Genomic DNA, 123,572 nt, shown 5'->3' with positions numbered 1-123,572 from the left:
TTTAGCTACTGTTAGCTACTGTTAGCTGCTGTTAGCTGCTGTTAGCCAGCATTAGTAAAGTTTTTGTAATCGTTAAATTAATATCAAAGCAGTTGCCACACCTATGTGCCACTGAAAGAACATCATTGGCAAATGTTTATTTAAACTCAACTCACATGTAACTGCTATGTGCAGATAAGCAGAAGAAACTTTAGTATAAAACATAAAATAAATAAAACATACACTCTATCAAGAATGCCAGAAAAGTTTCTTTGTTTGGGCAGCATGAATCCAAAGTAAAATGGTAAATGGCCTGTATTTATATAGTGCTTTTACTAGTCCCTAAGGACCCCAAAGCACTTTACATATCCAGTCATCCACCCATTCACACACTGGTGATGGCAAGCTACATTGTAGCCACAGCCACCCTGGGGCGCACCGACAGAGGCGAGGCTGCCGGACACTGGCGCCACCGGGCCCTCTGACCACCACCAGCAGGCAATGGGTGAAGTGTCTTGCCCAAGGACACAACGACCGAGACTGTCTGAGCCGGGGCTCGAACCGGCAACCTTCCGATTACAAGGCGAACTCCCAACTCTTGAGCCACGATCGCCCACAGTAAGTAATAGCCAACAAAATGGTCCAATGAGATAGTAAACTCATTATATCAATCTCAAATTCTAATATGCATCACCATCAGTCATGTGCTTATTTTTAAATTATAGTCTGCTTCAGATTATTCTACAGGTTATTACATTTTCTAAAACAATATGTGTAAACAGTCAGAGCCCTGCTGCTCCTACCAGTCCGTACATGTAGGAATTCCTCCTGCTCCTCTTCCCATTCCTACTCTTCTCATACCTTTCCTTCCTCCCCCTGCTCTGTGATGTCTCTCTCCCTCAGTGGACTGATGTGTTTCATCTTGTCAGAACTGTCACAATTCCTTGATTGTGCCAGACACTGAGCGAGACATTTCCAAAAAGCCACACAGAGAAGGGATGCAATTCATGGCTGTTATTGTAATGAATGAATCCAGTGATGCAAAAGTAAACTGAAACCAGTGTCTAGTCGTTTTTGTAACCTTATACTAGACTAATGAGTGCTGGATTAGACCGCACTGGCTTGTGCACAAAACACTGTGCGATTGAACCTGATTGTCATAGAGAATGAGCTCTGTTTGCCAAAGCTTGGATATATTGAGTCGTCTTTTAACAAAACAAAAAAATCTCCTCCAGCTGGCCTGGGGATTTGTCTTTAACTGACATCAATAAATAGCAAAGATCCTTTTTATTCAGTGTTGTGGTTATAAAAGGGCTTTGGCAGAAAAAGGAGCATCCAGAAAGGTCACTGTGCCACCTCAGCTGATTTCTACTAATATACCTTTACAACCAAAGTAATAATAAACTATAGTTAAGTTACTGCAGTTCAAGCTCAAGTTAAGCAGCTAACAGCGGCTTAGTGCATTTGCAACAACTGTGATAACGTTCATGGCTAAAGAGGACACTGGTGTTGGAGTGGATCGGCCTCTGGAAGGCAGACTTTTTGAAGCATCCCCTCATGTTTCATTGGAACTAAAAACGAAAGGTCAATTATCAGCCTGTGCTCCAGTTTTGTAACTATGTTCTCACTGAAAGACTCCAAAATCATAGGAAATGTGTTGAGTACATTCTGTGTTCACAACTTAGCTCCAACTATCATTGTGTGTGTGTGTTGAGTTCACTGAATCACTTCTGCAGCTATAGAGGAAGCATCTCTCCTGCCCTGTACACATTGCAGTCTAAGGCACAAGTGCATTTGCATTGTACTATGCATGTATTTGTAATTATGCATACCTGTTTATAATCTCGTTCAAACTCACTCGTTTTTCTTTAAATCTGTTGTGTAGCCTGTAAAGGTGCCTGAGTGTACTGATTTATTATTTAAGTTTGGAAGCACAGCTGCTCATAAGTGACTACATTTTTTAATACATATATTTTTAAATAAAAGCCAAATGCCACCCTGTTGAAGTTGGTCCAGATCATATGCTCTGACTCCAGCCACAACTACGATCAGTTGATCTTGGTTTGGTGCCAGGAGGAGGAGGAAAATTTATGGATTTTGAGGAGTGCAGATATGGACAAAACCTTTATTTATTGCATAAAAGAACAAGAAGGTGATGGTAAAGTGTAAATTGCATCCAGGACAGAAACAACTGCCTTATACTGCTGACACAACACAAGCTCTTTGCAAGCATCCGCACAGACAGCATGCAAATGCAAAGCTAGCACCTAGAGTGATGTTATAGCTGAGTGCATACTGACCCCAGTCCAGCAGCCACAACATGAACTTACACAGGGAGCAAAGGCAGTGCTGAGCAGGCTCTGTTCTACATTTTTAAAACAGAATTATTGTCGTTTGAAAACTCTTTTCAACTTTGCATTTTATCGTTGGTTCTGTGTTCATATGTAATAAAAGAATGACTTATTAGAATAGAAATTTGTGGGTTGGTTGTCCCATTGCTTGTTATCGCCACATGAGAGGCCGCTATAAACTATGTTGATATCACACGTCTGACCTAATCGGTCCATGTCGGTCCTTGGTCATTTTGTGGAAAACACACTAGTTGTTGTTATTGTTGTTTTTGTATTATATAATACAAATACAAATACAGGCCATTTACTACTGTCAAGACTATGTGCTGAAAAGTTAAAAACAAACAAAAAGGCTGTTTGTCTTTAACAAATACCAAGAACTACTGATATTTTTTTAATGGAAATGCTTCAAATGCTCTTATCTGTTCTCAGGTGTTTTGTGGCTTTAATAATGGATAGATTATATCAGCACTGAAACTTCCTACATTTCACTGCTTATACAGTCCCGATCAAAGTTTCAGACCACTTGAAAAATGGCAAAAAAATCATATTTTGCATGGTTGGATCCAAGTTTCCAAGGTTCCAAATAGAGCTTCAATGTGCAGCAATAAGAAGAAATGGGAGTGAGACAAACCATTTTAATTCAATTCAATTCAGTTTTATTTATACAGCACCAAATCACAACAACAGTCGCCTCAAGGCGCTTTATATTGTGCAGTAGATCGTACAATAATAGATACAGAGAAAAACCCAACAATCGTATGACCCCCTATGAGCAAGCACTTTGGCGACAGTGGGAAGGAAAAACTCCCTTTTAACAGGAAGAAACCTCCAGCAGAACCAGGCTCAGGGAGGGACGGGGCCATCTACTGTGATTGGTTGGGGTGAGAGAAGGAAGACAGGATAAAAGACATGCTGTGGAAGAGAGACAGAGATTAATAACAGATATGATTCAATGCAGAGAGGTCTATTAACACATAGTGAGTAAGAAAGGTGACTGGAAAGGAAAAACCCAGTGCATCATGGGAATCCCCGGCAGCCTACGTCTATTGCAGCATAACTAAGGGAGGATTCAGGGTCACCTGATCCAGTCCTAACTATATGCTTTATCAAAAAGGAAAGTTCGAAGCCTAATCTTAAAAGTAGAGATCGTTTTATTGAGCGTGCGGTTTATTGAAAATAAGGCTTAAACTGAAACAGGGCTGTTTTACAGCTGATCAAAAGTTTAGGACCACATGTGCAAATCTGTGCGAAAATGTGGATTCATTGTCATTTTCTATCAGTAGTCATGCTGTTATGACGTTCTGATGGCAAAGGCAAAAAAACGTTCCCTTTTTGAACGTGGTCGGGTTGTTGAACTGCATGAGCGGGGTCTGTCAGTGCTGTGTCCACTCTCACAGCACTGCTGAGGTCGGACACAGTAAGACGGTTATTTGGAATTTCTTAAATGATCCTGAGTGTTATGGAACAAAAAAGGTCAAGTGGAAGACCCAAAAAATGTCACCAGCACTGAGCCGGAGGATCCAATCAGTTCAATTCAATTCAATTTTATTTATATAGCGCCAAATCACAACATAAGTCGCCTCAAGGCGCTTTATAGATACAGAGAAAAACCCAACAATCATATGACCCCCTATGAGCAAGCACTTTGGCGACAGTGGGAAGGAAAAACTCCCTTTTAACAGGAAGAAACCTCCGGCAGAACCAGGCTCAGGGAGGGGCGGCCATCTGCTGCGACCGGTTGGGGTGAGAGAAGGAAGACAGGATAAAAGACATGCTGTGGAAGAGAGACAGAGGTTAATAACAGATATGATTCAATGCAGAGAGGTCTGTTAATACATAGTGAGTGAGAAAGGTGACTGGAAAGGAAAAACTCAATGCATCATGGGAATCCCCCGGCAGCCTATGTCTATTACAGCATAACTAAGGGAGGATTCAGGGTCACCTGGTCCAGCCCTAACTATATGCTTTAGCAAAAAGGAAAGTTTTAAGCCCAATCTTAAAAGTAGAGATAGTGTCTGTTTCCCGAATCCAAACTGGAAGCTGGTTCCACAGAAGAGGGGCCTGAAAACTGAAGGCTCTGCCTCCCATTCTACTTTTAAATACTCTAGGAGCAACAAGTAGGCCTGCAGAGTGAGAGCGAAGTGCTCTAATAGGGTGATATGGTACTACAAGGTCATTAAGATAAGATGGGGCCTGATTATTTAAGACCTTGTGAGGAGCAGGATTTTGAATTCAATTCTGGATTTAACAGGAAGCCAATGAAGGGAAGCCAAAACAGGAGAAATATGCTCTCTCTTTCTAGTCCCTGTCAGTACTCTTGCTGCAGCATTTTGGATTAGCTGAAGGCTTTTCAGTGAGTTTTTTGGACATCCTGATAATAATGAATTACAGTAGTCCAGCCTGGAAGTAATAAATGCATGAACTAGTTTTTCAGCGTCACTCTGAGACAGGATATTTCTAATTTTAGAGATGTTGCGCAAATGGAAGAACGCAGTCTTACATATTTGTTTAATATGTGCATTGAAGGACATGTCCTGGTCAAAAATGACTCCAAGGTTCCTCACAGCGTTACTGGAGGCCAAGGTAACGCCATCCAGAGTAAGAATCTGGTTAGATACCATATTTCTAGGCTTTTCAGGGCCGAGTACAATAACCTCAGTTTGATCTGAATTAAGAAGCAGAAAGTTAGCGGCCATCCAGGTCTTTACGTCTTTAAGACATTCCTGCAGTTTAACTAATTGGTGTGTGTTATCTGGCTTCATGGACAGATAGAGCTGGGTGTCATCTGCATAGCAGTGAAAATGTATGCTATGTCTTCTAATGATGCTGCCTAAGGGAAGCATGTATAATGTAAACAGAATTGGTCCTAGCACTGAACCCTGTGGAACTCCATAATTAACCTCAGTGTGTGAAGAGGACTCTCCATTTACATGAACAAATTGGAGTCTATTAGATAGATATGATACAAACCACTGCAGTGCAGTACCTGTAATACCTCCAGCATGTTCTAATCGCTCTAATAGGATATTATGGTCGACAGTATCGAATGCTGCACTAAGGTCTAGCAGGACAAGCACAGAGATGAGTCCACTGTAAGAGGCCATAAGAAGATCATTTGTAACCTTCACTAAAGCTGTTTCTGTGCTGTGATGAGCTCTGAAACCTGACTGAAACTCTTCAAATAAACCATTCCTCTGCAGATGATCTGTTAGCTGTTTGACAACTACTCTTTCAAGGATTTTTGATATGAAAGGAAGGTTGGAGATTGGCCTATAATTAGCTAAGACTGCTGGGTCTAGAGATGGCTTTTTGAGTAAAGGTTTAACTACAGCTAGCTTGAAGGCCTGTGGTACATAGCCGATCATTAGAGATAGGTTGATCATATTTAAGATCGAAGAATTAATTAATGGCAGGACTTCTTTGAGCAGTTTTGTAGGAATGGGGTTTAAAAGACACGTTGATGGCTTGGAGGAAGTAATTATTGAAGTTAACTCAGAAAGATCAATTAGAGAAAAAGAGTCTAACTTAACATCAATGGTACTAAGAGTAGCTGTAGATAATATTACATCTGTGGGATGATTACTGGTAATTTTTTCTCTAATGATAAAAATTTTATTTGTGAAGAAGTTCATGAAGTCATTACTAGTTAACGTTAAAGGGATTGTTGGCTCACAAGACCTCTGACTTTTTGTCAGCCTGGCTACAGTGCTGAAGAGAAACCTGGGGTTGTTCTTATAAAGCTTTCTTATAAAGCAGCAAACTATTTCTCCAGGCTAAATGATGATCCTCTAAATTTGTGACACGCCATTTCCTCCCCAGATTACGAGTCATCTGCTTTAGGGTACGTGTTTGAGAATTATACCACGGAGTCAGGTACTTCTGATTAGAGACCTTAGTTTTCACAGGAGCTACAGTATCCAGAGTCGTACGTAGTGAGGAGGTGAAATTATTAACAAGATGATCGACCTCTGTTGGGGTAGCGTTCAGATAGCTGCTCTGCTCTATGTTGGTACAGGGCATTGAAGATGATAACAGTGGGTGGATTATATTCTTAGTTACAGCGCTTTCAGAAAGACATCTACTGTGATAAAGTCTACTCTCCACTGCTGTGTAATCAATTATTGTAAATGTAAATGTTATCAGGAAATGATCAGACAGGAGAGGGTTTTCAGGAAACACTGTTAAATGTTCAGTTTCTATGCCATATGTTAAAACAAGATCTAGAGTGTGATTAAAGTGGTGGGTGGGTTCTTTTACATTTTGAGAGAAACCAATTGAGTCTAATAACAGACTAAATGCCATGTTGAGGCTGTCATTTTTAACATCTACATGGATGTTAAAATCACCCACAATAATTATTTTATCTGAGCTCAGAACTAAATTAGATATAAAGTCTGAGAAATCAGACAGAAACTCTGTGTAAGGCCCAGGTGGACGATAGATGACAACAAGTAAGACTGGTTTCTGAGTTTCACAGCTGGGGTGGACAATGTTAAGCATCAGGCTTTCAAATGAATTAAAAGTCTGTCTTGGTCTTTCGTTAAATAATAGGCTGGTGTGAAAAATTGCTGCCACACCGCCCCCTCGGCCTGTGCTTCGAGATTTCTGGTAGTTAGAATGACTCGGGGGTGTTGATTCATTTAAACTAACATAATAATCCTGCTGCAACCAGGTTTCTGTAAGGCAGAGTAAATCAATTTGTTGATCAATTATTAAGTCATGTACTAACAGAGACTTGGAGGAGAGAGACCTAATATTTAATAATCCACATTTCACTGTTTTACTCTTTGGTTCAGATGTGGATACTTTATTGTTCTTTCTTTGTAATTGTTTATGTTTAAGTTGTTTGTTGCTGGTTTTTAGTTTGTTTTTTGTCTGTTTGGGAGCTGACACAGTCTCTATGGAGATGGGTTTTTGGGGGGGTAGCAGGAGGAGAGAAGCAGAGCGGCGTGTAAGACTGCAACTCTGCTTCCTGGTCCCAACTCTGGATAGTCATATTTTGGGGGGTTTAATAAATTTGTCCATATTTCTACAAATGAGAGCTGCTCCATCCAAAGTGGGATGGATGCCGTCTCTCCTAACAAGACCAGGTTTCCTCCAGAAGGTTTGCCAATTATCTATGAAGCCCACATCGTTTCTGGGACACCACTCAGACAGCCAGCAATTTAAGGAGAACATGCGGCTAAACATGTCACTCCTGGTCTGATTGGGGAGGGGACCAGAGAAAACTACAGAGTCCGACATTGTTTTGGCAAAGTTGCACACCGATTCAATATTGATTTTAGTGGCCTCCGATTGGCGTAACCGGGTGTCATTACTGCCGACGTGAATTATGATCTTACTGAATTTACGTTTATCCTGAGCCAGCAGTTTTGAATTTCCTTCAATGTCGCCTGCTCTGGCCCCTGGAAGACAATTGACTATGGTTGCCGGTGTCTCTAGCTTCACATGTCTGAGAACAGAATCACCAATTACCAGAGTTTGACCCCCGGCGGGTGTGTCGCCGAGTGGGGAAAAACGGTTAGACACATGAACGGGTGGGTGGTGTACCTGGGGCTTCTGTTTAGGACTATGCTTCCTCCTCACCGTGACCCAGCCGCCCTCTTTCCCCAGCTGCTTGGGGTCTGCCGGGGAACAGCTAGCGGGGCCTATGCTATCTTCGGCTGCACCAGCTACAGGGCCCTGGCTAGCTATGGGTGAATGAAGGGTGCGAAGCCGAGTCTCCAATTCAGTAATCCTGGCCTCCAGAGCTGCAAATATGCTACATTTGTTACAGATATCATTACTGCTAAAGGAGGCCGAGGAGTAACTAAACATCTGACACAATGAGCAAGAAAGTGCAGGAGGGACAGGTGAAGTAGCCATGGTGCTAACGAGTCGGCTACGAGCTAAGCTAAGCTAGCGAAACAGTACAGAGACAGTGAGTGAATACTTTGGCTATAAATTAGGTAGTGAGTACACAGAAAGTGTGCTAAGGATGAAGCACGTGAAGATTATACTATGAAAAAGAATGTATTTAAAAGTTGTTAATTAAATTGCTAAGCAAATAAGCTACTCAGAAACACCACTGTGTTTGAGCAGGAACAGGAAGTGATACTCTACCGCAGAGCGAGCGAACACCAAGTGACAGCCTTGTCACTTGGTGAGACTGAAGGGCTTCAAAGGCCTTGTCTCCTTGGACTCTAAAGAACCGACCGTTTGGACTTTGCAAGAGAACACCAAACATGGGACATTGAAAGATGGAAGAAAGTTTGATTCTCTGATGAGAAAAAAATTAACCTTGATAGTCCTGATGGTTTCCATTGTTACTGGCATGACGAGCGGATCTCACCTGAGATGTTTTCTAGGTGCCACAGTAGAGGAGGCGCTATAATGATCTGGGGTGCTTTTTCCTTCAGTTGAACAATGGAGCTTCAGGAGGTGCAGGGGCATCAAACTGCTGCTGGCTGTGTCCAGATGTTGCACAGAGCATCCCTCATGACTGAGGGCCCTCATCTGTGTGGTAACCACTGGATTTATCAACAGGACAACACTACAGCACACAGCGCCCGCAGGACAAGGGACTTCTTCCAGGAGAATAACATCACTCTTTTGGACCATCCTGCTTGTTCCTCTGATCTGATTGTTTTCAGGAAACTGCATGCTCAAAAAATGTTTTGTCTCACTCCCATTTCTTCTTGTTGCATGTTGAAGCTCTGCTTGGAACCGTTAAGATCCAAACATGCAATATATGATTTTATTTATTTTTTTGCCATTTTTCAAGTGCACTTAAACTTTTGATCAGGACTGTACATTGAAAAGTTCACACAAATTATCACTACTTCAAATGAAAGGTTTATATGGAAGGAGCACCAGGTGATATTCATGTCTAAACTCACTGATGTGTTGGTCTGAAAAAAAGTTATACTTTATTTTTTACCATCATTTTTTACTGAAACAATAGAGACAACCAACCATATGGGGGGATTGGTTGTCACAAAGTGTCAAAGCATCTTTAATTGTTGTTAGAATTCATTTCAAAAATGAAAAGTGTACCCATTTTGAACTGGCACCTTCATTTCCATTGTTAGTGAAGGATTTTTTGCAATTCATGCAAGAGTAAAAGGTGTGGCCCTACACAGTGCCCTTGTTTTTGGTGCCTTGTAATGTTACACAATAATAAGATAATAATGTATATTGAATTGTTTCAAATACAACTTCAAACATTGCCCATGATTCTAATTGAAATGACAAAGGAAAAAGTAGTTGAAGCATAGACCACAGAGCCACACAACAACCTTGGATTTGAGCTGGAAGCTGCTCAGCCAGCTCATGTGATAGCGCTGAAAGGACGTGAGTAAGCCAAACACACTCAAATTGAGTGTTGTTTGCTCTCCAGTAATGCCTGTGAGACACACTGACAAAAACACAACGAAACAGAAAGAGATGTGGACAAGCAGGAGATGGGAGAGAGTCAGGAACAGGCCGACTGACTGAGCATTGTGCAGTTTTGGCAGGATGGATCGATTGTTTTAAACACATGTTCAGATACACCGAACAGAAGCTCACACTGTGTATCCACGTAAGGATTGTATTACTCAGCTGTGTGGCCAGGTGTCTTTGTGGTGCACGTTAATCAGAGTAAACAGTGGTAAGCCATTAAGCTACATTACACTGCCATGAGTTCACAGAGCTTAAATGAGATGTCACACTAAGCTGGAAATTAAATATTATCATAAACAACAAAAAGTAACTTAAGACGTTTTGTTTGACAGGAAATTCACAGGTGCAGTGACAGACAGCGTTATCCAATGTCAGTGTGTCCTAAAACTCCCTCACACAAATGGAATGCGGCCCAGATTAAAAGCCTAAATCAAACCAATACATGCTGTTCACCTGTTATCAGAATCAGAATACTTTATTGATCCCTAGGGGAAAATAGAGCACAGGCTCTCACACAAAAGATGAGAATCACCATAGCAGCTTGCAGTAGAGAAAGCATACACTGTCTGTAGGAACGATGGTATCATGATCCAGCGACACATTGTGTCGTCTGTATCTGGATGAATGGAGCAGGGACTGATCAAACACATGAAGGTTAACATGTCAGGCACCTAAAACATTTTCCCATAACTGTACCATACAGGTTTGATATGCACATGTGGGCATTCCTCTTTACATGTATTTGAATATGACAATATATTAAAAGCACGCAGACAACATAGTATTGTCTAAGTCCATGCAGTATGTGCACGATCCTTTTGGACGACAACACGGAAAGAGGGTGTCGGCTGAAGTATTCTATACTTCATGACTATACTGTTTACTATATTTTATACTTCATATCCTAAACTTTTATATAGTCCCGTGTTTTTGAAAGAGACCAGGGATATCATGATACCACTGTTCTAACATGTTGTTACAGAACATATAATACTCCGAAAAAGTGAGAACTGGGAGTGATTTATTTGTTACATTACAGCGCTGTATTGTTATTGTTACTATTCCCTTTTAATAATGATGTTCAGTTAATTGTCTCTCTAATTGGCTTTTTAATCACAGTTAGCTATTCATTAGTGTCATCAAGAGCACTCGCGAATAATCGAAATAATAATCATAAAAATAAGTCATGAGAATAAATAAATATAATACTAATTATGATAATTACTGCAATCCAACCCAGTTTTATTTATAACGCACTTTAAAATAGCCAGCACAGGACCAAAGTGCTGTACAGAAACTAAGTTAAAAACAAGAGAATAAAGGAAAACAGCAAAAATAAATCAATAAAACACATAATACATAAAAAATTAAAACAGCCATATAATAAAAAAATAAGATTAAATAGCATAGAAGGAACTAAAAACAACTAAAATAAAACTCAGCCACTTATAACATTGCTAAACACCTTGCTACCATCCTTGCTCCTCTCGTGGGGAACACCCCACACCACATCAAGAACTCCACCGACTTCACCGACAAGGTCCAGAAACTTACCCTGGATCCAGATGAAACCATGGTGTCCTTTGATGTAGTCTCTCTCTTCACTTGCATACCCACCACGGAGGCTGTGGAGACTGTCAGAAAACGACTACAAAAAGACAGCTGCTTGGAGGACAGGACCAACTTCACACCCGATCAGATTTGCACACTGTTAGACCTCTGCCTCACCACTACATATTTCAAATACAACGAAGGCTTTTACAGACAAAAACATGGCTGTGCCATGGGCTCCCCCGTGTCACCTATTGTAGCCAACCTTTACATGGAGGAAGTGGAAAGGAAGGCTCTTGGTTCTTTCAAAGGAAGAGTACCCAGCCACTGGTACAGATATGTGGACGACACCTGGGTCAAAATCAAGACACAAGAAGTGGAATCCTTCACTGCGCACATTAACGCTGTGGATAAAAACATCAAGTTCACCAGGGAAGACACAAAGGACAACTTTTTGCCTTTCCTGGACTGTGCCATGCACATTGAAGAGAACGGCAAACTCAACATCGAAGTTTACCGGAAGCCCACACACACGGACCAGTACCTCCTGTTCGACTCCCATCACCCTCTGGAACACAAACTTGGAGTAATCAGGACCCTACACCACCGGGCAGAACATGTTCCCTCTAAGCCTGAAGGAAAAAAGAAGGAACACACACATGTAAAGGAAGCACTCAAAACGTGCGGCTATCCTAAATGGGCGTTCTTAAAGTCAGCAAAGAGGCAGAGAAAAGAAGACCAGACACCAGCGAGGGAGGATAAGAAGGACAGACGCAACAACATTGTCATCCCCTATGTAGCCGGTGTATCAGAGAAACTCACGAGAGTTTTCTCCAAGCATGACATCCCAGTGTATTTCAGACCCAGCAACACGCTCAGACAAAAACTGGTTCACCCGAAAGACAAAACGCCAAAACACAAACTTAACAATGTGGTGTATGCTGTACAGTGCAGCGAGGAATGCTCAGACCTCTACATTGGAGAGACCAAACAGCCACTTCACAAGCGCATGGCACAACACAGAAGAGCCACCTCCACAGGACAAGACTCAGCAGTCCATCTGCATCTTAAGGATAAAGGGCACTCTTTCGAGGATGCCAATGTTCACATTTTGGACAGAGAGGACAGATGGTTTGAAAGAGGAGTGAAAGAAGCCATCTATGTCCACTGTGAGCGACCATCTTTGAACAGAGGCGGGGGTTTACGACACCAACTCTCTGCCATCTATAATCCAGTTTTGAGATCCCTTCCCAGACGCCTTAACGCCCACTCACATCCTGGGCCATCTGATCTCAGGAATTCGCACGATAAGGTGGGGCCAGGTTTCACAATGAACACACCCGAAACTCTGGCTGATTGGGACCCACACCCAGTTTCACACCTTGGCTCAGGCGATTAGAGGATCATCAGGGGGTCCTTTTGTCCCTCTGTGGGGGGATACTCCCACTAGGTTTATATCTGGGGCTCTCCACCATTTGACCTTAGAACTGAAGAAGCTTCTCGGATGAGAGGTGAAACGTCTTCAAGCAACTTAAAGAAGTCCAGATGCTTTTCTTTGCAAGCTCCTTTGACTACGATGACCTGGATGACTGAGAACCTTCACAGACAAACTAAAATAAATCAAATCAAATCACTTTTATTGTCACATCACATGTGCAGGTACATTGGTACAGTACATGTGAGTGAAATTCTTGTGTGCGAGCTTCACAAGCAACAGAGTTGTGCAAAATACAATAACGTAAAACAAGCAAAATATAAGAATGGCTACATCTGAAACTAATAAATATATGTACTATATATATATATGTACCATATATGGTACATATATATATATGTACCATATATATATATATACATATATATATATAAAAACACCCAGCACGCCCCTGCGGGCGGTTTATCCTTCAAGCTCGGGTCCTCTACCAGAGGCCTGGGAGCTTGAGGGTCCTGCGCAGTATCTTAGCTGTTCCCAGGACTGCGCTCTTCTGGACAGAGATCTCCGATGTTATTCCCGGGATCTGCTGGAGCCACTCGCCTAGCTTGGGAGTCACCGCACCTAGTGCTCCGATTACCACGGGGACCACCGTTACCTTCACCCTCCACATCCTCTCGAGCTCTTCTCTGAGCCCTTGGTATTTCTCCAGCTTCTCGTGTTCCTTCTTCCTGATATTGCTGTCATTCGGAACCGCTACATCGATCACTACGGCCATCTTCTTCTGTTTGTCTACCACCACTATGTCCGGTTGGTTAGCCACCACCATTTTGTCCGTCTGTATCTGGAAGTCCCACAGGATCTTAGCTCGGTCATTCTCCACCACCCTTGGGGGCATCTCCCATTTTGACCTCGGGACTTCCAGGTTATACTCGGCACAGATGTTCCTGTACACTATGCCGGCCACTTGGTTATGGCGTTCCATGTATGCCTTGCCTGCTAGCATCTTGCACCCTGCTGTTATGTGCTGGATTGTCTCTGGGGCATCTTTACACAGCCTGCACCTGGGGTCTTGCCTGGTGTGATAGACCCCAGCCTCTATGGATCTTGTACTCAGAGCTTGTTCTTGTGCTGCCATGATTAGTGCCTCTGTGCTGTCTTTCAGTCCAGCTTTGTCCAGCCACTGGTAGGATTTCTGGATATCAGCCACCTCCTCTATCTGCCGGTGGTACATACCGTGCAGGGGCCTGTCCTTCCATGATGGTTCCTCGTCTCCCTCCTCTTTCTTGGGTTTCTGCTGCCTGAGGTATTCACTGAGCACTCGGTCAGTTGGGGCCATCTTCCCAATGTATTCTTGGATGTTCGTTGTCTCATCCTGGACTGTGGTGCTGACACTCACCAGTCCCCGGCCCCCTTCCTTCCGCTTAGCGTACAGCCTCCGGGTGCTGGACTTGGGGTGAAACCCTCCATGCATGGTAAGGAGCTTTCTTGTCTTGATGTCAGTGGCTTCTATCTCCTCCTTTGGCCAGCCTATTACCCCAGCAGGGTACCTGATCACGGGCAGGGCGTACGTGTTGATGGCCCGGATCTTGTTCTTACCATTCAGCTGACTCCTCAGGACTTGCCTGACCCTCTGCAGGTACTTGGTGGTTGCAGCCTTTCTAGCGGCCTCTTCATGGTTCCCATTTGCCTGCGGGATCCCCAGGTACTTGTAACTGTCCTCTATGTCTGCAATGTTGCCTTCTGGTAGTTCAATCCCCTCAGTTCTGACTACCTTCCCTCTCTTTGTTACCATCCGACTACACTTCTCCAGTCCGAACGACATTCCAATGTCATTGCTGTATAGCCTGGTAGTGTGGATCAGTGAATCGATGTCTCGTTCACTCTTGGCATACAGCTTGATGTCATCCATGTACAGGAGGTGGCTGTACATGGATGATATATATATATGGATGATATATATATATATATATATATATATATATATATATATATATATATATATATATATATATATATATATATATACATGCATTTCTGGATGTGTATACTAAATATTTTTCTACGTGTGTGTGTGTGTGTGTGTGTGTGTGTGTGTGTGTGTGTGTGTGTGTGTGTACACATATTTTACAAATTAAATAGATTAAACAATAAATAAATATATAAAAATATACAGAGTTGAATATGTGCAAAACAGTGGCATTTCTGTACAGTATGGAGTGCATAATGTTAAAGTTCCAGTAGTGAAGCTGAGGTGTCTATGACGTGTTCATCAGTCTGATGGCCTGATGGAAGAAGCTGTCTCTCAGTCTGCTGGTTCGGGACCGGATGCTGCAGAACCTCCTTCCTGATGGAAGCAGTCTGAACAGTTTATGGCTGGGGTGACTGGAGTCCTTGATGATCCTCCCCGCTTTCCTCAGGCAGCGCTTCCTGTAGATGTCTTGGAGGGAGGGAAGCTCACCTCCAATTATCCGTTCAGAGCACCGCACTACTCGCTGGAGAGCTTTGCGGTTGTAGGCGGTGCTGTTGCCATACCAGGTGGTGATGCATCCAGTGAGGATGCTCTCAATGGCACAGTGATAGAAGGTCCTGAGGATGCGGGGGTTCGTGCCAAATCTTTTCAGTCTCCTGAGAAAGAAGAGGCGCTGCTGCGCCTTCTTCACTGTTTTGTTTGTGTGTACTGACCACGTAAGATCCTCAGCCAGATGTACACCAAGGAACCGGAAGCTGCTCACTCTCTCCACAGCAGCGCCGTTGATGGTGATGGGGGCGTGCACTTCTCTGCACCTCCGGAAGTCCACTATCAACTCCTTTGTCTTTGCGACGTTGAGGGTGAGATGGTAAACACAGAAAAAAGCTGTTGCTTGGGGGAGCTCGCGACGAGGCTGCCATACTCGGCGCCATCTTGTTTCTTCAGAAACTACAACTACAACTAAAACCAACATCTCACATGGTGTCAAAGGCAGTACAGAGGTGGGCTTTCAGGAGTGATTTAAAAAACAGGCAGCAAAGAGGTCTGTCTAATCTCTAAAGGCAGATCGCTCCATGGTTTTGGAATTGCTACAGCATGGTCTCCACTAAGTTTGCGCTTTGGCGAGTTCACCATCAGAGACCTGTACCTACAGTTGCATGCTTTTTTGAGGTCAAACCAGTATGCCCCTATCCTCCTCCTGCCGATGATGTTTTCCTCTCATGTCCCTTCATTTTTATCACCAACAACCTGCTATTACCAGACTGAGGTATCAAAAACATCCTGTGTTTGTGAACAGGTTTGACCTCTGACCTCCGCTGCAGTACCGCACACTCATGCTGAGTCAGTTAAGGAGTGGGAGAAAAGAATGCTTCTGCTTCCACTGTTGCTCCAGACTATTTGTGTGTGTGTCTGTGTTTTTGGAAGGTATTAAGTATTTGGTTACATTTCATCCTTTAATCAAGGCAAATTAAACTCTGATGTTGTAACTTTACACGCGTCCCGTCGTTGCAGCTCATGCAGGGCACTTCTGTCCCTTAGCTACACCCACAGTTAGCCTTAAATAGGTGAGTGTCATCAGCCGGATTGTTCAGGTTTGTCTCAGAAGAAGAAATAAGGGTGAAGTGAGAGCATGTGAGGGCGATTGTGTTTGTGTGTGTGTGGTAATAGGCTGTTCCTCTTGAGAACGATGCTGTCCTAAGACCACACCCCATTTTAAAGTACCCCCCCACCCTCCTCCTTCTTCAGTCCACTTGTCCTTATTTGGTCGTGCTGCCAGCTCGGCTGATGATTGGTGGAGTGAAAACTATTTTGACTGAAACACACACACGCTCGAACACACCTATATTGTTCCCAGCACCTCCCACGTGCACACAGGTACAGACATGATGTAAGGGTTTTCTCTGTACTGATTGCAGCTAAACATAAATACACAATAGCAATAAATTTAATAAGTAGTAAAGTTGTTTTCGAATGCTTGAATTAATCTTTGCCCCAAAAATTTTGTGTTAAAGGTCCAGAGCAATGTTTGAATGAGATGGAATGATACATAAATGCATATCAGACGGCATGTCTTGTCCAAACACGCAGGACAGAAAGCCTCAGTGTGCATACCTGATTCTGCAGGAATTTTAACATCTGGAACTTTCTTGTAATTATGCAGGAGGTCTATGAGGAGACACTGAAGAACGGCCAAAGCAGCATTCCAGATCTCAAATTATGACATTTAAGGAAGCAGCTTATCAGTAAGTTCAGGAAGTTGTTTTGTTATCACACACACTGAATGCATCCACACACCCCCAGCCCCCTCCCCTCCACCAACACAGCTAATTGCCATGAACTGTGTAGACCATCCGTCTTGGACAGTAAATCTAGTGCTATTATTATTATTATTATTATTATTTATTCATTTTGTAGAATCAGAAGAAGCACTTATACGTTTCAGATGCTCTTCTTCTACTATTAAAATGGTTTTGAGCGAGCATGAAACTATTTTTCATAAAAGGCAGAGCTGAAAACAATCAGGTAAAACAGCACCACCTAGTGACCAAACAATAAAAAACAAGGACAGGGTCACATTGTATTTATTTTACATCCAGAGATAATCCAGGAAAGTACAGACTCTGTATGCATTTAGAAGATGCGAGTCTACGCTGGGTCACTTGGTGTTGTGTCAGTCAGACGGCTCTCCTGCAGTCTCCAGCTCAGATAAAATAGCTCTGGAAGGGCCAGACAGACGAGATACAGTGTGTAAGCTTTAGCAGATTAAATGGGATTCAAATTCAAATTCAAATTTTATTTGTCTCACACTCTCACAGTCTCACACTCTCTCTCACACACACAGTATGACATGGGGGTGAAATGTTTGTAGCTGTGCAATGCCCGACCATTGGGATTGGGAGCTATGATGTCATTGCTGATGTCTGAAGAAATCATTCACCAAGTGGAAAACAACAGCTCAAAATCCATCCATCTATCCATCCAATAAAAGCACTTTTTGTAATAAATCTTTTGCAAGTTTAAGCTCATAATACTGCCCCCAGTGGTAAAGGTTTACGGTGCTTGAATTTTCTAGCCACGATTAACCACATGCATGTTTGGACAGATGAGACAACGTGATGGATGCATCACTCTGGGGCTGTTTTATGGTCAGTGGAACTGATACATTTCAGCAAAGGAAACAGACTACCTTAGAAGTTTTGAGTATAACCTCCAGCCACCTTGGATGCTGAACATAACTGAATGTTTCAGCAGGGCAGTGACCCCAACCACGGGTGGAGGGATGATGTAGAACATTTGAGTTAGTCAAAATCCAGACCTCAGCCAGAATTATGCCAGGTTTACTGATCAAAACCCATAAAATCTGGTAACAGTGTAACTTGATAAGGGCAATTTAACCAAATATCCAATCTTGAGGTTTTTTTGTAATTAAATAACAAAACTATATATCTATCCAGATATCTCTCTCATGTATCCTGCTTACCTTTGCTCTTCAGTCAGCTCAAACTCAGCCAGTGCTCTCTTTGCTAGCCTCCATGTTGTTGGCAGGCAGAAGGCTGCAGACAGCTGCACCAACTGCACTGCTTTCTGGGAGTCACCGTCACTGTGGCACACTGACAGGAAGTTGTTCAAGAGCCCCTCGCTGTAGAGTAACACAGCAGGAAACAGAGTCAGAGGCAACTCAGCCAACACAAGGGTTTGTCTGTGCAGGTTCTGGATCATCAAGCTCACAGTAGCTTTGAGAGCTTGAAAAGAAGAAAGTGGATTTCTTTTGTCTTCTCTTCAAACTCTTTAATATCAGTTTTTAAATGTCCTAAATAAAGTTACACAGGTGAAGTTTTCTGCATAAAAATATAGCAATTGTTGTTCATGTGTGACATGATGAAGGAGTGTGGGCTTTGTCATTGTCATCACTCATTATGAGTCTAGTCTGAAGTGAGACTTACGAAGGAACTCTGTTCCTGGACTTGAAGAGCTGCAGCATCTCCCTGCAGAGAAAAGGTGACATTAGATTGCAGCCAAGTCAGAATACAGTAAAAGTTCTCCTCCTGACATGTGCGGCTGTCGCTCTCACCAGGCCTGTCGGGTCTTGTTAGCTCGCAGCAGCAGTGTGGTGATGTGTGAGAGGGAGGCGGCGCTCCACTCTATACTGGGCCTCAAATCAAATACACTCTTTACATCCAGAGCGCATGCTGCAAAGGACTCCTGAACCTGCAGGCAAAAGGCAGGCGAGCTCATAGAAACACACTCAGGTCGGCATTACTAACTCGCTCAACATCACTGTCCAGATGGCGAAAACTGATAACACAAATGTCGTCAGACTGACCTCAGAACTGTGTTTCTCTCTGGCCATGAGGCTGAGCAGCTCCTCCACCAGATCGGGTTTGTTATCGTGCCCGAGAGTCTTGATGTCTGAAAAAACAGGTCAATGTGACAGATCCTGACATGCAGAGGAAGGGGCTTTTTAAACAATCAATGCATTGTCTACTCTTCATCAAGATATGCACTGAACAATGCATCTTGGAACTCACCTTTCCATATAGAAGGCAGCAAGTCCAGACGGCTGTCCGTGTCCAGGGCCTGCAGCAGGTCCCTCATTCCCTGAGGGTTGGGGTAGTAGAGCTACAAACGCAGGATATAAGGAAAGGTAGTTAAAGCAAGACTGAAGGTGAAACCTATTATTTCTTTATTTTTTCCTTTATAAAGACAGAGACAGCCAAAGAATCTTCCAAAACAAATCAGGTTTTTCCCCTTTTTTTCTCAACTTAGCGCACTTGTGACCCGGAAAGATGACAGATTATAACTGAGACATTATGTGCATATATTTAAATATCATTTACATATGCATTTAATATAAGCACATGGAGCAGACGGAGAGAAGCAGATATGCACTGACCGAGGGAATGATCTGCTTGTACCATTTCAGCACCACATCAATGTGCTCCATCATGCACAGCAGGTTGAAGAAGCGACCACTGCAGAGGAGGGAGAATGGTTGTTTACCTACCCACGTTTACTGCTTATAACTGGATCAGATACAGATTCAGAGTGATTATACTGCATTACACGACCACATCATTGGAAGTTAGCAGAGGGTTCCTACTTACTAGTAAATGCTCTGCTGGAAGGAGTCTCCCAGCAGCCTCCAGTTCTCCCCGACATCTACCAAACTCTGGATTTTATATCCCAGCTCCAGATCTTTACTGTCCAAACACTGCAAGGACAAAAAGCATGCACGCGGAAACAGGTCACGCTGTATAAGCAGGGCATAGCCTCCTTTAATTATAATGTATGACTGATAATTGTGTCACCACTGATCTGGGAGCTAAGAATCAAACGCTGCCATGAGACTGTCGAGACTGTAAAGCAGGACTCACTATTCTCATTGCGCTGGAGAAGAACAGAACTGGAGAGACAGAGAGAGAACACAGCATCAGTTTTACCATCCACATGTCCGCACGTTTGTTCTACCCAAACAAAAGGAAACATTTGCTAAATCTGTCGTGCGCCGTGATATACCATCGTCAGGGTCCTGGCAGGTGAAGATGCGTCCCTCCAGCTCAGCTATCACCTCCTGAAGAAGATCAGTGTTGTTCTGCGCAGAAGAGGCTGGAGAGGAAACACATGGGGTGAATGCACATTTGAAAGCATGCAGCCGACAAACAGCGCAGATGCCTGTGAGGGTCACGTATGAGAGCAACTGCAGGGCTACCTGATTTGTAAAAGACTGCCAGGATGTGGTCGTAGGAGGCCAGGCTGGGAGCTGCACACACACACACACACACACACACTCAGAGAAAAAAATAAGACTTGCCTGTAAAACACCAGGTAATAAAACACGAATGGCAGTGTTACCTATCCCCAGCGCCTTCATCTCATTCAGAGTGTGCAGAGCTTGTGTTTTGGCCAAGAAGCCGCAGCGTCTCAGAGCTTTGAGGACGCTGTTGAAGGTCAACAGGTCAGGACGAACTTTCTGCTGATTCATCTGGTTCAACAGCTCCTGCAGACAAGGAGACGCCATTGTGAATATTAACTATTTGATTTGATTTGATTAACTAGGAGACCAGAAAGGGTCCAATGGAGAAGAGAGCGTGAACACGGATGACCTTTAGCTTTAAAAGGTTGGAAACGACCAAACTACCAGTGCAAAGATGGCAGTAAATACAAAACCTCTTTACCACAGGACAAATTACTTGTGTTTGTTTGCCTTTTTTTTTTTTTTTTAAATACAAAAGCATTGTGCAGCAGCGATCAATAAATCAGTGTGAAGGGTCTTACAGCAACGAGGTCCCATCGCTCATTAAATTTGTCTCGGACATCTGGAGCTGCTGAGATCAGAGCATTGAAGATGTGGACATCAGCTGAAGGGAAACGATTGGGTTATTAGTTAACAGATTACATATATAATGTAAAATATATACAAAAATACATAATATATGGCCAAAAGTACTTGGCCACCCCATTACACCCACAGTTAAACTCTGAGTCGGGCTATAAGAGTCCTCCAGTTTTTCCATCTTCGATGAAACAACATATTTCCTTATCACCGTAAGAAGACACAAAATTCATTCAATTTAAGTTCAAGACTCATTTAAATGATGAGAAGAATAACTACACGAAAGGCCACATGATTGCTAGAAGCAATGACATGACCTCTATACAGTATTTAACCAAAGCAGTGATATTAACCAAAGCAGCTCACCTGTCAGCCTGTTGTTAAGCATATCTGTGTACATGCTGAATGCCTTTGCATAGGCTCCATGCTGTGGGGACACACACAGACACACACACGAATATTAGGATACACTAAAATGACCCTTTCACTGCTGTTGCAATGCTGCAGGCCTGCATTTAGCCTGTGACTCTGATGCACGCCTACCTTGACCATGCCTCTGATGAGAGCAGAGTAACAGCGTGTATCCCGCTCTGGCAGCAGGTTAAAGATTCTCTCCGCATTGTTGTTTTCTTTCCAGGTGAACTTCAGGAAGTCTGAAGCTCGGCGGACCCGTGCTTTCCTTTTCTTCAGCTCCTCTCCAAATTCCTGCGGAGAAAAAACAGAGAAGTATCCTGCAGTGCTAACGTCCTTTTCACTGGAGCAGCTACTTTAATGTTACGTCAGGCGGGAACTCACTGCGTCGTCTGTCTGTGGCTCCCCATCCTGGACGGGGTCCCTGTCACTGTAGAGACAGATAAGGTCCAGCAGGCTATGGGTTGTTTCCATGGAGACAGTAGTGCCTGAAAAAAAATTGCAAAAAACATTTTTAAATGTGAAGCTTTGAGCTCCAAAGTAACATTCTGTAAAATGCAAAGAACTTCTGCAGACAACACCTATACTACTGATGCACACAATAGCAGAGTAAATAAGTATTTGGAGTACAGCTTTACGATATTCATGCTGTGCGTGCATGTGTGTGTGTGTGTGTGTGTGTGCGCGTGTGTTCTCACCAGCTTGCAGTAACTGATCATACATGTCAACAGCAGCTGTAACTTTCCTCAGGGTGATCCTTTCCTTCAGTGCTTCCTCACTCACCTCCTCAAGACGCAGGGATACAGTCTCTGGCATCAGACACTACACACAGACCGACACACAGACACGACAACCAATTGCTTAGTGAAAAGGAACCGCACAATACGAGAGCAGCACTACACTACATACCCACACTTCCACACACTGCTGTGTATTTCTTACGGGTATATGAGGTTCTGCAAAGTCTTTGGTGAAGAGTTTGGGGTTGTTGTTGACGATGTATTTGGCTGCAGATCTGCCGGACTCCTGAGAGAGAGAGAACAGCTTCTGCAGAGATACAATAAAGCTGGTTTATTAGGTTGCTCGCAGAGTAATGAGCAATACAGGCAAAAAACAAAGTTGTCTGCGTTACCTGATCTAAGACTCTTGAAATGAATTAAATAAAAAGAGAAACTGTCTGATGTAACTAACAGTGTCCCTAAATATACATACAAGCATAAAGACATGTTTTAACATACAAACTCAGTAGAAGTCCTGGGAGAGAGGTAAGGATCATCCTGGAATTGGTAGGGATATGCTGTGGGATCCTGCAGGGGCAAAGAAAAGGCGGTCAGTCCAAGCTAAAAATCCAGCTTCATGAATACAGTGAAAAATGTGAAGGTGCTCTCACCCTGCTGACAGTTGAAGCCAGCGCCTCCAGCACTGCCTCTCTGCTCCTGTTTGATAAAGAAAAACATGATTTTAATGCCTCATTTAAAGAACGCTTTAAACAAAAGAGCATGAGAGGCTGTAATACCCCACTTCACAGTCAGATCAGCTCATACCATGTCTTCTTCCTGGGGATGACAACGGACTCTGTCGATTCTGCAACACAATTGACGAGACGTGAAGATTAAAAATGAAAGCTTTGATGTAATAAATGCTCCTTTCAGTTCAATATTTTCCTGCTCAACTAAACTCATTGATGAAATCTAAATGCTTCCTAAATTTAACCCACTGACTAACAAACACTGAATTTATATCATTTACCTTTATTGGCTTCAGCAGCTTGCTGTCGTAGAGCTGAGGTCCAACCGAAGCCCCTGAAAGATCATTTTTGTCAGTTTAGCCAGAATGATTTTTTCCATCCTTGTTACACTTCAATCTAAAAACACGACCAGCGCTACACCTGCTTTAACTGGATGATGTATCCTCACAGGTCTGTCGGCTGAAATTAAGCGCTCCTCTATCGACACTAAAATATGTTTCACTTAACAGCGGTCTGGTTTATTTTCCACTAACGTCAACACAACAAATCACCCTAGAATTAAACTGTTAAGTGTTTGGGTTGCTTTGCTCAAGTCTGTTGTGTCACCAGCTCATATTTTCAGGCGAGAATGTAGCTGTGTAAACCTCAAGTATCTGCTCAGTTTATCAAGACACCACATATTTTCAAAAGCGCTCCGATGTTTTCAGAGACGTCTGTTACCCACTAGCTCGAAATCTAGCCGGGGCAGATCGTTTTCAAACACACCGCTGTCTTTCGCTGCTCAGGTTAAACATGATATATAAGTCACTTAGATAACTTACAAATGTTATTGTTTGGCTTATTTTAGTATTTTATTTGTTCCTGAGTAAATCGGTTTGGCTGAGATTAAAGTTATAGTTTTTACACAGCTGAATAAACATCAAGCAGACAGCTGATTATCAGAAGTGTGAGATGCTCGAGAATATTCTCCGGTGTCCTGTTATATTTTAGAAAGCAAGGAGTTTATTAAACTTCACCGAAACAATCTGCAAATTTCATTGAAATTTAATAAACTATCATCTTGTCTTTATTTTTAGTTAGCACATATCTTAAACACTTAAAGCTGTAAGCTAATGATAGTTATATGAGCAGATGCTGCTGGTGCAATAAGCTGAACGTTTTACGTCCAATGGATGATGATCTGATTAGTCGACTAATCGCAAAAATAATCGGTGACTAGTCGACTATCAAAATAATCGTTTGTGGCAGCCCTAGTGTGTGTGTGTGTGTGTGTGTGTGTGTGTGTGTGTGTGTGTGTGGGGGGGGGGGTGTTATGAATTTTAAAAAAAATGAAGGGGGCCTAGCAAAAAACAGTTTGGGAACCACTGCACTTCTGTCACAAATCTCCCTGACACTTGTCTCCAACCTTCCCTGTGCTCTCGTCCATTATTCTGGGTGAATTTAAATTTGCCCATCACTACCTCTGCACCTTACATCTTCACTGTTACACCTGCCTCGCTCTCATTCCCACACTTCCTGTCTAACATCAGCCGACTTTTGTGAAAAAGGAGAGAAAAAAAAAAGCTTTCACGGCGGTCACATTATGTACATCTGGCATCGTCTATGAGTATTGGCCAGACAGCACATCAGTAAGGCTCTGCCACTGTTTCATCTGTGACCTGCTTGTTTGCAGAGGGTCCTCCAAGCAAACTCGGACATTTCAGCTGTTACATTCACACGTCATAGCTAACATCTCAGCAGCTTATTCAGCACCTCTAGCTCCTTGTGTCAGATATATTCTTATGTGCCGAGGATTACAAAAGGCAGTTAATGGTTGTGGAAAATGCAGGTGTGACGCTTTTTAACGTTTTAGTTACTATTTTCCTCACTAATGTAGACATTTAAGAATCCGTGCAGGTAGCTGGTTAGTTGGGGCTTCACACGTCTAGCAGCTCTCTGATGTAAACGACGTGAAGACATGACCTCCTGTCAGACGGCGCTAGCTGCTGCAGCTGTCGCACTCTTGTCGCAACAAATAAAAAAACACAACATAGGAGACGAATGAATAACGCCCGTATTTAAAATAACCATTTATCAACTCGTCCTACCTGTGGCCCAACAGCTGCTCGAGGTTATATAGAATAAATCGTCCGTTTCTCTGCACAGAGTGCCCTATGTGCCTACCGGGCGCCGCCATATTGCTACAAACTGAAGGATTCTGGGAGGGACGAAACTATCTGTGCTAAGACGGAGGGGGGAGTTAAATAACAAGTAGTGACATTTTGGAGGATATAGTGCACTTTTCCCTTTCATGTAGAACAAAAAAGAATATTTATCTTTAAGTGTGGTCATTTAAACTTTAAACATGCAGCAGGTGTTGTGGAAAGTTTAGTCATACCTATTCGTGTCTCCCCTGTCGTAGAAACTTACGTGTTACGGCCCCACGTGTGAAACAGGAGGAATAGCTTCTCACTGAGCGCCATGAAGTAATCTATGTAAACGGGTAAAAAGTGCTGATAATTCCCCGCCAAAGAAGATGTTGTTCGGAAAAGAAGTGCCATGGCGGCGTTTGGAAGGCATGTCGTTTGGCATTTACTCCGCCGAAGAGATAAGGTGAGGGAGCTGGTCGGTTTTTAGCTACGCGCTAAGTGCTAGTTCAAAACAACACGCAAGAGACAGCATGATGAGAAGTTCTGGCTTTTCACAAAGCGCATAGTATGTCTTGTGGTTGCTGTGTTGTTGTTATTAATGTGTGTTCATCTGTGAAACGTGTAAGGACCTCCCGTTATAAGGTTATTACTGTTGTGCTACTTTACAGTCCAGCCTCCCAGTATGCTGTGATAAAGAACGTGTCATCGAGTAAACACAGATATGCACCTATTCGGAACAGACCCAAGAGCTGCTAGAAATTCAGTATAACTGTAGTAAAGACATAATGCATCGATAATAACGTCAAAAATGTCTGATCTGAACTTTCTTTATGTACCATGATTCAAAAATAGCCAGTGAAACCTTGTTGTGCCCCTGTCATGACTAATGTCCTCTTAATTTCCAACAAGCTGTTGTGTGAAAGCTGAGGTTTGGTTTACAAACTGGTGCATTTCTAATAATCTATGTATCTTGCGAATTTCCTTCATGCAGAAAGTTGAGTGTGAAAGCCATCACTAACTTCAGGTTCCTGGATGGTGTTGGGAATGTGGCCCCAAACGGCTTGTATGATCTGGCTCTGGGACCAGCAGACATCAAAGAGGTAAGATCTTCAGACGTGATGATGCATTTGTCACAGATTAGTCCGTACCATTTTATTTCCCATTTAGGTTTTATGCCTGTACAGCTTAAGTTTCAGGAAGTAATCCACCAAAAAGGGCTCATAATGTTCTGGAATCTGTAGATTTTGGAATAAATAATGATCAGCTGAATGTGTTGTTTTCATGTGTTCATGGTTGTGTGTTGCTGCTTTTACCCAGGTGTGTTCAACCTGCTGTCAGGATTTCAACAACTGCCCAGGCCACCTTGGACACATAGAGTTACCTCTACCTGTGTATAATCCATTGTTCTTTGATGTAAGCGTTTCACATGCACACATACACGCTTACAAAGAGTAGCAGTGTTAAGCATCTGCTTTTCCTTCCTCACCTTAATATCTGCGCTGACCTCTCTCTTCAGAAACTCTACCTGCTGATCCGTGGCTCGTGCCTGGCGTGTCACATGCTAACATGTCCTCGAGCAGCCATGCACCTGCTGCTGAACCAGCTCAAGTTATTGGACCACGGAGCCATGCAGGAGGTCTACCAGATCGAACAAGTTCTCGGCCAGGTGGGTTCTGCACTCACGATGGCATGAAGTGCACCGACACAGGGCCAGGTGTAGTAAACGGAGCAAACTAGTTTTGACAGGTGTGGTTAGTTTTACAAGGGATTTAAAAAGAAATTAACCGAGTTTGGACTCTTGCAGCAGCTTCTCCTACGATGGGGTCTTTCACTGTTTTGTTTTTTCACTTCTGCTTCTCTGTGCTTTGTAATTATCACAGGTCAGTGTTAGTCTCTTTATGTTTGATTCATTTGACTCTGTGTGTGTGTTTGTGTTAGTACATGGAGGAGAATGTCAAAGCGACTGTCGATGAGGTCGTGCAGGTGCTGCAGGTGTTTACAGACGCCACAGTTGGAATGAACGCAGCGACTTCAGAGAACACCAAACCTGTGAGTACACACTTACAGACTCATGAAGGAATGCATGGAGATGTTTTGTGAATGAAATAAAACCGCACGTAAATCAGATTGCGATGTGCATTTGTGTCAGCTGTGCAGTTTTTCTGTTTATTTGGCATGTGTGTGTGTGTGTGTGTGTGTGTGTGTGTTTCAGATTAAGCACTTGGTTGAGAAGAAAGGCAGTTTGATTAACGACTTCTGGAAGATCCATATGAAAACCAGGAAGTGTCCTCACTGCGGGTAACTCGATGGAATGCACACATCTGTCACTGATATTCATCCTGTTTATGATTTCAGCAAATAGTGTCTTTACTGGATGTCAGTGTTGAAAAGTGTTGCTCTAAAGTCGTCTTCAAGTCAAAGTTTAATCATCCCTCGCTGTAATGTAATACATGATAATGGAGAGGTTTATACTTACATATAAGCAATATATTCTCCCTTATTGTGACGTAGGGACGACCGTGGCTCAGGGGGTTGGAAATTGCATCTGTAATCGGAAGGTTGCCGGTTCGAGCCCCGGCTTGGACGGTCTCGGTCGTTGTGTCCTTGGGCAAGACACTTTACCCTACTTGCCTACTGGTGTTGGCCAGAGGGGCCGATGGCGCGATATGGCAGCCTCGCTTCTGTCAGTCTGCCCCAGGGCAGCTGTGGCTACAACTGTAGCTGCCTCCACCAGTGTGTGAATGTGAGAGTGAATGAATAGTGGTATTGTAAAGCGCTTTGGGTGCCTTGAAAAGCGCTATATAAATCCAATCCATTATTATTATTATTATTATTATTATTATTATTAGTCATGCACTCTGTGTGTGTTTGTGTAGTTGTGGCAGGTCTACAGTGCGTCACGAACACAACAGTAAGCTGATTGTCACGATGCCATCAGGAGCTCAAACCAGTGACAAAACTGAAGGTGAGCAGTGTTTTCAGGAAATGCAGATAAACAGACAAAACACAGCACAGTCCGCACACGTGGCACAAAATCAAGCTGACTGTTAGCTCGACGGCTGCTGCGTAACTTGCCTTTTCTGTCATGCAGTTTCACTGCTGAACAAATGTCTGGTTAATTGTGATTTGTGGTGGACTTGATATACGTCTGTTTTAGTGGTGGCTGCACGCACCTCCTCTCACTCTGATCCATAACCATGTCTCCCTGCAGAAGATCTGCTGCGTGGAAAGAGAGTCTACATGACTGCCAGCACTGCTCGAGAGCACGTCAACAAAGTGTGGGAAAAGGAAGGTAGGCCAGAAATAAAGGCTCCAGGTTACATGTTTAAGGCTCTTCTAAGCCCCTCCCTCCAGACACACGCAGACACATTCACCCACATGTCTCTTGTGGATTAAAAGTCAACCCTGACTTTCAGCTGCATGTGAGATTTAAAGTCTTTTCTCCCAGATCAGCGTGTACTGCTTAACCTGTGATTTAGTAGGAAAAAAACCTGTGATTGGCCAAAGCGTCCCATTAAGACAAGAGGGAACTTCAGCTGCCTTTCAGCTCTGTCAAACTTCATTGTGCTGGAAGGTTGTTGTGTATTAAAATATGATGCTTATTCCAGTTTCAGTGAGGAGATTACAGCATTTCTGAGTATTTGAAGCTGGACGTTTGGTTTGGGGGTGTGTTAGAGAGCCAACATGAAAGAAGCTGCTCGTTACATATGTGTAAAATGCAATGTAACAAGTTTAAAAAAAGAGAGAGATCGCTTTGGCTTTTACTATTGTTTATTTTTGCTCTGCATTTATTAAGAACGTGCTCATGCTCTCATACAAATACATGTATAACGTGGCCAGTCATAAAAATACCTGAGTGCACACCTTACAGTCACGAAACTTTAGTGTGTGTGTGTGTGTGTGTGTGTGTGTGTGTGTGAGCAGAATTCAAAGCACTACTTGTGTTATTTCTTCAGGTTTCTTCCTCAAGTGTCTGTTCTCTGGGCTGGAGGAGTGCATGTGGTCCAAAGAAGGGGGAAGCAGTTTCTACCCTGACCTCTTCTTCCTGGAGCTGCTTGTGGTCCCGCCATGCAGGTACAACATTACACAGTTGGCACAGTAGCACCTGTTTGTTTTACACTGAAACACCTACCACTCCGACCTGTAATCTGTTACTGCTGTACGAGCAGCTTATTTTTATTCAAACACTACACTCCTCATCTCCCCCGTCAGGTATCGTCCAATCAATCGCCTGGGTGACCAGATGTTTACTAACGGTCAGACAGTGAACATGCAGGCTGTCATGAAGGACTGTGACATCATAAGAAAACTCCTGGCCCTCATAGCTGGCGAGAAAATTGTCCCGGAGACAGAGGTGAGTCGGAGACGATGAAACATGAAGAGTGTAAGAAGCTGAGCAGCTGAAGCGTTTCTTCCATCCAGATTGTGATGGCAGAGTGGATGTGGTTCTTTTCAGGCTGTCGAGCAGACGGACCAGTCGTTTCTGTCCGGGATCCTGGGAGCGACTCTAACAGATAAACTGTACAACGTGTGGGTCCGCCTGCAGAGCCACGTCAACATCGTCTTTGACAGCGACATGGACAAACTGATGACAGAGAAATACCCTGGGATCAGACAGGTACCTCACTGCACACCAGCACGAGCACAGCTGACCAGGGTTTAGGCAAGTAAACCTTACAGTTTCTCACATTACGTTACAGATCCTTGAGAAGAAAGACGGATTATTTCGGAAACACATGATGGGCAAACGTGTGGACTACGCCGCAAGATCTGTCATCTGCCCAGACATGTACATAGGCACCAACGAGATAGGAATACCTATGGTACATCCCTACCTTTGTTAAAGAAGACGAGATCAAAATGGTATCAGGACTGGAGCTCAAAGTTTTCTGGCTGTTTTGTGTATCCGTGCAGGTTTTCGCCACCAAGCTGACCTACCCTCAGCCAGTCACTCCCTGGAATGTGAAGGAGCTCCGGCAGGCCGTTCTCAACGGGCCCAACGTCCACCCCGGTGCCTCCATGGTGATAAACGAGGACGGCAGGAAAACCATCCTCTCCCCTACCTGCCTCGCACAGAGGGAGGCGGTGGCCAAGGAGCTGCTGACACCCTCTCCAGGTCCACGCAAGATGCCCATGAAGATCGTAAGTCAGCTGCGTGGATTGAAACAGCAGTCAGTCACAGATTTAACGCCCTGCGTGAGCGCTCACTAGCTGCGTTTCGTCTGCTCAGGTGAATCGACACATAAAGAACGGAGATGTTTTGTTGCTCAACAGACAGCCGACTCTGCACAGACCCTCCATCCAAGCCCACTGTGCACGCATCTTACCAGGAGAGAAGGTAGCTCCGAGCTCCTCAGCCGCTGTGCTTTGTGGATTACTTTGATCTGTACTTGATCTCAACTCGATCTTCCAGGTGCTGAGGCTCCATTATGCCAACTGTAAAGCTTACAATGCTGACTTTGATGGGGATGAAATGAACGCTCACTTCCCTCAAAGTGAGCTGGGCCGAGCCGAGGCCTACACGTTAGTCAGCACTGACCAGCAGTACCTCGTCCCCAAGGTATGTGTGTGTATGCAGACAGTACACAGGATTAACACTGCAGCCCGACAGTCTCAGGGATTATAGCTGCAAAACGTTATAAACAGACTGGATTATACATGTAAGACGACCACGAATAAAAACCCTCTAAACTTCTATTATTTCTAATGGCCAGCAGGGGGAGACTCCTGCTTATGGAAATAGAGCCTCTGGTTTTAATGACTCATGTATGGAAGCCCGTTTCTGCCACAAAAATTTTAAAAAAGTATCCATAACTTGAAATTTTGAGTTGTTTTCTTGAAACTTGGCGTCAGCTCTGCCCATCAGTGATCTACCTGAATGAGGTCATTTTCTTGTTACCCGGAAGGATATGGCGCAGACTAACGTGCACTCAACGCGCAACAAATCGGCGCTTTTGAGAGTACGTTTGCTGATATTAACGCCATGTGATTCAGCTAATAACACAAGAATTTCATCATTTGTGAAGCCACGCTGAAAATACTCAGAAATGTGTGCATTCATGACTGGCTGCAGTACTGCTAGCTTAGCATAGCATTTGTAGCCGAGGGCTTCAGCTTCTGGGTAACAAGGAAATGACGTCATTGACGTAGGTTACTGATTGGCAGCGCTAACTCGAAATTTCGAGTTACTTTTCTCAAAATTTTGAGTTAATAAGTCAAAATTTATTTACTTTTTTGAGAAAGATGAATTTGTTTTGTTTTGTTATTTTTAGTGGCAGAAACAGGCTTCCATATCCATGAGCTTAGCAATAACCTTCACTTTTACTCAAAGACGGACTGATTTAATTTTTAACGATCAAGTTGCGTAACCTTGAATGACTTTTGGATCTAAGTACATCAGGTGACCTGTATTTGTGGAGTAAGGGAAGTTGTGGCCTTAAGAGATCAAAAGTCTTTATTTAGGTGTGCATAATTATTAGGCAGCTTCTTTTGGGCCAAAACAATAAACTTAATAGACTTTAAAAAGGCAAAAAAAAAAGTCTTTCAGAGGGATGCAGCATTGTTGAAATAAGATATTGGTGTGTGATCACAGAAACCCAACCCTAGTCAACACGATCACAAGAATTGTGTTGGCGTTAAAAAGACAAATTAACCGGCGAGGTGCAGGCGGGGTTCTGGTCTGGACTGGCGTTACTAAAGATGAGCTCGTTGGACCTTTTGGGGTTAAAGACTAAAACTCAACTCCCAAACCTGATTCTGGTTTTTATGCAGGACAACGCTCCATCGCGTGCATCGAAGTACTCCACTGTGAATCTGGAGTAAGGGCCTCCTTCCTCTCATGAACTGCAGGTTGTACCTTCTCATTCTTCTCTCCTCAGGATGGTAAACCTTTAGCAGGCCTGATCCAGGACCACATGGTGTCAGGAACAAGGATGACAATACGAGGCTGCTTCTTCACCAAAGACCAGTACACTGAGCTGGTGTACAGAGGGCTGACTGACAAACCGGGCAGGGTGAAGTTACTTCCTCCAGCAATACTCAAACCACAGCAGCTATGGACGGGAAAACAGGTGAGCGAACGTACATTTGAGTTTTGATTTTAATAGAAGCTTTTCAGCGTGATGCTGGAAGCTGAACGAAAGAGTTTAGTCAAAGGTCAGCGTGTTAATTATCCATCGTCTTGAACTCTAATAGTAAAAATAAGGAATTCATGGCTTCAACATCTCTTGTGTGATGATTTCGGTGCTCCTCATAGGTGGTGTCGACCCTCCTGCTGAATGTGATCCCAGAGAAAGCTGTGCCTCTCAACCTGGCTGGCAAATCAAAGATTCCTAGTAAGGCGTGGATCCAGGTCCCACCACGAGCCACTCCAGGGTACCAACCCGAGAGCATGTGTGACTCTCAGGTATGTACACTCTTCGAGCCAAAAGTACTCGAATTACTCAGTTACTAAAGGAGACCAGGGATCTTGTATTTCTGATTTGGTTTGTGGCGTTGACGCTTGCTTCTCCTCTTCTTTCGAACGTCTTTGTGTTCAGGTGGTGATTCGTCAGGGGGAGCTGTTAGTTGGGGTTCTGGACAAAGCTCATTATGGCTCCTCGGCTTACGGTTTGGTGCACTGCTGCTATGAGCTGTATGGAGGGGAAACCAGCGGCAAACTGCTCAGCTGTCTGGCTCGACTCTTCACTGCATACCTGCAGCTCTACAGAGGCTTCACTCTGGGTAAGAACCCGGATACTGACCAGTGTTCTTCGTTCCTCCCCTGAACCCTGTTAGTATTACTGCAATCACACAAATGTGTCAGGTACACTGAGAGCAACCTGGAGAAAGATTCTGCACACTCGAGCTGTCCTTTGGTCAGATGAGACTAAACTAAGAAACGCTGCTGATGTTTGGAGAACGCAGGAAGAGAGAGACCACAGGGAAGCACGGTGGTGGGACTATTATGCTGCGGGGACGCTTCAGTGTGTCTGGAACTGGGAATCTCATCAAGGTGGAAGAAACCATGAAGGATGTGTGAAGATTTTGAAACACAACTTTAAGCAGTGTGTCGTCCCACATGACAACGACCTAAACACACGTCCTGGTGAAGAACAACCTCCAGAAGTTCAAAGTGAGCGTTGCTGACTGACCTGCACAACGTCCTGACTTTAAAATCTGTCGGGTGAACCAAAGACCAGGGTCCTCGCTAGAAGGCAGTTAAATCTGGAGGATCTGGAGAGGTTTGCCAGAGAAGGACAGGCTGGGGTTGCTCCAGAGACGTGCATGAGACGACTGCAGGCTGTTAGCCAGCATAAAGGATGCACAACTGCATCATCATTTTCATCCTGGTAGTTTTTGGTTTTAGGGGAAAAAATAATGTAACCATCCAGCATAAAGGGATATATTAAAAATTCCTTGCTCTGTTTACCAGCACTTGGGAAATGATTGCTAAATGCTGATGATTCACCTGTTTGTCAGTTGTGTACAAGGAACAGAAACACTAACTTTTTCCTTTGACCTGTGCCCAGGTGTGGAGGACATCCTGGTAAAACCAGGCGCCAACAAGCGGAGGAAGAAAATTATTAAGGAGTCGCTGAAGATTGGAACCAAAGTGAGTAAAGCTAATGTGGTCTTCACTGAACAGCCTGCAAGCATGAACGCACGCTCTACATTTGACACCACAGAGAGACTAAACTGCAGCTTTGTCAAATTCAGTGCTTCCTCCTTCCTGGACGCCACTGGCCAAAATGGCTGCCACAGTAAAGGTGTAGTTCATGGGCCCCATGGTGCTGGAAAATGGCCTGTGGGGATAAATATGTACTACACACAGTAATTATATTACGCTTACCTGTACACAGTCATTAAGTGTCTGTGTGTAAGGCTGTTTCCAGTTCTGCTGTGTCCACAATAACGCTTCTACAACGCTGACGTTTCAGCAGGCAGCTGGGTTTATAAATCACTGGGAAAACACGTGTTATAAGACTCGTTCGTACTGAGGACGTGCGAATGCAAACATCAGTGAAACACTGTGCTCGTAGGCTGAATGTGGGAATGACAAGAATGAGATGAAAGCAGTTCGTGGCTGTGGTGAGATGTGAGAGCCACAAAGATCAGATGAGAGGGTGTGGAATGGTCTGTAGTGTGCAGTGTGACACTGTCAGCTATAGCGGATGTGGCTAATTAATGGGGAAAAAGGAAGCTGTGTTTAGCTGTTAACCAGTATAGAAACGTGCTCTTAATAAATGAATCTGTGTTATCTGCAGGGTTCCATAAAAACTGAGTTTTCTAAGGAGAGCGCTAGCAAACACGCTTTGCTTGTGAGTGAAAAACAACAGTCATTGGTGAAAAAAGAAAAAAATCACTCCTTCCCTGTTGGTGGAAAAATGTACCATGTCGACCAATCAAAAAAATGATATGGCAACATGTGGCATCTGGTTGTTTGGGAAGAGAGGGAAGCTTTAGGAGTGAGCGAAAGAGAGAGAGACAGTTTTGATACATGAGAGATTAGTGACGTTTATCGTGTTTGGAGTCTCAAGTTAGTGTGTTGTCTTGTGTAGTTAGTGTGTGGTGTAGTCGTTGTTTTGTTTTGTGTGTCAGTTCTACTAGTGAACGTCACAGTTGCTGCCTTAAAGCCACCAAAGGCAGATTGCAGCGTAAACGCTGAGTGACACAGCTGTTGTCAGACCTGCATGTTTATCCCTGTGCTGTTCTCATCTGTGTTATAGTGACACAAACTATTTTTTAGAGGTGGGAATCACCAAACATCCCACGATACGATATTATCACAATACTTAACGCACGATACGATATTATTGCAATTTTTTAAAAATATTTTGCGATATTCAGATTCTGTACATAAAGGTAAACTTTATCAATATTCATTTTATCTAATATCAAAGTCTCGCACTCAGTCTTTCTCTCATTTCAGTCAGTTTTATTGTTGACAAACTGAACGGTTTGTGCCACAGTCTAGTCCAACTTAACTGAATGCAACCATCTGGTACAATTATAGCTATTCTGAACTATGCAATATGAAAACTATGCAGCCCCTTCAGCAACTGAAGAATTTGAAAGTAAATTAAAACAAAATATAATTTTACATTAAATAAAAAAGTTTTAAACTTAATTAAAATAAAACATGTCTTAAATTAAAATAAGTAAACTGTCATGTTTATTGCTGCCAAAAAAAACACATTTGGACAGTGAAGGAACGTCAGGATTCTTGCTCAGAAAAAGGATCAACATGCTCTGAAGTCAGAGTTCCAGTCCACAAAAACTTTTTTTGTAACAAAATATCGATTTCTGCTGTCCCTGTATCGATACATTATTAGCAAAGAAAATATCACGATACTACACAATATCGATTTTTTTCCCCACCCCTACTATTTTAGGAGTTGTATAAATAGTTTTTGTGCCTTCTTATTTGATGCAGAACAGCTGATTGTTCTGTAAATATTTTTTAAATGGTTATATAAAAAACGTCTGAGCCTTGGCTGTATTTTTAGGTAAATAATACCAAATAACTTTGTTGTTTGCAAAAATTTCTGTTTGCATTTCAAGTTATCAAAATGATTCGCTAAACATGTTTTTGGTTTTTACAGTCAAAAATATCACTTTCTACTCATATTTTAAATTTTGTCTGAATTTAGATAAATTGTGCTGATACAGTTTGTCAACAGGAGAAGAATATCTCTAACAAGTTGATTTGTTCACATTGTCACATCTTAATTTTTAAGTGAAATGTGCATTTTGAGTTTATACATGATGTATATAAGGCGACCGTTTCCTTTTGCAGTACCGGTATTTTTGTGTGGTTCGTTTTTCTATTTCTTAACAAAAGGTGAACGAAGGTGTTTAAGTTCACCGAGGATGGTTTGTTTTAATTTTCACATGGTCTTACTGAAGTGATGCGAATTGAAACATGCATTCTTTTTTTTCGGGGGGGCATGTGCTGGAAAAGCTTGAAAAGGGACCTTGAAAGTGCTTAAAAAGTGCTTGAATTTGACCCTGAAAAAGGCCTATGAACCCTGTATCTGCTTCACTCACATTATGGTGATAATAATCTGCAAGTGGTTGCTGCATTAGGTGATTTCCAATAGGGGGCAGCAAAGTCTACATATTTTCAGATTGTCCACATGGTGGCTTTAAAGATTCGGTGCTTTATTATTTTTGTTTTTCCTTTTTTCTTTTTGTCATTCAGGCGCTCCAGGCTGCTTTTAATCTGCCCACCAATGTGGACCAAGCCGAGGCTCAGAGTCGCTGGCAGGATGCTCACCTCAACCCAGACCAGAGAGACTTCATCACGGCCGACCACAAGTTCAAAGAAGTGGCAAACCAAGTCAACAATGATATCAACAAGGTAACCTGTCACTGCTGTTTCAGAGCCACGTTGTTCCTCCTTTGTTTGCTTTAAGAATAGAAGGTTTAATGGTCCAGTCACATGTCTGCGTCGTTGCAGAGGAGGCGTCTAAAGAAACTCATTTGATTTGTTTCTGAATGTGTAAAAATGTATGTCAGAAAACGTCTAATCTCATCCTGTATATCAGATCAGTTGATTTATTGTTGGGCTCTAGTGTTGTCATGATTGGTTATTGAGACTGTTTTTAACAACATTATAGATTTATCCATTTTAATTGCATCTTCTAAAGCATTAGATCGTTCCTTTCTATAACTCAGACACCCTCAGACAGGTTTCACTCCGTGTTTGGTTTAATGCAGTGTGCACGTTGTTTTGTATGCTGGTTAGGTATGTATGCCAGTTGGACTACACACCTCTTTCCCAGACAACAACCTCCAGCTGATGGTCCAATCAGGAGCCAAGGGGTCTACAGTGAACACCATGCAGGTACGGCCCTCCCCCTCGCTCTCACATTCACCTTGGCTTTCCTTTTGATTTGATAGCCAGGTGTGTTAAGCTACAGATGTCCTGACCTGTGTGTTGGTGTGTGTTTCAGATTTCCTGTCTGCTTGGTCAGATTGAGTTGGAGGGCCGTAGGCCTCCACTGATGCCCTCTGGGAAATTCTTGCCGTGCTTCCAGCCCTACGACCCTGCGCCCGGTGCTGGAGGCTTTGTTTCTGGAAGATTCCTCACAGGCATCAAACCACAGGTAACGTTTAAAAGTCACTTTTACATGATAGCTCCTTTTGTGCGGCCAGGTGAAGTTTTTTTTTTATAACGTTACTTAAGGAGGTAGACTTTGATATTTTGAACATTTAGCTGTCTTGTAGATTTAGATACATCCACACTCAAACGTTTAAGACTGCTTGAAAAATGGCAAAAAATCATATTTTCATTTTCGTACACCCCCCAAAACAGAAATCAAAGTTGAGACATGAACTCAGTGATGAGGAGCTTCATTGTTATTATTGATCACTTCAAAAATTCGTTGCGGCATGCTTGATGTAAGCGTTTCCATGAGGTGAGCGAAGTTTCTCCAAGTGGTGAAGACGGCCGCACGAAGGGCGTCTGCTGTCTGGAACTGTCGTCCGTTTCTGTAAACTTGCCATCCATCCCCAAAGGTTCTCAGTTGGATTTAGAACACGCAGGATGGTCCAAAAGAGTGATGTTACTCTCCTGAAAGAACATTGTGTACTGTAGCGTTGTCCTGTTGAAAAACACAGGCGTTACCACACAGACAAGGGTCACATAAGAGAAGAAAACTCTCTGCCACCTTTCAGTGTTGCATGTTTGGTCCAAACGGTTGATTCTGTGGCGTCCAAGGAGACGAGGCCTTTGAAGATGTTTGTTTTTGAAGCCCTTCAGTCTCAGATGCCATCTGATGGTTATAGGGCTGCAGTCGGCACCAATAACGGCCGACTGGACCATCAAGACACTGGAGGATCGTCCAGTGTCTTGATGGACAGCCAATTGGATCCTCCGGCTCAGTGCTGGTGAATTTTTTTGGGGTCTTCCACTTGAGGTTTTTGTTCCATAACCCTCAGGATCATTTAAGAAATTACTTACCTCAGCCGTGATGGCGTGCTGTGAGAGACCCTATGCATTGAGGGTGGCTCACACTCATACCATAAAAGAACCACTGGAGTTCAACCCACCGAGACCACTTCCTGTAAAGGATCCCAATGCGGTTGTTCTCATTTTATGCTCTATAGAGAGAGCTAAACCTCGCTGCTAAGAGCAGCTCCTTAGAGTTCAGGTTTGCTGCTGATGGTTTTTTTAAAGTAAACTCTGCTTCTGTTGGGCACAGTTGAAAGATAATAAAGGCAAATATGAGGCACCTGATCAGAGTCTGGAGTGGCACAGCACAGGATTTGAATACTTTCTTCCTTTATGATGCATTTCTTTCATCCTCAGGAGTTTTTCTTCCACTGCATGGCTGGCAGAGAAGGACTGGTCGACACGGCCGTGAAAACATCCAGATCAGGATATCTGCAAAGGTAACAAAAGTTTTACTAACACAAGCCCCAAAAAACACAGAAATGCTCCCTGTGTCTGTCTGGGGCAAGAAATGCAAATATTATACGAATTTTACTCACTGTTGTTTTGGCTGGCAATGAGTGCTGTGCAAATGAAACATTATTCAAATCTGAGTTCACAGGATTTCTGAACAGCATTCATATGTGCACTGCTTTGAGCTTTGTAAATCTCTTTGCATGCCAGCGTGGTCGGATAAAGCATTAGTCTTCGTTTTGGAGTGAACACAAACAGAGATGATTTGTAACCAGAAACCCTGTTTTGATATGAGATTGAGAAGCAAGTTGATTTGATTTCAGAGGGAAATGTTGCTTCCATGTGGCAATGTATGGAAGTGAGCAGCAGAGAATATCAAACGCAGGTGTTTCAAACACAGTGTAAGGTCATTAATATGGCACATCTGCCCCTCTGCCTTCTTCAAACCATTTCCTCTGCAGATGTGTCATAAAACATCTGGAGGGTTTGGTAGTGCAGTACGACCTGACGGTAAGAGACAGCGATGGCTCTGTGGTCCAGTTCCTGTACGGCGAGGACGGACTAGATATCCCCAAAACTCAGTTCCTGCAACCAAGACAGTTCCCCTTCATAGAAGACAACTATGAGGTATGAACACAGCGAGGATGTGAATGGTAATCTGAGACGGTCCACATATCAAGGTAGTGCTGCAAAGCTAAACTTTACCAGCCATGGCTGATGATACACGCATGGCTGGCTCAGTGTTTCATCATCTGTGTACTGTCTGCGTACAGCTCGACAAGTTATAAAAAGGTTTTGATGGTAAACGACTTGTTAACCGCAACCTTAACTTTGCACACAAACCATTTGTTGATTCACAGCCACATTACAGCTCCCTGTGATAGTGCTGTGGAAGATCGCAGCCAAATTCAGTGCTCCCCCCTCTGTGGTTGGTACTGGCCAAAATGGCTGCTACAGTGAAGGAGCAGGTCATGGGCCTCGGTGGGGGATAAATATGTACTGCATACAAGCACATTAGTGCTCAGCAACTCAGATAATACTGTGCAGTTTCCATGACGATTTGTTGTATTAGCCCAGCTGTTAACAAAACTATAAATATTTGTTAACTGTTAGCTTAGTTTAGCATGAAGCTACAAAAAGAAAGCTAAGCCACATTAATCTGAATGCGCCCAGACTATGGCGTTATTATTTTAGTGCCTCTTTTGTGAGCGCACGTAAAAATATTTGCAAGTGCAAATGTTGTATTTTGAGAAGAAAATTATTTTGAGCTAAGAAAAGTTTAATTTGAGCAAACAAAATTCATTGCTGCGTGCAAGAAGTCTATTTCAGTGTTTGCTAATATCCATATACATATGCAATAACAGCCCCTCGCGCTCAGATCTCTGCTCTGTGTGCTCACAGACATCTGCACACCTGCTCTCAGTGTGTCGCTCGCGCTCTCAGCAGCTTTCCTCCGTGCACGCTCAACTCTTTCTGTACGCCGTTATAAGTGTGCCACAAAACCAACCAACCACAGACTTGTGATTGGTTGGTTTTGTGGCACATATATATTATATATATATTATCCATATACACACACATTATTGTGTGTGTATATGGATAATAGCAAACACTCAAATACATTTGCACATAGAAATGAATTTTTTTTGCTAAATTAAACTTTTCTTTATGCAAAATAATTTTCTTCTCAAAATGCAAAATTTGCACTTGCAAATATTTTTACGTGCGCTCAGAATAGAGGCAGAAAATAACGCCAAAGCAGACAGGAACTGATTTGTTTATTGCGCCATTCTTTCAAGCTGATGCTTGGCAGACTCCGGTTGCCTAGGTAACCTTCTACTATATTTTCTAACCTGTCATGTGTGATTATCCTGCGCTCACATTGGTAGTCACCATGTATATTGGGAGTAAATGTCAATGGTCTCTGGTCAACACATCTGTCTGAAATTGCTTCTTACGTGGACAAAGCTTTAAGGAGCCTCCACCATAAGAAGTGATTTGCAGCACAAAGTCAGTGACCTCCAGAAATGACGAGCGAATAAACAGCTGGCGAGTCCCGAGATACACTTTCCTCACTTTCGAGGCGATAAGTTGAAGCGGCTACAAACGCGTGTGCCGGATTTTGGTGATTTAGATATAACAGGATAGTAAAATTGTCAGAGTGACAAATATACCAAGGCAGCTGGTGCTTGAATGTCTGCCGGCGAGCAACAATAAGTGACAGTGACGTGCAAAGAGCAAATGACTTCCTGTGTACAATGCCAGTTTGAATGAAGGAGACGTGTGTTTCCTTCCTGCCAGGTCATCAGGAGGTCGCAGGGCCTGGATGAGATTTTAGCACGTTTAGACCCTCAAAGTGCCACTAAGCACTTTGCTGCCATCCAGCGCTGGAAAGCAAAGAGAGAGTTAGCATGTCCACGGAGTGGTATGTAAAAATGTTTGTCTTTGCAGGGAAATTGATAGCCCTGATCAATGTAAATAGCTGACCTGACTGGATACCTCCCTGGACTTTTTAGGGGGAGGTAACAATGTTTAAAACGATAACAATAATATTTATATTTATAACAAGGTGCAATAATAATTAATGTGCAATAATAACAGTGTGCAATACACATACACTTATTCTTCTTTTTTATACTAAGTTAATATACTGTGTTGTGTTGTTTGTTATGTTGTGATGTGTCATATCGTGTCGTGTTGTGTTATATGTAGTGCCGACGTAGGACAGTTTTTCCAATTTCATTGTACTACTGTACTATGTATGACTGTGCAATGACAATAAAGACTTATCTTATCTTATCTTAAATTATTTCCCATATATTTGCCCGAATGATATTTTCGAGATGCACTGAGTGTAAAATCTTGGACCAGTGCTGATGGTTGACATGTCTGCCCAACTCTTTCCAATCACACAGTTTGATTGTAAAACTTTTCTTTTTGTATGAAAAAGTAAAAAATTGTCTAAATTACCACTTTGAACTGTTGTAGGTCGTAGCAGCAACTTCATCAGGAGAGTCCAGTGAATCGTTGCATGCATATTTGTGCATTGCCTCTGTAACTAATGTTTGTGTTTCCATGTTTTCATCTCTGCCAGGAGCGTTTTTGCTTTTTTCCCAGAAGAAGCTGGGAAAATTAAAACAGACTGATGAAGTAGAGGCCGACTGTGGCAGAAATCCTGCTGTGCTGCAGGTACGTTTGCTCTTCCTCAGCACATATTGTATAACGTGAACTCCCGACCTCCAATGTAGTCGAAATAAACAGCGTACTGAATTCTGTTCACTTCACAGCTTGTACAACAGTGGCACACTCTGGATGAAGCTAGCAGATCCAAATACTGCAGGAAGTCCTCCCGCTGCCCGGAGCCGTCGCTGGGCCTGTTTAGGCCTGATGTCTGCTTTGGATCAATCTCTGAAAACTTTCATGGCATCACAGAGAAATACCTGCAGAGCAGAGACACTGCGAACCAAGACAGACTGGACACACACAGGTATTCAGTGTCTGAATATTCAAATGGGGACAAATACCTATTACAGTTTTAGAGAATGCCTGTGCTTTGCTGATCAAAAGCACTTCATTTAATGATCATGAACTAGTGTGAGCACATCTAAAAGCAGAGAAACATCATAGCAAAGGAATGCAATGTTCATAGAAACCGCAAAAAACCCCAAGAGCGACATCGTAGACTCTACAGTCTTCAGTTACCATGTTAAAGTTCATGAGAGTTCAGATAGAAACATACTAAAAGGCTTGTTTGGCTCTTCTCTCTACAAAAGAACCACATCATTGGTTAGCAAAGCTGCATCTGCACAAATGCCACACATCATATCAGGACAAGCATCAGACAAAGTGTTGGAGCGGTGATCATTTCCAGTTGCAGCCACAGGACCTGGACACCTTGCAGTGATCGAGCTGACCACAAACTGTGTATACAAAGTACTCTTAGAGGGTTAGGCTGACAGTTTGGCCAAAATAGGGTTATGCAACAGAGCAGCATTCAGAGCACAGCAGCAAATCTAAAAGAGAGCAGCTGAAAAAAGATAAAGTGCTGGTAAGCGCTCAAAGTCCACATGTGAGTCTGCCTGAAATTTACAAGAGCTGTGTGTAAACAAATGCCAAATACCAGGAAAGTAAGGTTGCCAAGAGGAGTGGTCCAAATATTTCTACACAGTAATGTGAAAGCCTGATAAAACTGTTCCTGTTAAAGAGGGATGCACAGAGTCCTGGGAAAACCTGATCGAAAAGAAAGATCCCAGAAGTGCATTTCTAATTAAACGAAGGACGAGAACCACCAAATAAAGTGATGACAGCACGTGTGAATGAAAACTGAGAGCTTTCTTTGTGTAATTCGAGGCTAAATATAGACAAAGGGGTTTTTACGCTCATGTACCTAGAACAGCTGGAAACAGCTGGGACAGATGATACTTGTGCAGGCTATAACTTTCTGTTTTTGTCCTCAGCCTTCGCCAGCTGCTGCATTATAAGTGGCAGCGTTCGCTGTGTGACCCAGGTGAAGCTGTGGGTCTGCTGGCAGCTCAGTCCATAGGTGAGCCCTCCACCCAGATGACTCTCAACACCTTCCACTTTGCTGGCAGAGGAGAGATGAACGTCACTTTGGGAATACCTCGGTAATGACTCGTCCTCATCGCAAATGTGGGGGCACAACAGTGTCATAGTGCCGTTAAAAGAGTCTTTGCACACTTTAATAAGCTTTTGCACTTGGTTGATTCAAAAGAAGTGTGGGCCGAAGGAAGCATGAGGTGCTGGTTGAACCAGTCGAACAACAATACGGCGGCTTGAAAAAATAGAATTACGGACAAAATTGCACACTCATTAATGAAATTGAGGAGTGGGCCAACACGTTACAGTTGTTTCCAGTTAGCTGTGTCTGTAAAGGGTTTTGTTAGGGGTGAACAGTTATCAAACACTCAGGTGAAGAAATGACACTCAGACAGTTCAGCAGGTAACGTGCACGGGTGAGAGCCCAACAAGACTCACACACCCCACACTTGTCTTGCATCTTTATTTATACACTCAGTATAGTGATGTCACATGGCAAAGCAAAGATAAAACAGGAACTTAGCTGCACGCTCTTCACTCGTGGGGAGAGAACATGCAGTTTCTGGAACTTAATCTAACAATAACAGCTTGTTTTCACAACTCATTGTGGTGTTGTGATGTGACTGTTCAGAGAGTTCATGATAGAAAGACCTTTGCATAAGCAGAAATATTAAACACTTATCAGTATATCACTCAGTTGCATTTCATGACAATAAAACTTAAAAATCCTCTAACAGGCAAACTGTATTTTTAGTTCATACTCACATTAAGGTTGGGTGGCACTACGTGTGCAGCAGGTTGCTGGCAGCATCCCTGTGTCAGAGGCTTTTGTTTTGTCTGTCAAAGCCTTCCACTATACCTTCCCTCAGTTTCTCATTTTGTGTGTGTCCTCCTCAAAGTCTGAGAGAGATCCTGATGGTGGCCAGCGCCAACATTAAAACCCCCATGATGAGCGTTCCAGTGCTCAACAACAAGAGAGCTTTGAAGAGGGTGAAAGTGCTTCGTAAGAAGTTGGCCCGGGTGTGCCTAGCTGAGGTAGGAATCACTTCTCTTGCGCGTCTGATTTGCTTACTTATTCACCTTCCCAATTTTCACTCCCTCTAATCTTTATTGCCTGGCACATGTTCCCTGATCCTGCCTGTCATTAACTGTGGCTGCATGTGAGGAATGAGCGGGAGGAACTCACTGCAGGTGTGTGTGTGTGTGTGTGTGTGTGTGTGTGTGTGTGTGTGTGTGTGTGTGTGTGTGTGTGTGAGAACAGGTGCTGCAGAAGGTGGGTGTGGTTGAGACGCTGCGAATTGAAAATCACCACAAGCTGCGGGTGTTCAAAATCACCTTCCATTTCCTGCCTCCAGAGCGCTACTCTGATGATAGGCTGTTGTCACCGCAGCAGATCCTCCACTACATGGAAACCAGGTGTGTGTCTGTTTCACTGTGCCATAAAGGAAGCACTGTCATTGTTCCTCACCTTCCTCACGCTTTGTTTCGTCCTTCCAGGTTCTTCCGTCTCCTCCTCGACGCCATAAAGAAGCGCTCTGCCAAGCTGGCCTCCATCGCTGTGGAGACCAGGAGGGCCACCGCCAGAGACAGGGATGATGACGGCAATGGAGCAGCTGCCTCAGGAGGGGTCTGTTTTTTAATTCAGTGTTCTTTTGAAGCATTTACAGCACATGTGGTGTTCAAACATTTTCTTTCCCACTGCAAAAACAAACCTTTGTCACGTTGTCATTCAGCAGTTAGATGATGGAGAGGAAGAGCAGGAGCGAGAGATCGTTGACGACCAGGAGAATGAAGGAGATACTGACGCTTCGGATGCGAAGAGGAAAGGCAAACAGGAAGAGGAGGTATGAAGATAAGAAATGTGGTGTGTGCTTGAAGCCCACTCTCTTTCCTGCCTGTCGCAACTGCCAGTGGGCGATCGTGGGGAGGCTGACAGATACAAAACAGGAAACCAGACACAGTGCATGAGATGTTTAAATATGAGGTGTGGGAGTCCTCCGCTGGGATGAAGTTGGAGTCGTTTTTGAACAGCTTGGTACTGATCCACTCCACGTACTCATTACTTATTATACTTATTGATCATTTTTCCCTGCGCACCAGGTATGGTGAAATTGGCTCGGTTTGTCTCCAGTACACCACAACTCATGCTAGGCCCTTCACCTGGGTCTGCGTTTTCTCCAGGATTCGGGTCAGACTGACTGCTTTTTCTTTTCAAATATTTATCGATCACTATGCTGCGTGGTCCCACAGCATGGCTATTATGTAATTATATTATGTCTTCTTCATCTTCTTCTGTTTTACTGGCAGTTGGCAGCTCTTTTAATTAGAGCAGGCAGTTGTACTGCCCTCTATTGGAAGAGAATATAATTCACGGCGATCGCTTAGAGCAGTGGTTCCCAAACTTTTTTGCTAGGCCCCCCTTTCTTTTACAAGAAAATCTTCGCGAAAATCCAGAATGTGGGATACTGTTTGTCAGGATTTGGAGAGCCCAGCGCGTGCTCCCAACGCAGGGGAAACTAATTCTGCAGATGAGACCTACCTTGTGCAAGTGAAGCCAAAGGAAAGATATGCTTCATCATATTTTCTAGTATTTGGCTTGGAAGGAAGTTGGTTTGACGATGCTTCATCTTCTGCTTTGAGTTTTTGTGGGAGCCCCGTCAAAAACCTGTCCATTATGCTAGCAGTGTCCAAGCATTTTTCTTGTTTGTTTTTTAATTCATACAGGGCCTCCCCTGCAATGGCTCTGCGCCTCCCCTAGGGGGCGCGCCCCACACTTTGGGAACTTCTGGCTTAGAGTACTAATCAGGTGGAAGTAGATCATCTTCCACGGCACACCTACGTGTCACGGCACAGTGGTTGGGAAACACTGCTTTAAAGACACAACACATTTTGGGGTCAGCTTGGAAGAAAGAAAGATAATTGCACTGTCACACCCAGGCCAATAGTACAAGGAAATTGGAAACTGTCCCAGATCGAAAACAACACACAACAGATGTGAAACTTAGACATGAGGTCAGAAGTCACATGGGAATCTTCATATATCAGTATCATTTCCTAAGTAATTTTCATTTATTTGACCTTGAAGAAAAAGTCAGACGTCCAAAGTAATGTGCTCTTTTGAACATGTGCTTCCCCGTGTGTATGTTGTCAGTACAAACAATAGCAGCAAGAAATATAGTTTTACGGCTGTATAACATTATTGTCACTCTAGCCTTCAGATCTGAAGGCGGGGTCAGAGGTGAAATGTCACATCAATCAATCAATCAATCTTTATTTATAAAGCACTTTTCATACAAAAAAAAAATGTAGCACAAAGTGCTTTACATAGTTAAAAGCAGCCCACCCCACCCTCCAACTCACTCCCCACACTCTCATTAACATAAATGATGTGAATACACACATATCCCCCCCCCCCACACACATACACACACACACACGCGCACACACGTCTGCACCGGGAGGCGGTCACAGACCGCAGCCTCCAGGCTGGGCACACAGCAGGAGGGAGGCCAAGGAGCCCCCCAGCCAGGCTGAGAGGACCCCCAGAGACCCCGCAGCCACAGTCGATCACAGCCCCGGTGCAGAGAGCGCCCTCTGAGGAAACACTGGAGATATGACACAATAGGATATATACAGGGTAAAATGATAAAATAAATAAGAAACAGGATACAATATAAATATAAATAGAGTAAGAAGATTAAAAAATGAATAAGAATAAAATCAATAAATATTAGGTAAAGCCTAAATTAATAATAGAATAACCGGATAGAATAAATAAGCATAAAATAAATAAACGCTAAGTAAAAGCTAAATTAAAAAGGTGGGTCTTGAGCCTGTTCTTAAAAACATGTACGTTCTCTGCGGCCCTGAGCTCCTCCGGCAGGCTGTTCCACAGATGAGGACCATACCACTGAAAAGCTGCCTCTCCGTGAGTATGTGTCCTGACTTTAGGGACAATTAAAAGGCCAGCACCACAGGACCTCAGGGTCCGCGAGGGTTCGTATGGTAAAAGCAGATCTGAGAGATAAGAAGGCCCAAGACCATTAAGACATTTAAAAACCAATAAAAGAACTTTAAAATCGATCCTGAAACACACGGGGAGCCAGTGCAGCGATTCTAAAACCGGTGTAATGTGGGCCCGCCCTCTGGTCTTCGTCAGCACACGAGCTGCCGAGTTTTGCAAAAGTTGTAAAGTTGAAATATTCTTCTTAGGAAGACCAGAGAGCAGGGCATTACAGTAATCAATGCGACTGGTAATAAAAGCATGCATCAGCATCTCTGTGTTGGCCCGAGAGAGAATAGGGCGGACTCTGGCTATATTTTTTAGATGATAAAATCCAATTTTGGTTACATGTTTATAGGGCTGCTCAATTAATCGAATTTTAATCACGATTACGATCTGGGCTTTCAACGATCATTAAAAATGACTGAGCCGATTATTAGCCCCTCCCTCATTTATCCGCGACACCTTAAAGGCCGTCTGTGAAAATATTGTCGGGCATAAACCGGTCCGTGGCGCAAAAAAGGGTGGAGACCGCTGATTAAGAGGACCCGAGGGAAGCTCGGAAAGCTAAGCAGAAGTTATTTGGAGAGTGACTGCCGTTGGTTGAAAAGAGAGTTTAAAAAAAAACAAACTTCAGTGGTGTTGCACACTATTTTATATTATTTTTTTAAAGTCATTGTTAACCCTTTAAAGCCGGTCAGAGCAGCACGCTCCGTTTTGCGTAACTATTTTTAAATCCCTGTAGAATCTGAACCGTGTAAGCTAGCGCAATAATTTGTTTTGCATATGAAACCGGAGGAGTTGTACTTACATCTGATGCCATCAGCTTGTCCTCGGTCACGGTTTCGTTCCACATATAGCTTTGCAAAAATTGCATAAAAAGCGCTTGCAGGAACAAAAACATAATATTCCAGAAACACGCTTTGCCGTTACTATCAGCTGTTCGTAACACTTCCCACAGTAAAATGATGCACATGCTGTTTTCTTTGCAAATTTGCATCATAGGATTGTTTTTTGTTTTTCCTGCAGTATATAAAAATTGCTGTATCTCCAAAATAAAACTATGAAGACACTCAAAATAAATTTCCTGTTGTTGTAAACTATTTTTTTGCAACTTTATTGTATTTAAAGTTTTGAGGGATAAGCCTCTTAAATTTCTCCAAGTAGAAATATATGTAAACAAAACAAAAGCGATTTTCAATTTTTTTTGTAGTTTATTGCACTTTTTTGCAATTTATGTAATTACTATGGACTTAATGCATACATATTATTAAAATATGGGCTATAACAGTTGTATTGATGTATAGCAACTTGAAATGCTCCCACAAATGGCACTACAGCATGTAAAAAAATATATATATATATAAGCTCTGGTGGACTTGGTTCTATGGTAGGTCTTAAAGGGTTAAATAAATATCGTCAAATAATCGTGATCTCAATTTCAGTGAAAATAATCGTGATTATCATTTTTGCCATAATCGAGCAGCCCTACATGTTTAACATGTGGGATAAAACCAAGCTCAGAGTCAAAAATAACACCCAGGTTTTTCACTTGTAGCGAAGGACATAGTGAAAATGCCTGTAATTTAGACAAGAGTTTCTCTCTCTGAGCCTCAGGACCGACAATTAAAACTTCAGTTTTGTCCTGGTTAAGCTGTAAAAAGTTTTCTGCCATCCAAGATCGTATATCTAAGATACAGTTAAAAAGGGCATCCATTGGTCTGGTGTCATCAGGAGACACGGAGATGTACAGCTGCGTGTCATCAGCGTAACTGTGAAAGTTCACTCCATGCCTCCTGATGACACTGCCGAGAGGGAGCATATACAAATTAAAAAGTACAGGGCCTAGAACCGACCCTTGAGGCACACCACATGTCATTCTATGGATCTTAGAGGAGCATGTATCCATACTCACCATAAAAGTTCTGTCAGAGAGATAGGAAGTGAACCAGTTATGTACAGCACCAGAGAGGCCCACCATGTGTTTCAGTCTGTTTAAAAGAATAGCGTGGTCTACTGTATCAAAGGCTGCGCTTAGATCCAGTAGCACCAGGACTGAGAGCTTTTGGGAGTCCCAGTTACATCTAAGATCATTTAAAACCTTTAGGAGAGCAGTCTCTGTGCTGTGGTTCACCCTAAATCCAGACTGGAATATCTCCAGGATCTGTCTATCATTGAGAAAATCAGTAATCTGAGTAAAAACAAGTTTTTCTAAGATTTTACTTAAAAATGGTAAGTTGGATACAGGTCTGTAGTTATTAAAATCATTACAATCCAAATTGCTCTTCTTCAGAAGGGGCCTCACCACCGCCGTTTTAAAGGCAGCAGGGAAGACACCCAACTGAAGAGAGCAATTCATCATGTATAAAAGCTCAGCCTCAAAAAATCCATAAAGTGTTTTAAAGAGTGAAGAAGGGATTGGATCTAAAAGACATGTGGTGGGTCTCACTGTGGAGAAAACCTTCTGAAAGTTCTCAGCATTAACCAGGACAAAGCTGTCCAGTGTCTCCTCAGGTACAATCGAGCCCTCAGATGTGTTTACAAACATATCGCGATTAGATAAAATATCAGATCTGATGGCGCTGATTTTTCCCCTGAAGTGGTCTGCAAACTGCTCACAGAGTGAGTCTGTGGGGTTTCTTTGGGAGCTGTTAAAATCAGGGTTAAATAAATGATCTATGGTGGAAAAGAGGACCTTGGGATTATTTTTGTTATTACTGATTATTTTGGCGAAGTATGAATTTCTTGAATTCCTTAATGTATTACGGTATTGTACATTTTAAGTTGCTCGCAAAATATTTGATGGTTGATAGTATTTTTATTTTTCCTCCATCTCCTTTCTGCTGCCCTGCAATTTCTTTTGAGTTTTTTGACTTCTTCGTTTCTCCAGGGTGATACGTGTTTTACGTTAATCTTTTTGGTGGTGAGTGGAGCAACGGAGTCAAGGCTTTTCTTCAGTTTGCTGTTGAAATGATTAAAAATCAGATCGCAGGGTGCAGGTAAAATCACAGGGGGGCATTCGTCTAAAACCCTGGTAAAATTTGCAGCCACTTCAGAGGTTAGATAGCGCCTCCTCACAGTTCGCACCGAGGTCTCCCGCTGAATAAAACCGGTGATGTTAAAAAACACACAGTAGTGGTCAGAGACAGCCAAGTCAACAACAGAGGACACACTGGTGGACAGCCCATGGGTGATGACCAGGTCCAGAGTGTGTCCTCTGTTGTGAGTCGGCTGCGTGACGTGCTGGGTAAAATCCAAACAGTGAAGAATGTTTAAGAATTCTTTTGCTGCAGGGTCAGAAGGATTATCTATGTGCAGGTTAAAATCACCGGTTAAAATTATCATATTATAGTTTGAATGTATGTTTGTTAAAAATTCTGAGAATTCCTTGATAAAAGCAGCGCTGTCTGTCACATGCCATTTTTAATCTTCACTCAGTACTTTTTATGTTTTATATGTTTATAATATGCGCCACACTTGTAAGACTCATACACTCTTACAAAGGATGTGTTTAAAGAATGACACACAAAATGTGTTGGACACATTGAACGTGAATTTGGACACAGCGTGGGTTTTGTTTTAAAACAGCGTGTCAAAATTCACACAATGTGTTGTATCTGAGCCAATGCAGCACATGTGTTAAACACATTTTTAACATATGTGCTTTAACACAACGAACCCTCAGTGTCAGGTTCCTCTGGTTTGTCAGATGATCAACATCATATGCAAAGGCAAAGGAGTGCAGACAGTGAAGTACGGTGGAAAGTTTCTGTCTGTGAGGGCGTGCACCTTGAGGTTTCTGTGGTCCGTGATTAACTTTCATTCTCAGATATGTTCAGTTTGATTTAAGGTTTGCCTCTTTTAAAAATTAAAATGGGCGCTCCTTTGTTTGATGTTTGATATCAGTTTATTTCACAAAGAAACGTGCTTCCTGTTCAATATGTTACCAAAAGGCCAGAAAGATTAGCAGGCTCATTTTTTTGCAGGTGGACTATGAAAGCGAGGAGGAAGACAATGGCGATGACCCAGAGGATAAAGAGGACCAGGGCGTGGAAGAGGCGGAGGAGGAGACAAACGCTGTGGAGGAGCCTCAGGCTAACGGGAGGAGAACAGAGAAGAGGAAGAAGGGAGAAAAACGAGTGGAAGGAGCAGAGTCGCAGAGTGAGATGAGAGTGAACTCTGTGCTGGAGTCAAACGCAGCCATAGAGAGATACAGCTATGACCACAAGCATGAACTCTGGTGTGAGGTGAGTGTGTGCATGTCAGAGTAGTAGATTCTGAAAAATGAACACTGACTTTCTCTTAGAGATGGCTCTCACTTTGTTGCTTCCACACACACACACACACACACACACACACACACACACACACACACACACACACACACACACACACACACACACACACACACAGGCAAAGATGTTTGGCCCTCAGGAGCAACTGTTTCCTCTACTTCTGGTCATGCTAGTTTCACTCAGTTTGCGTAGAAGAGCAGGAAGTAAATCATAAATTGTACATTTAAGCACATTTCTCACCAAGTTTCCTTCCTAAGTGTAATTACTGTAAGATAACACGTCATTAGCATTCATTATCAGGTGCCATCTTTGAAAAGAGGAAGGCTACAAAGGCTCTTACTGTGGCTGCTGTGAATGCATGAACTGGTAGATTTGTGGGTTGCAGCGTTCATGTCTAAACTGCAGGAGTAACTGATGAGTTTTGCCACAATAAAAACTAAAAACATGTGGACATGTGCAGAGGAGGACAGTGAATGTACTGGATAAAGGACGTTGAAGACCACAGTGAAGAGTGGTGGATGGTAGTCCAGAGGGTTGGTGTGAAACAATGTTCCCTCTAATATTGCATGTGTCTGAGCAAACACACAAACTCCCTGAGCGACCCACTGTGGACCACTGTGAGCAACAGCAGACATGAGCACTGTGGTCACGCCAGCATCGAATCCATCCAAGTTACATGGTTTATTAAAATAATCAAATTACAGCGTTTACATTTATGTTAGACTACTTCTAATTAACTGCTTTAGCCCACTTACAATGACAATTTAAAAAATCTTGTTCATGACCTGTGTAGTATGTTAACACTTGGAAGTAAAAATAACTTGAACTCCAATTTTGAAAACTCAACTTTCTTCTTTTTAAAAAAAATAAAGTTCTGACTTGTATTATGAGTCTGTGGTCTGGGAGAGAGTCTGTAACTCTGTCTGCAAAATACAGTAAATAATGACCAATGCTGGGCAATTAATTATATAGTTACTTCTTCAAAAAAGTAACTGAGTTTTGCAAACAAAGTTTTTTGCAGCTGTTTCCCTAAAAATGCAGCGAAGGCGTTTTTTTTAAATACACATTTCAAACTATTTACAGAACAATCAGCTGTTCTGCATCAAATCTGATGCCACACAAATTATTTGTGCCACTCCAAAAAATAATTTGTGTCCACTATGAGATAAAGGAGAACAACAGCCTGATACCTGATTACAGCAGCAGATGTATCACTGCTGTAACACCTGTAACATTCAGCAGTCGCCTCATTGTTCTGACACACACAACAAAACTGTTTTGAAGGAAGGAAGGTTCAGGGCTGAAGCAATCAGCATCATGGGCTCATCCGGTTAGAATAAGAAAAAGCAGCCATCTAATTCAGAATTATTCTCAGGGTTCTCCTTTTATTCTCAAATAATTAAGGCAAAGAAGGAAGGAAACAAAGACACACATGGACTGCCACAGCTGAAAGAAAACAGGAAAACAGATTTACTCATTCCCTTAAACAATACATAAAAATAAAACCCAAATAGAACCTCACCTCAGCTGCCGCCCCGTGTGGAAGTGAAGAAAGAGTGAGCCAAAAGTGAATGCCTTACTCTGGTTTTACGTGGCCGGTCAACACAATTTAGAAACTGGTATGAAGTCCACACTTTTCCCGTCAATTGTTCTGTCTGTCCTGCTCACATCTCCAACCGTTGTCCACGTTGTCATTAACGTGGCTTCACTCCACATCAGCCACGCCACTTTGCCAGCTAAAACACCGGTGTCGGCACATAAGGACGCTGTCATAGCCTGTCAACGACGTTGATTAGCTGCGTATATACGAATGTGAATCGCATCATTGGCTGGACTATGGGATAAGGTGGCATCGTTCAGTCACTCACTGACTAACACTGCAAAACAGAATTGTTAATGTATTTATTTTAATTTCAATTCAGGTTAGGTTTTTTTTGTGCGCAACACAGATTTTCTGTGCACAGACACCGTGCCAGCAGTGTGCAATTGCGCAATTGGTGTGAAAGACGATCTCCCTCCAGAAGACAACCTGTGCATCGATCCTTGTGGGGTTTTTAGTCTGGGTTTTGTATAATTGAGGACTTTTGGAAATTACGACGTATTGCGATTGCACTGACACGCATGACGCTAAGGTATGCAGCTACAGGAAGTAGATTAACTCTCATCTGTCTCCTTTATAGGTTGACCTGGCATTACCTGTGAGCAAGGTGCACTTTGATCTGACCTCGGTGCTGACATCGCTGGCCCAGAATGCCGTCATCATGGAGACCAAGGGCCTGACGCGCTGCCTGCTCAGCGAAACGACAACAAAGACCGGAGAAAAGGAAACCGTTCTGAACACTGAGGGAATCAACATGCATGAAATCTTCAAGTACAGTGATGTAGGTGGTGAAATTGAAACAATGCCGTGCTTATAAGGGTGGCTTTTTGTTTTTTTGCACATCTGCAAGCCTTTCTAAATTAAGTGAAGGTAAACAGCTGGTCAGAGTTACAAGTTGCTGGGTTACAGATAAGATTCCTCCAGCTACATTTTGATTGGTCCGATCAGAAATACAGAGAGTAACTGTGGCGATATCGCCTCTGTAGTTTGGAAAGGCTTCTGCAGTTTCTTATTGTATTTGTGTTGCTCTGTCTTACCAGACTGCATGTTTTCAGTTGTCCCAACACTGCAGCTCTATTTATTTTCCTCCAGATCTTGGACATCAACAGACTGTACTCCAATGAGGTGCACGCCATGGCGAAGACATATGGAATTGAGGTGGCTCTGAAGGTCATAGAGAAAGAGATCAAAAATGTCTTTGCTGTCTATGGTAAACATGCTCTTATTTAGACTCGTACTCAAAAAACCCCAAACCAGGAGAGCTCTCAGAATCACTCAGATTTCCTCCGTCTCTCTCCAGGTATTGAAGTTGACCCCAGACATCTATCACTGGTAGCAGACTACATGTGCTATGAAGGTGTATATAAGCCACTGAACCGACACGCAATCCGGTCCAACTCCTCTCCTCTGCAGCAGATGACCTTCGAGACCAGCTACAAATTCCTCAAGCAGGCCACCATGCTAGGTAAGGATGACAACATTGATAAAGCATAGAAAGCTGAAGAGAAATCACAGTTTACGAGGGTCGCTACTGGTCTACCAGCGTTAGGCTCTTTGTTTTTTCTATGTACTAAATCGGATTTGATCATTAGTCAGAAGTAAATGTATAGAAATACATTTTCAGCATTGTTGTTAAGTAAAGTATTCTTCTTCTTCCTCTCCCCCCCCCCCCCCCCCCCCCCCCCCCCCTTCAGGATCACATGATCAGCTAGTGTCACCCTCAGCCTGCCTGGTGGTGGGGAAAGTAGTCAGAGGTGGAACAGGACTCTTTGAACTGAAGCAGCCTCTGCAGTAGAGACAGAGATGCTGACAGTGGTTAGATATGATGTGATAAGATCACAGCTGATCCGGTCTGCAGGCTCCTTACATCCTCTACAGAATGCATCAGTAAATATGTTTATTTCCTTTTAGCAAAAGCCTTCCAGGCTGCAACGTTTCATTAAAAGAACATAAAAACTGATGGAATAAGTCACTTTGTTTTCATTTCTTAATAAAAGGAATATTGAATTTTGTATTTTTGTTATGTATGTATTTTGTGACAGTATTGGGACTGTTTGAATTGTAAACAACATCAATTTATGTTTTTGGGAACACAACAATAGTCATTCAGCATTATAGACAGGCCTTGAGCAGGTCCAGAGTGTCTTTATTAAGTTCGTTTGGTAAAGGAAAAAAAGATGAATCTGATTACTTACTCTAGCTCAAGCTCAAGCCTCTGAACAGAGGTCAGTCTTTTCAGTGAATTGAGGTCATGAGGTCTAGATTTACAAACATATGTGTGTCATTCTAAAGCTCTCACTGTGTTCAAGGGCCGTACTCTATCAGGATGCTACTGTCAGTCTGTAAAATATCTGTTACTGCAGAGATAATGATTAAGAAGTGCAACAGGTCATCCAAGATGACTAAAGTTGCCATAATCACCAAGTGCTGAGGCACACAGTGAGCAAAAACCGCCGTCACTGCTGACTCCAAACTTTCTAGAGCGTCATGATATGGGTGTCCATGAGTAAGCAGCTCCTGCATGTGTAATGTGTAGGTGGCTGAGTAATTAGTGTGTACTTTAAAGCATAAGCTCACCCAGAAAAACTATAGTTAGTGTGTTGAAAATATTCCGAGGTCACAGTCCACCAGTCCAGTGTGACTTGGGTGCATTGATCCAGTCCTGCACCCAGACAAAATGTATCTACTGTTTCTCTCCTGATTTATTTACACTTTTACATCTCTGGCTTATTTATCCTAAACCTTATTGTGTAACCTGTAAAGTTGGTTCTGTGTATTTATCTCGATTTATAAATCTGCATTACTACTGTTCTAAGAGTAAATCTAACGGATTTTACTGTGCATTTCAGTTTACAACATGTTTTGTGGACAAATTTTGCAAACAGCTACCGTTGCTTGTAGCGCTAACGGGACACTGAAATGTTGGGAGGCTTTTATTACGAAAGAACGGAAATGATGGGAACTTTTACGCAATTTGATTGGTTGGTTGGTCTCCTGCGGTAGGACCGACCAGTGAAGGTGGTGTGATAAAGCTGCAGAATCTCGAGATGTGATAATGTACCCTCGTGCGAAGGATGCGCCGTGACCGCTCGTGGATATCTATGGAAGGGTGAGTCATAACGAAATGAGGCGAAACAGTAGAAGCTGGTTTGAAAGGCGTCAGCAGTTGGGGGTAAAATACAGTTTGGTTCGATATGGACACAATGGTCAGCCTGTAAGCTGACTTGAGCCTTCGTTGCTGGTCAGTGTTTTGCTACATTTTGAAGCTGCCGATATTAACAGTCGGCCGCTGATGCTGTATCTTTCTTTTTTTTTGTCCTATTACAAAAGCTTCGCTGTATTAAAAATATTTGCGTTACTTGTAAATAAGCAGTTGATTATCCATGTGATATTTTCACGCAGTTTAGCGGAATTTAATTATACAGCGTTTGTAAAAACGTTATGGCGCATTTATCCACAATCCTCGGCTCTGCGCAGGACGTTAGCAAAGAAGGAGAAAGCCGAAGCTACGAAAAGCAAAAATGTTTAGCTTTGTTTTATTTTTACTTTTTCAAGGGCTGGTAGGCCGGTTGTTAAGAGACTCGGAGCAATAAAATCATTTACCTTCACAGGCCACATTTACTGTGTCAGACACCCGCCGCCCCGGCCTTTTCTCCGAGCATTTATAAAAGGCTTCTTAATCTGTCCCTGGAGTTCTTACCACTTAACGGCAGCAGGGATGCAGTAAACACTCATACTGATTTAATACGAGGGAGCAATGGGACCGCATTAAGAAAAAAATATTACGAATAATTTTGAGAATAAAGTCGAAATCTCGATGTTAGAGTCTAAATAGTATTTTGAGGGGGGGGAAAGTTAGCTTCTGGCACATAAGCACGAAGTGATAAGTTTAAGAGAGCTGCGCCTATCAGAAGACAACCGCAGGTTACACCCTTTTGTAAATGAAGAGGATGTATCTTGTATCACAAGACTTGGTAAGAGAGTTGATCATGTGCCACTCAGTTACACAAAGCGTTTTGTAGATGTTTGGCAGGAAAAGACAACTGTGATCTGCACATTTGTATTTTTGTTTCTCAGCATAGTATTCCGAGTTTGATGTCCACTTTTCTGGACATTTCGTGCAGTCAGAGATAGATGCACAAAAGAAAAAAGTAGGCTGAGGTTTGGGTGGAATACATTTTCATTCAGGAAGTTGTTGAATAATAATTCAGGGACAGCGATGGGTCTGTGTGATGTGTTGTATTAGACTATACAGGGAGTGCAGAATTATTAGGCAAGTTGTATTTTTGAGGAATAATTTTATTATTGAACAACAACCATGTTCTCAATGAACCCAAAAAACTCATTAATATCAAAGCTGAATGTTTTTGGAAGTAGTTTTTAGTTTGTTTTTAGTTTTAGCTATTTTAAGGGGATATCTGTGTGTGCAGGTGACTATTACTGTGCATAATTATTAGGCAACTTAACAAAAAACAAATATATACCCATTTCAATTATTTATTTTTACCAGTGACACCAATATAACATCTCCACATTCACAAATATACATTTCTGACATTCAAAAACAAAACAAAAACAAATCAGTGACCAATATAGCCACCTTTCTTTGCAAGGACACTCAAAAGCCTGCCATCCATGGATTCTGTCAGTGTTTTGATCTGTTCACCATCAACATTGCGTGCAGCAGCAACCACAGCCTCCCAGACACTGTTCAGAGAGGTGTACTGTTTTCCCTCCTTGTAAATCTCACATTTGATGATGGACCACAGGTTCTCAATGGGGTTCAGATCAGGTGAACAAGGAGGCCATGTCATTAGTTTTTCTTCTTTTATACCCTTTCTTGCCAGCCACGCTGTGGAGTACTTGGACGCGTGTGATGGAGCATTGTCCTGCATGAAAATCATGTTTTTCTTGAAGGATGCAGACTTCTTCCTGTACCACTGCTTGAAGAAGGTGTCTTCCAGAAACTGGCAGTAGGACTGGGAGTTGAGCTTGACTCCATCCTCAACCCGAAAAGGCCCCACAAGCTCATCTTTGATGATACCAGCCCAAACCAGTACTCCACCTCCACCTCGCTGGCGTCTGAGTCGGACTGGAGCTCTCTGCCCTTTACCAATCCAGCCACGGGCCCATCCATCTGGCCCATCAAGACTCACTCTCATTTCATCAGTCCATAAAACCTTAGAAAAATCTGTCTTGAGATATTTCTTGGCCCAGTCTTGACGTTTCAGCTTGTGTGTCTTGTTCAGTGGTGGTCGTCTTTCAGCCTTTCTTACCTTGGCCATGTCATGAGTATTGCACACCTTGTGCTTTTGGGCACTCCAGTGATGTTGCAGCTCTGAAATATGGCCAAACTGGTGGCAAGTGGCATCTTGGCAGCTGCACGCTTGACTTTTCTCAGTTCATGGGCAGTTATTTTGCGCCTTGGTTTTTCCGCACGCTTCTTGCGACCCTGTTGACTATTTTGAATGAAACTGTAACAGAGTAGCTTTAGTTTAGTTTAGTTTTTTTAAACTTGAGTATGAACTTATACAAAATGCAGAAAGATATTTTAAAAAAAAAACGTTTTATTGATTATAAAATACGCTATATCGGATTTATATCGGTATCAGCAGATATTGAAATTTATGATATCGGTATACAGCTTGGAGTAAGACAACATGCATGAAGAGGATGATGTGGACAAAATACTCATTTGCCTAATAATTCTGCACTCCCTGTATTATTGAATCCACACAGCCCCGTGATGCCTACTTGTAGATACCGAGGATGCAGTGAAACCGCTCAAACTGATGACTTTATTTTTATAGTTGCTTCTGAGGTCTTGTCTTAAGGGCTCATAGGTGTTGTTCATAGGAAGTATTCATTTATTAATACGTATCGCTGTTTCTGTGCCTGTGATGAGGTCCACTATGGGCAGCTGTGGTGGAGAAATGGCAAAATTGAGTCCTTTGGTTAGCTTCTTCTTTTCAGTTTCAGGGAGGTTCCTATTTAATAAGTTCTTCACCCACTTTTCCCGGCAGTCTTCGGTTGTGGTGTCTTCTTGTTCTTATGTGTATGGTCTCGGCATTGACTCAGAATTATAAGGTTTTGTTTTACAATGAGTGGAATCTCCAAAGTTGCCTTTCTTTTCATTTAATGTACCACCATACCATACCACCTTTATTTATAAAGCACTTTAACATAAAACCAGAGTTCACAAAGTGCTGTACATGCTAAAAGCATAATGTGTTAGAAACTTCTTCTTAAATAGGGAAGGCTAGGAGTGTTTTGAGTTAATGCAGTCTGGTTGATCTCACTCTATGGTAGAGATGGCACTATACCACTTTTTATGTCTGATACCGATATCATAAATTTCAATATCTGCTGATACCGATATAGCATATTTTATAATCAATAAAATGTTTTTTTTTTTTATATCTTTCTGCATTTTGTATAAGTTCATACTCAAGTTTAAAAAAACTAAACTAAACTAAAGCTACTCTGTTACACCTGCATGCAAAAAATACACTGCACCCAAAATATTTAATAGTTCAGCAAAAGTGATCAGTCTAATAAACTTAAAGCTGCACCATCCTTCCTATTCTGGTATTTTAAAGAGAACTTAGCAGAAATATTAAATAACCTAACTTATAGGGTTGCCAACTCCCAGCAAAAAAGAAAGGGAACCACCCCCCACCTTCCGCCTTATAATGCTTAATTGACCTAATCGACTTTAATTTAATGCATGTTTAAAAAACAAAGTGCACAGAAAGGACAGTTTAAGTTTAAGTGACAGTTTAAGTTAATAACTGTTAATACGTTACAGCTGTGTGGTAAGCCTACGTTCTGTGGAGCACAGTGCACTAAAGAGTTGGAGTTAGAGCACAATGTGACAGGTTACACTAATATAGTGTTTTTAACTGCTTTTGTTTTTGCTTGCTTTTAAGGAACAAATTATCTTACAGTAATTACACTGTCAGCTAGTCTCCATAAAAATGATGTGATCTTTATGAGTCTTTGCTGATAAGATGTTACATAAAATTTCATGGTTGAGTGTGTGTGTGTGCGTGTGTTCTTGTAGATTTATTTTTTGGTCCAAATACGTGCTGCTGACACAGAGTGTGACTGTCAGAGGTAGGGCTGCTCGATTATGGCAAAAATGATAATCACGATTATTTTCACTGAAATTGAGATCTCGATTATTTGACGATATTTATTTAACCCTTTAAGACCTACCATAGAACCAAGTCCGCCAGAGCTTATATTATTTTTTTACATGTTGTAGTAGTAGTGCCATTTGTGGGAGCATTTCAAGTTGCTATACAACTGTTATGGCCCATATTTTAATAATATGTATGCATTAAGTCCATAGTAACTACATTAATTGCAAAAAAGTGCAATAAACTACAAAAAAATTGAAAATAGTTTTTGTTTTGTTTTTTACATATATTTCTACTTGGAGAAATTTAAGAGGTTTATCCCTCAAAACTTTAAATACAAAAAAGTTGCAAAAAATAGTTTACAACAACAGGAAATTTATTTTGAGTGTCTTCATAGTTTTATTTTGGAGATACACCAATTTTTATATACACTGCAGAAAAAACGAAAAAACAATCCTATGATGCAAATTTGCAAAGAAAACAGCATGTGCATCAAAATAAACTATTTCCAGCTGTGCAATTTGAGTTCTAAGCATCACAGAAACTATTCAGAAAAGTCAAACATGACCAGTATAGGTTTTTAAGGCCTACAAGTAAAAAACTACATTTCCGCAAAAATGACGTCACTTCCGGTTTCGGCCAGGAAATGGCGGACATGCGATAGTTCGCGCTGATGTCTGTTTCACTGTGGGAAGTGTTATGAACAGCTGATCGGATCGGCAAAGTGTGTTTCTGGAATATTATGTTTTTGTTCCTGCAAGCACTTTTTATGCAATTTTTGCAAAGCTATATGTGGAAGAAAACCGTGACCGAGGACAAGCTGATGGCATAAGATGTAAGTACAACTCCTCCGGTTTCATATACAAAACAAATTATTGCGCTAGCTTACACGGTTCAGGTTCTACAGGGATTTAAAAATCGTTACACAAAACGGAGCGTGCTGCTCTGATCGGATTTAAAGGGTTAACAATGACTTTAAAAAATAATATAAAATAGTGTGCAACACCACTGAAGTTTTTTTTAACCTCTCTTTTCAACCAACAGCAGTCACTCTCCTCTCCAAATAACTTCTGCTTAGCTTTCCGAGCTTCCCTCGGGTCCTCTTAATCAGCGGTCTCCAACCTTTTTTGCGCCACGGACCGGTTTATGCCCGACAATATTTTTACGGACCGGCCTTTAAGGTGTCGCGGATAAATGAGGGAGGGGCTAATAATCGGCTCAGTCATTTTTAATGATCGTTGAAAGCCCAGATCGTAATCGTGATTAAAATTCGATTAATTGAGCAGCCCTAGTCAGAGGGCATTCAGCAACATTAGCACTCATAGTTGAAGTGTGTTTCTCCTCTTTCCTTTCTTAAATTTTAATTATATGACCCCCAATAAATGCAGACACCAAAATATCTGCAAATAGCCAATACTGGGCTCTAGTGACTAAACTTTCAAAATAAAAGCTGTGTTTGTCCACTAATTAATTCATCTCATATGGTGACCTTCATACTGGAATGAGCTGAGGAAGATGCTCAGTAAAGTCTGTGTGCAGGAAACCTGAGTATTTTTAAGTGACCAAAACCTCGAGTCATGCATAGAACATCCACTGTTTTCAATGTTTGGTAATGGCCATGCCTGTGTGTGCAGGTCAGGACTCCTGACAGTCAGAGGGCTTCAGTCTACAGCAGAGACCAGAAGACGTCCCAGAACAGAGAGACCAGCATGAGGCTTCAGATACGCTGGGCAGCACACAGGTGATATTCAGAACACAGAAGACTTGCAATGATTTTGGTGGTTATATATGGAGGACCAGGAAAGTCCTCCATATATAAATACTAGGGGTGCAACGATATTCGTATCGATATTGAACCGTTCGATACAGTGCTTTCGGTTTGGTACGCATATGTATCGAACAATACAACATTTGTAATTTATTTTATCAACTTTCCTTCTGACGATGCTGTCTGTGTTGAGCGCTCAGTGAATCTGCGTTCGACTACTCCGCCTAGGCTGCACTGTCGAGCGCAGATCCACTGAGTACTCAACACAGACAGCATCGTCAGAAGGAAGAGCGCAGGGCAAGCTAGCGAGACAGAAGTTAAGCTCTCCTTGCAACATGGACCTCCCCCACCCTCATTCAGATCTGGCGTTTGGAATTATTTTGGTTTTCATGTGACGTATGACCCTGAAGGTAAGCGAGTCATGGACTAAAGTAAAACAGTATGTTGGATGTGCCATGCAATGCTCAATTACATGGGTGGGAACTAGTGTGTTAGCGCAGTTAGCTCGTTAACGTGTTGGCCGTCCAGCCCCATGCACGGAGCGATCGGCGGTAGCTCGTTAACGGAGATTTGCCGTGTTGTGGCGTTAAGGTCATTTCAACGAGATTAACCTGAAAGCACTAGTGGGAACACAACGAATATGACTGCACATTTACGCCGACATCATCCTAGTGCAAAGACAAAAACAACAAGCATGCTACTAACTTTAGCCGAGTCATTTAGACAGCTGTTAGCACATGATTCTCCTTATGCTGCTGAGAATATAGCCCAGAAGAAGCGGATAGTATAGCTTTTATTTTGGAAAGAGCCATTTCTCTGTAATAAACTCTCTTTTCCAAAGATGAGTGATTCCTCAATCAGATACAGGGCTCGCAATATCGCTAGCCCGACGTCCTGGGGCTAGCGATTTTTCCAGTTGGGCTACCAAAATCTATCTCTGCCCTGCCCGTCGGGCTATCGTAGGAAGGAAAAATATATGTCAATGCTTTTGCATTCTTTCGGAAATGTAGCTGGGTAATTATGTCATTGGCATCGGCGAGCCACTGTCAATATGTGACATATTGAAATCGCGTTTGAATTTGCGCTTGTTTTTTGCTTTCACTTTGCAATCGCACGAACTGTGTATAGAGAGCGACAGCACTGATTGGTGAGTGATGATAATTTGCGCATCAATTCCTCTGACATCGTCTTTTCAATCGTTAGCTTACTATGCAAACATGACAAGTGAAATCTCCCACAGCAAGCTTAAACATGTGAGAGGTTGATCGCGCAGAGAATCGCTGAGCTTATGTGAGTGCCTGTGTAAAAGCAGCAGGATATATATTTTAGTTCTGCTGAGCCAAATAAGACAGGTCAGGGTGAAGAAGTGACAGCCAAAGAAAAGCTTACCACAAAACGGAAAAGTTATGACAAATCAGACTATAAGGCAAAAAGAAAGTGCAGCTTTATGGTTTCATGGACAAAATAATTTCTGTGGCTGCAATATGATGAGCTAAATAACCAGGGCTGCACATAAGTGGTCCGCAGGTGCGCTTTCGCTGTCAAAATAAAAAATGCGCACAAGGGTTAGGGTTAAATTTAAAAACTGTACTTTTGAGTTAAAATATATATTTATAATTTTAATAAATGACAAATTAAAAAGGCATGAACATTTTTTTTGTATCGAAAAAATATCGAACCGTGACACCAAAGTATCGAACCGAACCGAACCGTGAATTTTGTGTACCGTTGCACCCCTAATAAATACAATATTTTGTAATTTAATAATGAGTTGTGAAATAAAATATGCAAAAAGACATCGAAATGAAATTGAAAAGGATTGGTGGAAAAGAAAAAAAAGAAGGTATTGTTTATTTATTTGACTTTTTAAATTGTATTTTTAAAAATCAGTTTTTTAATGCAGAATTCAAAAATATGTTTTTAATTCAGTTTTGTTTTTTGTAAATCCCTTTACATTTTAAGAAATGACAAATTTAAGTTAAAAAATGTCAATTTTAATACGCAATTAACTATTCAACTATTCAACATCCCGACATGCTTTGCCCATAGTTAGACATGAATCTGACAGAATAGCAGCACTTTCCTCATTCATGTTAAATGATTTGGTTTTCAGTGGCTGTGGCTTTTGTGGACATTAACAAAAGAAAGCAATAAAATGAAAGTTCAAACAGATCATTTGACGCCATGGAGACGAACTATGTCTGTGTCATACTTAAGAAGAAGCTCCCACTCATTCTGATATTAATCACATGTCATTCCAAACTGCTTACACGTATGTAGGCAGAGTCCCAGTTGAAACTTGCAGAAAACAGGCACAGCTTGTTCTAATTTTTTCTCAGTCTGCATGCAACGTTCTAACCTATCTGAAGCTGTAAGTTCTTTATTACTAGACACATTATTACTACATTACTTCATTCATTACTATTCTTTCTTCATTACTTTGCCATCTTTGCATGTAAATCACATGAAGAGTGTAGTCAGAAGCCTGATCGCCTCAAGTGGTTCCTGGTTTACCTCTGCTGTTTGAAAGGACACAGTGCTTTCTAGTAAAAGAGAATCCTTCACAGGATGGAAGGAGAACACCTTGGTTTTTGTAAGTGGAGGCAGGTTGTGGAAGTCTTGCATTTTCTTCAACAATTAGCTGATGGTGGCACATACTATTCCACTTCAGTGCCACTTCTAGTATAAAAGGGGGCGACCCAGCAGTGTTAACTAATTACAGACCAATATCTAATCTATCTGTGCTGGCCAAAGTTCTTGAAGCTCTTGTGTGTGAGCAGTTAAAGGAGTTTTTGCACATCAATGCCATTTTATCTGAATATCAATCAGGCTTTAGGAAGAATCACAGTACTATCACAGCTGAAATTAGAGTGGTAAATGATATTACTATTGCACTTGATAAAAAACAACACTGTGCATCCCTTTTTATTGATTTGTCAAAAGCATTTGACACTGTTGATCATTGTATTTTAAAACTTAGACTCTTCCAGTCAGGACTCTCTGAGAGAGCAGTGGCATGGTTCTCAAACTACCTCAGTAACAGGACTCAGTGCATTAAATCTGACGGTCTATGTTCTGACTTTGTTACAGTGCACAGCGGAGTGCCACAGGGTTCTGTATTAGGTCCCCTTCTATTTATCATTTACGTAAACAATCTTAGTCTACATGTGCCAGATGCAAACTTGCACTTCTATGCTGATGATACAGTTATTTACAGCTGTGGTTCAACTCTTGTCCAAGCCATCGACTCCTTGCAGAAAGCCTTTTCTGCTGTCCAGCACTCATTACATCAGCTTAAACTTGTTCTCAACGCAGACAAAACAAAGCTCATGTTGTTTTCTAAATCAAGGAGACGAGCCCAAACAATCCCATCAGTAACCACTCTTGAAGGTAATAAAATAGAGTTGGTTCACACCTATAAATATCTGGGAATCTTAATTGATGACTCGCTTACCTTCAAACCACATGTAGAGAATCTTGTGAAAAACCTGAAGTTAAAACTGAGATTTTATTTTCAAAATAAGTTGTGTTTCTCTTTTAATACAAAGAAGCGGCTTGTTGCTGCAACATTCTTGCCTGTGCTGGATTATGGTGATATTCTATATATGAATGCTTCTGCTCAATGTCTTCGAATGGTTGATTCTGTGTATCATGCTTGTCTGAGGTTCATCACTAACTGTAAATTTCAGACTCACCACTGTGAGTTATACTCTCAGGTAGGATGGCCTGCTTTGGTAAGTCGGAGGAACTCTCATTTATACAGTTTTATATATAAGGCGATACTTGGGTTGCTGCCTTCTTATATATGTTCCCTGCTTGTAATGAAACATGCTGGTCGGTATTCTCTTCGTCCGCATGGTTACTTGTTGCTTTCTGTTCCATTTGCCCGAACTGAACTTGGTAAAAGAGCTTTTGTCCATTTAGCACCCTCGGCCTGGAACAAACTGCAGAAGGAATGGAAAATGACTGAATTCATTTCATTAAGTGATTTTAAATCTAAACTACAAATCCTTGAGGCCAAGTCCATAACATGCAACTGTTTCAATTAGATTGATTGTCATTTTAACTGACTTTTTATTTTATTTGAATTTTATTGAATTTTATTTTATTTGTATTCTTTCACTTATTGTTGCATGTGTGTTGTTGCTGCCTGTGTTTGAGTAATTTCTGTAACTGTGAGACATCTGCTGCTGCCTATCTTGGCCAGGTCTCCCTTGAAAAAGAGGTTTTTAATCTCAATGGGATCTTCCTGGTTAAATAAAGGTTAATAAATAAATAAATAAAAAAAAGGTAATTATTTAAATGACCCATGGTTGTGATAGTTGTGACATGCACAGCACCTGGTGGGTGAGCAGTGGTAGTCAGGTCCTCTCGTGTTTGCCAGTTCTTCCTTTCCACAGCCGTCTTGTGAAGCTCGATTTATAGCCCTGCTGCATATTTCTTATACTTGTGTGCTCATGTCCTGAAGTTTCTGCCATCAAAAGTGAAACTGAGCTAACTGACTGATGGACCTGTTATTCTAGTTCACCAGGCATCAACGGTAGGGATGGGTATCATTTAGGTTTTATCCGATACCAGTACCAAACCGGTACTTTTGAAATGGTGCCGGTGCTTAAACGGTGCTTGAACCGGTGCTCGAACCGGTGCTTAAAGAATGGAGAACACAAAATTGGTCCAAAAACCTCTCATGTTCAGCTGGGTTTTTTTTGTAAAAAGACAACAATATTAGCCTTTTCTGCAGCTATAGGGGATTTATGGTATCACTCTTGGCTGGAAGCAGTGCTTGATCAATGGGGAAAAAACACAAACTTTGTCCAAAAACCTCTCATGTTTAGCTGTTTTCCACTTTTTCTTTGGTCATTTTAGCCTTTTTGGCCAGGGTGAAGGGAGTATCTGCCATCAAACAAGAAGACGGTGTTTGCTAGTTCACCTTACGTGCATTAATTTAATAACGTGGTTAGCCTACTCAATGTAAACTACACACGAACAACATTAAGCTACTCATGCAGAGAAGAACGGCTGCTGCTGCCATCATCATCCGTCATCATTTCTGCTACACTGGCAGGGCTAGGGGCCAGGACTCTCCTCTTCGGGGTCTTTGGGGATGTTGCTCCGGGTCCGATAACAGGCAACCCACCCGCAGTAGATGTACTCCGTGTGAGGGCTCGGAGCAAGCTATCAAATACGGCGCATTTCTCGGCTTTTAACAAAATGCTATAAGCCACCTGGTGTTTCATCAGATTCGAGGTGTTACCTCCTTTGTACAGTATCAGCTTACAGCACTTGTTGCAGGCTGCTGAGTTTGCATCTTTTGCTGTGAAGTACAGCCAAACTTTGACCACTTTGCCTTGGGCATTTTTAATCTGTAGCTCTGCTCTAAAAGAACGTACGTACCTGGGCCCGCCTACTATGCTCGCAAAGGTAAAATGATTGGCTAGAATCCAAAGTGTGTGACATCTCAGGAAAAAAAGCACAGAAATAAAGCACCGAAATGTGCGCTGCTTTTCAGTCTGGTTTCGGTCTGCCATAATGGCACCGGATACCGGTACTCATCCCTATTAAACAGACACCAGGCGGATCTGCCCTCAACATTTAAATACCAATGGACTTTAACAGTCCTGCTCCTTTATAGAGAAACTCACTATTTCTGCCATTACTGGATAGAAAATGATGAATGTGATTTACAGAATAACTGTTCCTTAATATTTTATTTTAACATCAGCCTTCACTGATAGATGCTGGCTCTGTTACAGCTGTGGCAGAGATGTTAACCTAACCTAGAGTCAGAATTCAGTGTCAGTAAATGTTACTGAACAGTTACTGTTACTGACATATTTCTGAGTCTGTATTGAATGTAAAGGCAAACATATTGTAAGATGGATAAGCTGGATTTTAAATATTTCAGTGTAGCTTTGGGATGATGACTTGTCATCAGTAATGGTTACAGATCGTGTTGCGATAAAATAAGCCACCGTGAATGGAAAACATATCCAGTTAGTATACGGCGAGAAATGAGCTGGAGTTGAACTTGAACCGGGTCTGATCCAGTTTATGAACCTTTTAAATTTCATATCCATCCTGACTTGCAAGTGTACTCTGACCTGGGGGTGGTGTGCCAAGCCTTTTGAACCTTCAGGTGGATCCAGTTCTAGGTCGAACCACTGACCCACATAGCAAGCAGGTCTGTCGCTACATCTGGTGTCAAGCCGGCACTGCTGGTTGACTTCTGGCATGGTAAGTGGTACGTCAGCCACATATGGGCCAGGCTTGGCATAGATGGCACGGTCTATGCCAGTGGTTCCCAAACTTTTTTTGCCGGGCCCGCCTTTGTTTTACAAGAAAAATGTTCGCGCCCGTGCGCACGCGCGTACGCACAAACACATCCTCCAACCACACACACCCATATTTTGCTCCATTGCTGTTTATTTCACACCTCAAGCATTTAGTGAACAACTAAACAAGTAATCTGCAATAAATTACAGCTAGTAAGGAAATAAACTAACTCTTTTACGCTGCATCCACACCTATATGGGTATTTTTTTGAAAACGCAGCTGTTTCTATGCGTTTGGGCCTTTCGTCCACACGTAAACAGCGTTTCGAATCACCGAAAACGGAGCTTTTTTAAAACTCCTTTTGTCACAAACTGGTAGTAGAAACTCAAGAGCAGAGCTGTTTGACATCTCCAAAAACAGTTTATTTACAGCACCAGTGCACAATATATACAGTGAAGGGAAAATCCAAACTCCAGGGAATCACGGGGAAGCTCTCTTACACTCGCTCACGTCTTCTTGCCCAAACTCACACACGCTCACACAGCAGGGAGGTCATAGGTCCAGGAAGAAAAGTCTGTAGCAGAATCACAAATCACAAGAATACTAAAGCACAGGTTCACAGGAGCTGGGAGGATCACTAACGTCTGTAGTACAATCATCCAGCGACGAGAGGAGCTGTGTTCCAGCCTCAAATAGTGCTCCAGGTGATGACAGCTGATGGTTGTCAGGTGTGTGGGCCAAGGGCGGGAGCCTGCAGTGAGTCCAACCAGGCAGAGAGAGAGAGAGAAAACCAAACAACACATGTAGCCTTGTGGGGCTGGCCGGGCAGGCACGGAGACCATGACACCTTTTTTGCGTTTACGCGTGGACGAGGCGTTACGGTGTGATTATTTTACATGTAGTTGTTTTTTTCCTGTGTAATAATGTTCAACATTGCTATAAATACATTTTTCAAAAAATGCTCTCTGTGCAAAATGGGTTTAAAAACATAAACAACTGTGGGATCCTGTTTGTCCGTGATTTAAACAGCCCAACGCTGCTCCCGACGCAGGGAAAAGCAATTCTGCAGGGAGACGTACCTCGGCACTTGTGCAGGTGAAACCAAAGGGAAGATTTGCTTCACCATATTTTCTAGTCTTTGGCTTAGAATGAAGTTGGTTTGGAAACTTATTCAGCGATGCTTCATCTCCTGCTTTGCGTTTGTGTGGGCACCCCGTGCTAGCAGTGTCCAAGCGTTTTGTTTTTTCCCCCCCTTTTCATACCGCGCCCCCCCTGCAATGGCTCTGCGCCCCCCACACTTTGGGAAGGTCTGGTCTATGCGGTGGTATGCCATATCTGGCCCGATTATGGTATTAAGCTGGCACTTGTGACTGACTGGTGTCATGGCAGGGTGTATGTCAACCAGATGTGGGCCAGGTCTGGCAATGATGCACTATTTATGTTCCTGTTTTCCTGTTTTAGTTTGAAGACCCAAATGCCATGTTGCAACAGCTGTGGTAGTGCCAATCTTGAAAAAGCTTGTTCTGGATGTTGACATGGTTGTAAACTATGGACCCATCTCACATCTGTCTTTTTTTGTCCAAGATCTTTGAAAAAGTGGTTTTCAAGCAGCTCACTGAGCATCTGTCAATTAACAATCTGTTTGAAGCATTTCAGTCTGGTTTTAGACCAATTCAATTCAATAAAACTTTATTGATCCTGAAGGTTGACCTCGAAGGAAATTGGGTTAAGGCTGCCGACCTTTGCCAGCGCCGACCTACCCTTCTGACCATACATACATTACACAAACATCACATGGGGAAGACAGGTCAGAGAGGTATAACAGTGGAAAATGCACCACATGAGGAAAGATAAAGAGAAAAAAAAAATAACTCCCCCCAGACTGAGCTCCAACAGGGAGATCAGTTTGAGAACAGAAAAAACACCTCTGCACATAGCACATGAAAAAAAACTCTTAATACACCAAAGAAACACATGACAAGCAACAGGGTAAATGGCAGGGTAATGGCAGTAAAGGGTGAGAGACAGCCGATTTAGACAGTACATCCGGGCCTGCAGCCTGTGCGCTGGTCTCCTTGATCCACCGTCTGCATCGGAAGGGAATAAGCGTCGAAGGCGTTTGGAAAGGGAGGGGGGGTGAGTGTGTGCATATCAGTGTATATGTATGTGTGTGTGTTTCCAGAGTTCAGCTGAGACAGTGTCCTTCGCCCTGCTAGGCTAAGTAAACAGTCTTCCAGCCAACCCAGGTGGCCTTGCATAGAATGGGAAGGAACAGTCTAAACACAGTCGTTATCAGGGATTTTCTGTGCGGTGGGGCACGGGGTCCCTCAGGGCTCTGTACTTGGCCCACTGCTGTTCTCGCTGTATTTGCTGCCTCTTGGTCTTCTTTTGCATTCTTTTAATGTAACCTTTCATTGTTATGCTGATGACCTGCAGCTTTAGCCCACTGCTGTTCACCCTGCTAACACATGACTGTACTGCACAGTACAGCTCAAATCACATCATCAAGTTTGCAGATGACACAACAGTGGTGGGTCTCATCACCAACAACGATGAGTCTGAATACAGAGAGGAGGTACAACACCTGGTGGACTGGTGTCAGAATAACAGCCTGTCTCTAAATGTTCAGAAGACTAAAGAGATGGTTGTTAACTTCAGGAAGAGCTCAATGGCCCACACCCCACTGCACATCAATGGATCTGCTGCTGAGATGGTCATTAGTGTGAAGTTCCTGGTGTGCACATATCAGCTGACCTCTCCTGATACATAGTGAAGGACACTCTCCACCCCTCACATGCACTGTTCTCCCTCCTTCCATCTGGCAGAGGATTTTGCAGCATTAAAACCGTGACGACCAGAGCAAGAGCTTCTTCCCCCAAGCAGGCAGGGCCCTTAACTCACTACCACAGAAGGACTGATATACACATACACCTCTACAGACACCTACAATACTCATCAAAGGACTCAAAAACAACAAAAAAAACCCCACAAATGCACTACAAACTGGACCTGGGAACAACATGCTTATTTGCGCACTCAGTCACATAGCTCTGAACACCTAAATTATACTATATTGGCACATTTTGCATTTTGCACGTCTTTGTCATGTCTCGTCAATAATATCCTGACAATAACTTGAAACACTGCAGAGGTTCTTCTTCATGCATTCGTGTTTTCACATATCGATTATTGTAACGCTCTCCTTTGTGGGCTGCCAAAGAAAAGTTTTAGAGGTTTACAGATGGTGCACAATGCAGCTGCTTGCATTTTAACTAAAACTGGAAAATGTGAGCACATTAGTCCTGTACTGAAATCCCTTCATTGGCTAGCTTGTCAGGTTCGAGCAGATTTTAAGGTCCTGCTGCTCACCTACAAGGCTTTAAATCAGGGGTCCCCAATCCCAGTCCACGAGGGCCGGTGTCCCTGCAGGTTTTATATGTGTCCTTGATCCATCACACCTGATTTAAATGGATAAATTACCTTCTCAGCATGTCTTGAAGTTCTCCAGAGGCCTGGTAATGAACTAATCATGTGATTCAGGTGTGTTGACCCAGGGTGAGATCTTAAACCTGCAGGGACACCGGCCCTCATGGACTGGGATTGGCGACCCATGCTTTAAATGGTTTGGCACCTTCATACCTCTCCGACCTTTTACACCTTTATGTTCCATCCCGTGCTCTCCGATCTCAGGACTCTGGCCTGTTAAAAGTTCCTAGAGCCAGAAAAAAGACTATTGGGAGAAGACCCACTTGTTCACCCTATCCTACATGTCTCCATTCTCTGCCATTTAGTCTTTGACATTTTTATCGTTTTTAACTGTTATTGTGTTTTTTAACTTGTATTGCTTTTATTCATTTATCTCTTTATTTTCAAATAGCTGTACAGCACTTTGTTTGAAAGTGCTTTATACATAAAGTTATTATTATTATTAATGGAATATTTATGGAATATGCAGCTTTTTCAAGTATTAACTTGGTGGCTTTGGTAATAATGGTAATATGACTGATCCATATGGGCACAAATAATAGACACTTTTTTGTTCTAACGATGTTCCCCGACTTTCAAAATCGGTTTATCGTGAGCACCGACACATGAAACAACTTAAACAATATAACGGCTTCAAGCTCACACTGAGGCCTGTGGACACTGTCAGCCACTGAGACAGTAGACACATGTTTGTGTTTCGTTCATGAATGTTTCATACTTTAAGGCTGCCTGTTTATTTAAGGGAGATGATACAATACATTATAACTGTACATAATGATATCACAGATGATAGACTAAATAAACAGATTTTAGATAGATGCTTGTGCATTCTTAAAGTCTTATATGTTGAATTGAACTGAGTCTGTCATCTGTTCACAGCCTCTCCCAGTCAGTGCTGTAGTCCATGCCTGTCTCACTGTACATGATGTTTTCAGCACAAACACTTTAAAGGTGATAATTTAATAATACAGACAGCAGTGTAGTCAAACACTGTTAGTTTTATTGGGAATAAACTTTAAAAAAACCCACTAACAAACATCTGTCTCCTATTTTGTGTGTCATATAGGAAAGAAGCATCAATATCTGATGAGAAGACTTCCTGTGGGTTATTTTGTGGTGTTTGGTGCAGTTTTCTTGTTTTGTGGGCTTGTTTATTTTCAAGGGGAGATGAATATCTCTTACAGGTTGATTTGTTCACATTTTCACATCTTAATTTTTAAGTGAAATGTGTGTTTTCAGTTTATACACTATATGCATATAAGGCAGCCCTTTGCTTTTGCAGTATTTTTGTGTGGTGTGTTTTTCTCTGTTTTAACAAAAAGGGAACAAAGGACATTTAAGTCAACCTAAGATGATTTGTTTTAGTCTTACTGAGGTGATGCAATCATGCATTCTTTTTTTGATAATGTGCCGGAAAAGCTTGAAAATAGACCTTGTAAGTGCTTAAAAGTGCTTGACTTTGACCCTGAAAAGTCGTATGAGCCCTGTGCTCAACTTTATCAATCAGGAAATGAATAAACTGACTATCATTTGATGTAACAAACTCAGACTATTAGCTTAACCTGCTTCTTCAGCCTGTTGAATACTGAACAACAGTTTGTGGCTTGGAGTTATCTGCTCAGATCTGTCCTCTCGCAGTGGCTGCTAGTCTGCCAAATGTTTGCAATATTTGCCTTACTGTTCTCAGATAGTGTGCTGTGACTCTTAAACCACACAGTTTAACCAGAATAGCTGATGTAGGATGGGGAAATGAAACAGTCAGACAAGTGAACAGTTTCGATTCAGAAAAAAACTGAATCAGACTGTAGTCGTTTATTTTAAAGCATCCACACTGCATTTTCGCAGGAAATGCACATTTTTCTAGTTACAAAGTGTCTTTGAACAGCAGAGGTGCAGAAGTGTGTGCATGTACCACAGAGCTGTGGCTCAGTGTCGAGTCTCACAGGCTTGAAGACATTTATTATTATTAACTTGTTTGATCTGCTGCTCAGCAGAAACGGGCACAAGCAGACATTTTGGACTATGTATTGTCAAGTTTTACAGCTTTTCCTACTGATAAAAACTGATCCCACTGATCCTTTATGGACGTTCATATTACACAAAGTAATCAAGAAATAAACAATTAAATGACAGAAGAATTTCTGTTTTGACTACAGTTTAAACAAAAAACAAAATCCACAATACTTCCTGTAATTTTACACATTTATTTCCAACAGTTTAAGTCCATGAAAATTACTTACTTCCTCATGTAGCTTTCTTTTTTTTGCACAATACCATTTTTTATTTCTTCAAGTCTATTTTTAGCACGAACAAATTATAAATAATAAATATTTAAAATTTGTTCATAAATTATAAATAAATTATGTATGTATTCATTTTACAAGCCCTGTCGTATTCACCTCTTTTATTTTGCTTTTTTGTTTTTAATCTCGAGTTTGTTGTTACATTGTCTGTTTTCTGCAAAGCACTCATTGAATTGCGGCCAGCTCAATGAAAGGGGTTATAATAAAATGAACTAAATTTCTGGTCATGTTTGCCCTGTGTGCTTTCTGTGTGTGTGTGTTCAGACGTGTGTTGGCAGCAGCTGTCGTGGTTTTCCTCGGCCTGGTGTTGGTCTCTATGCAACTGCTGAGCACAGGACCAATCAAACCTGCAGAGTGGGTCATCAACCCTGCACATAGAAAGGTGAGAGCACAGTAGAGCAGAGTGTCCATGGTGTGGGTTTAGTGACTTATCTGTATTCAGAAGTGAAGAATCGTGATGGGGTAAAGGTCTGCAAGAGTTCAACATGTGCAGCACTCTGCCCTTCCTTCCTTCTTAAGTCAGACGTTTACATACATCCTGTCTCAAACCAATAGTGTCTACAGTGGAGTACAAATCTGAGATTGGTAGCATAACTGATATAGTGTGTGTGTGTGTGTGTGTATATATATTAGGGGTGCAACGATACACAAAATTCACGGTTCGGTTCGATACTTTGGTGTCACGGTTCGATATTTTTCCGATACAAAAAAATGTTCATGCCTTTTTAATTTGTCATTTGTTAAAATTATAAATATATATTTTAACTCAAAAGTACAGTTTTTAAATTTAACCCTAACCCTTGTGCGTGTTTTTTATTTTGACAGCGAATGTGCACCTGCGGACCACTTATGTGCAGCCCTGGTTATTTAGCTCGTCATATTGCAGCCACAGAAATTCTTTTGTCCATGAAACCATAAAGCTGCACTTTCTTTTTGCCTCATAGTCTGATTTGTCATAACTTCTCCGTTTTGTGGTAAGCTTTTCTTTGGCTGTCACTTCTTCACCCTGACCTGTCTTATTTGGCTCAGCAGAACTAAAATATATATCCTGCTGCTTTTACACACGCACTCACATAAGCTCAGCGATTCTCTGCGCGATCAACCTCTCACATGTTTAAGCTTGCTGCGGGAGATTTCACTTGTCATGTTTGCATAGTAAGCTAACGATTGAAAAGACGATGTCAGAGGAATTGGTGCGCAAATTATCATCACTCACCAATCAGTGCTGTCGCTCTCTATACACAGTTCGTGCGATTGCAAAGTGAAAGCAAAAAGCAAGCACAAATTCAAACGCGATTTCAATATGTCACATATTGACAGTGGCTCACCGATGCCAATGACATAATTACCCAGCTACATTTCTGAAAGAATGCAAAAGCATTGACATATATTTTTCCTTCCTACGATAGCCCGACGGGCAGGGCAGAGATAGATTTTGGTAGCCCGACTGGAAAAATTGCTAGCGTCGGGCTAGCGATATTGCGAGCCCTGTATCTGATTGAGGAATCACTCATTTTTGGAAAAGAGAGTTTATTACAGAGAAATGGCTCTTTCCAAAATAAAAGCTATACTATCCGCTTCTTCTGGGCTATATTCTCAGCAGCATATTAAACATATCAGGTCCCCATAAGGAGAATCATGTGCTAACAGCTGTCTAAATGACTCGGGTAAAGTTTGTAGCATGCATGCTTGTTGTTTTTGTCTGCTTCCACTTGTCTTTGCACTAGGATGATGTCGGTGTAAATGTGCAGTCATATTCGTTGTGTTCCCACTAGTGCTGTCAGCGTTAATCTCGTTGAAATGACCTTAACGCCACAACACGGCAAATCTCCGTTAACGAGCTACCGCCGATCGCCCCGTGCATGGGGCTAGACGGCCAACACGTTAACGAGCTAACTGCGCTAACACACTAGTTCCCACCCATGTAATTGAGCATTGCTTGGCACATCCAACATACTGTTTTACTTTAGTCCATGACGTGCTTACCTTCAGGGTCATACGTCACATGAAAACCAAAATAATTCCAAACGCCAGATCTGAATGAGGGTGGGGGAGGTCCAATTTGCCATGTTGCAAGGAGAGCTTAACTTCTGTCTCGCTAGCTTGCCCTGCACTCTTCCTTCTGACGATGCTGTCTGTGTTGAGTACTCAGTGGATCTGCGCTCGACAGTGCAGCCTAGGTGGAGTAGTCAAACACAGATTCACTGAGCACAGCGCAAGCTAGCGAGACAGAAGTTAAGCTCTCCTTACAACATGGACATCCCCCACCCTCTTTCAGATCTGGCGTTTGGAACTGTTTTGGTTTTCATGTGACGTATGACCCTGAAGGTAAGCGCGTCATGGACTAAAGTAAAACAGTATGTTGGATGTGCCACGCAATGCTCAATTACATGGGTGGGAGCTAGTGTGTTAGCGCAGTTAGCTCGTTAACGTGTTGGCCGTCCAGCCCCACGCACGGGGCAATCCGCGGTATCTCGTTAACGGAGATTTGCCGTGTTGTGGCGTTAACGTCATTTCAACGAGATTAACGCTGACAGCACTAGTGGGAACACAACAAATATGACTGCACATTTACTCCAACATCATCCTAGTGCAAAGACAAGTGGAAGCAGACAAAAACAACAAGCATGCTACAAACTTTACCCGAGTCATTTAGACAGCCGTTAGCACATGAATCTCCTTATGGGGACCTGATATGTTTAATATGCTGCTGAGAATATAGCCCAGAAGAAGCGGATAGTATAGCTTTTATTTTGGAAAGAGCCATTTCTCTGTAATAAACTCTCTTTTCCAAAGATGAGTGATTCCTCAATCAGATACAGGGCTCGCAATATCGCTAGCCCGACGTCCTGGGGCTAGCGATTTTTCCAGTCGGGCTACCAAAATCTATCTCTGCCCTGCCCGTCGGCTATCGTAGGAAGGAAAAATATGCTTTTGCATTCTTTCAGAAATGTAGCTGGGTAATTATGTCATTGGCATCGGCGAGCCACTGTCAATATGTGACATATTGAAATCGCGTTTGAATTTGCGCTTGTTTTTTGCTTTCACTTTGCAATCGCACGAACTGTGTATAGAGAGCGACAGCACTGATTGGTGAGTGATGATAATTTGCGCATCAATTCCTCTGACATCGTCTTTTCAATCGTTAGCTTACTATGCAAACATGACAAGTGAAATCTCCCACAGCAAGCTTAAACATGTGAGAGGTTGATCGCGCAGAGAATCGCTGAGCGTTATGTGAGTGCGTGTGTAAAAGCAGCAGGATATATATTTTAGTTCTGCTGAGCCAAATAAGACAGGTCAGGGTGAAGAAGTGACAGCCAAAGAAAAGCTTACCACAAAACGGAGAAGTTATGACAAATCAGACTATAAGGCAAAAAGAAAGTGCAGCTTTATGGTTTCATGGACAAAATAATTTCTGTGGCTGCAATATGACGAGCTAAATAACCAGGGCTGCACATAAGTGGTCCGCAGGTGCGCATTCGCTGTCAAAATAAAAAACGCGCACAAGATAAGAAGTTGCAACGCGTGTTTGCGTACATAAGATTTTCTGGAGGAGGACAGACATTTGTTTAGAACTCTTAAAGATGTTGAAGAAGCTCCTTTAAGCAATTACTTGTTCCTCCACCTCCAAAGAAATGTCAGCAGGAGTCAGAACCACAAAAGAAGCACATATTCTCGGAAAAGTGGTTGCAGGAGGTGAGCTGGCTTCAAACAAATGATGAACGCACAGAGATGTGGTGCGGAATGTGCCGTGAAAATCCCACTCTAACGGACAAAAACAGTGCTTTTTATATGGACGCAAACGTGCGTTGCAACTTCTTATCTGGTGCGCGTCTTTTATTTTGACAGCGAATGCGCACATGCGGACCACTTATGTGCACCCGTGTAAATAACATAATGTTCTGCCGGGTGTGTTGTTGGTTTTCCATCGATTTCTGAGTCGACAAGCGCTTTTGTTACTGGGACCAGTCATTTTAAGAAAGGCCCCCATTAGAACCCATGAGAAATGCAAGAAATGCATTATTGCTCAGTCTGCAATATCTTTCCCAGAACAAACACCAATTGCAAATAACATCCTAAAAATAAACCTGAAAATCAGCTTAAAACAGCGTACTATGTTGCAAAGAGTGAACTACCACTGGCACAATTTAGCAGTCTTTGCAAACTTCAAAAAGCAAATGTCCTAGATCTTGGTTCCACTTGCCTCTTACCCGTGACTTCAGTGGAAATTTCAAATTCAGGATCTGACACAGACTGATTCATGTCCTACACAGTTCTTACAAGTTCATAGAAATTTCTGTTCAATTACAACCAAGTATTTGAGTTGATGATTGTAATTTTTATACAATGTTGTAATTTGTTTTTCAACAATTTTTTGATTAATGTTTTGTTTCCTTTACAATATTATACATTAAAGTATAATATTGTAAAGGAAACAAAACATTAATCAAAAAATTGCTCTCTTTTTTATTCGGGCTACTTAAATTTATTTTGGGCTACCAAAAACTGAAGAGTCCCTGCCCGAAGGGCTACCAGGGATTTTGAAATTTTGCGAGCCCTGAGATATATTTATTTATTTTTTATTACTTTTTTGTTTCAGCAACATTAAATTTAAAAACTGTACTTTTGAGTTAAAATATATATTTATAATTTTAATAAATGACAAATTAAAAAGGCATGAACATTTTTTTTGTATCGAAAAAATATCGAACCGTGACGCCAAAGTATCGAACCGAACCGTGAATTTTGTGTATCTATATATTTATTAGGGGTGCAACGATACACAAAATTCACGGTTCGGTTCGATACTTTGGCGTCGCGGTTCGATATTTTTTCGAACCGCTATATTCTCAGCAGCATATTAAACATATCAGGTCCCCATAAGGAGAATCATGTGCTAACAGCTGTCTAAATGACCTGGGTAAAGTTTGTAGCATGCATGCTTGTTGTTTTTGTCTGCTTCCACTTGTCTTTGCACTAGGATGATGTCGGAGTAAATGTGCAGTCATATTCGTTGTGTTCCCACTAGTGCTGTCAGCGTTAATCTCGCTGAAATGACGTTAACGCCACAACAAATCTCAGTTAACGAGATACCGCGGATTGCCCCGTGCCTGGGGCTGGACGGCCAACACGTTAACACGCTAACTGCGCTAACACACTAGTTCCCACCCATGTAATTGAGCATTGCTTGGCACATCCAACATACTGTTTTACTTTAGTCCATGACGCGCTTACCTTCAGGGTCATACGTCACGTGAAAACCAAAATAGTTCCAAACGCCAGATCTGAATGAGGGTGGGGGAGGTTCAATTTGCCATGTTGCAAGGAGAGCTTAACTTCTGTCTCGCTAGCTTGCCCTGCGCTCAGTGAATCTGTGTTCGACTACTCCGCCTAGGCTGCACTGTCGAGCGCAGATCCACTGAGCGCTCAACACAGACAACATCGTAAGAAGGAAAGTTGATAAAATAAATGTTGTATTGTTCGATACATATGCGTACCGAACCGAAAGCACTGTATCGAACGGTTCAATATCGATAGAGTATCGTTGCACCCCTAAAATAATTATATATATATATATATATATATATATATATATATATATATATATATATATATATATATATAAAATTATTTTTCTTTTTTTTTTTCTTTTTTTTCTTTTTTCTTTTCTTTACTCTAACTGGTAAAACTTATGTTATTTTCACTATAGAGCATGGAAAGGGTGCAACTGTACATTAAATGGAGAAGTTGTACAGAAAGATGATTTCTGTGTTATTCAGTGGTAATATGAATAGTCTCAGTGCGCGCTCCTGTGACTGGCCAGCACGTCATGGAGTGGGTGGGAGGTGTTGTCCAGCATTGTCTGTATCCTGTAAAGCAGCAGTGCAAAAACACTAATATAGTTTAGATTTGGATAGATCTTATTTGACCTTTGACTTTGTTTGAGGGTTTTTTTTACATATTTTGCATTTTCTCAATAATAACACAAGTATTTCTTAACCTATTGCTCGATTAATCAATGGAATAATTAATTGATTACTCAATTTTGAAAATAATCGATAACTGCAGCCGTAACGTGAGCTAATGGTGCCAGTTTTTTTTACACATTAAACCTGATCTAGTTGTTCATCGTTTCATTAACTGGCCCTGAAACTGAGCTGACACTGTCCTGTGTGTCTGCGCTGTTGTTCTGATATAGATGCAAAAACCACAAGAGAACGAGCCTCTGTAACAGAAGACGTGGCGTTTGAAGCCGCTTTGTTTTTTTTATAAACCTGAGCCAGGTCATGAAATTAGATAAGCGCCCCGGATGTGAAGTGCTGCATTACACTTTTTACTTGGTGTGCAGACAGCTTGTTGTGTTGTATTCAGCTTTTTACATAATCCCATCTATCAGATCCATATGTCTTTCAATCAGTTAAACTTTCATTCCCTTTTTGACATTATTTTATTTTCTAAGATGAAAACGGTCTGCCGTTACGTATTTAAAATACGAAATATGACTAACTGTATTCTGTTACAGTTACCGTTTAAAAATGTGGTATTCAGAATACAGTTACTTTGTTGAAATAAATGGATTACACAGCGGTCTTTTCCTGTTTCATATGTTCGGCTATGATCTCTCTTATTTTTGGTAATTCCACGCCGGTGGAAATCCAAACAAAACACGCATTAAGAGGCTCTAATGCCTGTGTCACAATCTCACGGCCCATGTCACGTCTACTGCGGCCCACAGAAAGATGTGAAGAAATATTTTTTTTAATTGTTATTCAAAATTATGAAGGCAGAGAGTTACAGGCATCGCCCTAAAGAATGCAGCCCAGTGTAGCCCAGTTGTAAGTAAGCTGTTAAGACTCAACTGTACACAGTGTTCCTGTTTTCCTCTGAAACAATAAGTTACGTTGGAGCAGCCTTTCAACGCCTCTCTCTGTCTCTCGCTAGCAAATTTGACCCAGACAACAAAGTAAAGCTAGTTTTCAGCTATGAGCCCGACACGAACCCGACGTATTAGCCAGAGGTCCCTTTACTACAGTTCAGAGCCGCGGACCTGTTTTATATACGCGCCGAATAGTTTTCTATACGAGATCGCTGCAAAAAGTGCAGCCTTACCTAATGTCCACCTACTGTTATTCATTTATATTAAGATTTAAACATCTAGTTGGTGTTGGTATGGAGAGTAACCTTCAGTAATAGTAATAAATCACACAGCAATAGTACATTCATGTAGTTGTAAAAAAGCATGATAATATATTAAGTAATCCAAAGTATTCAGAATACGTTACTCTCATTGAGTAACGTAACTGAATGCGTTACAAAATACATTTTGGGGCATGTAATCTGTAATCTGTAGTGGAATACATTTTAAAAGTAACCTTCCCAACACTGGCTTTCCTTTCTTCTTCCTGCAGCTGGTGCATGAATATGTGCAGAGAGTCTTAGAGAGTCAGTGTCGCCCTGGCAACACCAGACAGAGCTTGTTAACTCATCTCCCTGCTTCCAGTCACAATGTCCAGCCCTTCCTGTGGAAAGATGAACCGCTGAACGATGACCTTTTCTTGTATCCCCCGCCGTTTGGGTTCAGAGGTCTTCAGAGCAAAGTAGCAGAACTGCAAAAACTGGTGAATGCAGGTTTTTTTGTTTTTTTTGTTTTTTGGGCGGGGGGGTTAAGATCCTTCAGTATCTGAGTGATTTCCACTGCTCAAAAAATAATAAACACTTCTCAGTAGGGTGGGGGATGAAAATGATCAACCTACAGAGGGCTGAATTCAAAGACACACCCAAAAATGAAAGTGAAAAAAAAGATGCAGCAGCTAAGCAACTCAAAATGATCCTCAGTAGTTTGCATGGCCCCAACGTGCTTGCATGCAGTGAGACAATGGCTGGTGTCCTGAAACTGATCTTATCCAAATGCAAAACTAGCTAACTAGTGAGAAGAGATAAGGAGGGAAAACATGTGAGCGCCTCCACCTGTGGAACCACTCTTGCTCCTGCGGTTGTCTTTTTGTTCCCCTGGAGCACCTGTTGTTAATTTCATTAAGAGCAGCTGAAAGTAATTAACAACCCCCTCTGCTGCTTCACTGATCACATCAGTATCCCCAAAAGTTTAAATGACGTCACTTGACTTGACGTACTCTTGCTAGAAAGTGTTCCTCTTATTTTTTTGTGTTCCATTTACACCACAGGTGTCGAACTCCAGGCCTCGAGGGCCGGTGTCCTGCAGGTTTTAGATGTGTCCTTGATCCAACACAGCTGATTTAAATGGCTAAATTACTTCCTCAACATGTGTTGAAGTTCTCCAGAAGCCTGGTAATGAACTAATCAGGTGACTCAGGTGTGTTGACCCAGGGTGAGATCTAAAACCTGCAGGACACCGGCCCTCGAGGCCTGGAGTTCGACACCCCTGGTTTACACTATGCAGAACATATACCACTGCAGCTGAATGCACGTATATACCACAAGTCAGTGGTAAGCCACGGACTTGTGCGCCTGTGCATCAGTCTTTTTCAGAGCACAGATGTAATAGTGTGAATTTCTCTCTGCAGCTACCAGCCTCAGACTCACCACAGCCTGAGAAGGCTGCAGGGAAATGTCAGCGCTGTTTGGTCATGGGAAACGGAGGCATTCTCAAAGGCTTGGAGCTTGGCCCGGTGATTGACCGCTTTGACACCATTATCAGGTCAGAATTGTTGCTTGATGAGTAAACCTGAACAAAATAAACAGCCTACCTGACCATATTGAATGCATGTTTGACCAGGTAAAAAAAAATCGATACAGCATAGTATTGCAATGTTTGAGGTGGCAGTAACACCAAATATCGATATTTAACTAAACAAATTATTGTTGTATTCGGGTAATATTCCTATAGAACAGGACGGTTACTGAGTGCAAATGTAATAGTTAGATGTGACTTTCTTTCCATGAAGACAGCAGCAGATATGTGATCTTTGACAGTTTATCAGTTAGTGGCTGCAGAGACGTATTGCATGTAATTACCAACAGATTCACAGGCTGATAGCAGTGGATTGTAAATTGTTAAAAAATGCAATAATATCGCAACGTGAGTGAAATATTGGATTAATATCATATCGTGGGGGGCAGCACGGTGGTTAGCACTGTTGCCGCACAGCAAGAAGGTCCTGAGTTCAGTTCCACCATCAGGCCGGGGGCTTTCTGTGTGGAGCGTGCATGTTCTCCCCGTGTTTGCGTGGGTTCCCTCCGGGTACTCTGGCTTCCTCCCACAGTCCAAAGACATGCAGTTGGTGGGGATAGGTTAATTGATTAATCCAAATTGCCCATAGGTGTGAATGTGAGCGCCAGTGGTTGTCTGTCTCTGTGTGTTGGCCCTTGGACAGACTGGTGACCAGTCCAGGGTGTACCCCACCTCTCGCCCTATGACAGCTGGGATAGGCTCCAGCACCCCCGCGACCCTGAAAAGGATAAGCGGAAGCGAATGGATGGATCATATCGTGGGGTGTTTCTTGATTTCATACTAATATTACTATAGAAAGTCATTCGGCTTTTGGCTCTTTGTCCCTCAGGTTAAACAGAGGTCCACTGGGAAAGTTCAGCATTGACGTTGGGAATCGAACCACCATCAGGATGAGTTACCCGGAGGGCACGCCTCTTAGCTGGGCTGACACAGACCCAGACACTCTGTTTGTGACGGTGGTGTATAAAAGCGGAGACATCAGCTGGAGCTCTGCTATGATCAACAAGCTCTCTGTGGTGAGTAGCACTGCTGAATTCATCTGATCAAACTAACCAGCAACCCACCTTCACACGAATAAATCAGCTCGTGTTCTTGGATTAAAGCTATATTATTTAAGAATATGCCATCTTGGAGAATACACCCTGGAGAAACAGATAAATATGGAAAATCTGACTACTTATAAATATAATGATGGCTGCACTGAGTCAAAAACACTGAGATGTTTAAATGCAGTTAGATGTTAGAATGATCCTGTTAAACTGAATGGAAATAGTAGCAGCACTGTAATAGCACAGTTTGGGATTGTCTGTAAGGTGAAGATTAGAAATCAATTCTCATATTTTAATATAAAAGCAAGCTTTGAAGAAAATAAATTAGAAAAAGTATTAGATAAAAATAAAAATCATGTGCAGTACAAATAGCCTCTAAGCACGAGAGACATTTTTAAAGATCAGAAAAGCTCTTATCAGACATTATATGTGAGACGTCTGGCTGAAGTGTGCTTCCAGGAATTCCTCCCCTACCTGTGGTTTAATCACATGGATCTCTTGGATTATGTAACGTCTCCGTTGCTAGCTCCATAAGTCATTGTCAACTTGTGAATTCCTCAGTATCATCTTCTACGTGAAAGTGTGACACAGTCTCAGATCTCACTGCTGTTTTCTTGTGAGTCAGTGTTCTGAGCTGTTGAGAAACCAACAGTTTGTGCTTTGTGTTGCAGCCTCTGTGGGATTGGTTCTTTTTCTGGCAGAAGGTTCCAGATAGAATCCCTCTTAAAGCCAGTAAGTTCAGACTTCTAAACCCACATGTGATCAGAGAGACTGCACTGGACCTCCTGAAATATCCTCTTCCCAGGCCACGCCTGTGGGGCTGGGACCAGGTAATTGATGATTCACATACCACACATTAAGTGAAAGTGTGTCTGTTCGTAAATCTGGTATAAAGCGGGGAACTCCAGGCCTCGAGGGCTGGTGTCCTTCTGGTTTTAGATCTTTAGATCTTAGTTCATTACCAGGCCTCTGGGGAACAAGACATGCTGAGTAATTTAGCCATGCAATTCAGGACACCTGCACTCAGGCCTGGAGTTCCCCCACCCCTGGTTAAAGTGAAAACTGAAGTCAGTTTTAAAAATACTTTTTAAACTACTGATTCATTGAAGTCGTTTTTGAAATGCCTTTGTATTGTGTATTTTTTTTTTTTATTATTTTTCACGTAGAAAGACGGGCTAGCCCAGCTTAGGAATTAAACCTTCTAATAAAGAACAAGTTATATCTGTTTGCACAGTAAAACATCCCTTTGTCCATCTGCCACTGTGCCAAGTGTCAGGTTTAATCGTCATGCCTGCTGTAGCCAGCCTGCAGTCTGTTGTGTTGGAGCAACTCCCCCTTGTGGTCACTTTTGACTATTGCAGTACTATCTAACAGCAGCAGATGTGACCATTTCTGATTTGAGCTCATTTAAGTTGTAATGATCAGATTAGTGAAATTAGAAAATAAAAGCTTAGAAGTGGTTCTGTGTGTCAAGTTATGTTAACCTCTGTCTTCGACTCTGTTGGAGTAATAAAGTCATTCTGAACAAGAATAAAGTTGTTACTCAGCGCTGAGGTTTCTAATGGAGCTCACTGAGCTGCTGTTCTCATGAGCTACAGGCAGACATGGGAAAGGTGTTAACAAAAGGCTAATATCGTGATACTATCGGTTTACCTGTCTGTGCATATTACAGTAAGCTAAGTCATAGTTTATTTATTATGGCCTATATTACTTTGACTTTGCCGGTGTCTCACTCTTGTCCATTTTCCTTCTTTACTTCAACCATAGTCAGTTTGCTTAGAAAATAAAATGATGTGAAAAATCTGCAACAGGAAGACAGAAACAAACGTCTTTACTCTTTAAGAAAGTTTAACCCTTTTTTTACATATATTTGCAGAACATTCCCACTCTAGGTGTGTCTGCGCTGACTCTAGCTAGCCTGCTGTGTGACGAGGTCAGCCTGGCAGGCTTTGGCTACAACCTCTCCCAGCACGGGGCGCCACTGCACTACTATGACCAGCTGCCTATGAGTGCCATGCTGGAGCAGAGCATGCACAACGTGAACAGAGAGACTGAGCTCTTGCAAAGACTGGTTAGAGAGGGAACCATCACTGACCTGACAGGGGGGATCCACTGCTCCTACTGCCACAGCTGACCCACCACAGCCTTCTAGTGCAGAGCGCTTCCTTTTTGTGGTGTGAACATTTTCATATCCTCTCTGAGGCACTGAACAGAAGTCAAGCAAGAGTCACAGGATATTTTTAACAAAACACTTTATGAAGAACTGCTTTGTTTATAATGAGAAAGGGCCTTGGACCACAGTCTTGTCTTTGCTCACACACACGTGTTGCAAAGCTTCCAGTTTGTAATAACTGATTCTCATCAGCAATGCATCAGGAGCTTCTCAGTATTTGAGTTACTTTTAGTTGTGGAACACGACCAGTAACTTGTAAACAGTGTTATTCGGTATCATGGTTGTTGTGATTGTTCTGATGCAAGTTAAAATTATGTTTGTACAGCAGTAAATTATCAGTGGAACAAAATGAATCTGTATTCAGTTGCACAGATTGGACCAAAGTGTCTTCAGCTGTTTTTAGCAGATTCACTTCGTTGTGATATTGAAAAAGTCTGCTTTGCTGCTCTTCCCGAGTGGCTGATCTTTGATATCTGTGGTGAAAATAAAATGTGGTTTATAATTTTATTTTTATTATTTCTACATCGTTGTAGTTTTATTTGACTTGCACTTTTTCATGTTAACATCCAATTTCCTGATCTGAATTTTAATATGTCGCAGCCATGTGAGCATCCTGTGTCGGTCTTCATTAATAAAGTCCAAAAAAGAAGAAAGTCTTCTGTTTTTAGTTTTTCATTATTTTTGATGTAGTATGTTGATGCCTGGTTTTGTTTTTTTATGCTTATGTTGTTCAGTTATTTGCCTGCAGCGGTGCACACAAAGTCAAAGTGTGGAGGTCGATGGACGCTGCAGGCTAAATATTGACAGTTACTTGCTTCTCATTAACTCTGAGTGACACTAAAAGGAGAGCAGTTTACAGTCTGCTTTGAGCCAGTGATTAGCCCCATTGGTCTGACAAGCCATGTGAGACCCTGATAGTGAAATTACCTTCCACGCTGCATCTTGTCATAAAGTGACCCGTGAGAAAAACACGCCTTTTAAAGACTGACTGGTGAACGCAAAGCTGAATCATGGATCTAGTATTTTACGCATTGAACCTTTTACTGCTAACTTATTGAGAAACACTTGTCCGGAAGTTTGAAACTTATGTAATGCCATGATTGGCTGGTCAGGTGTGCGCGAGGTGAGGAGCGAGAAACCGGGAAGAAGTCGTGGGAACAGGTGCGAAGTAAGCGACAGCAGCTCACCGTAGTCAGTTAATCACGACTGAAAGAAATAATAGTGCGTTTGCTGGCTTTGATACAGTATGCTAAAGAAAGTGTGCTAATAGGAGAACAGCACATCCCAGCTGGCATTAAGAAGAATATCAAAGCGAGCTCCGTTTAGAAATCAGGTAAGTTAATTATATTCAAGCGAAACCATAAAGGTGGCGCGTGACAGAAAACAACACTAACCTGTGTTTGCACGCGCACTTATTAATATGATAAATTATTATGATATGACAAATGCTGTGCACGCTTTTAATAGTGCTAGTGCGGTGTGTGTGTGGGGGGGAGTTTCCATTCCGACCTTAAGTCCAGTCAGCGCTGTCAGACAGATGTGTCTCCGGGCACCGCTGCTAAAGGGAGGCGGGGCATGAACAAGCTGCTGGAGGTTGTGTTTTAAAAGCTGGCAAAGTGCAACAACACAACACTTTAGTCGTTACTGTGTTGGTGTATTTGTGTGTGTGTTTTGCAGTGATGGGAATAACGGCGTTACTTTTTTCCAGTAACGAGTAATCTAACTAATTACTATTTCTATCGTTACAACGTTACAATATGGGGTGTCTGGCCCATTGCTACGGGCCATTCGATCCCTATACAACCGTTGCAAGAGCTTGGTTCGCATTGCCGGCAATAAGTCGGACTCGTTCCCGGTGGGTGATGGGCTTCGTCAGGGCTGCCCTTTGTCTCCGGTTCTGTTCATAATTTTTATGGACAGGATTTCTAGGCGCAGCCAAGTGGCGGAGGGCTTTCGCTTTGGTGGCCTCAGAATCTCATCTCTGATTTTTGCAGATGATGTGGTTCTGTTGGCTTCATCGGGTGATGGCCTCCAGCTCGCACTGGAGCGGTTCGCAGCCGAGTGTGAAGCAGCGGGAATGAGGATCAGCACCTCCAAATCTGAGGCCATGGTTCTCAGCCGGAAAAGGGTGGAGTGCCCACTCCGGGTCGGGGATGAGTTCCTGCCCCAAGTGGAGGAGTTCAAGTATCTCGGGGTCTTGTTCGCGAGTGATGGGAGAAGGGAGCCGGAGATCGACAGACGGATTGGGGCTGCAGCTGCAGTAATGCGGACGCTGCACCGGTCCGTCGTGGTGAAGAGGGAGCTGAGTGTAAAAGCGAAGCTCTCAATTTACCGGTCGATCTACGTCCCTACCCTCACCTATGGCCACGAGCTGTGGGTAGTGACCGAAAGAACGAGATCGCGGATACAAGCGGCAGAAATGAGCTTCCTCCGAAGGGTGGCTGGCCTCTCCCTTAGAGATAGGGTGAGAAGTTCGGCCATCCGGGAGGGGCTCAGAGTAGAGCAGCTGCTGCTCCACATCGAAAGGAGCCAGCTGAGGTGGTTCGGGCATCTGACAAGGATGCCCCCTGGAGGAGGTGGCTGGGGAGAGGGAGGTCTGGGCCTCTTTGCTTAGGCTGCTGCCCCCGCGACCCGGCCCCGGACAAAGCGGATGAAAATGGATGGAAAAAATGGATGGAATATCGTTACAACGCCGTTACTGTTACTAACAAGAAAATTGCGGTCGCGTTACTATTTTTCAACAGACGGTTGAAGCTGTGCTCAGCTTACTGCATCAGTTGTACGGAAGTAGCTGTAAGTAATCTGGGCGCTACACCTTTAAGCAGCTGCGCGCTCCTGCAGACGGCAATCACTTTCTGCCCGACGATAACTTTTTGGCACAACACCTGGAGCTAAGGGGGCAAAACAATCGCATGAGTGCTGCTGTTTGACTGAGGAAGAATAAAGTAGTCGTGGTAAGCCAATCACATGACCACTTAAAGACAAAGCAACAAAGTGATATATACCAGTTTATAAATTGTGTTGATAGGCCACGTAAAACCAGAGTCGTGATAAACAATATATATGCAGCGTTTTTTCCTCAATAGTTTCGTCACGTTTAATGTCTAAGGATAGCGCAGCGAGCACTCTCTGCTTATGAGCAAAAAATAAAGAAAACCCCAAACCAAATCAAAAAACAGCCCTTTCGTGTTGGTGGAAAAATGCACCATGTCGACCAATCAAAAATGATATGGCAATACGACATTTGGTTGTTTAGGAAGAGAGATTTGTGACGTTTAGCGTGTTTGTAGTGTGTAGTTAATGTGTTGTCTTGTGTAGTTAGTGTGTAGTGTTGTGGATAGTTTTGTGTTGTGTGTCAGAACAATGAGGCGACTGCTGTCTCCAGGTAGAAACAGGAGTGATACACCTGCTGCTGTCAGACCTGCAGGTATCATCCTGTGATGTTCTCCTTTATATCTCCAAAAGTTGATTCTGTTCATGTGGACGTAGCGTTTGTGGGAGAAACGTTTCGTCACTCATCCAAGTGACTTCTTCAGTCTCAGCTGACTGCAGGTTTCCCCAAATCTTATAAACAGTACATTTGCATAATGACTGAAACCAATGGGCTGGGAGGTCAGTTCCTTAATCGTAATTATGCAAATTCTCATGACCATTGATCAATGGCCATGAGTATCACATGAGAATGGGTGCACCAGGGTGCAGGGGAGGCATCCCCCCCTCTGTCCCCTTCTGGCTGCCTGTGCCTCAATTTTATTTCAAAATCTTAGACATTCACATTACTCACACTCTCATAACACATACATATAGGATCTTGGGGGTGGGCACGCTACACGGAATCCAAAAGACCATCAGGGTGTACACCTCACCCCTGGCGTCGTTGCCCACCTCTCAATTTTAAATACACGTAGACACTGAGGGCTATCAGGAGGGGCTGTGCGCTTACCTGCTGCTCTCTGGCAGGTAGCTCCATGCCCTCCTGGGTTTTAAATGCACCTTAGAACACACATGCATCTATACTACATATGAGCCTGGCGGAGGGAGGTTTGGAGTCTTCTCACATCCCCGTTCTCTGCGGCCTGCTGGAGCGGGGGGGCCAGGAGGAGGAGTTGGCCGTCCGACTGGGGTCTGGAGTGTGGGGCCTCCCTGCTGCTGCGGAGTCGGGGCGGTCTGCTTCTCCCCACCGCAGGGAAAAGGGTAACACCACCTGGGTCTGGGTGCAGTTTCCCCCTCCAGGGGCAAGGGTACCTAGACCCGGTTCTTAGAGTACGCTTGGGGAGTGTGATCGTGTGTACAGCGTCTCTTTATGTCTGTCTCCACGTTGGTTGAGTGTGGAGTAAGTGCATATGAGAGCATGAGGGTGGGAATGGATGTTTGTATCTGTGTGTGCCTGTATGTCTGTGTCTATATGTCAGGTTGGGTGTCAGGCGCCACCTCTCTGGAGACATCTCAGGCCCTCTAAGGTATGGAGGCCTATCTCCCCCCACCACTTCCCCTGCCAGTGGCGGACTCCCTCAGACATCGGTGCGTTGGTGGTTCTTTGTGTCCGGGGATGGGCGCCCAGGTACACACCGGCTCACTCCTTGGTGGCTCCTTATCGGGGCCTGGAGCCTGGGGCTCGCTCGGGCCACTTCAGGGGTGGGGTGGCCTCGGCCTCTCGGCCTGAGGCCACTCTGGCACAGCTGGCTGCCGGCGGAGCTCACGGGCACGTCACTGCAACCCCCCCCTGGCTTCTGCTCCGCGGCTGCTGAGTGACCCCTCATCTGGGACTCTCCTCAGCTCTTACTGGGACAGTGGCGCGGCTGCCCCTCTGTTGGTCTTCCTTGGTCTCTTGTGTTCTGGGGGCCTCTGGATGTCTGGAGTCTTGATCTCCTCCATACCTGCTTCATGCCCTGGTGGACGGGGCAGTGGCCCCCCCACACCCTCTAGCAGATCATTACATGAAGGAACCTTTTAAAAACAAACGCGTCCATGCTCACAGGTGTACACACGGCTGCTCACACACACAAACTACACCCTTTTTGGCTCCTACCTCAAAGCACACTGTGCGCTGTCGATCTTAGGTGCTGCACAATAATGTTCAATATTTAGTATTTACTGTCATATTCCCATAGATCATTGTGATGTTGTTTATTCTATTGCTCTCGTTTTCTTCTGCTTGTTTTCTTTTTTCATTCTCAACAGGTGATCCAGGTGATTGATGTGTTTGTTTTTTTTGTCTGCTTATTTAGTTGGTTTTTGTTTTTTATCCCCGTCCCTCTTCTCCGCTGTTTTTCTTTCCCTCTTTCTTTCTCCCTTCTCTTTTCCTCATTCAGTCTGTCCCGTATCTAGCAAGTGAAAATAAAAAATAAAATAAACAATAAAAGGTGAATCAAATAGACCATTACGGCAAGGCTGGGATAGTCAATTTGGTAAAGTAAGTCCGTTGGGCATCTTTTCTTCGCCTTTAGACAATAATTCTGATGGCAAAAGAGCCAAAGAGGACAGGCAAAAAGAGAAAAAAAAACCCAAAAAACATGCTAAACCCTGAGTTGGCCGTGATGCATCCATCGGAGTGTGAGTGTGTTTGTGAGGAGCAGCTCATGCTTGGATACAGATAAAAGGATGATTGTGAGCATGAAAGCGCCCGAGTGCTCAAATTCAGGAGAAAAGTGCTGTATGAGTACCAGCTCTTTAACCATCAATATTAAAAAATATTTATTTTTATTTTTTTAAGACATGGAGGAAGTATGTGCCCACTGTAGTGATGTGTGTGTAATTGGTGATCGTCCACTGTTGTGTAGTTGACAGGATTTAAAGAAGGAAGTTGGTCTGGTCATGCTGACATAGAAAGCACCGAGGACAGAGGGAATATTGTCCTAAGCTTAAAGGCTGTTGAGAACCATGTTCACATGATAAACACAGATGAGTCAATATTTAACAATCACAAGACAGAAAATAACTTCATGTATGGTCACACACACTTTTGCCCCAGAACATTGTGTCAGATAGTTTTTCCTTTGCTCACCTGACCACATGTGGGTCATAGGTCACTGTGGCAAAGGTGAAGGCACTCAGGCGTTGCTGAAACCTGCTGTCCTTTGCAAGAAGGCTGTAACTGTGTGAGAATGAGACAAATGAAAGAGACGCGTCACCAGACAAAGAGTCCGTATTGATGTTGTTTATTAATTTTGAAGATACTCTGCATTTAACTGCTATTAGAACAAGTTTAACTTTGCTTGGTTTGGTCTCCCAGTCTTCACTATCAGATTAAATTACAGAAACATGCATTGATTGTTTGACTTTGAGTTAGACTGATCGTTTTCCAGGAGCCAGCCAATTAGAGGGCTCCCGTGGCCCCGCCTGACCTCTTAAAAGAATGTTTGTTGCTGTTGCGTGTCAACGGTGCATTAGTGCATTGTGAAGGCAGAGCGGCAGTAAAAACTGCAGGATCCCTGCCACTGGATGCTCAGTGTCTCACCTGGCTGCTCTCTGTTACAGGTTAGTGGGTGAGAAACACGTTAAAACATGGAGAAACACACACGGGGATACGGAAATAGTGTGTGTCGTGTGTTGTTCTTGCATTATCCTGTTATTATTAACTGTTGTACAGTTAGCATTCACAGCTAAGCCTCTTCTTTTACAGGTTATTCCAGTTTAAGAGACTGGCTCATGTTATTGTCATGCATGTGCTGGGAAATGAAACACTGAGTAGTATTAGTGTAGGTGAAACAAGCGCTCTGCAATCAAAGGATGAGAAACTAGACTGAAGGTTTCCTTGTAATGTGGAAGCGTCTTCACCTTATAATATAAAGCACGCTAGAGTGACTGCTGTTGTGATTTGATGCTACATAAATTGAATTGAACTGAATTGGTGGGAGGTCTGCCAAAATAATAAAAAAGATTATTTAAAAATGCTAAATCCTTTTCTGTAATAATATTACTTGTAATTTAAGTTTCTGAAATTGATTGAACTCTTTCTGCATATGTGCAGTCGGGGAAAGAAGTATCCGACCCCTTGTTGAATTCATAATTTTGACCACATGCAAAGAATTGAGCACTCTATAATTTCAATGTTTTTTTTCTTGGTCTTAAAAGAGAAACAATAGCATTAACATTTAACAGTGATGTATTTTGTTATGCAGTTTATGTAGAGTAACAGAATGTGACTGTGAGAGAGGGCACAGCTGATACAGGAACCTGAACTCTTGAGGTACATTTCAACTCAAGCTGTGCTTTAAGTAGGATTGTTTTCTCACACTTCAGTTCAGTCTTACAGACAGTTTTTCTTTTATCCTGCTAATGAGAATGCAGCAACTTTCATTTTAAGAGCTGAGAGAGGAGAAGTCCAAATCGTGGGTCTGCCTTAGTGTTGCTGTGAGAAGTGCTGTCTGTGTTTTCTAGAGTCTAGACTAGGGGTGGGCAACTTCAGGCCTCAAGCAACAGTGTCCTGCAGGTTTTAGATCTCACCCTGGGTCAACACACCTGAATTAATTGATTAGTTCATTACTAGGCCTCTGGAGGACTTCAACACATGTTGAGGAGGCCATTTAGCCATTTGAATCAGCTGTATTTGACCAAGGACACTGGCCCTCGAGGCCTGGAGTTGCCCACCGCTGGTCTGGACCATAAGGTCATCGTCTTCATCTGTTCTCACATGAAGATGTCACACTTTCCAGTCTGTTTATTCTTCAACAGCTTTGCAGTCACAGTCTGTGCTGGGAGACTGTGTGGACTAAGAAATGTGGACCCAAACGCAGACAAAATGAAGCGCTTTTGTTATAGCTGATGGAAAAATTACAAAAATAAAGGGCAAAGCAAACAATACAAAAATAAAGAATAACCTAAATTGGCTAAACTAGAATTGAACATGAAAACCCTGGACATGCTTAACACGAATACCTGAAACATGGAACGCAGACGACCTGACCCCGACTGACAGAAAACTAACACACTAAATACACAGAGAGGTGTATTTAGTGTGGAAACACATGAATGAACATGGGAGCAAAACTAAACACACTGAACAGGGAACGCACAATAATAAAACAGGAAACATAGAGAGATGTAGGCTGGGACACACGAGCCTGACATGAGGGTCGAGAGAGGGAGAGGGTGGGAGCGAGGGCAATAACTGGGATGAGGGAGGCTTAACTGTGTTTTTGTTGTAATGCTGAGAACTCCTCCAACTATTAAACAACAACACTGGCACAGAATGGGACGAATACATCTGATGCCTGGGAGAATCTGTTAAATATATGATATACGATCCAATTGCACTGTAACGTGAGTCACAGCTGAACGAGATCGCCTGCTATTACTGTACGGGAAAAGCAGCAGTCTTTCATTTGGTTTCTGTACTTAACAGTAAAGAGATGTTGCACGCTTCAGTGCACAGGATTATTATTAACAAACAAACAGCCCTTACATTAGACCAAAGTCTTTCAGGTCCGGATAAACATCAGCCACTGCTGTCTGTGTGTGTCGGCTTGAAGATTTGGTTATAATCAGCAGCCGATATCTGACTTCTGTCTAAATCTGCGACTCTCCACCATTTGACCCTAGAACTGAAGAAGCTTCTCGGATGAAGGTGAAACGTCTTCAAGAAACTTAAAGAAGTCCTGATGCTTTTCTTTCCAAGCTCCTTAGACTACGATGACCTGGATGACTGAGAACCTTCACAGACATACAGCCCTTCTCAGAGTCTCCAGTGACATTTTGATGCAAAATGATGCAGGAAAATGTTCTGTTCTCCTGATGTTGGTAGAGTTGACCATCGAATTCTGCTTGAAAGGCTGAAACATTGGGTCGGTGTATCTGGATCTGCCTTGGAGTGGTTCTCCTCATATCTATATGAACGATACTTTTCTGTGACAGTTTCTAAATACCGGTCATCTTCCACTTCTAAGCTTTTACTTTTATTTCAGGTTTGTGGGTCAAGGACCTAGAGGCTTCAGAGGGGTTTTTAATGAATTTAGGGGTCCTAGAGGAACCCTTTTGAGGGAGGAGGTGCTACGTCCCTCTGTAGCCCCTAATCATCTCAATGTGTTCAGCTGGTGCTAATTGGCCACACCTAGTCAGGTGTGGATAAAAGCATACCTGAGGCAAGCTTCCCAGGGAGCTCGCTTGTCTTTGCCTTGATGGCATCAGCCATTTTAGCCGACCTGGTATTCCATTCTAAGATAATACCTCTTCTCACCTATACTCTGGTATTCGTCTCCTTTTTTATGTTGCGGCTTTTGAGCCAGGTCGTAACATAACCTATGGTGCGCCACATGGTTCTGTGCTGGGGCCTTTATTGTTTCTAATGTATCTACTTCCTCTCCAGCATATTTTAAGCCCCTTTGAGGGCATTTGCTACCCAGATGATATCCAGTCCCAAGATGTTTCTAAGCTGCAGATTCTGAATGAGTGCTTAGAATCCATTAAAGGTTGGATGGTCGACAACTTTCTCCAACTTAATGAAGGACAGACCAAAGTCCTTGTATGTGCTCCTGACAGACATGTACCTAAGATAATGAATGCTCCTGGTCCTCTTTCAACATTTGTGAAATCGTCCATCAGGAACCTCGGGGTAATCTTTGACCCGGCTCACTTTGGTGAGCCTGCTTTTATCACTTAACAAAACATTTCTAAATTAAGTCTCGTACTGAACTGGAGATTATTATTCATGCAGTCATTTTATCATAATTGGATTGCTGTAATTCACTGTTTACATCTCTAAGAAAAAACTCCCTGGAGCGTCTGCAGATTGTCCAAAACGCTGCAGCAAGGCTTCTGACCAAAACATTGAAGTACTCATTTTGTTAACTTTTGTCTGCTTTTGTTTTATACTTTGTCTTCCCTGTGTGAAGCACTTTGTGATCTTTTATCTAGAAAGGTGCTATATAAATAAAATTTACTTACTTACTTTACTAAACTATGGATAAAAAAAGATTCAAAGTACAATAACGATGTGTCTTCTCTTGCTCTTTCTAGGTGAACTCCTGGCCAAAAACGTCTTCATATTGCTTGCAACCACACCTCAGGGCATTCAGTCTAACTGCACCTGGACGAACAGAGCAGAGCAGTCAGTGTTGTTGAAGGCACCTCATCGCAAATAACATGGAGGAGTTTATTCAGAACCTGCCAGATCTAGATGTCAGCTGCTACGTCAGAAACATGTCCACCCCTGTGTTAGTCAGCATTGGGGCTGTGGTTGCTGCAACAACCTATTACCTGGCAACACGATCCAGGCCCCTCCCACAGGTCTGTGACCTGCAGATGCAGTCAGTTGAGGTTCAGGTAAGTTTGGTCCCTGTCAGAGTCACAGGATAGTTATGCTGATCGATGATGTGACCCACAAATTACTTGCTGTCATTAATTCTCTAACAAGATTTTTCATACAGAAACGTTCCAGCTGCTGTCGTTATTGTTGCATTCACAATCTGTTTCATTGTCATTGTGAGGGTGGAGATTTGGCACGCCGATCAGTTCTACTGACCACTGACAGTCCCTTGACACATATCTATGATGATGCCACTACGTTGTATGAATTCTTTCTCAGAGGCGCCAGAGTGTCCAGTAAGTCACCAGTAATACAATTTAATCCCAATGTGGTACTTTTACTGTATAAATCAAGCTCGCATTCAGATTCATCCTTAACTGCACTGGTGCAGTAGTGATGATGTGTTTAACATCTCATAGTAACTTTGACTTTGTTGAATACAAAAACTGTATATAAAAGATGGATATTTTATTTGAATATTTAGATATTTTAATACAATTTTATGACACACGTTATGTAAAAATTAACCTCCTACGCGATCATTAAGGCAAACTTAGCTGTAGAGACCGCAACTGTTGTTTTTACAGTTTTCATATTAAACATGTATGCTGCTGCTTTAAAGATGAGCATTTAAAAATGGGACCCTTTTTCCATTTTTGCAGAGGAACGGTCTGAAAAAGAAAGTGAATGACATGGATTACCACTCATGTGGTTTTTCCACATTAGAGGAACAGCTTTGTCACATGTATGTGCCAACCATAAGAGCCATTGTGTCAGTTGTTTTGGAACCAGAAGTCCATATTTAGATAAGAAGATGAAAGGCACAGTTAAATTATTTCAGAAATCTCTCAGTCAGAACATGCTATATCATGTTTAGGTAGAAACTAGCGAGCTAACTTCTAACTCCGTTAAATTTATTAAATCCTGTTTTCATGGATGCCTGGATGTTAAACTTAATTGTTACACCTGGTAAAGCAGCAACGCTGATCATTTTATTAAAGATGAAAGACTTTAGACAGTTTTTAACTCTCAGTGATGCCGCAGTGTTTGTTTGACTTTGGGACCTGTGTACTCTTTCTTAATGCCAGAAGCCTGACAAAATAGTCAACACTTCAGTTTACTGCTGTGCCAGCAGCCAAGCATGCAGGGTAGGAAGTGTAATCATCTATATGTGTAATAGGGATATGTGTATGAAGACATCCTGGGAACACTTTTGAATTTGTGACATTAGGTTGCTCTAACTTTCCACTGTAGTAACTCTTCTCTTTCATCGTCCAGGTAACGGTCCCTGTGTCGGCTCCAGGAAGCCAAAACAGCCTTATGAATGGATTTCCTACAGAGAGGTAAGAGATACCAAGATTAGCTCACCTTGTATAAACACTATGGCCTCCAGGGTGAAAGCTACAGTTTGCAGTCAGTATAAACAGTTGTTTACAAAGTGGTGGTCAAAAAGGTGACCTCGTCTTTTTGGTCACGTTGTTTGCCGGTGACATTCACTCTGCAAGTGCGTCATTTTATTCTGTATGCAAATCTGAAATCGTCACTTTGTAACTTTGTGCTAAATGTGATCACATGTAAATGAGAAGGTGAAAAGGCAAAATGAGCATAAATCAAACTTTGATTTCTGAGGCTGAACAAGGTTGAGTTTGTCAGCATTAACAGCTGGTGTGTGTGTCTGTGTGTTTATGTGTTAGGTAATTGAGCAAGCAGAGAATCTGGGTTCTGCATTTCTTCACAAAGGAAACAGCAAGACTGCCGACTCTCACATCGGCATATTCTCTCAGAACAGACCAGAGGTACATAATCGCACACTTTCAAGGTTTTAGTCTTTACTTTAACAAGCAGCTGCTCTATGATCTCACAGCCTCATTACTTCAGTGCTAAGATGAACCTGAATGTGCTGCTTTTTGACGACGGAGTCATTATCAAACTTAATCTTGTAATGTTTGTTTAAATAATTTCCCCCAGGGATCAATAAAGTATTCTGATTCTGATGATTCTGATTTGTGTGTGTAGTGGACCATCAGTGAGCTGGCGTGTTACACCTATTCTCTGGTGTCAGTCCCTCTGTATGACACGCTGGGAACAGAGGCTATCAGCTATATTATAGACAAAGGTAAACAATGGTGATTTCAAATCAAATCAAATCAAATCACTTTTATTGTCACAGCACATGTGCAGGCACACTGGCACAGCACATGCGAGTGAAATTCTTGTGTGCGAGCCCCACAAGCAACAGAGATGTGCAAACACAACAACACAAACGAGCAAAATACAAGAATGGCCAACCTGAAACTAATAAATATATGTACAATATATAATAGTGTATGCATTTCTGGATGTGTATACTAAATATTTTCCTACGTGTGTGTGTGTGTGTGTGTGTGTGTGTGTGTGTGTGTGTGTGTGTGTGTGTGTGTGTGTGTGTGTGTGTGTGTGTGTGTGTGTATACACATTTTTACAAATTAAATAGTAAAAAAAAAAAAAAAAAAAAAAATAATAATAATAAAATATATAAAATATACAGAGTTGAATATATGCAAAACAAGTGGCATTTATATACAGTGTGGAGTGCATAATGTTGAAGATTTGGATACATGGCAGAGGTTTTTCTGAAGACGTTCAGCTGATTATCTGCTATTTGTTTTTGCAGCTTCTATCTCAACTATAGTGTGCGATGTGATGGATAAAGTCAATCTAGTGCTGGACTGCATTAACAACACGAAACACAGTGTGAGAACAATTGTTCTAATGGAGAGCCCGAACACCAGCCTGATCGAACGGGGACAGCAGGCTGGAATCCACATCCTCAGCCTGCAGGAGATGATGGTCAGAAGGCTTTTTCTTTTTTTAAATTAATTATTATTATTATTATTATTTATCGTAATTTCTTTGTCTTTTGTGTGTAATTATTTCATTCTTCTGCTTTTACCTTTAATAAACTTTATTCTTTTCCTTCAACAGCTTCTCCTTTGTTTTCTGTTTTTGTGCAGTGCTGTAAAAGTACTCAATTCCTTCCTGATTTTCTATTTTTTGTATATTTCTCACACTTTCAAATCTTTCGGATCATTAAACAAATTGGAATATTAGACAAAGGCTAGAGTAAATACAAAATGCAGTTTTAAACGATGACTTCATTTATTAAGGGGGAAAGAAAACCTATCCAACCTAGCAGAGAACTGCTGTCAATTAAAAGGGACGCTCCCCACCTTTCAATCCGTGTTAATGGAATGGTGTGGTTCACTTGGACAGATGTGAGCACAGTAATCACACTCTGGTGCAGACCAGAACCACCACAATGAGACGCTTTGGAGGAGGTGGTCTCTGTGCGAGTCCAAATGAACTCCAGAGCGATTCACTTAAATGTGATCTGACCCAAATACCCAAAATGTGTATACTGAGCTAAACACCTCCCTGTGTCCAGCTGTGACAGTGGGAGGTGTAAATACACAATGCAGTCTTTTAAAATTATAACTTCATTTATTCAAAGAAAAAAAGCTTCCCAGACCTTCTATGTGTGAAGTTATTGATCCCCCCCCTTTTTAAACCATGATTTAAATGCCATTAACCACATTCTCAGAAAGTTGAGTTTAATTTTATTTGATTACTGTCAAACCTTCTGACTCATGAAATCACTGAAATGCTAAACCTGTCTAACAAAGTGAAGTAGGTTAAAAGAAATAAAGTTTAAAAGACCAAAAGGAAACAAAGTCCTTGACATCTATCAGTTACAAAGTTGTTACAAATGCAGTTCTAAGGGCGAGCCCAAATGGATCAATCTAGAAACGTTCGAGTGAACCATCCCTGGATTGGGCACATAATCAGATTTACTCCTAGAGTGCATCAATGACACATCGAGGAGGTAGCGCAAAAATAAAACTACATCTAAAGAACTGCAAGCCTCACTTATCTCAGTAAGGTCAAAGTTCATGATTCAACAATAAGAAAAGAGATGATATCATGGGAGAGTTACAAGGAGAAAATCACTGCTGACCAAAAAGAACAGGCTCGTCTCAGATTTATCGGTTATCACAAATACGAGGGTGGCACAACCAGTTAACAGCTTTTACACAGAGCCAGACTGGCTTTGATAGCTTTTCATCTTTACTTAATGAAAAGTTTACTTTGATTAACTTTGTGTAAAATTCAAATTTTTCTAGTAACCTGAAACATTTCAGTGTGACAGATGTGCAAAAAGCTAATAATCCAGGAAGTAGGCAAATAGTTTAGTTTTGCTGTCCTTGCTGCTTTGTGTTTATTTGGCCTGTTTTCACTTTCATTTGTTTCTTAGATGGTTACTTCTTCGGCCTACGTTTCCTGTTGTTTTGTCTCAGTTGTCATCATTTCCTTTTATCTCTGTATTCTCAGATCTGTTAGTTAACCTGCTTTTCTTGTTGCACAGGCCATAGGGAAGGCCAACCACCAGGAACCACTGGTATGTAAACACAGGCCTGTTAGACTGTCTCTAAATATTGAGGATGCTGTCTGTTATGCTGTCTGATCCATTTTTACCTCCATCTCTTCAGCCCCCTCAGCCCAAGGACATGGCAGTCATCTGCTTTACCAGTGGAACAACAGGTGACACATCCACAGACTCACAGTGACATGCAGCCACTCTGATTTGAGTTAACTAAAATATTTGCCATGTCTCCTGTACGCACTTTCAGGAAAACCAAAGGGAGCTATGTTGACACATGGGAATATTGTCTCCAACTGCTCAGCTGTCATCAAGATTACAGGGGTGAGGTGCTGATGTAATCATAGACCATCTCTCTGTTTGCTCATCGCACATCTCTTTGAAGCTGGTCGTTTGAGACCTTGTGGTGACCCTTCTGAGTTTTTCTACATAACATGAAAATGTTTTTCTAGTAAATGAAAGTAATCTGTTGCCGTGACTCTTAAGGCTTAAATTGTAAATAAATAAATGTGCAAAATTACAGAAAACATTTCAGAATTACTACGGACTCAATGTAGAAAACTAAAGTTTCTATAGTAGTTAAAGAAAACATTTGTTTGTCTGTTACTTTGATGTTATATGAATTGTCTCTTTATCAGTAGGAAAAACTGTAAAACTTATGAAAATATAACAAAAAGTGTAAAATGTATGTCCAAAGATTGCAGTCTTTGTTGGACCAATTTGGCCCCTGGGCCTTATGTTTGACTCCCCAGCTCTAACGTATCGTATGTCAGTCTAGTAGTTTCCTCAGGTGCTTGCCTGGAAGTTGAGACTTTATTGATTGTGGGTACTGCCCACTTTTCATCACCAGGAGTTTGTTCACCAGTAGACACTCAAAGTCACCAAATAGCCTTAATTTTTATTCTGCCCTGTCACCACATCACTGCACATCGCTTCTAGTGTCTATGCAGCTTCAGGAAGGAGAAGGAAAGGAAAAATGCTGAAGGGAAGATAGAGAAAACACAGCTCACTAAGACCTTTAATGGTCTCGTCCCTCTTCTCTCCAGTCGTACGTTCAGACCGCTTCAGAAGAAGCTTGCTGTCTTTTCTGCATCTGTCCTACATGCTGGGGAGGGCGGGGGGATTACGAAGGTTAATGCTTTCCATCTCTGTCTTTGTGCATGTGTGTTTGTCTTTGTGTTGATTGCTTGCTGTGTGTGTTTGTTTTAGACCACCTGTCCAGTGCTTCCCAATGATATCCATTTGTCCTATCTGCCCCTGGCTCACATGTTTGAGAGGGTCGTGCAGGTTTGTTCCACCTGTCGTTAAAAATCAAGGAGGATTCCTTCCGGCCTGCTGTGTCAGGCTCCTTTTAATAACATTGTCCCAAATTTCCTCTCCCTGTCTGGTAGGGAGTCATGTTGATACATGGAGCCAGGATTGGTTATTTCCAGGGAGATATTCGTCGACTGTCAGATGACATGAAGGTGCTGAAGCCTACGGTGTTCCCCGTGGTTCCACGACTCTTAAACAGAATGTATGATAAGGTATGAAGAAGTGTAAGCACTCTGCTCATTTGTGTGCTATGATATCTTATAAAGATACGATTTTGCATAAATGCAGTGCTGATCGTAAGCTTTACTGATGTTGTTCTGTTTAATCCTGGTAATTCTTCTGGTGTAGATCTTCGGTCTGGCCAACTCACCCTGGAAGCGCTGGCTGCTGGAATTTGCCTTCAAGAGGAAGCATTCTGAGATCATGAAAGGCATCATCAGGAAAGACAGTATATGGGATAAGCTCATCTTCAACAAGGTCCAGGTATTCAGAGCCAGCACCGCTTTTATTTTAATACTATTTTGTCAGCTGCTGTTATGACAAAATGACTAATTGTCCATGAATATATACAGTTTATTATTTTAAACAACAGTGAAAAAATTTAAAAAAAAAAACATAAATACCAACCTACTCGTTACCTGGGGATCCACATTATTAAAAGGAAATTTTCCATTCTAGGAAAATGGAAAACAGAGCAAACAATGACGATACAAAAACACTGTAGTATCAGAGCATTAACAATGTCTGAGTGAGTTTGTTTGGGATGCATTTGAGCAGCTGTGAAGTAAATAATGTGATGTGCTGCCCTCTGCAGGCCAGTCTTGGTGGCTGTGTGCGTCTCATGATAACAGGAGCAGCTCCCATATCTCCAGTTGTTCTCACCTTCCTCAGAGCTGCACTAGGCTGTCAGGTAACACACACACACACACACACACACAATTGCTGAATGTAATCTACTGTTATCCTGTGGTGTTTTACTTCCGTAGTATGTGACATCACAGTAATGTCCTCTGGGATGATCCATGTCATTTTCCATGTTGCATAATTCTGTCTGTAGCAGCAGCATCACTAACGATTATAATAATAATTGTGGTTTGTGCTCTGTCTCAGTTCTATGAAGGCTATGGACAAACCGAGTGCACTGCAGGTTGCACAGTGACCATGCCTGGAGACTGCACTGCAGGTAGCACATAACAAAGCTGCAGAACTTAACCAACCTTACTTAACCTACTTTAACCAACTATGTAAAAGTATGAAATGATTACTGATCTGAAGATGACCTCAAACTGACTTCATCTCAACAGGTCATGTTGGAGCGCCTCTGCCCTGTAACATAGTTAAACTGGTGGATGTACCCGAGATGAACTACCTGGCTGAAAATGGAGAGGGAGAGGTAAAACTAAAAAGCTGACATCAGCACATATAGCTTACTTAATGTCCATAGTTGTTTCAGTCATTCACACTAGTCACGTGTGCGTATGTGTTCCAGGTGTGCGTGAAGGGCGCCAACGTATTCCAAGGCTATCTAAATGACCCAGAGAGAACAGCAGAGACCATCGATGCAGATGGGTGGGTCCACACGGGAGACATTGGGAAATGGCTTCCGGTGGGTTCTTCATCTGTTCATTACATTAAGCTCAATACATATGTGGTCTGTGGCCACACCAGGATTCAGTGCGTGCGCGTGTTTGTTTACAGAATGGCACCCTGAAGATCGTGGACAGAAAGAAGCACATCTTTAAGCTGGCACAGGGCGAGTACATTGCTCCTGAGAAGATAGAGAACATCTACATGAGGAGTGATGCGGTGGCGCAGGTATTTGTGCATGGAGACAGTCTGCAGGTAGGTCCTCTCTTTAAAACTGCAAGTTTCTCTAGAACAAAGTCCACTTTGAATGAGATACATTTACACGTTGTTTGCCTCCAGGCGTGTCTGGTAGCAGTGGTGGTTCCTGACCCCGACTTCCTGTCTGACTGGACCAGGAGGACGCTGGGATTGCAGGGCAGCTACCTGGAACTATGTGGCAGAGCGGTAATGGATTCAGAAAGCTTGCACAAAAGTCTTGAGCCATCCCTTATTTCTTTATATTTTTGCTGCAGGTGAAATAGGTGGAGCGATTTATAGAAATATGTGCAAATATAAACGGTTTATAAGGCAAAATCTGATGGCTAATTATTATGTGTACACACAACACTGGTTCGTCTGTTGTTTAGGTTTCTCTTTATGGTTGAATGACTCATAGGCCAGTGTTCAGCAGCTTAACAATGTTAATATTGAGTAATATATTGAGAATTTTTTCATTCTTCTGTATTTAGGAAGTTAAAGCAGCCATCTTGGAAGACATGCTGAGGCTGGGCAAGGCAGGAGGCCTCAAGTCCTTTGAGCAGGTACAGCACTCAGTCATAGTTGAAGTATTTCTGTATACTTTGAATTGTTTTTCCATCAAATATTAGAAGTAATATTATTATTGTCACTAACACCACCTGGCCACATGTCTGTTCTTTAGGTAAAAGCCATCTGCATTCACACCGAGCTGTTCTCCATCGAAAACGACCTGCTCACTCCAACAATGAAGGCCAAGAGGAACGAACTGCGCCAGTACTTCAGATCCCAGATCGACGAGTTATACGCTGGGATCAAAATGTAGAAGGACAAGTGGAGAGCGGGAGGGAAGAATAGGCGGCAGCTCTTCTAATGGTGCTTTAGATTCAATTAAAAGGGGAAAGAATAACTGAGGTACAAGCTGAAGCACACAACAGAAAGCAAATGAATGAGACCCTCTGAGGCCATCATCACAGGCCTGTACTACAAAGCAGGTTATCTTTTTATTACCTGGCTTAATTAAAAGTAACAACTACTTCCACACACACAATGGTGCTTATCAAATCAGTAATGTGATTTTATGGACATAGACGAAGACAAGGACACTACAGTACAAACCCTGAGGACTCGCTTTAGTTCTCACGGCCAAACAACACGATTGTCATGCTCAACAGAACACAAAAATAATTTGACTACAGGATCTGTGGTACGCAAGACAGGAAGTCAATTTTAACTGTTGATGGAATTGATTAGTCCTTGATATTTAAATATTAATGATGATGATGCTGATAAGGTGCTGAGTCTGAAGAAGCTGTTTTTTGTTTGTACTTCAACTTTGTCACATCACAAATCTCAGGCCAGCAAAAAGCAAACACACATTGTGCACTTTTGTTTTGCATCATTCTCACACAGAATGGTTCACTGGCATTGATGAGAAAGTTTGATGTCATGATTTTGTTTTAGTGTTGAAATTTTTAACAGCAAGATTGTTTCACTTGGTTCCTTCATTGTCTGCATGAAGTAATTTAGTTGCAGTCAGGGCTTGTCTAGGGGGATCAGCAGATGAAACAATTCAATGTTAGCTTACTGTACACAGGGAAGTCACTCAGGAACATATGGAGCAGACACAGAGGGAAAGCCTTGTTAATGTTTAATTACTTTATAGTGGGTTCAGGAAGGGAAGAGATTTGGTGAATGAATCGGTTTTTTAAATAATGCATTATTTAGATAACAAGGAAAAATAACATTGATTTGTATTATAATTGTTTTTAATGTCACATTTTGTAAAATATTTGATTTAAAAAATCGGTGTAATGTTTGTACATTGCTTCACTAATGCACAAAATTTAAAGATTCTCATTTCTTCTTGTTATATTTAATCAGTCGCATTTGTTTTTGTATTGACATCAGTCACTGATTTGTGTCCCAGATTTCGTTGCTTTCGAAGGTTCGAAAAAAGTTCTTTATGGTCTTTTTCGCATTCCGTAGAAATAAGGACTGTTCAAATCCGCTGTGGGGTTGGCTTTTTTTTATTTTTTATTCTCACTGTAAACATTCTTTCGAATATATTGAATTCAAAGCAACTTAAGGCAAAGTTAAAGTTGAGTCTCGAATGCAGTTAATTTATCTCTATAACCCCCACTTGCACATTTTTATTGTATTATTTTACACCCCTGTGTGACTGGAATGGTACAGTCCGGAACTTGAACTATTTTGCGGGAGCAGCGGGAAGCTGTTTGAGCTCCTCCGACCGACGAACAGCTTATATAACGTACTAAACCTACAGTTGTTCGCAATGAGGTGAGAACTTTCCGTTTTGATTTCTAACATTTCAACACTACAAGAAATATTTCTTTATACATACCGGAACACCTTGTTTGCTAAAAGAAACTTTTCGTTGACCTGCTGCTGTTAGCATGATGTCAGTGAGGGAAGTTATACTGTCGAATAACGAAAAGAGAAACACACTTGTGTTATAGAGTGTGACAACTAGTGGTATGTATCTGTTCCGTGATGGCGGTCACAGCTTCAAAAGTGCTTCGTTTGGAGCCATTCACAGAGCCAGAGCCTGCTTTATATGTACAGCCAGTTCTCAGTATTTGTATGGCCGCCCTCTTCTTTCTGATGTTGATCACCATCTCTCTGAGCTTGCTCACATTCAATAAAAAAAAAACAACAACAACGATGTAGCAGATAAGCTCTTATTTCTTTTAATCTACATTCGGCACAAGAGCCGGCCTCTTAATAAGAAGCACATTTTGCCACTGGCTCAATGTTTTTATTTCACATGTGGGTGTAACGTAGAACGTGGAAGGTTTAAAATATATCAGCTACATGTGGCATGAAATAGGAAACCCAGATGAGTATTTACACGATGTGAGCCACTTATCGAGTGATGGTTTGTCTTGAATGGTTGGGTGGTGTGTCACTGTAAAGTGTGGGACAGCCTATCTACTCTATTAACATAAGTGACAGTCCTCTGCTAAAGGAGGTAATCATGAAGCACTTTCCTTTTAGTATTTTAAGAATATAACCGGCTCTCGTTATCGATATAGCCTCACCTGGGTCTATCCAGGTAAGAATTCCACCACAGCCTTGCGTTCTTTAACCAGGCTGGTAGGTGAACAAACCCAGCATCCAGAGCCAGTTACAGTTTTTTCTGATTGCTTAAGCACATTTTTTGTAACTATTGGCTAATTTTGCAAAACTCTTCACACAAATAAGAAAACCTGTCACCCAATAATCAAAACATTGTAGTTCTCTTGCAAAAGCAAACACAGCTAGATTAACTCTTCACACCTTCGTAAAAATGGTGTTTCCGTATCAAACAGTACACACAAGCCATCATCTACTAAGCACACAATGCACCAACTGCACACTGATGGTATGAATACAAAACACATCTGGCTTTTGCTTTCTCTGTGCACAAGGTAGGCTATGTCAGTTTGAGCTCATACTTCTGTCATAGATCCATAAGCATAGAGGGATCCAAACTTCAAGTACTGGTGTTTATTCAAACACATCAAAACAAACACAAGTGTTTATTTCCAAGTATAGGATTATTTGCAATCGCCATAATGACTATATGGGTTACTTGGTCTGCAGTGAACATGCTTCCTCTGCCCCCAGCATCTGGTCATCTAGCAATTCTGTAAAGTAACAATTTCAGTATTTTTACATCAATGGTATTGGTGTGTTTCTCATTGGCATATGGCAGTGCTACAAATCTTTGTGCGAAGTGACTGTACTAACCGATTCTCATTTCAAGATGTCCCTATGGTACTTGCTACAGTGTAGCAGCTCGAGTTAGGCTGGACCCGTTGGCCAGCTACCCTCAGGGTCATTCCATAGTTGATTACATGGTCCACTATTGTAGCTCTGATGTCATCAGCAATTCTATTTCTTACTCTTCCTACCCTTCCTCTCCCCCCTCCTCGTCTTCCTCTTGCTCCTCCTTGTCCTTGTCGTCCTCTTCATCCTACTTCTTCACCTCCACGTCCTCTTCCTCGGCCTCCTCTACTTCTCACTCTTTCTGCTCCCTCCATTGTACTCCGCACACACAGCTTACCTGTATTGTAGTGCTTAGGCTGATTGCAAAGTGAACTAATTATCTAAAAAAGTTTTCACATGTGAAAGTGTGCCAGACAGTTGGCAAGTTAGTGTTAATGATAGCCATACATGTGTATACTTTTGCTAGGACTGTGTTGGAAATTTGGTAATTGAGTGTTGTGCAGTGAATTGTGCCTACAGTTTTGCAAAGTGTGTGTTACAAAATTGCAAACTGAGTGCAAAGCAGTTTTTGTGCTTTTAGTTTTGCAAACTCAGTGAGTGGTTTTGCTATAAGTCTGAATAGTTTTAGAGATTGTGCTACAGGAATCACAGTTAGGGTTTAAGCATTCAGAAAAAACTGTAATAACATATGGCCTTTTGTTTATGTAGTGCCAAAAAGCGACGGGGAACCAGAGTGTCGGCAGCGCCTCCAGTGGAGAGCGAAGTAAGTTCATCCATGACTGGTTCAGTGTGATCAGATCGATTGGTCCTTCTTTTGTTTGCTGCATCGTTGAGGAAAAACACGTAAAAATAGTTGTTGTGGGGCAACTTTTTAAAGCACCTAATTATACTTTTATTCCACTTTGTTTTGCTCAAATTTAGAAAGCGTCAGCTTTTGATCAAATGGATTCCACCAACCTGTCCTCTATAGACAAAGCTAGCTTCCTGGCAGGGTTACAGATAAATTATGGTAAGACTATTGAATCTGAGTACCTTTGTCATGTGTTGTTATACATTTTCTGCTCCTAATGAACTTTGGCTGACCACATGATGCTTGTGTTGCCCAGGCAACCCTCTGCACAGTACCGCCATGGAAGAAGATTTAAATGTGCCTGAAGAAGAACAGAACAGACCAGAAAACCCAGGAAAGGCCACCGGCGGACAGCGTGGATCTGCTGTAAAGAGGAATGTGGCAGAGGAAGGTCGAGAGAATAGGAAGGAAGAAAAGAAGGTAGAGAGGGGCAGGAGAAGTGCTGGTGAGAAGGGCCAAACCAGGTAAGGTATAGTTAATGTGCACTTACTAGTTTATTGTGACGTGAGTGCTGACTTCTTCTTTTTTTTTTTAAACCTCCTGTATGCACCGGTTAGCCCTGAGAAGGAAGCCACTGCAGATGAACAAGCAGAGCCACATGTGGAGGTACATAAATCTGTCCCAGAGAAGGACAGTCAGCCTGCTCCTAAAGCCATACAGAAGCGTTTAATTGGGAAGAAGCCTGCCAAGAGGAGAAGTGCAAGGTGAGGCCCTGTACAAAGAGTGTGATGACATAAAAACCCCTCAAAGCTCTAGAAGCTCCTTTCTACTTACCCAAATATTTATGACTGTGAGTACAGAAGCTGCCCCCCCACTCTGGAAGAACTTAAACAAACAACTTGAACTTGACTGTCTGAGTAATGATGCTGAAGTGACTGACTTTTATGTTATATCCCTACTGGTTTATTTATCTGTGTGTGTGTCTGTCCGTGTCCCACTAGGCCTGTGAATAATCAGCAAAGGAAGGAGGACAAGAAGAGAAAAAGTGAGTCTGCTAGTGGAAGATCAAGTGACAGTCAGTCACAGGTGAGGAGCTCTTGTGTGGTCATAAAGCCTTTCAAATAAAAATAGAGTTGAGATGTCAGATGTGCTGAAAATAATGATTTGTTCCAGAGCTCTGGCCCCGCCCCACAGAAGAGCAGGCGAGTGCTTTCATCTGATGAGGAGGATGTAGATGTAGACTCCAGCTGGGTATGGACTAGCATTAGCACAGAGCTTTGAGCAACAGTGGCAAATATGGGCTATATTCTAACTTTGCATCTTTTTCTTCATGTCATTTCCTCAGAATCCAAGTCCAAAGAAGGCCGTGAGGGGAAGCTTGGGAAGAATGAAAAAGTCTTTGTACGAGAAATCCAAAGCTAGGAAGTCTTCATCAGGTAAGAGCAAAGAGAACTAGTTACTGTCTGTTATCACTTTTACAATGCATAACGTCTGATTAGACTTCATTTCTGCTGCTGCGTTTGGATGTAAGGGTCAGAATTTGGTACACACAGCATGAAAGCATGACCTGCCTGGTATTGATGGTTCAGGCTGCTGGTGCCGGTGTAATAGTGTGGATATTTTCTTGGCTCACCTTGGGTTTCAGTATTATCAACTTTATTTAAAAGCAAATACATACCTGAGTATTGGTGCTGACTATGTGAATCCATTTATGACCACAGTGTACCCATTTCTGATAGCTGCCTCCAGCACGATAACACGTCATGTCATAAAGCTCAAATCGCGACAAACTGGTTTCTTGAACATGTTGTCATATCACTGTGGAGCAAATCTCTGTGGAATGTTTCCATCACATTCCTGATTGTAGAAATTGCAACATTTTAGAAAACAACAGAGGGTCCAACCCAACACTATGCAGGTGTACCTAATGAAATGTCCAATGAGTGTATTTGTAATCAGTATCTGTGGCAGTGTTTCACAAAACATGCAGTTGGCATGAAGGTGGGAGGCTGTTGTAGTCAACACTGTCGCCTTACTGCAAAGGTTCTGATCACATGTTGTTGTGGGGTTTTTTGTTGTTGTTGTTTTTTTGTAACTAACACAACAAACATTTGTTTCTGAACTGTATCAACTGTTGGTGTGATGGACCAAGCAGCCAATTACACCATTTTACCCCCCAAAAAGACAAATTTAAAAATAAAATTAGTGGATTCATAAAGAAGCTCAACTAAGCATAACTACTCAAAAAGTGACTTCCAGAAACTTAAATGAGTAAACTGAGCACAAAGACAAAGGAGGGTAACAGTGGTTTGGCCAAACCATTTACTCACAGAGGGAAACAAACACAAAATAACATAACTGCACCTGGCCACACCTTTTGCCCAGACAGGAAGCAGCCAGTATAACCACACAATGCTACTATGTGCTCATAATATCATTGTTAGGATAAAGTAGAGACATTAATGAATTATATTGCTAAAATAACTGGAATCCAAACTAAGGAGGTGAATGTATGGATTGATTTTGCCCATGTGTGGCTGATGCAGTCACAGTTGGCCTTCATCAGAAAGAACCGAAACAGACTCTAACCACATCACTGGGAAAAGTATCTCAGTGAGCCTGGCCCTGTGCTTTATTTAATATTACTGTAATTTAATTGTAATTGACATTTTTCCTTAAAAAATTATTGCTCAGAGTGATTAAATAATGGAGATGATTCCCCTCGAAGGCAGTGGATCCGGAGAACCAGAACAGGCCAGCACAGGCGAGCAGAGGAGGAAGAAACGAGGCCAACACAGAGGGACAGAGTTGGAGGTGCTGCTGGATTCCTTCCTTGACTTCTGTGAGCAGTACAGGTAAATTTCCAAAATTCAACGCTCATTCACCGTGACCGTCTCTGTAGCCTGTAATCTAGGCTTTAAGTACACATTAAAGTACACATTACAGTCATTTTTATTAACGCCTTTGCATTGACAGCAGCTGTGTTTCACACAGATATCTATCACAGATAAATATTGAAGCAATGATGTTTACTTTAGAAAAGCTCAAAGGCTGAGTCAGGATGCAAGAAAACTGCAAGCATGCTGGTAGAGGTAATCATTCAGGTTGCCAGTAGCATTACTTTGTTCTGCTTGCTTTCAGGGAGTCTGTGGGGTCTAAAGCTGTCAGACACACCATTGATTGTTTCTCCAGCAATGTCAAAGACCAGCTCACAGAAAAGGTCAGACTTTCCTGATTCTGGTCATGATGTCAAACAGAGGTTGTCAAGGACAACACAGCTTTACTCTGTGTTGTTTTGAAGGATGCTACAAGCTGGATTAAACCAACAGTGTAATACCAGTAACTCATACATTGTGTAGCCATATTAGAGTGTAAAGCACTATAGAAGGACAGGATTACAGTGACAATTGTAATGCTAAGTATTTTGTTGGTTACTGACATTAAACATCATGAAATGCAGGGAGGTCCCTACAAGGCCTTTTTCATCTAACGACATAATAAGTAGTCGATCCTACTTCAAACTCTAGATGTCACGAATGGACTTATGATATAACTTGGATTTGTTTTCTCCATGAATTGAGTCTAATAGACAGCAGCATTTTGTTGATCAGCCATCATTAAATCAAACACTGTATTTGTCTCTTTCAGATCACTTCACTTAAAGAGCTCAAGGTTTTAAAAAGAGAAAACAACAAGGTAATTATGACGTCTGGTCAGCATTACTAATGTAAGCATGGTAAAATACTAAATTGTGACCCTAGTAGCATGTTAGTACGCCACCTCTGATCAAGGATCCCAAACACACATCGGGACTGGTTGGAATGGATCGATCAGGCTACCAAACGCACTCAGTCAAGCTGCAGTTTGTTAATGGACATTGAATTAAATATTATTGTGTGTGTATATTTGTGTTCTTTTGACCCTGTGTGGATTGGAGGAAATCCTAAATGGATTCAAACAAAGTCTTGTTTTTTGATTTGTTTGGTTTTTAAGTCATTAAAGATTTGTGCTGCACAATCATTGCACTGGAAAAAGTTCAAAGAACTCATTAAAGTCCTAAACTTCCCATCACGATGAATTTACATAAGCATCTAACCACACCACCTCCCTGCTAGTTAATGATTCTCAACTGTGACTCATTCAAAACGGTCAAAATCAGATCAATAGGCTCATTTTGACGTTTCTGTGTGTCCTTGAACTTCTAGTCTGCACGACAATAATCCACTTTATACTCTTGGAAGATAAGACGAGAACTTTAGTCATTTAATCGTTCCATATCGCCTCCTTACCTTCCGTATGAGCTGGCAGAATGTGTTAGACATGAACATACTGTTACTGTGATTTTATGTCAGAGTACTGATGCCTATGTTTAGCTCAAAGTCAGCGTCCATACTTTGCACTGAAGGATAACAGAGCAGCTTGTATTTCTGTAGGTTGGGTAAAGTGCTTGTTTCCATTGTTCTGTGTTAGGTGGGCTCTTTGATCCGTAAAAACACGCAGAGACTGTTTGATACCAAGCATGAGATGATGAGGTGAGCAGCAGCTCACACACATGGTTTACAAACAGCCTGTTATAACTTTTATGTCTTTATAGAGTCATTTATGTGAAAGAACTAGGTCTTGGAGAATGTAAAAGTTTACATTCTTTTCCTTTCACTGACTGCTGACCTCGTGTGATTGTTCTAACAGAGCAGAGAGGCAGGCATGGTTGCTGGAGAAGGAGAAAGCTGAACTTCAGCAGCGGTTAGCTGACCTGAGACGAAGCCAGGCCTTCCTCCATGACATCAGAGAGCTCAACCGACAGTACCTGGACTACAGACAAAAACACCCCAATGAGAAAGAGACGGTAGAGATGCACAACAACATTAAATACCCAAATACTGTATTGTGTATTTCAATGATGAGCTGAATTCTGGTTCCTTTTTCCAGTACGGGGCCTCCAGCTTACCAGCTCTGCTCTTGGAGACGAAGCACATTAAAACAGCAGAGAGAAAAGAGACTTAAAATGAGTCTGGGAAATGACACAAATGCAGAACGTTTAAAGCTCCCAGAGACTGCACAATATGAGATGAGAGGCTGGAAGCAGCTTGACGGTTTGGATTGTAATGTATGGTGTAGATAAGGCTTTGTATATAACACTGTCCTGTTCATTTAGATCATAAATGTAAACTGGATGATTACTAGAAGAATGTGACATGTTTTATAGATTAATAATATGAATACATTCATATTGTATTTAATAAATTCAAATAACGGAACCAGAGTTTGTGTGCGTGTGTAGTTCAGTTACTTTCTTTATTTAACAAAAGGAAAGAAATTCCGGAAGCAGTCTGAACTGCTACTGGGATTTCCGCGGAGCTTCTGATAATTATTTGTCACAGCATTTCACCTGCCTGTGCAGAAAAGAGAAGGGATTGTTGGTAACTAAACAATAGTTGTCTAAACCAATCAGCGTTTGTCTTTTAGTAGCGTCATCCCGCCCACACAGAATCGGCGTTCCCATTGGCTCAAAGTTTCAGGTATAAACTTTTAACAGAGATTTCCTGGTTGGCTTTATTTATGTAACATACTTCATAAAAGCACTTTCTACTGTCTCATTAAGAGGTACGTTTATTTTGGTGTTTTCTACTCCGTTCGTATTTACCCTTATGAGTTACTCGCTGCGTGGGTTTACCGTGTTCCCGCTGATATTTACGTGTTTTATCAACTATTTGCTTCACTAACGCGTTTTCTGACGTAGCTGTAAACTAAACTGAAATTGTTTAACAAACCAGCTCGGGAGTATTATTTTTAGGTCATCGTTCACTCGCCTTTATTACTGTGTAACATTAGCTGTAGTAGCACTTTAATGGACAGTTGTCGTATGTTAGGTTTTTGTAGTTTGTGCTACTAGTCTGCAGTGGGACCCACTTTTACGGCATTTATATAATTCATATGGAATATTCCCACAGATCTGTCACTCATGTACGGGGTAATTATTAAGCTAACATCCAGGTATGGTGCGTGGAAGTATTTCAATTGGCTTAACGTAAAAACAAGAACGTGCTGATAGGAGGGTTGTAAATAATTTTTTGTTATCATTGCAGTTTCGTTATTAGCTCTAACTTGGTGTAGTTAAACAGTAATGGTTGTTCCTTAGTATTAGTCTGCTTTGAATATGTTAACATTCAAACACATGGGTGTGTGGAAACCGCAGTCTGTGGTCCTAACCCCAAAAGTAAACCTAACTAATAATAGTCAAATGAACAACTTACAGGAAGCATCATGGGTTTTGTGGTTTTTTTCACTTTGGCTAGATCACGTGACCAGTATTTATGACAGGCTGAGATCCTCTAAACCTGAGTTGTTGAACATGGGTCTAGGGTCCAGAGGTAGCCCAGCTCACTAAATGGGCGACTTAAAATATAAAAGAATTTCATTGAGGGCATTTATTAATTATTGGTATTCCTCCTGATGCCAGTGTTGTGCTAGAAACTGATTTTTGATGTTTCAGTGTGCTTATATTGGTAAATAGACTGACCATACATTTATGGAGGGGTTATATATTTAAAATAAAGACAGGACCTGTTTGTCTGTATTTCCTATGTCTATACAGCCTTACTGCACCTACATTATCAGCCCTTTTTGGCCATTTTAAATATCTTAATAAAACTGTGATGTTATGTTTGTTTGCAGCTCTCTGGGACAAATCTCTGTTGAAAAAAAGACATTTTTTGGTGGCAATCAGTTTTTACCTGGGTAAATGTCTGTACAAGTGATTTTGCCAAAACTTCATCTCAACATCTACTTGGTGACAGAAATGGCTTTCATGAGAGATGTGTTTTTGACAGATTATCGGCCATGAGTCATTTACGACGGTCTACTGTTCAGCACAGCACCCGCAGTTACAGGAAAATGAAATATATTTTTAGAGATGAACAAAAGACATAAAATACTATTGCTGTTTTTGAAACTAACTGCTGTGCCTTCACACCATTCCGTACAAGTGTAATATCCATTTAAAAGAGGAAAACTGTCTTAGTTCACCCAAAGGCTTTTATCTGCATCGGAAAATATGACCTCATCACGTAGCCTTGCTGACACCAAGCGACAGGCTTAAGTGACCAGTTGCTTGGTGGCATATGTACCAGTGCCATGTACTAGTACACACAATGTAGGAAAAATAAGCATCGTAATATACAGCTGGCTTATGTTAGTAGTCTTCATTTTGACAGACCTTTATATTTTACAACGTGTACATTATGTACTGCAGTGTTCTCATACACCTATATTTATCAAACTAACATCTGGATGTTTCAGAATTTAATTTAAAAAAATCAAACAGAAAGATACTGACTCACTGTTTTCATGTTGACAGTTATTTTCTCTTTCACACTGAGGTAACTTTTCTCATGATCCTTATAAAACACTTCCTGTTGTGTCAGTGGTTTCACTATGAGCTACAGTTTGGTGTGGTTTAACAGGAGTGGCTCTTCCTGAGTATGCTTTTAAACTGCTTTAACTTATATATTGACATATTAGTTAATCCATAAAGTAGATTCTATGTTGGTAAACACAAGGTTGAGTGTATGCACCAAACCCACAAACCACCAAACCACTGGTCTAATGTTTTTCTTATTTTTACTGCTCTTGTGCCTTCTGCCATGACCCCAAAATTTCCCACGTTTGGGACTAATAAAGGTTTATCTTATCCCTGTTACCAAACAGCTTCCAGGGTAACTATTGTGCTTGTTGTGGGGTTTTTCTTTCCACTTTGAGATTGTATAATCTGGCATACTCTATCAAGCTACATGACCTTACAGGTTGGGACTGCAAAAAAAGAAGAATCCCATTCCAGTTTGTTGGTGTGTGCTTCCCTGAGTAAATGTGTTAAATGCAGAGAGGAATTTCCCCACGGGGATCAGTAAAGTATACATTATTATTATTCAAGAATTGCACATCAATCAACTCCAAACGTTTTAGTCATGCTTTTCACAGTTTTGCAACTTGCACAACCCAACCAGACTCCAAAAATACACTTCTCCAGAAAGTGTAGCTCTTTCTTGAAAACACTGAGAATGGCATGTATTTCCTTGTAAAGTAATTGTTCTCCTTTTTCTAATGAAGAAATGCTATAGCATGATCTACATCACTGATCTTAAATCTTGAAAATGAGGAAGCTAATCAGCCTAAACGAAAATGCATGTGTTTTTAAACCAACTGCAAGCGTTAGTAGGGGTGTGGTCCACCTTTGGAGAGGATCCACGGGGTGTTTGGTTTCTTTATCTTCCTGTGGTGATTTCTATGCCACCTTTTGTGTGCAGGAACATGGCTGATGGTGACATGCAGAGAGGTGGGGACACTGTAGATGCTGCAGTTTGTGGAAATGGGTAACTATTGTGCGTTGTTGCTCACTGTCTGAGTGCCCACGTGTTGAGAAAGCTTAACTACTGTAGCAGCTCTGTTTGCTGAAATGTGGAGACTTGTGCACCTCCTGGCTGATTTGACCTTGGCTCAGGTTGTTTTCCTTCATATTTTAACACAAGTGGCTTATGTTACCGTCATCTTCACTTTGACAGCCAGCAGTTTATTCTTCAGTTTGCCACAGTGTGGTTTTAAACCAGCAGGATTAATTAGTAAAGAAGCTGAGCGTACAAGAGCTGCTCAAAAGAAAATGGTACATGTGAAAATGCTTAGTTGCACCAATGCTCTGAAGTTCTATCTGGTACAATGACATTTCAAAACCAATCTGTGTGATATTCTTGTACGTTTTCATTGAAGTCGTGGGTAAACAAACAAGTTTAGCTACAGTAGCTACAGTCTTGTTAACAACTTCTTTTATGTGTGACGGTGTTAAACAAGTTCTTCATGTTTTAAGTACAGGGCAGTCATGAGTCAGAGTGTGTGTGTGTGTGTGTGTGTGCTCCATCAGGGGAAATGCAGAGGCTGCAGGAAGTTGCAAGACTACTGAGGAAAAGGACTGGAACAGCAGTAAACCAGAAGCCTCTGATGTTTACCGCTACAAGATGGACTACCCCTGCATTGGCACCTGTGTGATTATCAACAACAAGAACTTCCACTCAAAAACAGGTAAGATGAGATAACCTTTATTAGTTCCACGTGTGGGACATTTGTTTTGTTACAGCAGTGGACAGTGCAAAGTTGCATAGAAAATTAGAGAAAAAAACAGTGGATTGATATATCTATGAGATACTGTACACAATAGAATAGAATAAAATAAAATGCTAGATACAACAGTGGTAACAGTGGGTCTAGACCAGGGGTGGGCAACTCCAGGCCTCGAGGGCCGGTGTCCCTGCAGGTTTTAGATGTGTCCTTGAACCAACACAGCTGATTTAAATGGCTAAATTAGCTCCTCAACGTGTCCTGAAGTTCTCCAGAGGCCTGGTAACGAACTAATCATGTGATTCAGGTGTGTCGACCCAAGGTGAGATCTAAAACCTGCAGGACACCGGCCCTCGAGGCCTGGAATTGCCCACCCCTGGTCTAGACAGTCATTGAGATGGACTGAGACACTTTGCATTTCATGATCATTGTCTTCGTCTAAAACTGCCTCGTCACAGTGCTCGTTCCAAACTTCACTAATTTTCCAAATGTCATCAGCTGCGCTACATTGTGCCTCACACTTCACACTGTGGCATAAAAACAACCTGATACAGTCTTTTTAGTTTTTAACTTATCACAATAGGAAAAGAAAACATGTACCTCACATGGATATGACCTTGAATAAAATGTAAATACAGTGAAGACCAACACAAGATCCTTTAAATGTTATTACCCAGCACGTGTTTGGAGATTGAATGGTGGTTGATTGACCTCCTAAGACCCGAACTCTTCCTTCTTGGACTTCCTGTCACAGGAGTGTTTGTATGTTATAACCTTATCCAGATTTATAGAATGTCGGGGAGTGCTTGTTTTCTTTTTACACTATGCTCAATAATAGTGTTGTATTTGTAAGACATGACACCTCTATGGTGCAGATGTTTCCCTCTCACTTCACCCAGTTGTAAATGTGCACATGTTGTGGTGTAACAGTAGTAGCATCTGTAGGATCATTTTACAGCTGCTGCTGTGACAAATCCCAGTGTCTGCAGTGAAAAGGGAGATGGGATTTTCCCACATTTTTCCAAATGTACAAAAAGTCAAATGAAGTACTTTGCACTGCTTTGCTTTTTGTGCAGTTGCAGTACAAAGGAATCCTGCTGTGACAGTTACAATCCCAGTTCCAAAACAAACTTGGAACTAAAATGTAAAACAGAATGCAGCGACAGATCTCACAGACCAAATGGTAAATGGCCTGTATTTGTATAGTGCTTTACTAGTCCCTAAGGACCCCAAAGCGCTTTACACATCCAGTCATTCACACACTGGTGATGGCAGCTACATTGTAGCCACAGCCACCCTGGGGCGCACTGACAGAGGCGAGGCTGCCGGACACTGGCGCCACCAGGCCCTCTGACCACCACCAGTAGGCAACGGGTGAAGTGTCTTGCCCAAGGACACAACAAACGAGACTGTCCAAACCCGGGTTCGAACCGCCAACCTTCCGATTACAAGGCAAACTCCTAACTCTTGAACCAACACTTCATTGACCACAGAGCAGAGGAAACGAGCGCTGTCCCGTTCTCCCGTTCTTGTTTAATATCAGGACTCTACCTGTACCGCACTCCTGGCTCTTATTTGTCATGTTCCTGTTTCGTGATGCTCCAGCTGTTTGCAGGTGGTGAAATATCTGGAGGCAGGTAGGCCAGTTCAGCACCCGTACTCTTCTAGTACGAAGCCACATAAAGAATGCAGTTTAAAAGACGATGGTGATGGTCCCCTCCCAGATGTGAAGGCTGTTAGTTCCATAGGCACTAATGCCAGATTCTGGGCGTCCAATCATGATATGATACCCAACCATGTTACTGACATGTGGCCAGTTAACCTGAGGTAACCCTACAGAGCTGTGAAAAAGTATTTGCCTCTTTCTCCAGTTCTTTTTTTTTTTTTTTTAATAGTTGTCACATTTACATGTTTTAAATTTAACAAACTTTAATATTAAACACAGATAATCTGGGTTAGAATGAGCTGTATATTTATCATGAAATAGTTAAATGTATTAGCTTGATTTGATGTTTTTTTAAGTTTTGTTGTGAATAAAATATCAGCTTATGAGATTTTAAATCATTGCATTCTGTTTGGATTTTATTTCCAGGATTCCCAGACGGTGCTGACTTTATAGTGTGCTACCTTTCTGCTTGTGTATCTCTGTAGGGATGGGCACTCGTAATGGGACAGATGCTGATGCTGCCAGTGTTGCAAAGACCTTCAAAAACCTGGGTTACAAGGTCCAAATATTAAATGACCAGACTGTGGCTGAGATGAAAAGGCTGTTGTTAGACGGTAAGAAGACGTTAAAGCTTTACCTCTGTATTCACAAAAACCTCTCCATCCTGTTACAGTCAACCTGTGAGCTGATTGTAGTGAAATGCTGTGGTTGTGGTAACCACCAGACGGCAGTTGTTCTAATGTTGCTATAGCTTTTTGTTAGCAGTTGGCGGATGTTATAGAGCTACACCAGTTACACTTACATAACAGGTACTGTCTGGTTTGGTTTTAACCAATCATCCCAGTCGTTTTAGGAGAGTAGCCTTAGCCCATTGAGAAAGAAGAGTGAAAAAGGATGTGAAGGAACATAAAATATCCAGAAAATTTTATTTTTGTTCATTCTATTAGAGTAGCTCCGCCAAAATAAAAGCACTGGCTTGTGAGTTGGCATCAGGGGGTTGTTTAAAAACAGCTGGACTAATGATTCCTTGGTGTTTCCCCTCTGTTCTGCTGTGTTTCCAGCATCCAAAGAGGACCACAAGAACAATGCATCATTTGTGTGTGTGATGCTTAGTCATGGGGATGAGGGTGTCATATACGGCACTGACGGCTGTGAAAAGTTTGATACGCTGGTACAGTGCTTCAAAGGAAAGCAGTGCAAGGGTCTGGTGGGGAAACCAAAGCTCTTCTTCATACAGGTGAGTTCATTATGGCAGTGTGGTACACTTCTGCGATGTTGATTCCTGTGTTTCAGTCTTTATATAGTAACGTCTTCATTAGTAGTTTATTAAGTTCAAAGTGTTGCTTTAATTGTCATCTGTTTTATAACTTTTAAAAACAAAACAGTGCTTTCACTTTAAATGTACATGAAAAAAATGTAACCATTGAATTTCTTTATATTTAACTGATGAGTCAGAGCTAACACACCCACTTTTTAGCCACTTTGATTTCCTCCAGGAGCTTTGAGGACAACTTGCCCAACACAGATGTTTTGGATATAAAGTCCAGATGTTTCTTCACATTGTTCGAGAGCTTTAGTTAATGTGGGGAGGTTTTAAACTACTTTTAAAGATTGGAATTTACAAAATATACCTTTAACCCTTTTTCTTAATATCCAGTATGACTGATAACTTTTGTTTATATGTCCTGGTGCTGCTGAAATTCAAGTTCATTTAGATAATGCTTCGAATAACTGCCCGCCCAAGTTTCCCTAAGGTGTTTCAAGATGTGTGCCAAATATGAGATCGATTTTGAGTTTCTCCTTCCTTTTCAGGCATGCCGTGGTTCAGCCCTGGATGAGGGAGTCATTGAGACCGACAGTGTAGGAGACGAGCAGACGTCTGAGAAGATTCCTGTGGAGGCCGACTTCTTATACGCCTATTCCACCGCTCCAGGTACAAACAGTTTCTCAGACGGGACATTTTAGAGTGATGTCCCGACCTCAGGACCCACCTTCTGGGTCATTCTCATAAACCGATGGGTTGGGGTGTGAAGAACAAGCATCGACACATTGTCCTGTTCATTTTCTGTCTATGCTTCCCTTTTTCTGTTTCCTTTTTTTTTTTGGTCTACAACACAGCTGATGTGTCACATGTGGTGTCCAAACTTGTTTTCTAAGAGCGCTAACGCTGTCACTCGTCCTGCAGGATACTACTCATGGAGAAACACAAGCAACGGCTCCTGGTTCATACAGAAGTTGTGTGAGATGTTGGAGCGCTACAGTGGGAAGCTGGATCTGATGCAGATCATGACGCGAGTCAGCCACGGTGTTTCACGCCAGTTTGAGTCGTCCTGCAACCTGCCTGGATTTAGCAACAAGAAGCAGATCCCCTGTATCGTCTCTATGTTGACCAAAGACTTTTACTTCCCCGTCTAGATTTACATGGTTGAACCTAATATCTACCCTCTGGCCACCTTGAATGTATACAGTCTGTTGTGGTGTTCTGAGCAGGATAACAATGATTTAATTGTCACTATACCCAAATGCACTTTGCACTGAGGTAAAAACACATCAGTGTTGGATGATTTTAGTGTTTGGTCTTGTTTGGGAAACACAAAACACTATTAGTTCCATAGTTAAAAATATATTACAATAAAAAAACTTATACTGATGCGACAGCTTCCATCTTTTGTCATGTGATCAGAATCAGAATCAGAATGGGGTTTATTGCCAAATGTTGAGCAGGTTTACAACATTAGGAAATTGCTGCGGTGCTTCAGTGCAAACATGGTGTCATAAATAACACTTAAATAGACATGGAAAAAATAAAAGTAGGGATAAGAATTAAAAGTGCTACGTGGAAAGATATGTGCATGAGATATACATGAGATATATACATGAGAGTAAGAATTAAGAGTGCTACGTTGAAAGATATATACATGAGTGCAGGTGGTGATCAGTGCCAAACATGGAATGATACAGTGAACACAGCGTAGGGTCATGTGTTAGTGGCGGGGACAGTCATATGGTTATTGTTCATGTGTCCAACAGCAGAGGGGAAGAAACTGTTCTTATGGCGAGAGGTTCTGGTGCGGATGGACCGGAGCCTCCTGCCTGAGGGGAGCAGGTCAAACAGACTGTGTCCAGGGTGAGAAGGGTCAGCTGAGATCCGAGCTGCACGCCGCAATGTCCTGGAGGTGTACACAATGCTGTAGGTTTGACACTTCATTGTGTTGCAATGGCCCAAAGTCCAGACCTCAACCTGACTCAACTGTTTACATGCCGTATCTCTCACAGAGGAAACTTTAATATCACCTGTCAAAATTGCACTTGTTTTATTCTGAATTTTACACACAGGAATAAGATCATTGATCCAACTGACCAAATCATTCACACAGCTGGTTTGAAACGTTTGAAGAAAATTCAGGTCAGCTGATGGTTCAGTAGTATTTGCTTTAAAAGCATATGTGTGGATATAACCTGTAACATAATGCTACCACAAACACACCCGAGATCGTATGTAGAGCAAAGTTGCACCAGCAATGTCTAAACTAAAGCATTATGGAAAATTACATGGGATAAATTATCAATATGTTTAAGGGACAAGTAAAGAAGTTCAAGCCTCACAAATAACTGAAGTCATTTTATGAAAAAAAGCAGTCTTGATAAATGATTACTGAATTTTGAATTTGCCACAATAAAAGACACTTTCACATTTGATTGGATGTAGAATTTCAACCTCCTTATGGAATCTTTATTTTTTCACTGGCTTTGATTTTCTTTTGCTCTGCAATTTAAAAAATTAAGAAAATTCCCCTAAACTGATCATATTTTCAAAAACTGATGGCGCGGTCCTTTAAGCACAGAACTTTAGTAACGTTGTTACTTCGCGCCTCTGAACAGGAAACAGAACCCATTCTGCGTCCTCGGGTCTCTGGAGCTGAAATTTGCAAGTCTTGTTTTCTTCCAACCTCTAAAAAGCAGAACGGGACAAAGGAACCTGTATCTTCGAGATTGCACATTTCTACCCTCTTTTCGACCAAACTGGTCCGGCTCTGTGGAAAATATCTGCTGGCACAAATATAGTTTTGACCACAAGAATTCTTTTTGACCAACAAAGTAAAGGAAGTTATTTTAGCCTCGTTTCTCCTTATGTTGGAATAGTTTGGTTACACGGATATTGACACTAAACTCAGTTGTCACGTTTATGTTACGAACCTGCTTCTTATACTGTCCAAATTCTATATTCATAAATCCAAGTTCTCCTGTAGTAAGCAAAATTTCATTCAATTACTTTTGTATATATATTTTCTCAGTAATGGGCAACAAGAATAACAACGTGTCGCCTTTTTAAACATTTGAATATACTCCTATAATGTGTCTGAACGAGTAGAGACCCCGGGCGCTTTGTCTCTATGGTATACTAACTTGCATCTTCTCTACTCCTTCTGTGTTCTTGCCAGCCTGATGTTTCGTCTTGTTGTTCTCGTTTTTTTTTTTCGAACTGAAATTATAAACTGAACAGTCAGTCATTCCAGTTCAGTTTGTACAGTAGATATCCAGGGCAAATAAGAGTAACAATAAACAGTACAATGAAATAAGAAGGGTAAATAAATAAAGGAAAGGAAAAAAGAGGGATGTGACAGACTTCATAACAACTTTGTACTTGAAAGTTGTAATTATGACAGCTCGTTTGTTAAA

The 123,572-nt window shown here is 42.0% G+C and overlaps 6 protein-coding genes and 2 non-coding genes across 16 annotated transcripts; 7 read left to right on the top strand and 1 right to left on the bottom strand.

The window, feature by feature from the left end:
• Positions 1-17,276: 17,276 nt before the first annotated feature.
• Positions 17,277-25,123, bottom strand: ptcd3 (pentatricopeptide repeat domain 3). Its single transcript, XM_085419299.1, has 23 exons — positions 25,011-25,123; positions 23,205-23,257; positions 23,000-23,039; positions 22,846-22,891; positions 22,694-22,762; positions 22,398-22,502; positions 22,154-22,277; positions 21,840-21,943; positions 21,588-21,749; positions 21,411-21,471; positions 20,987-21,069; positions 20,564-20,708; positions 20,421-20,471; positions 20,228-20,317; positions 20,086-20,114; positions 19,816-19,922; positions 19,605-19,683; positions 19,240-19,330; positions 19,035-19,120; positions 18,783-18,919; positions 18,655-18,696; positions 18,192-18,350; positions 17,277-17,427 (listed from the first exon to the last, which is right to left on the bottom strand). Exons 1-23 carry the CDS (start codon positions 25,097-25,099, stop codon positions 17,382-17,384), a joined length of 1,998 nt encoding a protein of 665 aa, XP_085275425.1. The 5' UTR covers positions 25,100-25,123; the 3' UTR covers positions 17,277-17,381.
• A 43-nt stretch (positions 25,124-25,166) lies between these two features.
• Positions 25,167-54,909, top strand: polr1a (RNA polymerase I subunit A). 2 transcript variants are annotated; one of them, XM_085419281.1, is made up of 37 exons: positions 25,167-25,515; positions 26,044-26,152; positions 26,370-26,465; positions 26,569-26,718; positions 26,991-27,101; positions 27,265-27,350; positions 27,929-28,017; positions 28,264-28,344; positions 29,009-29,126; positions 29,265-29,406; positions 29,509-29,670; positions 29,753-29,875; positions 29,967-30,194; positions 30,283-30,390; positions 30,466-30,612; positions 31,931-32,122; positions 32,308-32,457; positions 32,591-32,774; positions 33,563-33,645; positions 36,235-36,393; positions 36,781-36,879; positions 36,989-37,141; positions 38,347-38,429; positions 38,904-39,069; positions 40,744-40,867; positions 41,537-41,631; positions 41,730-41,929; positions 42,900-43,067; positions 43,899-44,034; positions 44,261-44,415; positions 44,497-44,626; positions 44,733-44,843; positions 50,989-51,249; positions 53,478-53,678; positions 53,990-54,107; positions 54,198-54,362; positions 54,592-54,909. In XM_085419281.1, the coding sequence occupies exons 1-37, from the start codon at positions 25,439-25,441 to the stop codon at positions 54,690-54,692; spliced, it is 5,061 nt and encodes a 1,686-aa protein (XP_085275407.1). In that variant the 5' UTR covers positions 25,167-25,438; the 3' UTR covers positions 54,693-54,909. The 2 variants fall into 2 exon arrangements, with proteins under 2 accessions (XP_085275407.1, XP_085275417.1); XM_085419291.1 differs by having other exon boundaries at positions 25,168-25,515; positions 44,736-44,843.
• On the top strand, positions 33,730-33,866 carry LOC146677200 (small nucleolar RNA SNORA5). Its single transcript, XR_014907881.1, has one exon. It is a non-coding gene; the product is annotated as a small nucleolar RNA SNORA5 (small nucleolar RNA).
• On the top strand, positions 39,340-39,453 carry LOC146677199 (small nucleolar RNA SNORA5). The gene has a single exon (XR_014907883.1). It is a non-coding gene; the product is annotated as a small nucleolar RNA SNORA5 (small nucleolar RNA).
• Positions 54,910-55,885: 976 nt separating the features above from the next.
• On the top strand, positions 55,886-86,457 carry st3gal5 (ST3 beta-galactoside alpha-2,3-sialyltransferase 5). 3 transcript variants are annotated; one of them, XM_085419309.1, is made up of 8 exons: positions 55,886-56,006; positions 61,674-61,780; positions 74,134-74,251; positions 81,282-81,491; positions 82,416-82,549; positions 83,412-83,598; positions 84,303-84,461; positions 85,508-86,457. In XM_085419309.1, the coding sequence occupies exons 2-8, from the start codon at positions 61,749-61,751 to the stop codon at positions 85,763-85,765; spliced, it is 1,098 nt and encodes a 365-aa protein (XP_085275435.1). In that variant the 5' UTR covers positions 55,886-56,006; positions 61,674-61,748; the 3' UTR covers positions 85,766-86,457. The 3 variants fall into 3 exon arrangements, with proteins under 3 accessions (XP_085275435.1, XP_085275453.1, XP_085275444.1); XM_085419327.1 differs by lacking the exon at positions 74,134-74,251 and having other exon boundaries at positions 81,374-81,491; XM_085419318.1 differs by lacking the exon at positions 81,282-81,491.
• A 316-nt stretch (positions 86,458-86,773) lies between these two features.
• On the top strand, positions 86,774-105,418 carry LOC146677196 (long-chain-fatty-acid--CoA ligase 1-like). 4 transcript variants are annotated; one of them, XM_085419140.1, is made up of 22 exons: positions 91,190-92,281; positions 94,346-95,379; positions 95,759-96,064; positions 96,229-96,343; positions 97,326-97,390; positions 97,742-97,843; positions 98,064-98,163; positions 98,701-98,876; positions 100,450-100,482; positions 100,574-100,625; positions 100,715-100,788; positions 101,674-101,751; positions 101,856-101,990; positions 102,127-102,261; positions 102,593-102,688; positions 102,889-102,961; positions 103,083-103,171; positions 103,268-103,384; positions 103,477-103,620; positions 103,705-103,809; positions 104,094-104,165; positions 104,285-105,418. In XM_085419140.1, exons 3-22 carry the CDS (start codon positions 95,885-95,887, stop codon positions 104,423-104,425), a joined length of 2,082 nt encoding a protein of 693 aa, XP_085275266.1. In that variant the 5' UTR covers positions 91,190-92,281; positions 94,346-95,379; positions 95,759-95,884; the 3' UTR covers positions 104,426-105,418. The 4 variants fall into 4 exon arrangements, with proteins under 4 accessions (XP_085275259.1, XP_085275274.1, XP_085275266.1 ...); XM_085419133.1 differs by lacking the exons at positions 91,190-92,281; positions 94,346-95,379 and adding an exon at positions 86,774-87,137; XM_085419148.1 differs by lacking the exons at positions 91,190-92,281; positions 94,346-95,379 and adding an exon at positions 87,789-88,758.
• A 252-nt stretch (positions 105,419-105,670) lies between these two features.
• On the top strand, positions 105,671-113,384 carry cenpu (centromere protein U). Its single transcript, XM_085419161.1, has 14 exons — positions 105,671-105,900; positions 108,040-108,094; positions 108,253-108,340; positions 108,438-108,645; positions 108,739-108,885; positions 109,123-109,207; positions 109,295-109,372; positions 109,467-109,557; positions 110,850-110,976; positions 111,263-111,341; positions 111,770-111,817; positions 112,592-112,653; positions 112,811-112,967; positions 113,051-113,384. Exons 1-14 carry the CDS (start codon positions 105,896-105,898, stop codon positions 113,123-113,125), a joined length of 1,305 nt encoding a protein of 434 aa, XP_085275287.1. The 5' UTR covers positions 105,671-105,895; the 3' UTR covers positions 113,126-113,384.
• A 125-nt stretch (positions 113,385-113,509) lies between these two features.
• LOC146677194 (caspase-3-like) lies at positions 113,510-121,558 on the top strand. Of its 3 annotated transcripts, none has more exons than XM_085419190.1 (7): positions 113,510-113,640; positions 116,425-116,490; positions 117,033-117,190; positions 119,378-119,506; positions 119,954-120,129; positions 120,705-120,825; positions 121,078-121,557. In XM_085419190.1, exons 2-7 carry the CDS (start codon positions 116,429-116,431, stop codon positions 121,305-121,307), a joined length of 876 nt encoding a protein of 291 aa, XP_085275316.1. In that variant the 5' UTR covers positions 113,510-113,640; positions 116,425-116,428; the 3' UTR covers positions 121,308-121,557. The 3 variants fall into 3 exon arrangements, with proteins under 3 accessions (XP_085275316.1, XP_085275306.1, XP_085275298.1); XM_085419180.1 differs by having other exon boundaries at positions 113,624-113,725; XM_085419172.1 differs by lacking the exon at positions 113,510-113,640 and having other exon boundaries at positions 116,390-116,490; positions 121,078-121,558.
• Positions 121,559-123,572: the final 2,014 nt, after the last annotated feature.

The sequence above is a fragment of the Rhamphochromis longiceps genome, linkage group LG2, assembly GCF_057381845.1.
Source record: "Rhamphochromis longiceps isolate RC_006_pf linkage group LG2, R_longiceps_female_GT1.1, whole genome shotgun sequence".
Classification (NCBI taxonomy): domain Eukaryota; kingdom Metazoa; phylum Chordata; class Actinopteri; order Cichliformes; family Cichlidae; genus Rhamphochromis; species Rhamphochromis longiceps.
Note: the sequence above shows the minus strand (reverse complement) of the source record. Positions and strands in the feature narration are given on the sequence as shown.

What these genes read in the sequence shown, in the direction of transcription:
- LOC146677194 (XM_085419172.1), top strand. Translation starts at nt 116,405, where the DNA reads ATGCCACCTTTTGTGTGCAGGAACATGGCTGATGGTGACATGCAGAGA. An exon ending in GCTGCAGTTTGTGGAAATGG is followed by an intron (nt 116,491 to 117,032) that starts GTAACTATTGTG and finishes GTGCTCCATCAG; the next exon opens with GGGAAATGCAGAGGCTGCAG. An exon ending in GAACTTCCACTCAAAAACAG is followed by an intron (nt 117,191 to 119,377) that starts GTAAGATGAGAT and finishes GTATCTCTGTAG; the next exon opens with GGATGGGCACTCGTAATGGG.
- cenpu (XM_085419161.1), top strand. An exon ending in TAAAAAGAGAAAACAACAAG is followed by an intron (nt 111,818 to 112,591) that starts GTAATTATGACG and finishes GTTCTGTGTTAG; the next exon opens with GTGGGCTCTTTGATCCGTAA. An exon ending in ACCCCAATGAGAAAGAGACG is followed by an intron (nt 112,968 to 113,050) that starts GTAGAGATGCAC and finishes TCCTTTTTCCAG; the next exon opens with TACGGGGCCTCCAGCTTACC.
- st3gal5 (XM_085419309.1), top strand. Translation starts at nt 61,749, where the DNA reads ATGAGGCTTCAGATACGCTGGGCAGCACACAG. An exon ending in TAGCAGAACTGCAAAAACTG is followed by an intron (nt 81,492 to 82,415) that starts GTGAATGCAGGT and finishes TTCTCTCTGCAG; the next exon opens with CTACCAGCCTCAGACTCACC. An exon ending in CGCTTTGACACCATTATCAG is followed by an intron (nt 82,550 to 83,411) that starts GTCAGAATTGTT and finishes TTTGTCCCTCAG; the next exon opens with GTTAAACAGAGGTCCACTGG.
- LOC146677196 (XM_085419133.1), top strand. Translation starts at nt 95,885, where the DNA reads ATGGAGGAGTTTATTCAGAACCTGCCAGATCTAGATGTCAGCTGCTAC. An exon ending in CTTTACCAGTGGAACAACAG is followed by an intron (nt 100,626 to 100,714) that starts GTGACACATCCA and finishes ACGCACTTTCAG; the next exon opens with GAAAACCAAAGGGAGCTATG. An exon ending in GCCTGGAGACTGCACTGCAG is followed by an intron (nt 102,962 to 103,082) that starts GTAGCACATAAC and finishes TCATCTCAACAG; the next exon opens with GTCATGTTGGAGCGCCTCTG.
- polr1a (XM_085419281.1), top strand. Translation starts at nt 25,439, where the DNA reads ATGTTGTTCGGAAAAGAAGTGCCATGGCGGCGTTTGGAAGGCATGTCG. An exon ending in AGAGCATGTGTGACTCTCAG is followed by an intron (nt 32,458 to 32,590) that starts GTATGTACACTC and finishes CTTTGTGTTCAG; the next exon opens with GTGGTGATTCGTCAGGGGGA. An exon ending in TCATAGAAGACAACTATGAG is followed by an intron (nt 39,070 to 40,743) that starts GTATGAACACAG and finishes CCTTCCTGCCAG; the next exon opens with GTCATCAGGAGGTCGCAGGG.
- ptcd3 (XM_085419299.1), bottom strand. Translation starts at nt 25,099, where the DNA reads ATGGCGGCGCCCGGTAGGCACATAGGGCACTCTGTGCAGAGAAACGGA. An exon ending in CCAGGACTTCTACTGAGTTT is followed by an intron (nt 22,503 to 22,693) that starts GTATGTTAAAAC and finishes GTATCTCTGCAG; the next exon opens with AAGCTGTTCTCTCTCTCTCA. An exon ending in GAGAGAAACACAGTTCTGAG is followed by an intron (nt 18,920 to 19,034) that starts GTCAGTCTGACG and finishes TTTTGCCTGCAG; the next exon opens with GTTCAGGAGTCCTTTGCAGC.